We start from the raw sequence: 140,958 nt of genomic DNA on the forward strand, positions 1-140,958 counted from the left end.
GTTCAAAATGCAACTAAGTACATTTACTGTAATGTACTTAAATACACATTAGAGGTACTTGAAGTTACTTAACTTCACTATTTCCATTTTTTGCTGCTTTATACTTCTGATCCACAAAAGAACATTTTGTACTTTTCAATGCACTACAATTATCTGACGGCTTACTTTACACATTAAGAGTCTACATGAAATGTTTGCCTACAAAATATGATTAAACTACCCAACAGTATAGAAAATAGTTAGATATATGACAAAATGACATTAACAGTGGCATTTTTGCATTATGAGTACAGTATGAGTATGAGTACAAGTTAAATCCCAGCAGGACAGCGGTCTGTTTCCAGCCCTAAACAGGTGCGTAAGAGACAGAGAGATGATACTGTGGTTAGTTATCACACTTTGACTTAACCGGTCATATGATTTATGTAGCTCGTGTCGCAAATCAGGGCTCGGTTTCTTGCTCTGCTCAGCCTTTACTGTTTTCTTTTGTTTATTTTTCTCAAGCAGGTCTGATCTAACAAACAAGTACAAGTGATTAAAACGGTGCCTATTTTTTTTACGCAGTGAAGTTTGGGAACTCTATTTGCTGTCGCCCCAAGGGACCCACAGATGGACAGAGGAGAGCCAGACAAGAAGTAAGTACGTGCGCTCCATTTTGGAATTATTTCCTAAATCTAATGCCAGATCTCACGATCTCCTGACCTGCCTATGTCCTGATGGAAATCCAACGGCGGCATCTGCACACCACCTAACAACTCATTAGAGGGCCATACAATCATCCCCGCTGATGACTGCAATGTGCCAATTATAATCATCATGCATTGTGATTTGTAAATGGGCAAGTTGCGGGGGACTCGTCCCAAATCAACCCTCCATGAATCTGTGTTCCCGGCCCCTCTCTTTCTCTCGCTCTGTTCCTTGCCAAGGAAAACGTGGCCCTCAACGTGCCCTTAGATGGCAGACCTACAAGCAGCAGATGACGTTGTATAAGTTTCTCTTCTGCAGGGCAGGACACAGGGTGCCCTGTGGTGGAAAGTTAGAATGGGGTCCCTTTTCTGAGGAGGGTAAAAGAGCCTTTATGGAACCAGATCTTCTTAGGCCCTGGGCTGACACTGCACAACCTTATGTAACATGCTCCATTATAGAGGGGCTCCTGTTGCACCGTGATTCTGGGTCTGGGTGTGGTGGAGGGAGGGAGGGGTAGTGAGCGTTAACGCGGACTCGGTCAGACATTACCGGTTGAGCAGCCTTGAGTAGTCTCATTACGGTCGAAATTAGAGGGCGTCTGATCTCTACACATACATGCAAACATGCAGATATTGTATGAAGTACACAAGAGAAAATGATACGTCACAACCCTTTTCAGAATTCTGAAATTTTCATAGATTTTTTTTTCAAATCTTTGACTAAAGCAAGACTTCTTCCACCACTGTTTAGTTTAGAAGTTAGGATAGCGCCACCATTTCTCCATTTGGTAATTATTTGATGACTGCAATATTGGATGAGATTCTCCATCTTCTATGAAAACTGTGGCTGAAATGAGATGAATGCGTTAAAGGATGATATGGACACTTATCAGTCCCCTGAGTAACTTATATTATTACTTGAAGGGTAGAAAAAGTGTTGAACATCGATATAGGTAGTTTTATTATAGCTTTAACACAATGTTAGTGCTATAATGCTGACGCTAGCGTTACTTAAAGTGTAATTCTGCAATGTTGGATGTAAACTTCCTTCCTTCTATCAAAAGCCTTCAGGGCAGTGCTGTGCTCTCTGCATTCAAAGGACTGGGTGACAAAGCAGACGCTATAGTCCATGAAAAAAAAAATCAGTTGCAGAAAAGAAAATGTCTCAGAGGAACTTCAGGATGAGGCAATTACATAATTACATTTTGATGGCCATCTTTGGGAATAAAAAGTGGCCCGGCAATATCTGCTGCTGTATTTTTTTTGTCAAGCCTCTCAGACTTCTTAACCCAGTTGGCAACAAGGATTACAGTTAGGATACAGCTCTTAAATGGCATCAGATACGAGGTCACGGCGCTGCGTATCCAATATGAGGCCAAAGCTGGATTAAGCATTTAACGGAGGCAGTAAAGGGCGTCTTGAATCACGAGGAGCATCTGCTTGAGAGAGATTCCTTAACCTTGGTAGCTTGAGAGGGCCGTGTGCTTCAAATTGATATCCCCAAACTCTAACTGCCTTCTGTAAACAGAGGTCCAAGTAGTCTGAGCTCACTGGAAATACAGCACTCTAGTATTACAGCCTTACAATCCCCAACAGAAGCTTAACTTTTTCTGCTGAAACAATTCCCCAAGTAGACGGTAGTTATTCCCTCTGGCGTTGAAGGTGATACCTGAACAGATTTGATAGTTGAGCCTGGATTAAAACCATGTCGTCATTTTAAAACCCGTAGCACCGGTGGCAAAGCATCCATCACAAATCACAAAGCCAAAGAAAAGCCCAGATCTCTATGCCACCCTGTGCTGTTTCATCTGTGCATTGGCCACCATATTAAGCAAATATTTGCAATAAGATCGCCTCATAAAAAGCAGATGACAGCATTTTTAATCAAATTATAAAATATGCGATATGTTCTGTGTACTCTTTCCTGACACACATGCAACTCTGTTGAATGCGCAGACTATCTACGATCATTTATTGTGCCAGTTTATGGCTTCAGTAAACTAACCGACTCCAACAATCCAGAAACAGGTGTGTACTACTGCTTAACTTTTAAAACCCTCCTGACTTTTCGTCAAGTGATCAAGTGACGACTCCTCATTGGAAATAAACATACTTAAGCCTCTGCATTATTCCACATTCACAGAGACCACAAATGTTGTTTACCGCGTGATTCGGAAAAGTTAGACTATTTTAAAACCCGGGAAAGCCAAAGAAGGTGAAATGTAATATCATTGCCAGAGAAGAAGTGCAGTGGGCCGATGTCAACAAGTGGAACAGCTGGCAATGAGGAAAGACGCTCTCTCCTTTCAACCCACAGCTGAAGGCAGAGCCCTCACCATCCAAATCTGTTCATGTATTGTCACTGATTATTTACTGAGGACAAGTCAGTTAGTTTTTTTTTTGTTCTAACTGGAACTTGATTCACACGTATTTTATGCCCCATTGTTTAATTTTCAGCCAGATGTAAAAAAGGAGTTACGGATTTTTTTTTCTGCCGTCTCATCTCCCATTTGCCTGATTACATAAATGTGCTTCCGTGTTTGCATTGGTGACCTCCAACACTACTGACAAGCGTCTATTGATTTACCAGTTTTGTTGTGGTTGGCAGCCGGGCAAATGAGCAGAGAGAGACTGCTCACACCACTCAGACTACTACAGCAACTACTAGAATATTGTCGAACGACACAAATGAATGCGCAAGTGTTTTTAGAGCCCGTGGCAGGACTCTGGCCTGCACATAGACAACAGACAACTTTTTAATTTCGAACAACGCTCAGTGTCGGTCGGTCGACCTCAGACTGAACTATTGAATGGATTGCCGTGAAATGTGGAATAGATATGTTCTTTTTTTTAATGATGAAATTCTTTGTGATCCCCTGCCTAGGCCCAGTGCCATCTCAGGCGAAATCATCAAGCCTCTGCAACTCAGACGCTTTGTGCTTAACATAGGACATAACATTTCTGGAAATTGGTTTTAGTCACAGATGTGCTCTTATTCCCTACAGTTATCTAACGTCATATTCAATTGAAAGGATCCATCTCCACGACAGATTACAGTCAATGTAAACAGTATTTCCTCAGCCTCTGCACACACCTGTTACTGTTGACACTAGAGTGAGGTCATCAGCTGAGTGTTTTTCTTTGTTGCCATCACATTGCTCCTGGTTTCTCATGGCGCGGAGTGAAGCTGGCAGCAGAGAACAGGAGAAGCAAACGGTGACCCCCCTAACCTGGACTGTTTTCCTGAAGTAGAGCCGGCGCGTTCAGAGCCCAGCTGGTCCAATGGAAACATGCTCGTCCCCAGTGAGAGCCAGCGTAGAAAGATTCTTCTCATCAAGGCTGCAAGTCTGTGCCTGTTAATGCAAAACAACCAGGACTAAAAAAGCTCGAGACCGCTGGGGCTTGATTTTATATATAAACCTCTTCTAGCCCTCTAAATGTGATGAAGCCTGATCTGATCATGAAGCTATCACTTTGCTCCTCTGGGAATTGTGTATTTTTATACAGCCACTCTTGCATCTTTTGCAATACTTTTGCATCATACTGTAGCAAGAGATGCTGAAAAGGTGCAGTCGGGTCAGATGGTCAGCTATTCAATGTAAGAAAGTTTCTGTTTTAAAGCTTTTGGAGACTTTTAAATTGACCAAGTGAGATGCAGACATCGGCACTAGAGAGAGGAACCACACGTAAATAAAAGGATGCCTACGTGTGTCGAAGGTGGACTATAGAGCTTCACAGTGACGGAGGCAGGTGTACAGCATAGGATTATGTTCCATGCTGGAAAAGTGAAAGGTCTTTCTTTCCAGTAATGATTCACTCGCAGGAACAAAGCCAGCCAGCTAGTCCTGTTCCAGAAGTCTTAGAAGATCCACTGGGGAGTGATTAATGTCAATATCTCCCAACATGACCCATTCTCTCTTTTCTGTTTTATTCGCGATGGAAAGTAACTGTCCCTTATGTATGGGATGATGTATTGTTCCTGAAATAGACTTGGCAAAGCGCTTGACGTTTGTCCAGATTATTTCCAAGTCTGCCAATATCTAAATGACACAAATAATCATTCACCTTCCGGGAAAGGGATGATGCTGTCTGCTGTGTCTCCTTTTCAAAGTAATGAAAAAGCGTTGATATGAGCATCAATCGGCAGGTCCTCGTGCTGCTCGTCTGGAGTTGTAAGTGAGGACGAAAGTCAAGAGATCAGAACACGACATTGATTAACTGCAGCACACAGGTGTAACACTGAGCCCTCTCTCGCGCGTGCAAGGACGTCCTAAAGCGGCGAGCCGCTCTTCTCCCGTTACCTGTTCCTCTCAGTGTACATGGAAAACTTCCCTTGTTTTCAGTGCTCTAATGGAGTAGATATGGCTTCCATTACACGTGTGGTTCTTGTACGTTGTAATAATTAAACCACACTGGAGAACCGGTCCTTCCTTTGGCGTCATGCCAGGAGAGCGTGTGTTTGCTGTTCCGGAAGTGCACAAACATGTGTCAGGGTTGTTAGTCATACTTGTTTTGAAATAGTTGCTTTGGCAGTAATTTAGCTTCTTTCTTTTTTTTATTGCAGAGCGATCAGATAAACTGATAAGGCTGATATTATGATTATGTGACATGGACTTGTGTGTTTGGATCACTGCCCATGGAGAAAAATTTCCCTTCATGTTGAACTTTGCCCACTCATTATCTCTCTACCGTTGCCCCGAGGCATTTCTAAACAGAGGTCAACATGATGTCATCTCCTGCACAGCTTCTGTTGTACTATTTTCTTTATGACAGCGGTGCTTAAACTAAGCATAAGCCACCTCTGTAATCCCAGGACAGGAGAGAAAATTGTGTTGTGACGTAAGGAATAATCTTCTTGCTAGGAGAAATTGCATTCTGAGCAGACTGAAGAAATCGCTTGTTATTTTTAGAATGTAGTAGCTGTTTGCTTATTAACAGTTATGTTATTTAACAGAAAAATGCAATCAAGTGTGTTTATGTGTAACATGAGAAATAGTAGACAACATTGCTTTTATTTCATTTTGAAATTTAAATTGCCCGTCCTTGTCAGCTTCCTGTTAAGGGTGTTTTGAAAGTCTCATATAAGGATGTGGTGTTCGCTGCACCACACTGGGAACATCATGGACCCCCATCCCTGTACATTTTGGGGTCTCAGGTAGCTCGACACCATGGGAAACTCAGCATCAGCATCCCGCAGGGTTGAAGCTGAGGAGATAATCTCACGTAGAAAGGGAAAAGATGACATCGACCATCTGCTTCGTCTGGAGGGGATTTGATTGGCTTTCCGCAGCAGAGTGGAGCAGTGGAGATGATTAGGCCTCCCTGGTGTCCCGTTCCACTGGGTACCCGGCTCAATGTCACCACTGATTGGATCCTCTAATCTTGTTCTGTGTGAATTAAATCAGAAGTGGGAAGGAGAGTCTGTCTGTCTGTGTGTGTGTGTGTGTGTGTGTGTGTGTGTGTGTGTGTGTGTGTGTGTGTGTGTGTGTGTGTGTGTGTGTGTGTGTGTTGCTGTAACTCCTACTTCCTCTCTCCCATGATTAACAGTTACAGTATGAGACAGCTATCCTGGCTCTGGACAGAGATCTGTATCATAGATACCGTTTCTACCTGACGTTAGCTGACCTTCAGCGTCATTTCAATGCTAATGCAACTCCCAATCCATATTAGATCACATAATAAAACAATTTAAATAATGAACATTTTGATAATGAAAAATTTTGCAAATTAATGCATCAAGGAAGCATGGGTGCATACATTGACCATGCTTGCTTGCTCAAGTTGACAATATTGGTCTTTGGCGGGTATAATGTTTACCATGTTTCCGTTTAGCATGTTAGCATGACAATATTTGCTAACAGGTGCTAAATGTAAACTGTTGAGGCTAATGCGAATGTCACTTTGCAGATTTTGAAATAATGACTGTAGAATTAAAGGTGAGGCTTCATCCTCTGTGGATCATGGATGTCTGTACAACATTTCATGGCAATCCATCCAACAATTGTTGAGATTAATTAACTCTGACACCATATATCAAATTTATATTGTGCATTAAGTAAATAGAATAAAAGCTGTCACAGTTACATTCAAAGGGAGTAACAGACATACGTATATTAAGAAGCATGAAGGCTGTGCATTTCCCACTAGTTTGCCAATATGAGCCCTAAATGTCATCATACATGTCACAGTGTCACCACCCTCATCTATCTTTGGACACTGAACAAACAACAAGAGTTTGATTCCAAGTCTCTCTCTAACTCTCCTCCAGAGAGTTCCACGCTGGAGATGACGTCGCCGGTTGCCCAGATATCGTTATGGTAATCCTGGCTGTGGGTCTGTCTTTGGCTCTTTTAGGTGTGGAAGCTGCTTCGTCCCGAGGGGGCTGATGTGGCACACATACAGTGGAAAGATGTCGGCTCCATTCACAAAAACAGGTAATGACAGTGAATGAGCAGTGACATGGAGCCAGCAGCAGAGCAGGTTACAGAAACACGTATTTGGTCAAACTGAATCCCCAGGGGAAGGACAATAATATGTGGGGAGGAAATGATCATGCATATTCCTGTAGATCTTGCCTGAATATATAAACTTGATTGATGATAATCTTATTATCTAATATAATTTGATTAGGTTACAGACAATACATGACTATTTGGCAGACATCAACAGACAATAAAAAGCAATGTGCTGTTGTGGAGCTGTTGTACAGTTGGTGGTCCCCAGTGTATTAGCATAGTGGCTGGCTGGCAAGACCAGTTTGATGGTAACCTTTATCAGTGAAGGGCTGGACACAGTTCAGAGGTATCCAACTCTCCTCAGCTGTCCTCATAAACAAGCCCCTCTCAAGTATCCCGTCCTTTAAATTCCCATGTTTTGGAAATACTTTTTGTTATACTCTTATTTTATCGTTGCTCTCCAGACTTCACTCATTGAGTTTTGCTAATTTGAGTGGAGACCTGGTAAAGACCCTGACAGGACAACTGCAGACGGAACAAGAATTAAATAGCTAAGGCATTGAGTTAACTGCTGTGGCTCACTCACTGACACGCCTCCATTGCAAGAAATTGCAGCCCCACACGGAGCCAAGTCCTCTCATTACAAGGAGCCTGTGGTCAGGAGCCAACAATGAGCATATAGGTATCGCTTTTGTTTCCTGGCTCTGGATGTATTTGTCAAGGTTGGAGGAGCCAGAGCCAGAAGGGTAAAGGTCAGCGGCATGAATAGACGAGCAGTCACTGAGATACAGCGTTGAGATTGCAAGGCTGTAAATGTATTCATGCCCCAATGAGAACATAAAGAAACACAATCTCAGACACAAACGTAGAAACATTTGCATGAATCATGAACAGTCAAGTTCAGGATCAAACCAACAATGCAAAGACGGACAAACACACAATTTTATGTAAGCTGCTACGTGCCAAATGCCTTTTTGTTGGTGCTTGTGTGACCAGACACACCCACCGTGAATGAATGTACATATTATCTTTCAGCAGGCGCAGGAAATAGAAAAAGCCTGAATCTCGTCCAACATATTGTACCTGCTGGATTCTCCTATTCCTCCCCCGGGTGTCATGAGACAGGCTGTCGATGATAGAGCCAAAATGAGTGTCAGCAGGTGTGTGTGTGAGAGAGAGTGTTTGTTTGTTTGCATGTGGAAGGTTATTATAGTTCAAAAATCTGAAACTATGATTAAATGTAGGGAGAAAGGGAAAACCTAAAGTTGCTATAGACGCTAAAACTTCAATCACTTTTGAGGATAACTTTTAGCAAAGTTTAGTAGTCAAATTTAAGTGTTGAAAGAATAGAGACAAACAACTACAACATTTAAACTAGTAAACAGTGTGATGATCACTACTGTCACCAGGAATCAGGCGAGTGTGTCAGCTGTTGTTTGGTGAGACACACTCATCTATGAAACAACAAAAAGGCTTTGAGTGTATTCATATACCTCGCACACCCAATTAAGGCTTTATCACTTAATTGTATGTATTGAATGTATTAATTGTACGGAAATATGTAGATTTACAACAAAAGGTAGTTTTGTGAGCCTCTATTAAAGTAACATTATGCACGAATTGGTATTTTTGCTGTTTTGCGCCCTCACAGTTTCAGAGTGCAATTCATTTATTTGCCGCTTTCATAAATATGAACAGCTGAATGTGCGTTTGTTGTGATTATATTACTCATGATCAAAATCTAGCTAGTCGACAACTTTGCTAACCCCGCCAAACATCAAGCAAGTGAAACAAAACAAGACATAGCAAGCCAGCTACTACTTACTAGTCCGACAACAACAAGGCCCCATTTTATTTCGCTGTCGCAAACAACTTCCAGCCAGTCTGGGATTTACTCTTATCCGCCAGCGTCTTGCTCAATCCGTCTCTCCCTTTCTCTTCTTAGCTTCCTTCAGCAACGTCCTCTTTGGTCTCTTTCTTCACCTCGACCATGATGTCCGTAGAGGCTCCTAAACCTGGTTACATTGCCTGCATGTCCGGCTCCGGTTCTGGCACAAAACCTGCGCCTCTCCCTGCCATCGTTGAAGCTGTTATTTCAAGGTAAAATAGTTGAAAAATTGTATTTGCAAATATGATCAAACACTCACCAATTCATGAGAAATACACCCGAACACATTAACTGCTTCGCCTTTGTGTGTTTGGAGCATGTTGGCTGACATGTCAACATGATCACCCTCAACGTCAGGTGAGTATCAGTGCTTTGCCCCCCCCCCCCGGGCCACAAATCCTCATCTGCCATCATTGACTGACTGACATGCATGACACAGCAGGTCTCCACTGCACCGTCAGATCCTCCAGAGGCCTTACACAACTGCCACGTCATCAGAATTATATAATTACCTAATTGAATCCCATTGCACTCTAGGATGATGTGTTGTGGTGATTTTTTTTTTCATGTCATGTCAGTGGAGGGGCAGATGACAATGCTGAAAACCAATATTGATTAACTTAGAACTGCATCGTTAGTTATTTCTGTGGGCTTCCCAGTCTAAGTGAGCTGACTGTATCAGATCACAGGCTTCACCAGGCTGTTATTTACAACCTCGCCACGAAGAGAACACGTTGCGTGAGTTATATGCTTGTCATAACCAAGGTCAAGCACATCCCTCAGACTTGCGTTGGCTTTCATCCTGTGAAAAAAAAGTTTGCCGTCCGCAAGTTCTGACCCACATCTAGATTTGTTGAGGCAATGACTAATTTTGACTGAATGGTTACAATTTGTGAACGTCACTGCTACAACTAGATCTTTCCTTTACCGTCAAGTTTTCGTGCAAGTAACAAGAAATGGAGAGGCTGAGTGTAGCAGAGTTGTCACATTTGGCAGATGGCTGGAAACAAAGTCTGTGATGATGGGATAAACCTGCGAATGCTTCAGTTTAGTCATGTACTGAAGTTCAGTCCAGCTGTCTTGGACTTACTTCTACTTGATATCTCACGGCGATACAGATGACATAGCAACTCCTCAAACAGAAATTTGACTCTCTTTTATCTGAAACATATTGTTTTCTGACCTCGCCGGCTCACTCAAGACATGAATTTAGGCCAAACACATTCAGTTACAGCTATTTATAATGTTGCAGGTTGTGGATGTGCCCCACATAAGATTATGTCGGATCATTTTTCTGGTGTAATTCCCTTTCTAAATATGTTCAGGCAAGACTTTGTCCAGACTACACACACTTCCTCCTGAGCGATAAATATGCCTGTGATTTTAACACTCTCTAAAGTAGTGTGTATATACTGTCTCTATAGTGACAGTCACTGAGATACACCAGGGGTGTTTCTGAGCTTTTACAAGTGGTAACATGAGGACAGATGCCACATTTCCACGAGTCATATGTTGTATGTTTTATCTGTTCATGCTGAGGTCTGGATCATGGAATATGTCTGCTTCATATGTGATTATCTTTTGCACAAAATAAAATCGTGTGTTTTCTGTGCTGACAAATTGTTTATTTTTGTATTCATCCATCTGATCCGAAGGTCGGACCGGCCTGTTGTTAATAAGCTAGTTCAGGGGACTTCGCCAGAGAGACGTCATCAGCATCATTGACGGGAGCTCTCTGGCCAATGCTGGCTGTCAATTCCTTTCAAACAGTTCACCCGGCACGAACTGGGCAGCCGCAAACGCCTTCAGCTGAACGTCATTTCAGAGGTTCCAGGCATTTAGGTGTACAATGCTGAAGTCCAGAGGGTATTTTTGAAAGGAAGCTGGAACTAAAAGATGCACATTTGTCATGTCGCAAAAGTCACTGCGGAAAAACTTCATCAGCTTTTACATTTAAGGCAATGAGATACTAATTAATATAAATTTATTCTCTAAACAGAAAAGGGAGAGTCCTCATTTTCACTCCAAGCTGGAGCTTTGTGGCGGTCTCATTGGCTAATGTGGAAAATGCCCCGAGGCAGCACTCACTTCCTATGTAGAACCAAATCAAATCGGCTCACTGCCTCACTGCGGACGTGTCTGATCAATAGATCCCTCGACTACGTCTCATGCTGGCAGAATGCAGCTGTGGATGGAAACTGACTAAATTTGCTGACAGATGTGTCATACTGCAGACCCACGTTCACCTCTGATAGAACCATATTGATCACGTCTACTGTATTTTGTGCATATTTATGCTGGATTAGAGGCACGGGTGTTCACACAATGCTGGCGGCATCCTGGTGTGTTATGCAGTAATTTGTCATTCCTTTAAAGAAACAATGACAAAGTGAGCATTATTACGTCATATATTTGGATTGATATATCCGAATTTCTACGGTATACTACTGCTAATTCTAGACATCGTCACCTTTCCTCAAGATCACTCAGTAGCTCAGAATACACTTATTTTCCACAGTTTACTGAAAGAGATCGGGAGAAGACAATGAGGCGTTCTTTCCATCGCTGTCACTGAAAATGACTTCCAGCGGAACTGACTGATATAGCATGGGGTATCCTGGAGTGAGTCAGTTTGGTGAATTATAGTAAATGATGGTGTGAGCTCTGACAGCTAGCATCCTGGAATTTGGCCCGCAGCTCCAAATTAGAGTCAGCGAAAACAGCAGAGCGGGCTTCCAGATGTCACACATTTTGGGTCATTCGCTGAAACGGATTTGTTTGTTTACAATCAATGCATTAACTTCAAGATTTTGTTATTTATTTTTTTCCATTTTTATTGAAAAAAGGACCTAAACTGTTTTCAACAACTGCAATATCAATACACAGTATTTCCATAATAATTTACAAAAAGATGTTTAAAAAAAAAAAACTGTACAGTCTCTGGTTTGTGCAGGAAGGCAGGAAGACTCTTGTAGAAAAATAAAGACCCAAGACAGGAGAAGTGTCAGTGTGAGAACAGATGAAATGTTTTAATTCTAATTTCCTCAGCAGAGAAGCAGTGCAGTGTTCTGCTTCCACAGATCTAAGCGTGAGTGTGTGTCACAATAACAGTTAAGAAACATTAAAGGTCTTTCTTGTGTAAGACTGAAGTCAAGTGTTCTACATTGTGACTGAAATATTAATCAGCAGACTTGATCTATAAAAAGAAAGGGTCCGGTCAGAAATAACAAATAACTGCACAAGACCCCCCCAGTGGTTAAGTATGAGGGTTAACCATGGCTACCATGTGTCCGAATTCTGCATGTCCGCCACGCCAAGAACACTCAACTTATTCAATGTTTCAACAGCTAGCCGTTGTTAGATGAGGATAAAGTCTGGTTTCAAATCAACATCAACTAACAGATGAGTGCCGGTTGTTGTCTCTTATATATATATGTACACATTTGGCTTTAAGTTAATAAAACAGTCTCTGCTGTGGTGTGGAGAACATTTCCAGGAGAGGGAAAAAAAAGTACATTAAAGCTTTGGAAAACACATCGACAGAATCATGCTCGTCTACATCTAGAAATAACAATATAGGCTGCATCTGCAATCCTCAAAATGGATACTTTAAAAGACAAATAATACATTTTGGCTCCTCAGATTTCCCTTCTAATCATAGAATATGTAACTTAGCAGCACTTATCAACATTCATAACCTTGGCTCAGGGTTGAGTTTACTGTCACGTTCTACCACTGACCGGTATTGCACATAAGAAAACGAAGACCTGCAAGAAGTGGCAGTATACTGCACAGTGAATCACCTCTTTAATACCTCTTCTTCCTGTGACATCTATTGCAGTGTGTGCTCAGAGTGCCTACACCAGGACTGAGACTATTTTTTTGTTAAGGCACACGTTGCAAGAGATGCTATACTTGGACAAGATGACGGGCCGAGGAGCATAGTGTGCTTTAGCTCGTAATCCGTGCGGGGCATCCCTTTCCTGCGTCACGCCATGAGAGCAACACCAAGACCACCACGCTGAAGAGGACCGTAAATATACTTTGCTAAGAGACCAGCTCATTAGCTAACAGTAACCTTTGTGCAGGTGGTTTGGTGCTTTAAATGTTTTAGTAGCCTTTAAAACAAGATTCCTGGATTTAAAATGACTAGAAATTTGTAAATTTGGGTTGACACTTGAAGGTAAATTTCAAAGTTTTACGTTAAAATCCTTTTATTTTTAAATCTATATTTAATTATTTTAGCCAGACATAAACTTATGTGACGTTTAGGCCACACACTAAAAAAGACGCATTATAACCAAGAGGCCTCTTACCCATATTATCCATCTAGATCTACTGCATGCAACCAGTTCATTCTTCACCCCTTTCACCATAACATACAACGTGTGTGGATTCCCATGGTGTCTTGTGCGTAAGCTTCTGCAAAGAGAACTTCATACCCAAATCACAGCCTTTTACAAACTGTCGTGCATTATAAAGAGCAGCCATCGGGACCAAATTCATTAGCTTTAACATGCCCTGTGGTAGTTTTTAACTCTTCTTTATAACTGCAGTCATATTTCTGATTCTGCTGTCAAAGGCCTTGATTCCAAAGGCAAAGAGTCCAGATTGCATTCAGGGTCTGAAACCACATCTGTGTTTGTGTGCTCGAGTGCGCAGACCTCAACACCCCTCATCTCCCTGTTTTCCTCCACATCAAACTCCTCCTCCATCTCAACTTTTTCGAGAGCCACCTCGTTCTCGTAGCAAAAGGAGTTCCTCGAGCTGGAGGTGTTGGACTTCCTCTCGGCTAGTTCCCTGGCACTACAGTCGGGTGTGCTGGGAACCTCATACGTGTTTTCAAAGCGAGAGTAGTCCACTTTGTAGTAGTTCTTTTCTTCAAAGAGCACTGGCTCGAAGCGGTAGCCCCAGAGGATCTCGCTGGCCACGTAGGAGCTCCGACACTGAGTGGTCATGGCTGTCGCCTCCACCATGCCCTCCAGAATCACTACGATCTCAAACTCTGTCGTCTCCAACTGCTGTTTGCTCATCTCATAGAAAGGGCTGTCCTCGTCAATCTCATGCACAATGGTGATTGGAGACACCAGGAAGATTCTGTCAATTCCACTATCGAAGCCTACGTCAATGTCTACCTGATCCAGAGGAATGAACTCTCCCTCGGCGGTGGTGCGGGACTTGAGTAGCTGGGCCCGGACGTGGGCCTCCACCAGGTGACTCTTCCTGAGGTTCCCCACGCGCCACATCAGGCAAAGTTTACCGTCCCTCATGGCCACTGTAGCGTAATGGCTGAACACCAGGGTCTCATTTCTCTTTTTGGGCTTGGCCATCTTGGCCATGACAGCACCGATGATGAAAGCGTCAATGATGCAGCCCACAATGCTTTGGAAGACGACCACAAAGACAGCAATGGGGCACTCCTCCGTCACATAGCGATAACCATAGCCAATAGTGGTTTGGGTCTCCACTGAGAACAAGAAGGCAGCGGTGAAGCTGTCCACATTGGAAACACACATCTGAGTCTCATTCTCTAAGTCCCCGTAACAGAGCGCCACTACCCAGAAGACAAAGCCAAAAAACAACCATGACAGCAGGAAAGAAAGGCAGAATATGAGCAGCATCCAGCGCCAGCGGACGTCCACGCAGGTGGTGAAGATATCGGCCAGGTACCGCTGGCCTTTCTCGCTCATATTGACAAACTGCACATTGCAGTGGCCATCCTTCCTGACAAAGCGGCTCTGATGTTTGCGCCCTGTGTGCACCTTGTTGACTTTGCCGTTCCCGTAACCGTTCGGGACGGCAATAGTGGCCAGCTTCATGCCGTCTTCCTCAGAGGACACAATGCTGTAACGGTGGCTTCGCACACTCCCCATTACTTCCGCCTGGGAGGGCTGGGCCGGTTCTGCTTTGGAGAACAGTCTAAGTTTTTGGTAGAAGCGTTGGAGAAACAGTTTTGAAGAATCTCGGGGACAAACTCAAGCAGAAACTATTGGCAACAGGACTAGATCCTGCAAAGGACAGGAACGGTGGAGAGTGGGCCCGTGCTTCTGCAGGCGTGCTGTGCACCTTTGGTGAGGGCAGGTCACTCCTATCTGACGGCTGCTTTGGACCTCATCAGTGAAATGGGCTGTAGAAATTACAGATAGAGAGAAAAACAGTTTTAAAGTAATTAGCAGGAACCGGAGCAAAGATCAGTGTATTTGTGTGTGTGGTTACCTGCAGCCTAAATAATGCAGCGTACACTCAAAGTTAGCAGCGCTATTCTTGCATACACAGACAATATACAAACAGGGTACGCAGTGCAGTCACAAGGCACAGGGAATGCATTGTACGTGTATTATTAGTAGATAAAAAATATTAATCAAGCGCTTAGATTGCTGACAAAGTGGGAAAGAATGTTTACCCTGCTTAATATAAGTATTAATTAGGCAGGTCAGTCCATGGGGAGCTGAGTCAAATTACGGATCAAGTTCATGTTAATCCAGGCAGCCACTGGAACAAAGATACAAGTAGCAGCTGTGTGCAGATGTGTCTCTATCTCTGCACAGACGTGTGAAAGCAATGTTACAACATGTTGCATGCATTTAAAAACATACAGCATGTACACTAACTATTACATTAATTATATTTAATGTCAGTTATCAAGTGCACAGTTTCAATAACATGTGCATGTGCATAGCAGAAACAAATCCACAACTACAGTTTTCACCACCACATCACGGAACACGATTTAATGAACCTTGCCGCATTTCAGAGAGGATGGGTATCTTTCTCTGAAACCCACAGTAACCTTGCATCATATGTAATAGAGCAACAAGGGCAGCTAAATTAGAAAAGCTATTGACTTGGTGTGTATGGCATGAGAGGGCCATTAAAATGCAACACCACAGGCTACAAAAGGCCATGGTCAGCCAGACATGCTCTGCTAGTGCCAAAATAACTCCCTACCTCCACTTTTGAAACATCTAAGGGACAATTGTGTCAAAGTGGAAAATATCCATAAAGTCTAAAAGGGACATTTTTATTGTTATTTAGTTTTGGTCGACACAGCACAGATGTCAGAAAAGGAAACTTTCTGTTAAAATAAGTCGTTTTTTAATCCGTCATCTACTTTTGTGTGCATTAAACTCTTCTGAAAGTCATCGAAAGTCATTTGCGATAAGATATGCAGGATGAGGTCCTAAATCCCCTGCATCATCTTTGTTTTGCTCAACTAATGATGTCACTGCTGGGGCGAGAAGAAATAGCAATCTGTCACGCACACAATTGGGAATATAGGGATCCATTCATTTATAGCTCAAATGATGCCAAATATGTTCAGTGGATTGAGTGATTTTAATTGATACTTAACATACTGTTAATTGCTTTCAACAAATGACTTACATTTTCAGTCAACTTTTTGTTAAGTATTATTTATTCAACTGTGGCACCAAAACAAGACAAACATCAGACTGCACAAAGCCTAGATTGCACATTAGACTACATCACTGGAGAGAAGTACAGAGCAACACGTCCAACAGAGGGAGGGCATTTGAGTGATTTTTCTAAAGCAGCCTGCAGTAAACGGTGCATACATTTTTGACACAGGTGACCCCCCCAGTGCGAATTAAATCTATGTTCATGCGCTATGACACTGAGGTCATTAAAGCTCCCTCTCTCTTACTTTCATTGCAACTGAGATCTTTGTCACTGAGCTTATATCTGCTCCCTATATCGCATATTACTGCAGGTTGGTACATGGTGCCAGACCAAGGCTTCCAGAGGCTGCACAACCTGCGATTGTTTGTTTTGCATGTGTTCTCAATTAGAGCCAACAGCTGAGGCAGATGGAAACTGGTTACATAAAGCTGCTCTCTGTTTTTATAACACCAATCAATAACTATGGCGAATCATTCAGCAGACAGAATGTTTTCTTATAAGCTTCTGCAACACCAATCATTTTGAAATAACAGTATATTTAGATGTTATGATTATAATATATTCAAGAAAAAATAAAATGATTACTAAAAAATAATAATTTTTACTCTACAGGATCATTATTATAAAATTCAGTTCATGCAGATATCACGAGCTACAGAGTTTAGTTTACATTACAGATCATCCAGTCTACATCCTGCAATCTACAATGGCAGAAAAATGCATTGTCTAATTATAAAAATAAGTAGCCTATAATAAAAATAATAATCATCATTTCACGGTATTTCACCAATTGTTAATCACAGTACATGCTTTCTCATTTATACAGGAACACTGATCAGTAATTGCAGTGTAGCTCTTCTTATTGCACATCACACTCCTAATACATTTTTGCCGCTTATTACACCTACCTGTTGGTTCTTACGGCGCAAGTCTGTCGTTTTCTTGTTGTAATAAGTCCCATATGCGCCAGATATGCCCACTGCTGCACTTTAATTTTCGCTTCTCTTTTATTATATTCACTTAGCTTCCCGTCTGTCGCTGCAATTTCTGCCATAACCCTCTCCAGCAATACTGAAGAAGATGTTTGTCGTTGCAAAGACAGACTTTAAAAGCACGTGTGCTTATCCCCGCCCCCGTGGCTGCGACGGCCAATAGAAAGCCGCAGCGCCTGTTCGAGGGTCTGAGCCCAGATGGAAGATACGTCATCCGTCAGAGTGGAGGACGTGGAGAGTCAAACCCCCGCATCTCACAGGGACGATGAAAACATGACGTTGTAACAGGAAATATGAATCAATGTGAGTGCAACAGATAATCTACAAAACTGCATGTGATATATGAAATTAGTCAAACTATTATATATCGTTTTTGTCCTTTTCTGTTAAATAGTAAAGCAGATGTACAGAGTGGTGCGGAGTACGCTTACTGTGAGTGGGGAATCTGTGACTTTCCAAAATAGCCACCACTTCTGGTTTGATTTTGCACCCAATGATCATAAGGTGGCAGTGTAGAACTGCAAAGAGGATAAACACACAAGCGCTGGCATCAAATTATGTCATTGAGGAATTCTATAATTATTAGCCTATTATAATTGAATGTAGTACCCTGATAATTCTGTTTTCATATTTATTTATCTGATATATTTCCTATTTACAAATATACAGTATATTTTATATTATAGCTGGTTTGTAATACCTTTTGCATTTCTATGCAGAAGTGTACCTTTTTGTTATAATTTGAAATGTTTGTTTTGAGTAGCACTTGAACCTCTCAGGTCCTTTTTCTTCTGTGTGCATGAAGTGTCCAGGTGTCAATTTGTTATTGGCCAATCAGAGATGGGTATATTAGCCGACTGTGTTCTGTGAGGGGGTGGGACTAACGAGAGCAACAAACAGAGTTGTAAATTCCGTACAATCTCTTAATTTACTGTTGTTCATCAAAGTTAAGAGCCGGGAGCTTTAAATCATTATGCAAAAGATTAAAATGTGAAACTGAGCCGTGTGTTTCTAGTGTGTGTCAGATGATGTCACACCCGATGCTGCAGCAGAGGTGCAGAGGGCACGCGACTGCATGGCCAGGAACCTGCGCTTTGCACATACACAGAGCCAGCCTCGTGCCGGTCCCACCGCCGGACAGTTTACTGAGTTCCAAGGAACAGCGAGTACAGACAATGTGTGAGTAGTTTGTGAGTACCAAACTGATATATAAAAACCTGAGTATTCACTTTCTTTCGGTCACCAGGACATTTTAGAGGTGTGAATCACCGGGTTTCAGTATGAATAATATTTGTTATTGCATTCAAGCATTGTGATTTGATGTTGACTGCGTATTGCGATACATGTTGTAAAATAAGGCTTATCGTGTCATGGCATAAATGGATGTGAGTTTTATACTTGCAATAACAGTAAAGCTCAACAATAAGTGAACTTGGCTCCTCTTGCACCCTAGCCAGAGTTATATGGCCAAATCGGACACATCCTAATGTTAATGTTAGTACACCTCACCAATTCACCTCCCATTCAAAGGGATCATCAGATGTTACATTTAAGAGGTATTCAAAGTGTAATCATGTAACAAACCTGGAATTAAGTGGGTGAGCTACACAAGGACAACTTTATTTGTCTAACACTTGTAGCAATGAATTGTATTCATCTAAAGAATTAAAACAGGTACAATGTATTGTAAGTCACATATAAATATATTTACAAGAGTACATCTTATCAAAGTGTCCATCACAAGTGCACCTTACTACTCTACAAATGGGTTTGCTGCATCGCTTCCTCAGTGATGTCAGGGTTCACCGTGAGAGTGCGTCCGATCCTCTTGCTTGATGCAAGGAGATGACCGCGGGACTGACTGGCCTCTACCGGACATCCTCTCCTGTGAAACTCCTCTGCACTGATCAGGGGCACCGGCACCCTCGTGGTCACGTTGAACAGAGCATAGTCCACCTTGTAGTGCCTCTTGCCCTGTTTCAACATTTCCTGAAAGCGCTGGCCCCAGCGGATGTCTGCTGGCGTGTATGAGGTTCGAGTCTGGTGGAGCATACCTGTAGAGTCGCCGGTGTAGGTGAAAGACACCACCAGCTCAAAGTCGTCCCCCAGCAGGTCGTCGGGGCCCAGGCTGTAGAGGGGACTGCCCGGCTCCACCGTGTGGATGATGGTGGCCGGTGTGGCGAGGACAATGTCTCTGTTCTGGATGTGCAGGTCCTGGTATGACATCGCAATAGACCCCAGTGGCTGTTTCACATAGCGGACTAGCATGGCCCTGGCGACACCCTCCAGGATGTGATTTCCCCTGAAGTCCCCAAGTCGCCATGACAGACAAAGATTGCCGTCTCGCAGGTTGACCACTGCACATCTGCTGAAGCCAACCGTCTGAGCTCTTTTACGCGCACATGCCATTTTAGCAACAACAATACCAATGATGATGGTGTCAAGGAGGCAGCTAAACACATCTTGAACTGTCACCACAATAATGGCTACAATACAGTTCTCGGTCATCCCCCTGAAGCCATAGCCAATAGTCGCCTGGGTCTCCATTGAGAACATAAAGGCTCCGGTGAAGCCACGCACGTTGTCCACGCAGGGTGCGTTATCGACATCGCTAACGTCCCCGTGCACATATGCAATGAGCCAAAAACAGAGACCGAAAAAGAGCCAAGAGAGAATGTAGGAGAGGAAAAAGACGAGGAACATCACCCTCCAGCGGATCTCCACTAGAGTAGTGAAGATGTCCATCAGGTACAGGCTCCAGTCTCCAGGGGCCTTCTGGAAAACCACGGGGAACCTGCCATCTTTCTGCATGTAGCGCAGCCGCTTGCCCTTATTTTTACAGCCCATTGTGTGGATTGTAGTGTCGTAGGTATCGATGACGACCTGCTCACCCCTCTCCATGCTGGGGCTGCCTTTCAGTTTCCTGTACAAAGACGAGCGTGCAATAGAAGGTATGTTAGGCATGTAAGGATGACAGTTGTCTTGGCATGGACAGGAGTGACAGTATTTTACTCATTACAAGTGACTGAAATGTAAAAGGCTCTCAAGGCTTGTTTGTTGAGCTGAATCCTTCATGTTTGAGCAAGCAGCCTAGGTCACTCCGTGCCTCGGGCTATCAGCAGCAGATGACTTGTGCAGTGGCCAGCTCTGGGTATGAAAAATGTTTCTCACTGGTTGATTATTTACCACAAGGTCCATTACAGTCTGGACACTGTACAAATCTGTTGTGCTAAAAGCTTTTCATATAAAACTAATGTCTGCATTATGACCACATGTAATCATGCAGAGGGTTCAAAATGCTACTGGAAGTATTTGAGCTAATGCATGAATTACAATTGTCACTCCTAGTACGAATCGTGAGCACAGTTATAGAATTCATAAAGACAAATTTAAATTAATTTCATAATTCAACACACCATAAACTGAGCATTATAATATACAATGTCAATACAAACATGTTGCGAATATTTTCCATGATAACAATGATGGAAAAGTCCGAAGGCTGTCCGTCATATATTGACAGACTGGAACACTTGGTTTTGAGGAAATGGCTTTTGAGGGAGGCCATGAAGTGTTTATATAATCGGACGTTTATCCACAAGTCCTGAGAAAGTATGCGTCGGTAAATTATGCAAAACCTCGGCCTCTATTTTGGTCCTCATGAGGGTAAATTATTATCCTCCAACCACCTCTAACAGCTTTCACCTCCAAATGTTTCCTCAAATGTCAAACTTTAACCACCTTCTTTTCAGGCTCAACACCAAAGTCAGGACACTGTTAACACTTTGTTATACTGTACTTCAGTAATCTGACAGCAGATTGAGTTGTCACTGATGAAAGGCTCACTATCAAGGTTATGTTTGAGCGCACAATGCTGAGTTGACTCACTCACTGATCAACGTGGTTATTTTTAAGCCATGTCCTTCCGAGCAAGAAGTCTATCAGACTTTTATCGGGAGTTTTATTGCTTAATTGAGTCAGCTGTAACATGTAGCTGATGTTTATCTCGGATTATAAATGGTTTATCACGTCTAAAACGTGCAACAGTGCTAAGTCATTAAAACACGGTGTTCCTGTCGGTCAGATCAATGTCAATTTTACTGTAGTTTAAAATGGCTTCTTGTCAACAAAAATACTCGGACTGAAAAATTCAAAGATTGTAAAAATAGTCACCTTCATGCAGGAGCAAAACTGCAAATAAAAGTTAAAAAAACTTGGTAAAACAAAAAAAAGGAGACACAATTCAATTACACATTTATCAGTAACACTTTCTATGACAACCATGTCTACTTAATATAATGCCTTATAATATGCTTATAGCGCTGTATACTTGTTGGTATTAGCACTCAAAAATGTTATTATAGAAAGTCATAGAAAGTGTGACCTATATATCTCTTGCATTGACTGTTAATGCCTCAATAGGAGGGAAATAGAGGAAAATGCATCGAAAAACAGCAAGTTACCAAGTCAACATGCACTCATAAGTGGTTGAAGTCTTCATAAGTCTCACAGGTTTCACACAGTTAATTTCCACACAGCGACCACTGAGTCCACGGAGGAGGACGAGAACAGCTTACAGGACAGTGAGCAGGGAAACTTACCAAGAGTAGCTAATGTTGTTATGGTTCAGTGGATAGTGGTTCCAATATTATTCTGTTTCTGTATACAGTGTAAGACACTATGTGAGTACATTGTGAGCAATTGACTCTGACTCTGCAGGCTGTGTTGGACTAATAAGCTTGAGTCTGAATTACATTTTATGATTCCTGCAGATTTACTGGATGTTTTCTTTCATATTTATGTTATACCTCTCACTGTATGTATTATTTTGTGTTGTATTTTGTTTGGCTATATGAGGGAAATGCTCATACAAATTCCAATAACTACAGTTGATGTTGATGTTTCCACACAGTTAACATGAATTCACAAACATATCAAGCTGAGATATTTAAAAAGTAAAATAGTCACTTGTTCCCATGCTATAGTGTATTTAATGATGTATCATTGTGTCATGACAATACTTAATATTTGCTGTTATATTTGTTTGTCAATGAGTTAATGTTTAATTATTGCAACTTGTGGTTAATTATTTTCCTTCCGACTGGCTTGACCCTGTTAATATTATTCTGTTCTGTTCATTATTCTGTTTTTATTCAGTTGAGTATTATTCTGTGGAGTTTTGTGCCTACTCCAATACATTTGTAATTATTTTCTTAACTTAAAAGCTTCTTTTCAATTAGTCCAGTAAAATCTTTTTACCACAATGTTTACCTCCATGAGAGTTTGTAAAAACACAAAGTCAATTTGATTTTCTCCTCTACATAGACACTTGAAATCTTTATTTATGTCATAATTGTCGTTTATTACTTTAAATAAATGTTAAGAAAAAAAAAACATAGTATGTTTAAATATTCACTTACTTTCAAAGTAGAAATTGGAGTTTCGTCAGGTGTCTCATAAGCCCATTAGTTCTGCCGAGCACTAAACGATGTGTTGCCAGTGGAAGTAACCTCAGAGTGTCGGGGGCCGGCCTGGTCCTCAAGCAAAGTCCCATTTTGTTCTGATATCACAGCAATCCCTTCCCTCTGAACCCTATTGGACAATCTGGAAGAATTTATGACCTATGGAATATTTTTAAAAGGTCGCTAACGAACCACCAAATGCCCTCTGTTTGCTTCTGGATGAGGAAATAGAAATTGCGTAATTTAAACGGTCTGCCAGAAAACGATAAAGGCAGAGAAATATTGATAGCATATAGATCATTTTGCAGCTATGTATATTTGAGTCATTTCTCTTTGGATTTCCATGATTCATTAGACAGAAAGTTAACCTTTGCTCCATAAGGTGGAGACGCTGTCTTTGTCTCAGTTGTCCTCAATTTGGTTGTGATAAGACAAGAGCTATCACAATTGAGCCGCAAGGACACACTTAACTTTTAAACCACTTTTATTGCGGTCATAAGAGCATCCAAAGCTGTCACAAAGAGGTCAACACCATCAAAACAACCTTGTTGTGTTTTTATAAATAGAACATGACCCCCCCCCCCCTTACACTGTGAATCCTGCCTCATTCATCACGTATTGGTTGTTTAAGATGATGTGTGAAGACAGATAAGAGACATTCCTCTGAGAGATAACCTGGAAAAAATTGTTCATCAGTCTGTCATTTACAGGCAGCAGCTATAAAACGACTGAGTGAAAACAGACAGAAGGAAAAGAGTTTTACTTCCATTACTGCAGTACATACACTATAAAGGTACAGGACAGAAAAGTGATTTATTAATGCACCATGTGGCGCACAACATCCAACATTTTAAAGGTGTGTGTGTGTGTGTGTGTGTGTGTGTGTGTGTGTGTGGGGGGGGGGGGGGTCTGGAAAATGTTTTTGGTTTATTTATGCCTGCTTCGGATTTGAAATTCGAAATTCTCATATTTCTTTTTAGTACCTTTTTTAAACTGCTCTTACCCCACATGCATGATATTTTTTTCCAACACAAACGTATTCGCTATAAATCTGACTTTTAACAAAGTATGAAGCTGCCATCAACACAAAATACACAAAAAATAACACAGCCTGCCGATACAAATTAAAAAAATTGATAATCACTCAAGATATTACTATAACAGGTCAAGGTTGTAAAAAGAACTACACGCACAAATACAGCTGAAAAATAAAGTACTACTAATGAGATTAGAACCTATTAGAGAATAACACTTAAGCAAATGTCACTCATCTATTTTATAGATATGTTAAATCTATATAATTGCAGATGACAACCCCATCATGTAAGACTTATACAAAATAAATATGATGCAATCTAACATGAATGGAAATTCTAATTACTTTTATACAATGTAATGAGCTTATGGGCCTTATTGTCAAATCAAACAAATAATTAAAAAACAGACAAAAACCTGAATACGTCATCCAGCTGTCAAAACAAATGTATGGATAATGGCTGTCCTGCATCCATGACTGGGAGACATTCATGTTAACTCGGGTCTCCATTGTTGGCGGCCTCCGGTGACTCCAGCCACAGTCCCATTATAATACAGAATATCGTGACGAGCTATAATGCCAGCTATCAGTGTCTGCTGGCAGGTAAACAGACAGTGAGATTATTGCACTTGTGTTCTGACTGTTTACACAGGATCACTGAGCGATACGCTGGACAGGCATGGTGTTCTCCCTATTGTCTTGTGCATGTGCCTAATTGTACACGTGTGGTTAAACGTCACAGTCGGGCCTATTTAAGTGCGATGTTAGGCTGAAACCTGAAGGGATGGAACACAGCTGTAAGTCAATCTGCAGTTATCAACCCCACGCAAAGTCTAACAGCCAGACATGTTGAGATTTCTCACCCACAGCCTGTGGCAGGCAGTCGTCTTACTGACTCTACTAACAGTAGGTAAGTGTAATAGATATTTCACAAAACAATGTTTAGAGAGGCAGTAGAATGGCAGAAGTATTTAACAAATCTTTTATCTCTAATTTCAGGTGGTGGACGTGCCAGCTGCACAAATCGCCGATGTCTGGCTGAAATATTGATTCAGAAAGAATATCTATCTCAGCCACAAAATGAAAACTGCACCCACAAGATTTACGTGCCGCTCATTGAGTACCAGACTCTGTCAGTTGTAAGTATTGTTTCATACATTTTCTTATTATTCCTAAGTCCTGTTAATGTCAACATGTTGAAGATGTTTTGAGAATTTCTTTTGATCGGGTAATAAATACATGCAGGAAGACAAAATGGTCATCTGAGCAAAATTGTGAGACAATGACCGATTCATTCCCACCAGCAATCCAATGGAGTTGACACTCTGCATAACCACATTTGTTATCTTTTTATTAACAGGACACAAAGACTCTCCAGATCACAAGTCGTCTGCTAGCCATAATTGTAAGCTCCTAGATACTAACAAATGGACAAAAAGAAACGGAGAGTATGTTTCAGTCACAATCATTTTGATTTGAAACCACAGGTGTGGACAGATCCTGAGTTGGGATGGAACACGTCAGTTTACAAATTTCATCAACTGACCCTGCCAGTGGATAAAATCTGGACCCCAGAACTCCATGTCACAAATGGGTAAGTTACATAACATAATCCAACTATCATCGCAACTTCAATTCATGGACTTCTTGATATTCATCCCACACATCTGTTGTTTCTCACCTGTGTAGAATAAAAACAACTATGTCTCACAACTCCCGTGATCTGCTGGTACACAGTAATGGCACAGTGGAGCACACTGTGATCATAAATGCAGAGGTGAACTGTGAAGTCAACCTGTTCAACTATCCCTTCGCTAGTGATGAATGTCCTGTTGCGATCCAAAGCTGGTCCAACCAAGGTGAGCTCAGCAATTCACTAATACAAATACACAGTATTTTATCAAAGTCTTAGAGCAGATTGGCTGTTAAGTCATAATGTGTGAACTGGCTTAATTTCATAATTGCACACATCTGTGTTGATTCTTAAGAAGATATTGATTCATTTTCTTTTGTTTTTTTTAATGCTTTTTAGATGATTTTCCAATTATTAGGGCATTGCCATAATAAAGTGTTGTGCAGTGTCAAATGAGGCTACATTAGTTGCTGCTAGCTTAACACACCAGAATCTCTGAACAAACTGTTGGAGGGCATGTTGCATTGTGGGTAAAGTAGGCGCCATGTTTGGATGTAAAAGATGATTTCGATTTTATTTTTTTTATTTTTTTAAACTGCCCGTCATGAGTCAGTCAATGCTCTGTCAGTGGAGTGCTCTTTTAAAGAAGCCTTTTCTTTCAGGATGTGGTACAGATCTGGTATTCGGTAGAATAATTAATGTTGATGGGTCCCATGGAGATTGGAGAACTGACAATGTGACACTCAAGAAATTAAGAAGGGACCGCAATTACCTCATGGTAAGTTTGTGAGCATGTACAATAGTCATTTATACTTTAAATAATGATTCACCAAATTCTTGCAGTAGTGGTATTAATCTAACGGTATTTAACTTTACAAAAACAAAACAGCAATTGTTTGATTGCGACATAGTAATCAATAAATCTCAAAATGAATCTGCAAGTATTTTGACATCAATAATCATCAAACTTTCCCTGATTCCAGCTTCTCAGATGTGAGGATTTGTTGCGTTTCTTCGTCAGCTGTGATAGTAGATGTAATATACTTGAGTTTCAGACTGCTGGCAGGACAAATGAAGTAATTTGAACATCTATGAGAACTTATAATGGACATTTTTCACTATTTTCTGCCATTTTGTGAAAATAAACTACAAATTGATCAATCGAGAAACAATATGCACGAGACACTGGCAGAAAATAAAGTATTCACCATTTTCCCGAATCACATACTTGTATTTAAGCCAGGAGTTCTACAAACAATAAAATGCAGTTTCTATATTGTACCATGAAACTCTGTCTGCCACACTCCTCAGGTTGAATTGAGCATTAAATCTACCAACCCCTTCATAACACTACTGCTGCCCAGTATGCTGATCATCGTAGCCGATATGGTCAGCTTCGCTCTGCCGCTGGGAGGCGGTGAACGCAACTCTTTTAAGGTCACGCTGGTGCTCAGCTTCACCATGTTCCTCGTCATCCTCAACAATCAGCTCCCTGGAGACGGCCAGTGCAGCCCCGTCATCCGTCAGTCAGCATGTCACAAACACTCGCAAACCAAATACATGAACGGCATCGCAGTTTGAGTCTCTAACTGTCTCGTCTGTGCCGCAGGAATCCACTTCTCTGTGTGTCTGATCCTCTTGGTGGTCAGCATGTTGCTGTCCATGCTGCTGACAAAGATGGCCACAGATGGCGGCCACCTTTTCAGCTGCTGCTGGGGAGGGTCATTCTCGGAAAACACAGGAAACAAGGACCTGAAGGAGGATGAGGGTGAGGAAGTTGTTGATTTTGAGAAGGGTATTTTGATGCTCACATCTTGATTTGAAACAAAAAAAAAAGAACAACTTGTATGACCTGTTCTGATTCATTCTGCTTCATTCCCTACAGAAGCCAAAGCTGACATTAGTGCCATTCAGCTGAATGGCCTAGAAGACGACAGTCAAATGCTCAGAAAGGTGGTCAACTTCCTGGACGCTCTGGATGCCAAGACACTGGAAAGTAACAGATATCTGATGTTTGCCAACAAAGTGGACCGGACAATCTTCTGGCTCTACTTCAGTTTTGGCGGTGTATACTTTATTGCCATGACTTGGGTGATGGCAAGCTATACATGTTCAGTTGACCATTTTGATTTCTGGTACTAATCACAATAAAAACAGCTAAACTGAGCTGTTCAGATTTCCACATGCTAATCTCAGCACACATTTATTACACGTATTTAACCTCGCATTCTTTATATCGTGTCAAATACTGTGGTTCTCATTTGTACTCGTGGTTAATCTGTAGATGTCTGATAAAGATGTGTGTGGGCATATTTCTGAAAATCAAAACAAATAAATGAATTAATCCTTCACTGATATTATTTTGAGTGACATGAGTTATGGAAGCGTTAGTGGTGCAACAAGCTCGCGGTTCGTCGTGTATTGTGCTTTTTGTGTTACGGTCTCAGTTTGATTTGTTTTGCGCAGAAAGGGAAGAAAAACATCCCTTTCCAATGTGTTTGAATTACAAAATACATAAATCAATTGATTGACTGACTAATTTCTATATTATATGAAGCATAAAACAGATTTTATACATGTCTATTCTTTTACATATATATATATTTTATTTAAAACTGGAACATCTGGACACATGACAAAACCATGTTCCTTCAGCCCTCAACATGAGATTTTATTCGTGAAGATTTTCTGATATTGAATAACACTCTCTGCTTATATTATAGTATGTCTGTAAAAATACAAAAAAAATATATTAAATGTAAGGAAAAGACGGATGAAGCTGCGTTGGCCTCTGGTAAACACTGATGCTCTGTCGTTGCCACCTCGTGGTGTAATCATTCACTGCAGACAGGTGACCTGCTGCACTTCATTACTTTAGATAAAAACAGTTGAGCTTAATAATTCACAACTCTGTTGATGTCCAACATTAAACAAAGGCTGTTGAAGGACAGCTAATGAGAGGCGAATATATATTCTATTGGTTTTAATAACATAACGTTGACACTTCCAGCCAGAAATGATAGTCATGAGTTTATTCTTGTATTTATTATGTTTTTGTAAAACAACAATTTCAGAGATGTCCAGGGTAAATCGTCGGTTTTTGTGTAAACTCACAACCAAGTGGCACTTGTAGCTAAACATTATACACTTCACCAACTTCTCCCTGCCATATCCCAATATCATTTATCACAATATTTTATAAAGTTTGATTAAAACAACATAAAGCAGCAGTAAGACCCCCGCCCCTATAGTTCAAATAGTAGCACAATAAGGTAACACATCTATCTCTATATATTTAATTGTCCCCCAAAGCTCTTTTCACAACAGTATACATTCAGAGACGTCAAAAGTTACAAAAGTGTAATGTAAAAAATAATGCTTTCATTTTCTAAAGACAAAACTGCCCTTGATCGAAATCTAATCAAGACTCCGGAATTTAAACATTACCTCCTTAACTGCTATTTTAAAACAAATTAAAGCCTGTTAGGGACTTTGCCAGTTTTGTGGTAAACTCAGTTTATCAGTCAGGGTTTACATTTCACAATAACCTTACATCAGTAACAAGTATCAGTCTACCTGTGCTCTGAACTGATGCACTGACACAACTACTGTATGCAATTTATTCTCAACAGCAACTATTGTTTTGTTTTTATTTGCATTAATAGAAAGTCTGGAAATTATTCCTGAATTAATCAGTCAATGATTTCAGAGGAAAAAAACCCCGATACAAAATCAGTTGTATCAAAAACACTTTCACCCTCAGAAAAGACCAACAGGTACAATAATGTGTCCGTCACACTGCAGACGGTTCGTCCTCTTCAACTTCAAGGTTCCTCTGTCTTTCTCATTGCCTTTTGTGAACAAAAATATAAATGCAACAGTTAATGCATCATGGCATTCAGACAAACATGTTAAGTGTTATTTCTCTTCACATACCTGTTTAAAAATCTGGGCACCAAGATAGTTCTGTGCCATGTTTCTCAGGTTGGTCTGTCCACCGAACTTGCATCTGACGTAGCCGTACAAGTTTGCCCATTGTAAAACCAAGCCCATGAGCACTACAGCCTGGGGGACAAGACACGGACCAACAATTAGCAACTATTTATGACGGAAATTGAATCGACGTTCACTTTCGAAAGCACCGAACTGACCAGCCATTTCATCTTGAAAGAGAAGATGGTGCTGAACACAAACATTATCCAGAAGATGGGGCACACGATGAGTCCGAGCCAGAAGATCCGGGACTCGGCACTGGACGTCGTGTTCAGACTGTGCGTCTGTTTACAAAAAAAAAATCCAAGATTAAAAAAACAACTGGTTTATTCTTTGGAAATTCATGTCCAATGTCCGTACGGTGACGTGTGACATTTCTAAGAGAGGACAATGCAGCCGTTCTATGTTACACCATCTTCAATTGTCTAATAAGGTCACGCAGCTCCATTACACTGTGAAACAAACAGGATGCACATACGGGAACACAGTCACCTCTGAGTTACAATGAACATCCGTGTATTTACCGAAATTTCTAGTACTTTCCAGCTGCTTGCTGCCAAAGTCACACTGAATAATATGTATTAAAAAAAGAAATGTGATGAGACGGTTTAGCTTACAAAAGATGTTGTTTTTCCAAATGTGTGTCTTTACTCCTCCAAACCTTTGTTAGGAAAGCTTTCTTTTTCTCTTGGGCCGCAAAGAGCTCCGTGCAAATGCCCGCTGGGTCTTTAAGGAATGTATCTATGTACCTTCTGCTTACCTTCCTTGACTCAAACACCCAGTGGCTCTTTCCATCGGCGTCCACTTGATTCCACCAGCGAAGGCCCACCAACAATCTGCCAGATACATTCTGAGGGGGAAAGCGCATGTACTTTGATTTGTCATTAACAACATAAACCTCCATATATTCACTAAATAACCCAAGATGTAATCCAACACGGAACATGGAGATTCAATGACAAAAAAAACAAACAAAAAAATAGCCGATAAAAGTAAAAACTTGATCTGCAACTATTGGAACGGCTTCTTTAATGAGAGGATTAGATGCTAAAATAATGTGGGAACTTTCTCACTTCTTTGGGGCATTTTTAAACAAACGATTGATTAATTGTGACAATAACTTTCAGATGTATTGGTACTGGTCGCAATGTGAAGTTAGCTTCTGATTCGCAGTAGTTTGGATTTGACAGTTAAGTGGAAAGTTATATTAAACTGAACCAACAGATTCTCCTTCTGTCTGGAACACACGTTCAAATGTGTGAAAGCTTTATTATATTTGTGAAAAGGCAAAAAGGGGAGATTCCACTGTTTTGACAAGGTGCAGATCCAAAACCACTATAATTAATCAAGTCAAATCTGGACTAGATTCTCCCAAATAGTCTTTAAAAAACAGCTTCAGATTTTCAACACTTTCTTTTTTATATATGTAGACCAAGTTGAACCAGGTCCAGATTAAAATATAGCATAAAGTATAGTGGGTTTTGATCTGGACCTGGTCCAACATGGTCTAGAACTGCAGAATCGGAAGCTACGAACCTGAAGCTAACTTCAGCGTCGTAAAAAAAACTAGTTGCAGCTCCTCGCGTGACACAAACAAGGTGTGTATAAAACCGACGCATGATTTTGGATTATTTATTTTCCACATCCAGTAATCCACCCGACCCGCTCACCTTCACGGTCCAGAAGTCACATGACAGCAGGAGGATGATGGTGACCATACAGGCAATGAAACGACTGCTGAAGATGTCGCACAGTAAGTAGACCAAGATGGCACTTGTTCGGAAGAAGAGATGGAAGAAGGAGACCAGCGGGTGTCTGAAACACAGATTTGATGATAAAGCGTTTGTTGAGAACAGGACAGTCACTTAGGACCGACGGACGCTCGCACATCTCACCTAATGTTGGACTTTCTGGCTCCTATGTTACCGTCCTCTTCCCCAAAGAGAGGAGCGTCTTGTGAGTCCTGTTAACGTAAAATAAATACATTATCAGGTTAACGCTAATGCTCATCTTCCACATATCCGTTTCCACGGATTTGTTTGTAATTTAAATCACAGCAGTCGAGTTACACCACATTCAAAAGCCAATACTGTTTATGAGTTATCACAAAAGTCAAATGTAGGACCGATCACCTGTCTCAGCATGTTGAAACTTGCGGATGTATTTCCTGGTGACGTGGGTGTAAACAAAACCTTATGCTAAGGACCCAAAGGAATGGTGGCTTTAAATGTGCCTGACTCAAAGGTAAAGACGAACACATCAGTCACATGAATAGCTATTTCTGCTTCTTGTATACATCCTATGAATTTATGTCGCATGATATTGTTCCAGTGTAGATAAATGCTTTTATTTCAAGCTCGTAAGATCTTCCAAAAGCTATGGGAGAGCTTTTATTTCATGTGTTTAATTAATGAAGTGACCATGGGTTTTATTAGATTTATTGTTTTTGGTATTTTGCACAAAATCACACCCAAGTGGCACTTATTTCAACCAGTTCAAATTTACAAAACTTAAATTACATAGATTATTTTTGATTAAAACAACATAACGTAGTAGGATGTCCACAATCTATGTTTAATTAAATAGTGGCCAATCAACAATAAGGTAAAACATCTATTACCCCCCAAAAAAACCTTTTCAGATACAGTATACAGTAGATCCAGAGCCTAGTAAAGTCCCAAAAAGATGATAATTAGGACTGCAAACAACACATTTTTTCATTATCCATTAAGCTACCAATTCTTTTCTCGATTAAATCAATTAATCATTTGCTCTACAAAATGTCAGAAAATTATAAAATTGGGTTGATCACTACAGCTGTATACGGCAAATAACGTGTTATTAATAATGATAATAATTGATGTCACAAAAGATTAACATCGCAATTATTGTTTGACTTCTGACAATGATATTTTGAATACATTTGCATTGTTACAAGCTTTAACATCATGAGAAACATTGTTTGACAAATGTGCACTTCACAAATGTAGAGAGAAATAACAAAGAAACATCAAAACAAACTACAATTTATACAAAACAGCTTTATATTGTCAAAACAGTGGGCTGCCGTGAGCTCCTGCATGCGTTATGAGGTCAGAAAAACCTCAAAGAGACTGGCGACTGAATGCATGCGGTAAAAAATGGCAAAGGGAAGTCCAATATTTACAATCGCAGCCCACATGTTGAATTCGTAGAATTCCGTTTCAGTGTCGTGGTCAAATTGGGGACGAGCACCGAATGCCGGCATGATCCACAGCTGTTAAAGACAGAAAGGAGAACAGGTTTAGCATGCGGTGCATTTTCAAGCAGTAACTTTGAGAGTGTAAGGGAGAGCGTTACTCACTATGACGTTGCCCAGCAGCAGAAACGCACAGACCTCCTTCAAAATCCGTCTCTTCCACAACAGTTTGGGCTTGTGCCCGGCCATGTGTGCGTGCGGGCTGTGTGCGTGCGGGCTGTGTGCTGCGAGTACCGGACTGGGCTTTGCGTCCATGTCTGATCCTTCAAAGGTGCCCAGGTCTTTGCTCGGCTGCAGCACATATGGATTTGCAACCACAGTGATCGGGTGCACCTCGTGGAAGGGCTCCCGATGTAGCCCTTCCACGATGAAAAAGTTCTGCAGGCCGAGTTGGATCACCATCAGGATCGCCCAGGCCAGGTTGAGCCTGTTCAGGTAGCCTTTGGCTCCAGTTGCAGCCATCGCTACGATGGTGAAGTAGCTGATGATGAACTGCCCCAGCGAGGCTCCGACCAGCAGCCCCACATCCAGGCTCCGCGTGGGGCTTTTCTCTGATACGTGCTCCCTGTGGTCCACCTTGTAGATGGCACAGCCGATCACAGTGGAGACGGACATCAGGGTCACTATCACTATATTCATGATAAAGTGCATCATCACTGCTTTATCCTTCCGGTCGTCATCAATATCTCCGTTAACCATTTCCATCTCATACACGATGAAGGTTGCCAGGCCCGACGCCACCAAGAGAACTCCTGCCACAGGACCGATAAATATATCCTTCATACGGAATTTGATGTGGTGATCGTGTTCTTCTGTTACTCTGCCCACGTTTTTCCACATGATGTATGCCATGGCTGAGGCAAAGAGACTGTACTCAATGTTGAAGGGGTACAAGTAGTAGTAGGCCTCCTTGAAGATGCTACATGAAGTGTGGCTGCACTTGCATGTTTCGTCTCCATAACCCGCTGTAAGACATGACGGGGCACAGGTAGACAGAAGTATTAAGTTGTGGTACTTTACTCGTTACTATATCTGCTTTGATTGATGCATCTGCTTTCATTACCTTTGCTGATGAACAGGCTTCGTCCTGAGAGTTTGGTGTCGTTGCTCGGATATTCGGGATATGTTGTTTGGTGTAGGGACTCCTCGGTGACCGCAGTCATCCACACAACTAGATTTGTGGAGAGGGTGAGCATCAGCCCGCAGCTAAATAAGAAGACAAGAGGGGATCAAAAGAAAAAAATGATCAGACTAAAACAGTGTTGATTTTCTTTTATTTTTAATGATCTGCTTTAATGTCCGATTTATACAGAATCAATAAGTCAATTGACAGAAAAATAACTGGAAACTATTTTATAATCGATTAATAGTTTGAGTTTTGCTATATTAAGGTGAATACTTAGTCTTGGTCCTCTATGATAGTAATCTGAATATCTTTGGGCATGTCAACATGAGCTCTGGGGAATTGTGATAAACATTTTACACTATTCTTGACATTTTATCGGCCAAATGATTAATCGACCAATCAAGAAAATTATCTGCAGAATGATCAATAATAAAAATAATCGTTGTTTGCAGCACTCTTTCAGATAAATGCAATATAAATAATACTGATTGCATAATTTCAAGGTTTGCCAATGAGGAGAAATTTCAGATTTTGACAGTAATACAACATCACAACTGTGGCGACAACTAAAACACAAAATGCTAAAGGAGAAGGGTTCATTTTTTTAAGTAGAACACAGTGAGTGGTCCATTAATTACATACCGTGTAATGTTCCTTTGTAGCTGCACACAGGCCTTGGCGTGCATCCACAAAAAGTATGTCTGCAAATTGATAGCACAATTGTATTAATCATTTTGCAATGATAAAGACTTGAGTTAACGAATTCATGTCTTTGTAATATGCATTTTTACCTGCACAATTACGAAGACAAGTTGCACCACAGGAAATGCAACCTTAACGGCAGAATCGCAGTGGAGGAAGCCGGCGTAGCTGGCTATCTTGAAAATATCCATGACGATGCTGAGCAATCCAAATAGCACAAGTCCTCCTGAAGGAGCAACGAGCAAACTTAGTTTGAACATTCTCAGCAAATAAAAAAACACTTTAGTCTGAAGATGTGCAACAGTTACTTACCCCGGAGCCATACAGGTCCAGCATGGCCGTCCTTGTAATCAACAGCATTTTCTTTCCTGGCCGTGTAGATGAGATAGTAAACCATCCAGATGGAGGTGAGGAGGAGGAGGAGGATGAGGAAGACCTGCAGGTCAGCGCTGCCGATCTTTACATTGTTGTTGGCACTGCCGCTGACCAGGGCGCAGCCCAGGATCAAGACGTTCACACAAATGATCCCGGACAGCATCCAGCCCCAGTTTCGGCCCCTGTCCTTCAGGGCTCCAGCGGAAGGGATGTTCGGGTCGGGCTCGCACGTGCTCTCCACTTGACTCGGCACATTGATGTTGTTGGACAGGCTGGCCTCCTCCGTCTCCCTGTCTTTGGCCGACATCCTGCATGGTTCACAGGGATTGCCATGGGTCAAACAGTCGCATTGGTAGCCGGTGGCTAAACACATCCTTCCCTTCTCTAAAGCCTATTCACAAATGAGTCGTTTGCTGCACCTGGTTCCGTCTTTAAACGTTACAGGTTTAACGGCTACACCCACTCAATTGCTCCCTATAAATAAAGGCAGATCCCAGTGAAACCACAGACACAAAAGAGTAGTTTCAAATAAGCAAATGGGATTTCATTTGCATGTTTATAGTGCTGTATAGAGTGAGAATCCAAAAAAACATGTTTGCATGAATAAGCTATGAGGGAAGTAATCTACACTATCCCTCTCCATCTATGATAAAAGACTTTAACACCAGGACAGGTGAAATATAATAACGTGCATGCTCTTGTTAGAAAAAAGATGATGCTCTTATGACAATCCGACAAAGCAGTGACCTTCTTAATGAAGGTATAGGTTTCAGGATACCTGTAAACCTACCTGATGCAGTGTGATCCTGAGAATCACACTGTCAGAGCCATCATGGTTTTTATACCTCGTCAGAAACGCCGTGGTTTACTGAGCACGTGTGCAGCCATAAATGTCAACTGTTATGAATAACACCATATTATTACCAAACACAGCGTGTTTTGCACAAAATATTCAAGTAAAGTTCAAAAGATGTTTCCACGAAAAACCTTTTCTCACGTATTCCAAAATACAAGAAACCGGTTGCTTTTCGGATAAACTGCATTTCTTTGATATTACACGATACATTTGTATTCCAGGGCTTTCGGTTGTATAAGTCCAAACAGTATGCGCAAAATAAATGCGAACGTAAGGTAAAACAAAACTGCATCAAAGCATGTTTTTTTTTCCCCATAATATTTTTGCATTCATATATATTTTAGAAGCTTTATGAGTCGTCGTGTTCAACTTGATGCCCTTTTTGCTGCGGCTGACCCCATGCAGCTACATCGCACTCTAAGCACGATCTAAATTCTCTAAACAGGCTTAGCGCGTGTAAAACTCTTATCTTTTTAATTCGGCGCTTGAAGGGAATACTCCCAGTTCTCATTAATGCAGAATGCTTAAAAGAAACGTGCCCCTGCGTCATGTGTCTCTGCAGAACGCCTGAGGTGTAGGACATGAAAAGCCTGGCCGCTATCTGTGCCCATTGTTATGGACGTTTCAGAGAACTCCAGCGTCGCCTCTTATTTCAGATAGATAATCGATGTCCTTTTCATCGGGGTGGGTCTGAGAGTGAGGGACTTTCGCCTTGCGACACTCAATGAACTCTTTTTGTCTGCAAAAATGTTGTTGAATAAAATACCGCCAGGAATGGAAAGTTTAAAGTGGGAACAATGGGTTTATTCAGAAGAAAGCTGACAAAATACACACCGGAGTAACTCTTCCTCATTTGTCACAGTGAGACAGCAATGCTTGTGTTCTCAAGTGTCTGTGCTAATAATACCCTGCACAAGTGTATACACGCTTCAGTGTGTCTTGAAGTTTGTTCCCGATGAATGAGTTTGAAAGGTTTCAGAAATGTTTTCAGATTGAATAGAAACGTAAAATGTACATTGTTTTTGAACCAGCCATTAACGTGTACATTGACTGAAGAGGTGCATTAAACTACATCATGGAGAAATGACAAGTTGCGTCAACACCTCTCTAAAACAGTGAACAAAAACTGAATATGAAGACCTTTATGAAGGGAGGTTTATTTGCAGGTCTGTTGCATTAGATTGCATTAGTTTCAGCTGGATGTACCCGATGAACTGGCAAATGAGTGTATGTCAGCATTTAAGGATATTGTCTTTTTACAGTCATTATTGACAGCCTCAGATACACCAGAGGAGAGATCAATGGGGACATCATTAAATCAAAAATGACACCTCAGTTAGGGGTACAACATTCATTTCTCTTTGATATTTAAGCACTCATATTGTATATGTGTTGTAGGTTGTTGAAGGTCTTTTTTTGGTCCACCTCGGCCACCGGGAGCACTGTTACCCGCACGCTGGAGTGCACCGTGGCGTCCCTGGATACCACCGACGCGCTCCTCCACTGATCAGCAGCGACTGGCTCTGTGGCGACTGCGGGACGAATTGGGACTTCAGCCGGTCTGCTCCCACTACATCGCCGCATGACGACGACGATGATGGTGGTGGTGTTGATGAAACGGAGTGGAGTCGAGCAGGGAGGATTAATTCTGCACCATGAATGACAGGTACCACAAGGCGGCCCGGGATGGCTACCTGGACCTGCTGAAGGAGGCGACTCGGAAGGATCTCAACGCGCCGGATGAGGATGGCATGACACCGACGCTGTGGGCTGCTTATCACGGCAACCTGGAGACTCTGCGGCTGATCGCGGCGAGGGGGTGGGTAGAAAGTATTGGTATCTGTGTGACTTAGTGCGTGTGCGTACCACGGTGTCCATCTTCAGTAATTCGAAATAGGTATTGAACATTTTAGAGCACGTATTTTATCATTTGTCTTGCTTATTACAAACAATTTGCGCTGTCAGATTGGGTAGAAATAGGTAAACAATAACCCCAAATGAAAGTCATGTTTCGCAGTATACAAATTTAGCAACTAAAGTAGCAATACACCAGTAACTATAGGTCACCTTTTACAGGGTCCAGCAATGTTTTTGAGTTTAACATACCCAGAGGAGAGGAGGAGGGGCTCTGACAAATATCAACAATATAACCTCAGGCTTAGCTCCTGGCTAAGAAGAGCCCTTTTACCTGTTTGGCAACTATTCAGTTGTATTTCGGCATGTCTGAAAAATACCCATGTTAGGCTAGAGGGGTATTTCAAGATGAAACAGGCCGATGCACCATTTCAGAGACAGGGCTTTATTTGCATCATACATTTTACACTGGTATTAAACATTGTCAACTAAATTTGTCTTTCACCAGATATTTTCTCAACATTGTAACTTAATGATCATCTGAAAGATCATTACCAATATGTCATAGCAGGAGATTTGTCATTTTGCAAAGCCACATAGAACTATGGGCTGTGTAATATTTAGCACCTCCATTGCATTTAACATGACACTGTTCATTAAAAAAGCACCAATACATGGAACGAGTCGTTGAGATATTAATATGACGAGTACAAAACGTTATTCTAGTGCTACATTCAGTGACATTTTTTTACTGTATAACAGCTAAAACATCTATGTTGTCCCACAAAGAGACTTATAATTACTCATTCCTGAATCATTAACGTTAATGGAAAAAGGAAACATTTCATTTCATCAATTTTAACTACCAATTTGATATCGTCACAGGCGGAAGAAAACGATTCATCAAATTAACAGCAGATCATTTTAGGAGGCTGCATCATGGTATAAATGCTGGCCTTACTCCAGCAAAGTGTGCAAATGTTTTTGGTAGTCATGAACAGCCCATTCCTCATCTATTCTGGCTGACCTGGTTTGCTGTCAGCCAGAAAAATGGGGCCCATTATGAATCTGCTTAATTGAGTAAAGTTTGTGAGAGATGTACCGTAAACGTGAGACAACATCATTCATCAGCGTTTGGTTTGTTGAATGCAAAATATGTGATTTGAGGACATTTATTTTATTTAAAGTTTTCTTAAAACACACAGGCAACAAAGGAAGGCTTATGTGATAATACTAAATTCCCTATTTCCCACGGAATAAGTGTAAACAAGGCTCTGGCGTCATTCTGCTGCCAAGAACATATATATATTCCTCTATTGATGGCAGATAAAGTCCTGATTGACACGAGGTATTAAAATTAAACATAGCTGTCATAATGTTTCACTGAGGCACCAAACTCGTGAGACCCTGGGATATAATGAAGATAAGTTTAATGCTGCTTGACGATTTCATGGGAAAGATGCCATGCAGTGCTCTATTTGACAAGTATATTGCACCGAGCAGTCTGCTGTAACATCAAGCTGTCATAGGAAGTGAAGAGGCAAACAGCCCATAATGTGATAAAGAACAGGGAAGGGATAAGTGGGCAGAACTATCACCACTGCGGTCTTTAGTAGGACAGACATAAATTATGACACGTAAAGCTGTCATCTTAGATGGTCTCCACCACAAGCATATTGCATAATCTGAGGGTGATAAATATTTATTTTCAAAATAAAAATTCAACATAGCTAATGGCTGTTTATCTTTCTTAAATAGCATTTGATGTTCCTTCATGTATCTCAGCGCAGGAATAACATTGCAATTCCTTTGTTTGGTTATTGTTTTATTGTCATGTTCTGGGCTGTCCATCATGCACACTGATGACAACCATTTCCATACATTTGAACTCAAGCACCTCCTGATCCTAAAGCTGCTTTTGCTTTTTCTGAGCATTTTGAAGCCAATCCTGTTGCAGACAAAAATGAGCACGGGGGCTGAAATCAGAGTGAGACTTCACTTCGCTAATCGCTGCCCAGGTTGGGTCCTGCAGACACGCATTCCCTGCAAAAGCCTTACAACACAATCCATCAATTATACATTTGCACTTCGACAGTAGCTTCACAATCCATCGTATCAAATATTCAGCAGACTGTACGAGGCTACATTGGAAGACGGGGACAAGACAGTTCAGTAAACTTGTCATTTCAGGTGGTGTGAGACCATACAGATGACTCTAAACTGAAAATATAAATGCAAAAAAGTTAAAGTTTAATGTGTTGTTACAATATTTAGTTGTGATGGACACAGACGAGCTGTATACCATTAATAAATCCTGTTTAGTTTTTTTAAACGATACTATCAGTTAGACGCTTAATGGAATACTATTTGAAAGTGAGAATAATGAGCAAACATATGCGCTCGCACACTGTAGATTTGCGTAGCAGGCTCATGATGCGAAAGGAAAGTAAGAAAGCTCCATACACCTCTGCCCTCCACGTCATCCATACAGCTGTGATACTGTTATGTTTTGACTTGAGGAACTCAGTGTGACATCACGCACGGTTGTCCTTTTTGAGTCAGGCGCAACCTATTAGGCCTCCCCTGAAACTGGATACAGGTAGTGTAGCAGTGGTGCTGGCAAGCATGTGGTCATGTTACAGAAAAGGCAGCAACAGTGCAGCACACAGAGAGGTAACCCTAAGGTCGTGGACTGCCAGCCAAGAGTAAACGTTGCTTATAGTTGTAGTTATGGCCCCTGCATAACAGTACATTCCCTTTTGACAGATTGTTTTAATCAAACCTTCTATTTGCCAAATGGTCAAAAAAGAAAGAAAATGTCGATAAGATCTACTGTATGGTTGGTTTTACAAAAGGGCAATGTGGTGTTTGGACTATAAATTATTAAATAAGGCCCCATTAACAACCCACGGATGACAGGTCAGTGCTGAAAAAATAATCAAAAGATCAAATGCTTACTCATGAGTGAGTCATCTAAACAGAGGGCCAAGGAGGGAACCGGTATCCATAACCTTACTAACAGTCTGAACAAGAACTGGAGACATTTATTTGGTAAATCTGAAATCCTCATAGTCAAAATATAATATCTAACATCTTTCTGTTGGCCCACAGAGGAAACCCTGACAAGTGTGACATATGGGGGAACACACCGCTCCACCTGGCAGCTGCCAATGGTCACCTCAACTGCCTTTTCTTCCTGGTGTCTTTCGGTGCCAACATTTGGTGCCTGGACAACGACTACCACACGCCATTGGACATGGCCGCCACAAAGAATCACATGGATTGCGTCCGCTACCTGGATACCATCGCCACCAAGCAGACGGGCCTCAACACGAAGCTGGTCAGCAAGATGAAGGACCGGGCGTTTCGCGATGCTGAGCGGCGGATTAAGGAGTGTGTGAAGATGCAGAAGAAACACCACAAACTCATGGAGCGGAGATTTCATAAGGAGACTTCTGAGGCTTCTGCGTCAGACGTCATGAGCTTTTCCAGTTACACCAGCAGCTCTGTTAGCCACAAGCTGCACAACTTAAATGTAGCCACAGTCAGTGTGCCATATTCTCAGGTCAGCAGGTTTTTTTCTACCTATTCTTTAAGGACAGAGTCTCTTTGTTTTGCACGTTCGCATTGTTTAGTTTTTCAATTTTTTCTTTTATTATCATTTTTTTGCGTAGTTTTACTGTAAAATGTTTTACAATTCCTACTCCTAACTGCAAGACAAGACTAAGCTAAATGCTAACATGTTCACAGTGACATTGCTAACAATTAAACACTCCATGTGGAGATCAAAAGAGGCGGAATGCATTGGCTGAAATCCAATCTGGGAATCCGGCTACCGTCTGATGAGGGTTTAGCTTTATATTGGTTTAAAATTAGCTTGTAAACTGGCTACTTGTGAAACAATCCGGTTGTCTCTCTACTCCAACTCCAGTCTCGCATCACAGGTTTTGAAAGTATTTGGCCATTAACCAAAATATCAGACAAGTGGGAATTTTGGCCTGACAATTGTGTTAGAGGAAAAGTACAGGGTTTACCAAAGTTGTTACAATGTATCACCTGGGCACCATGAATGTCTGTTCAAAATGTCAATGCAATCCATCCAATAGTTGTCAAGATATGTCATTAAAAACCGAGAATGTCAACTTCGTGGTGGCTCTAGACGGAACTAGATGGATCACCGATGGCAGAGGTATACATCCTCTGGGGACCATGAATGTCCCCAATCCATCCATAGTTGTTGAGATATTTCAGTGGTGGACCTACTGCAATAGCCGACTAGCATGGCCAGCATTTTGACATGAATTGAACCCGGACATTTGGTTACTAGTTATGTCTGGAAAATCTAATCCTCTCATGTGATATTGTGCCTAATTACTATATTTATTCATGTCCTGTTAGGCTACTCTTCATGCCACAAACCGAGGGAAGACAAAGATTCAGAGGAAGCTGGAGAAGAGGAAGCAAGGAGATGGGACATTTAAAATCTACGAGGATGGGAGGAAGAGTGTGCGCTCCCTCTCCGGACTTCAGCTGGGCAACGATGTCATGTTTGTCAAACAGGGGACTTACGTCAGCCCACAGGACCGTGGCCGTCGCAATATCCGTGACATGTTCCCCAGAGAAAATTATGATGCCATTTCACGTGCCATTAGTGAGCCGGACCTCCACGGGCCCGATGTAGACTACTCTGAGATCAGCACTGACTCGGGACATGATTCCCTGTTCAATAGGCCCGGTCTGGGCACCATGGTCTTTAGGAGGAACTATGTGAGTGGGGGGATGTTTGACATCGGTGGCCGGGATGAGGACAGTGCAGACCGGTCAGGCAATAATGTGCGTTTACGCAGTCGGCTGCACCAATACCCGAATGCAGATGAAGACAGCATCGGCAGTGCACGCAGCCTTCAAGAGAGGAATGTGGAGGAGCTGCCCTGGGAAGAAGTGGAATTAGGGCTGGACGACAATGATGAGGCTCACACAAGCGCTCTGGAGGTCTTCCTCGCCACACAGAACATGATTGACTTCTTCTCCATTTTCAAGAGGGAGAAGATTGACCTTGAAGCACTGTTGCTGTGCTCTGATCACGACCTTAAGAGTATCCACATCCCCTTAGGACCAAGGAAAAAGATCTTAGATGCCTGCAAGAGACGGCTGGAGACCATAGAGGACCCAGACTGCATTGAGGACACAGAACTGTGAGTGACAGGATTTTCAGTTATACAGTGTTGTGAGGAAATATTTGGGCATATAGCTTGTTATGCTGTGTTTGCAAATCATCTTCGGATACAAACCGTTTCTCCTCTTGTCTTCATTCTGTCTTGCAGATAATAAAAGTTGCTGTAGATGGCCCCTCCTGCCATGTGCTCATCCAGGCTTAAAGGTCAGTGGAGCATTGTGGATTGAATGTCACGTATGGACGGGGGGGGCCGCCGCAATGATTTACCTCTCCTGGTACCTCAGCGGTAACAAAGCAGAAAGGACACTGTCAAGAGGAATATGTCAAGCAAGAAGAGACGAGTGTGAGACTAATTCCTTACAGGATCCTTTTACAGCATCTTGTTAGCCTCAGGAGGATCACTGTAAATATCTCTGTATGTGGGTTGGTTGGAGTCCCCTGCACTGCAAGTTTAAAAAAAACTGAAAGGCAATCATCAGAGTGCAGTGTCCACTGTATGCCATTTGGTATAGTTAACAGAGAACTGATTGTGGGGGTCCATATCCCCTGAATGTGTTGGCCCCTGTGGGGTAAATCCTACCACCTCATGTGCCTGCATTGCTCGTGCCTGTGCCTTTGCTTAAAAGTGTCTTTTGTCTTAAATACTTTTTGACATTAACTTTATTGTAACTTTATTATGAACAGTTTCAATTGCAATAGTCTGAGCAACATTTTCACCCAGAGCCACTCGACTGTTTCCTTATTCCACCTCTGTAAATGTTTACATACAGCAAGCCATGTCAGTCCATGTGTGGCTCGCTGTCAATGCAGGCCAATTGTTCATTGAGATTACGGTTCTGATTTACTGTAGAATGTGAAAGCACAATATCTTATAATACACAATATAGCATGTTGCAGTTCTATATTTTGCATGTTCAGTCCATACGGATTTATTAACCTTTGTATATCACTCGTGTTAGTCTTGACAATATGACGCAGTCTTCCAACTCTTTGTATCTTAAGTATTTTTTTTAAATAACATCTGCACAGGAGCATATGTTGGTGTTTATAATCTACATTTTTTAACATTTAGGTGGATTTAAAATAATAAATACTAATGTTTTAATGCTGTGAATTACTTAACTGATATAGATCCATATGTTTTGCTCTCTTCACTGCACTCTACTTACTCTATTTCACCTGCAGAGTAGCTCAAATTGGAGACACAGAGTAAACTGTAAGATGTGCCTTTATAAAGCAGGGCCATGGTTACCACTAAGGTCATGTCTTCATTCACATTTTGGGGGATACTGGGAATAGTATTTCTAAATCCCTGCTATAAGGTATAGTATACTCACTCAGTAGTGAACCAAACATGTAAATGAATTGAGTTCCTATTAATGTATAGTGTAACTAATATTCACTGTTTGTATGTAGTCATAGTTTTTACAGGTCAGCGTAAATCCTGTCTCAGTTGCTACCTGTTTACAAAGACATCATTTTACACCTCTGCCAAGACTTTGGTATGTGGGATTTAGGTGCGAGAGAGAGAGAGAGACAGACCCAGAGACCGGAATATACTTGTTTTGGCATCTTCAGCCATCGTGACAATCCTCTCATGCTGCATGCACACCAAAGCCAAGCATCATTGTTGTCTCTGTACACAAAGTCAGGAAGTTCTACTGTAGATAAGTGTCATTGTCGGGAAACGCCGTGCCTCTTACATGACATTGTTATCAGAAGGAAACAGTGTGACACTCCCACATGGGTCCTGTAGCATCCCTAACCATACGCTACTTTACAAAGACTTTACTTGTGTTTTTATTAAACTATTTATCTTATTGGTGACAGAAGCCAGACACAACTGTTTTTCTTCACACCGTTATTGGTGAAATGAACCTTTTAAAACCAACTTTGCCAGAGAATGTAAAATCAGTAAACAAGTCATTAACTCTGACAGAATGAAAGAGAGGATGTCCCTTTCCTGGTTTGGTCATAATACACTCGTCATTTCCTCCCCTAATCTGAGTAATCTTCTGTGTTTTAAGCTTTGTGTGGTTGGATACAGAGAGAAGAGAAGAGTTAAACAGGGGAGGGGTGAAAAATGAGAATGCTTCAGCTGGCTCAGTACGAAATACCTTAGGCGTTGTTTTAAATTATTTCCTTATGCTCTCTGAGGGTCTTTAGATCTCAGAAAAGGCAGGAAAAGGCAGCCGTAGTAACTTGTGGCCGTCTAAAGCTCAACCAAATCGAATTTAAGGTGACTAGGGGAACGTTCTCAAACATGGCTGCTCTCAGCAGAAATAATGAGGAGAACTTGAAGGAGAGTCGGCACAACATAATATATGAGGAGCCGAGGGATCCTGCCACCGAGACGGCCGACACACTGCTCCCACCAGATGTGTTGTGTGACTCCTGCATGGACAGCCCCAGCGAGGCCCTAAAATCCTGTCTGACCTGTCGCGTTTCTTACTGCGAGGCCCATCTCAGACCCCATCTGGAGAACGTCAAATTTCAAAACCATCGTCTGGTGGATCCCCTCCACGACATCGACTGTCAGACGTGTGAGCTTCATCAACGTCCTCTCGAACGCTTCTGTCTGATGGACGGCTGCTGTGTGTGTCTGGACTGTGAGAACCAGGAGCACGAAGGGCACACGACTGCGTCTGTCGGGGAGGCACGGACACAGATTGAGGTCCTAACAACACAACACATCATCATTTTTTTAATTTGCTTGAAAGTTTAAAACTATTTCCTTTTATCGTCTCAAAAGGGCAACATATTAATTTAAGATTTGTCATTAATGGCCTTGCTTTTTTGCAGCATCTGTTGCAGTTATGTTTGTGATGATTGTTTGTGCTGTAGACTGAGCTGCAGAAGAAACAAGAAGAGATCAGTCAAAGTGCCTCAGCAGCTGAGATAGCGATTGGAAAGCTACAGAGTAACAATGACCTAATTAAGGTATGTTGCATGCATTTTGCATTAATTTAACGCACCATGGTCTGGTTTGAATTTTTTCTTTCCCTTTCCCCTCTGGCAGTCGTCTGTGCAAGAGGTTTGTGTTATTGTTGAACAGCAGTTTGCCAGGCTGCAGACAACCGTGGAGGAGGCCAGAAAAGGGGTGGTGGATATGCTGGAGGGGGAGCAGAGAACGGCCCTCAGACAGGCAGAGGGCATCCAGGCACATCTGGAGCAGAGGAAAAGCGAGCTCATGAAAACTGTGGCCCAAATGAACAAACTGTCCAGGAGCAAGTCTGATGTAGACTTCTTGCAGGTACAAAATATCTGAAACACGAGTGTCGTGTCTCATATGATCTTGGATTAGCGCATGCTGTAGTCCGAGACTAAGTTTATTTTATTTTGGATGCCGGTGTGACAGTGTACACAGAGCAGGAATTTCATCTCTGCAGTTATTTGACAGAGAAAAGTTCCGGATCAGAGAAAAAGTAGTTGCATTTTGTTTAGTAGCTTCATTTTGCATTGTGAATACTTTTGTTTTGCTTGTTCCAGGAGTATTCGGAGTGGAAGAAAGGCGTGGTAGACGTATGCCGGCCTAGTCCGCACATCAACCGCATGGACCATTTAACCTCTTACGTCCAGGTAGTGACTGATTCTACCCAGGAGCTGTGTGACCTGATCCTCTCCTCCTACAACGAAAAACTGAAATGTATTTGTAAAAGTGGTGAGTGTGTATCACGTCCTATACCTTACATCGTATGGCTCCTCATAGAGAACATAGCTTCAGACATGCTTTCTTCAGTGTATCTTGTTAGTTGCTTGTTTTAGCCAAGCCATGGCTGTGGACTTTAAGTCCTGTATATCAATCTTTCTTTGCTCCTAATCCTAACCCTTTATATTTATCAGCACATTTAGCAGTTGAAAAAAATCCTCATCTCTTATCAAAACACCAAGTAATCTCTCTGCAAGCAGGTACTAAGTCCCAGATGCCAGAATCTGAACCCTCACCCCTCACTGATCCTGAGACGCGAGAGGACTTTTTGAAATGTAAATACACCTTTCAGTATATTATGTTCTGTGTTTTCTGTTAGTCTAATCATACGTGTTCATTTGTCTTCACAAATTCTTTTTCCCCCATGTACTGTAGACACAAGGAGTTTGACCTTTGACCCAGACACCACCCATCAATTCCTCCGCGTAACGGAGGACAACAGAAAGCTGACCAACACCAGCCCCTGGCAGCACAGCTACCCAGACCACCTGCGTCGCTTCGAACATTGGCGTCAGGCAATAACTTCAGACAGCCTTTACCTTGGGAGGCACTATATTGAAGCAGACCTGATTGGGGAGGGTGCACATGTAGGAGTCACGTACAAGAGCATCGATCGTAAAGGAGAGCAAAGCACCGGCTGCATCACTGGGAACGACTTTTCCTGGTGCGTGGGAAGGAACAGCCGAGGTTTCTTTGCCTGGCATGCTGGTGCGGAGACGCCCTTGGATGTCACCGATATTACGAGACTTGGCTTGTATGTCGACTTTCATCGAGGCTCTGTGTCTTTTTATGATGCCACCGGTCCTATGAGGCAGCTCCACAAGTACACGGCTGATTTCATAGAGCCCTTATATGTTACAGCCTGGCTGTCAAAAAAAGACAACGTGGCTTCTCTCGTTAATGAGAAATGATGTAACAAATGATCACCTGCCTTCACTGCAAGTTTGTGTCATAAATGTTTATTGAGGTTACATAACAAGGTATATAAAGTTATGGTACATTTGGAGGATTTTTTCACATACATGTCATTGAAGGTTAAATTTACTACCATCTGGTGGTAACATAAAATGTAAGAAAACTGTGCAGCAGGCTCGTGTTAGGAATTTACTGCAGTTTTATTGCAACTATATTGCTCTTGAATGTGACATGATTGAGGAAAAAAAGTACATAGTCTGCCAACAATTCTTTTATTTGTTGTACAAGTGCATTTGCTGAATTATCATAAAGCTATACGAGGATTTATTGTTTATGAAGGGTCTGTAAAATCATCAAGTTAATGCAAAAGTACTTTGGAAATCATTAACCTCCTTAAAGTCCACTGCAGTCAAATTCAGGCATTGAAATCTGTTTCATTCTCGTCATAAAGTGGATTTATAAAGTGCACACCTGTCTGAGTCATGGAGATAGAATGCTTTGTTTCAGCCGTATACACGCCAGGAATATCAGGCAGCATGTTGGGCCTGTCAAAAATGGGATTGTCAAAGCCGTGGTCAATAGGCCCGCCAACATCGCCGCTCTTCTTCAAGCTGCTCAGAGACGGCAGCGACGGCAGTGACAATGGCATTTGAACAACCCCTTTACGAACCAGCACCACCACGATGATGATGATTGTAATCATAATCAAAACTCCAAACACAACTCCAACCACCATCCCAGCACTCCCTCCAGTCTGATCACTGCTGCTCCCAGAGGAGGCTTGAAATTCAGCCTCAGTGATTCCCAGGTTTGAGCCATGAGAACGGGCATCTTTCAGTATGTCCCGGGCCAGACCCTCGGACTGCGATCCCTTCTCTCCATCCACAACAACCACCTGGATCTCAGGCGAGGCACCAAAAGGGATGACCTCCATCAACCGCTGTGACTTTAAGACTTTAGACATACCCAGCTGAATGGATTTGTATTTTGGCAAGATAAGAAATAGGTGGTGGATTCGTTCCCTGTAAGTTTGCAGGTTGAAACCAGCGGCATAGTGAATGGTGACGATGGCGCCACAAACATTACAGCAGTGTCCTACAGGGAGGAGAGGCTTCTTACAGCTCAGAGTGCCACATGTTACAGTGTTACATATCCGCTGATGGTTCACAGAATTCCCACAGTCGCAGCCAGAAGGATCCCCACAGTCTTGGTTTCCAACAGTAACGCCAGTGGATCCTTGAAACTGCAGCTGGCCTGAACGTGAGCCGAGATACTGGGAGAACTCAGATCTGCTGTCAAACTTCTTCCCCAGCACAGACACCGATTTGACAGGAATGGACTGACTGGAGCTGGTGTCCACCCTGAAAGAGGAGCGGGCTTTAAAAACCACATCATCATACTGGCAAGGGACACTTTCCTCGTGGACTGAGAACAAGAAGTTTCCAGGCTGCAGGTCTTCCAGAGTTGCAGCTGCCTGCCACAGAGCTGGGTTGAACCACTGAAGAGACTCTGAATCCCTGAACTGGGTCGTGACACCAGCTCCGCAGCCTGGATCTTTTCCGCTCACAACATAAAATCCAGCTCCTGAATTTAGGATGAGCTCTCCATCGACTGGCAGCCTCATCTCCTGCACAGCATGCGTGGTCTCCACGAACACAGACACTTTTCTCTGGGCTGGAAACTGAACTATGTCGTTGCCACATGGAACAGCCCCTTTGTCCCAGTTGGTCTTATTCTCATAGTTGGTGTCAGGAATCCACTGTTTTTGCAGGGCATCCACTGCCCCGACAAGACAGAAGAAGAGAAGGAGCATGTCCGGTGTTTTCAGCATCCTGAACATTTGTGATGGACTGAGAGAACATAAGGTGACCTTTGTTTCCAACCTTGTGACTAACACATGAGTGCACACAGCTTACCAGTAAAGTTGATGAGCTCCGAACCACATCGACCTGGGCAAGCAGATGACCTGTAAACGATTTACAAATCTGCAACAACAGATTTTATTTTTTTGTCTATTATCAGAATATCCTGAACACTTATGAATACATTTCTATGCATTTTCTAGAGTCCAGTGGTCCTCATCAGGCATCAACACCAATTCTTCTTTTGCAGGGACAAGATTTTCTGAAGGGATAACTTATGGACAGTCCTCTTAGCTCCTTTTGCCCCTCAGTTACTGGAGTCCACCTGGAAAGTTTGCTGAACATCAGGAATGCTGTTAAACTAATGACAAAAAAAAAAAAAAAGTATTATGTAAGTTTTGTACATGACATGCAGAGACCTTTAAGGGAAGCAAATGGAATTATATACCTCTTGATTAATATGAAATCAAATCCAGTTATAGATATAAAACTCCTAATCCAATATGTTCTGTCTCTAGTCATTGAGGGCCTTTATGTTAGTGAAAGCCAAAGTTTCCAAAATTGTGTTATGTTTAATTATACATTTCATGAATGCATTGCTTCTACTGCTGCTTCCCTAACAGCTTCATGTAACTGCTTCTTTTTTTTTGTAATTGCAAGCTATATATTGGATTTCCGAATGTGTTCAGTCAACAGGGTTTCACTCATCAAACAACATCGTAATCCTGCTTTGTGGTACAGGTACCAGGATTATGCACGGGGGGAAAAAAACAAACAAACACACAAACTCATTGAACCTGAATGTCCCCTGAGGCAGTGTCCAATCACGGGCCACAGTCGCCTGCTGTGGAGAAAAGTAAAGGCACGTTTACATGGACGATCAATAAAACGCGTAGACAAATTGACTTGGAGGTTACGATCGGAGCTGCTTTAAATAATTGTTAGGGGAGCGACACGATTAATCAGCCGAAAGTAACTACACCTGTTTACCTTCCCTTTTGCGGCGCTCCAGCAACCTCACCTGCAGAGAGAGGAACGCTACACTTTCGGTGTATTTCCTTTAATGTCCCTATGCGTTTCATCTTTGCCATGATATAGACATGTCCAAGTGTCCTGACACCCGCTTATGATTTCTTTTTTTTTGTGGCGTACAGTCTCCAATTGGTCGGGAAGCCCATCATGAAAACTGTAGCTCAAGAGATGTTACGGACCTGCAACCAACTTTTTTATGGGTAAACGTGTGATGATGTGTTTTCACTCGGCAGCTTTAGAGAAATCACGTCTTAAACCAACTGCAGATTGCAGTGTAGAGTTATGTTCACTATACTTCAAGATGCAGCCATAGCCACTTGTTTGGTACGCCTACTTTAATATATCCGCCACAAATGTTCTTCATTTGACAGTCAGAGTTGTAAATTCAAACATTGAGGTTGTAGTTGTGTTGTAGCTTACTGGACTACATTGTATTGAAATGTGTTTCAAATTGTCTTCTGCTTGAAAAAGAGAAACTTGCAGAACATGAACATCTTGTGTCCATGGGTTAAACTTTTGAAATGGACAAAATATTTGCATATTCATAGATTATGCATTTCTCACTTAGGGAGAAGGAGTGTGTGCAATTTTAAGACAGACATTTTTTTAAATTTATTTTTTGGTGGAAAAAAAAAGCTGCTAACTTAAACAGTATGTGATTATTACTGTCTTTCTGAGACACTTCATCTATTTTTTTTTTTTGTAGAAAAACGTCAGAGGATGTTGTGGCGGCACGGCCATCCAACATCGAGATGGCAGCACAGATGGACAACATCCAACATCTGCCCAGTCCCTCACAGACTTTCAATGTGGAGGCTGGAGAGAGCATTCGCCACGTGGAGGCAGTGGTGGAGAGGGCCCACCATGGTGGTGGATGGCTCCTGTCTGGCATCGTCTGCGTCAACATCCTGATCCTGGGCTGCGCTCTGGTCAGCGGCAGTGCCTTCAACAGCGTGGCCATCACTGCTGTGCACAGGCAAATCTTCCTCATCATTCTCCTCCTCCTCACGATGTTGTGGATGCTGTTTTACACAGCCGTCACCTCTCGGAAGGATCAAGCTGTATTGTTCAAAGATAGCCACGCGGGGCCTGTGTGGCTCCGAGGTCAGCACCTTGTGGTTGTCTGTTTTTAGATGAGTATCGTTTCAAGGCTTAAACCCTTTTTAATGTTTATATTTCAGGCGGGCTTCTGCTGTTTGGGCTTCTCAGTCTCATCATGGACATCTTCAAGATCGCCACCTATGTGGGCTACCTTCACTGTGACTCTGCTGTTACGGTTGCCTTCCCTGTTGTGCAAGCCGTATTTCTGTTTGTCCAGGTTGTTGCATTTTAAAAACATTACTCATACATTGCAAGAATATGCAGTCTTACTTGCACTGTGGATTGGTGGGTGGAAACCTAACAAAACCTGTCTGTTTGTAGACCTACTTCCTTTGGTTTCATGCAAAGGATTGTGTGCAACTACACACAAATTTCACACGGTAAATTATTTATTTTGCTCACTAGAAAATGTACCTTTTCTAATCTTGCAGGACACTCATGTTTTCACTCTTCCAGGTGTGGGCTTGCTCTTACGCTTTCAACTAACCTGGTGGTGTGGATGGCAGCTGTGACTGAGGAATCGGTTCACCAAACTGAGATTCCAGACCTAAATGTCAGTGTCTCACACAAGATGTACAGAGGTATTTAGGCACGGTGTGTTTTCAATTCATTCATGTGTTCATTAAGAGGGAAAAGTAACTCCAAAAACTTTCCGTTTCAGCCAGCTATGGTGACAGAAAGTGTGAATGCAGTCACTTGGCGTGCGACACCTTCAAAGACGCCTTCTACTACCTGTACCCCTTCAACATAGAATACAGCCTCTTTGCTTCGGCCGTGGCCTACGTCATGTGGAAAAATGTTGGTCGCCTTGTGGAGGATCGCAGCCACCACAGCATAAAGTTCCGTCCAAAAGATGTGTGTTCGGGACCTGTTATGGGAATACTGCTGGTGGTGGCAGGACTTGTCACATTCATAGTGTACAAGGTGGACCTACTGACAGAGGACGAGAAGAACAGAAACGAGGCCCTGCTGATTCATTTCATCATGAATATAGTGATAGTGAGCCTGATGTCCGTCTCCACTGTGATCGGCTGCGTCGTCTACAGGCTGGACAACAGGGAGCACGTATCGGAGAAAAACCCCACTCGCAGCCTGGATGTGAGGCTTCTGTTGGGAGCCTCGATGGGGCAGTTCATCATCAGCTACTTCACCATCGTGGCTGCGGTGGCGACAGGAGCCGGAGGGTACCTGAACGCCCTCAACCTGTCCTGGGCGGTGCTGACGGTGCTCCAGCTCGGTCTGCAGAACTACTTCATCATCGAAGGCCTCCATAGGGAGCCTTTCCACGTGATGCAGGAAGCCGCTCTGCACACAAATGCTCACGCCTTCCGGGAACATCCAGAGACAAACGTTGTTCTGGGGAGTCGTCGGTCCAAATACTTCGTGACCTCAAGTCCTGATAAGCCAAGTTGGAAGAGAAGAGTATTGAAGGAAGTCTGTGCCTTTCTGCTGCTTGCGAACATCATTGTAAGTTGTATTTACGCTTCATTTCTTTAATCACTATAATTGCAACAAACTCTTAAGACTAACTAAGAGCTATTTGTTTTCCTCTTGAAATGTGTCCTGCTTATTCACCCACTCTGTATTGACAGCTGTGGATCATGCCCGCCTTCGGCGCTCGTCCCCAGTTTGATCATCCCATCGAGATAAAATTCTACAAATTCACAATGTGGGCGGCCATCGTAAATATTGGACTTCCTTTTGGAATCTTCTACCGCATGCACTCTGTCGCCAGTCTCTTTGAGGTGTACTTGATCTCTTAGATTAACCTATTTTTAATTTAGAGTAATTTTATGATATATCTTATTTATTAAAATGTTTAAATTGAACTTGTTGTATTAATAAATGTTAACTTAAAAGAATGTGTTACTTGTCATTAGTTGGCTAACATTTAGATTCCCATATTTTTGAATCAAATTTACTAAGAAGGCCATGTTTTGTTGTGCTCTGCACGTAACAAGCTATTACATTTACATGTGTGGTTATTTATAACCATGACATTTAATTTGTTATCAAACTACTTGATCAGTTCAGTAACTATTTTTAAACCAGGCATTAGATATTATATATATATATATATATATATATATATATATATATATATATATATATATATATATATATATATATATATACACAAACAATTATAGATAAAAACAATATCTAGTCTCGTAGAACATTTTGATAGTATACTTTGCTCTCATGACATTTTTATTAGATCTGTCTTGAAAATCCCTCTGGATATCCCATATTGGTGGTAAACCAATATGTAAAAAATAGTACTTGAAAAAAAACGGGACATAAGCAAAGGTGGAATTGGATGCAAAAAAACCCATCCAAAGCAGTATCTGTAAAATGTAACTTGTTGCCCGCTGGAGAGGGACATGGTGACATCTAGTGTTCATGGTGTAAAGGGGCAGCTTTGACTTTATGCGGCATGTTGTGGCCAAACTACATACAACCGATGGACAAAGTAAAATACCCTCTAATAAGCTCTGCACTTGATATGGATAATTAAGTGTTGATTTATCTTTGGCGCACAAAGAGTAAATGTTGACTCCTTTGTGAATATATACATATAAACCATATGTATTGCTTAAAAAAAGATTCCCCAGTAAAGCATATTGTTCAGTAATGTGACCAACACAGAATTCACAGATGCATATGAATATATATATATATATATATATTCAGGATCATTTACGTAAAATACACTTTCCAACATTAAGCATAGCCAGCCAGGTCCAAACTTAAACCTGGCCATATACATAAAAACATACAATCTGTATAGTTGTCTCCAAAATCCTGTAGAGTTACATTGTCACATGAACCACAACCATATTCACAACTCAAAGAGTGCACTTTAAAGCATGGCAAGTACAACAAATAACGTAAAACACCAATATTGTGCCATCCAGGATATGTTTCAAGCCTCTGTGGGGAAAGCACCATATCTTCTATAACCAGTCTGACTGCAAAGTTTAACAATGTTTCCTCTTTCACTTCACTTTCACTCCTCTATTCCGCCAAGAAAAGAGCTCCGGCCTTCAGGAAACGCTCCAGACATTCTATTGTCTTGAGGTCTTAAGAAATGTACAAACACAGTTATTTATGGACAACAGTGATAATTCAATCATCTTAATCTGGACGTGTCTCTACCGGAGTCGTCTGAATGACTCTCCTACCCAGGTTGGTGGTGTACGCACTGATGATGATGATGATGATTAGGGAGGCAAGTTAAACACAGTGAGGTTGACTGGGAAACCAGCAGATACTGAAGGGAGCAGAAACCCTGTTGAATAGTCCCATTTTTAGTCTTCTGTCTACATCCTCTGAATCTCAAAAAGGCGAACATCGGTGTCATACCAGATAGGAGGGTCCACATTGCTAGAACAACAAAATAAGATGTTAGCGCTTAGTCAACGTGGATAGACGAGTATTTGCATAACGCTCTGCTCTTATGGCTGACTCACCGCAAATAGACGACGCCCCACATGTAGGTACGAAACCACATGGCAGTTCCTGCGTTGGCCTGATACTTTCTGATGAGGATGGGGTGAGGAACTGGCAGCAGGCCCACTAATGTGCCATGCTGGAGAAACTTAAGGATCTCTGATTCATCTGTTAGACCCCTGCAGTGAAACATTTGAGCACTTTATTTTAAGAAAACGGTGATATTTCAAAAAGGAATACAAGCGTTTAAATAGTTAAGTAACATACTTGTCAATGCAGATCTTTTCCACCTGGGGAACTAGAACTTGTAAAAGTCGCATGATAGTCTGTAGGGGTAGTTTACACTTCCAGGAGAGGACCTAGGACAAAAATAAAAAGGTAAATCCAGATCATTTACGCGTTCTGACAAATATCCGGAATTGGAGAGGGTGAGGGCGAAAGAAGTTACCGACCCATTCTGGTGTGGGAGCCCAAAACGATGTTGAAGATGCTCTTGACAAAGGTCTTCTCTCCATTTCTGCTTCAGTGTAGAACACATCCTGATAATTTGAAGAAATACAATTACTGGCATGCGTGTGCTTTGAAACAAACGCATGCACACAAACGCACACTTACTTCATTGTCTCGGCCTGAGTTTGACTCTGTGTCACTGGTCCCAACGACTGCCTTTTGGTCTGAGTGGGCTTTTTGTGAGGGGTCTGTCTTTGGAACTGACACCATGGTGCCATCATCTGACACCTGGGACTTCTCAGTCAGTTTATCAATGCCTGTAGGAAACCACGAATGACAGAACACCTATAACTACTTGAAGGATAAGTCTGGTGATTGTCTATACTTTTCTTATTCTAACAAATCCTATGAAAAGCCCAAAACAAAGAATGAAATGTAGCATTGTGTCCAAAACCTGATATACTGTAACTTATTTCTCCATGCCACATCGCTGCACTGGGTTTAATGTCTCTTCTTTACCATGAACATGGGAAATGTAATTTATTTTAAGTCAATTCTAAACTTTATTGCTGCAGTAAATAGCTGCTAGTGCAACCAATCTGCAGCTGAAAATAGTCCCAAACAACTACTCAGTTTATTTCTGTTTGAGTAACGTTTTGTTTTTCTTACAAATGTACCTATATTTGACAGTCCTCTTAGTTTTCAGATGCTTAATGTACTAAGCTGTACAGGACAGAAATCCACCCCACATTCAAGGGATGGTTGTCAATTTCAAAAAAATATGAAAAGTGTAGTAAGTTGACCAATGAGCCGGTTTTAACATCCAATCACAAACATCCAAATAGCATACAGAGTCAGCACCTGGTATAGCGACCAGGCTGGTCTTCAGTGTACCAGGCTCTGCCGGTACAGCAGGGCGCGAGCCCTCCATGGATACAGTCTCCTGCGAGCTAGTGCGGGAAATGACATCCGGAGACTTCCTCTTCCTCTGCAAAGCCTTCTGGATGGAAGCAGGATCAGAGGGCAGGTTGGCCAACTGGTGGAACACGTTACGTTTGCGTATGATTGCGTACACCAGGTTGCAGTTTCCTGGAGGTGAGAGAGACAGAGGGACAGATTCACTAAATGAGCAAATGTGTAACAAAGTCCCTTCTAATATCTTGATCCTGACAGCAACTCTAAAAGAAAGCTTTTCAAAGCCATGCGAGCCCAGAATGCTGTTTTGTTTCAGCTCACTCTTACCGTCAAATTGATATTGGATGATATTGTTGAAAGCCTCGAGAAGGAAGAACACAAGGTGGTGGTTCTGGGCTACAGAGAACAGGAACCAGCCAGTGGAGAAGGCCTCCAGCAGGTGGAGCAGTTTATTGGCTGCCACCATGGACAGGCTCTTCAAATAGGGAGACACTGCAGAAGGAGAGATGTTAAGAAGACTGTGTCACTAAATAAATTAAAAAAAACATAACAGACATTATAATTTGATTAAGTGGTATCTGTTTTGTTATAAGATGTTAAAACGGTTAAATAGTTTCTGTTGCTGTTATCTGTGCATTGCCAGACAGATGGCGCCAAAGCAATTTTACCATTTACAATGATTGTGAGTAGGCAGTCAAACAGAGGCTGGAGACGCTGGTGGCCTGTGGTGATGATCTTGTGAAACACCTACAAAACAAACACAGTGACAGCTGTGAGTATCTTAATTTGGCAGCAAGAAAGAACATTTCAGATGATGCAATGCAGTAGACACTCACCACTATAAGCAGGTCAGCATGAGTCCCCGTGAACACTGGGATGTCCATAGGCACATGGACAGAGTAGGGCTTATTCAAGCGCACGCCAAAGTTTCTCTCTCCGCTCAGCAGCAGCAAAATGAACACACCGATGTGCATGAGTCCAACACGGGCTGCAGCCATAAAACACATCAGAAGTTAATAAACGTATATGCCTAGTAAAGGCTTGTTGGGTGCAAGGAAGCAGTGGGATGAGACTCACACTGGTCAGCCCTGGCATCATTCAGATAGAAGAGTATGGGAACCAGAATATCCAGCACATCGCTGCTCTTCAGGACAAAAAACAGGAACTTCTGTCGTGGGGGTCACAAAAGGGATTTTGTTGAGTAAAATCACAGACTTTTAATCAAAGAAACTCTTTATTGTAGTTTTTTGTTCCAACCTTGTTGAAGTCACAAAGCTTCCAGAAAAGCACCAACAGCTCTTGGTGGAACTGGATCTTCTTGGTAGAGTTAGGCAGGTACGTCTGAGTCAAAGGGTTGGTCAGCAGACGAGCTAGGCCCTTCAGCACAAAGTCAAAGTCCTGCAAATGGAGAGACAGAAGGTGTGCTCTGGACATATCTACTGGGGAAATCTTTACGTATTTTATAAAAAATGATAATGAACATACCTCCTCTCTGTGGATCCTTGACAAATAATTCACAAACAGGTTTTCAGGGCCTGTAGACTGCACAAAGATAAGGAGATTAATTGGAATGGCATTAAACACATGCCATTCAATCATCGGATGGATTTCTTTGAGGAAGTGCTATACCTCGTGTTCCTCCATGCTGGATGGGGAGGGGGTTCGGTGGGGAACCCCTCCGTCATGCTCCAGCGTCACAATGAGGATCTGTACTGCCTGCTCCACCAGCTGCTCCCGGTAGTCGGAGAATAGAAGGTGGTTGTATGGGATGCCGTAGCCCACTGGATCATAGGCACACACCACATTCAGCAGAGAGGTGAACAGAGGCAGAGCATGTCTAGGGAAAAAGACGCGAAGATGAGAATCAGGTGCAAGAACACCCCCACGCAAAGTTTTTTTTGAATGAAAGTATACTGTAACTTGTAATTGAAGTCTCTTACTTTAGTCAATACACATCGAACGAATCATTACATCAGCCCCTTACCTATTTTCTGTGGAGCAGAAGAAAGTCACCCAAGGGTTGAGGACATTGTTGTCCGATGAAGAAGGCAGGTACATGGCCTCGGAGAAGCAGGTTAGTAACAGCCTCAGCAACTCTGTCCTGAAGAGGATCAGTGAAAAAAAAAAAAAAGCAGAGAGGTGGACAGAAGAAAATCACCCAGGAGAATAAAGGTTCGTGCTATATGCTGCCAAGCACAGCTGCACACAGCCGGCTGACTCACCTATTTAGATCATGGATGTAGTTGAGAGGGGGGGACTGTGCAAAGCCCACCCCTGCCTCCCAGATGTATTCACAGCTGTCTATAGACTGCATGTTCTCTACCGAGTCCTGGATGTGGTCACAAAAAAACATTAATAAATCATTTCAATCAAAGCGCAGAATTAACATGTCTCAGAATATTTGTTTTCCATAATGAGTATAGTATACAACAATTCACCAAGGAAGTTTAAACCCCTAAAGAGCATTCATTGTAAACAAAGTTGCAGCGTGACGTGCAGCATTTCTTTCTTTCTCATGAGGAACGAGGACTTCTTCCTGGTGAGACTAACGATGTTTCCTCAATCATGAACTCTTTCAACGCTGTCTCTTCAGAGAAACTGGAATGACCAGTTAGACCAGGAAGAAGGAAACAGGGTTCAAAAAATATCTCTAACAATCGAAATAGATCATGTTAACCATTTTCCTCGTAAATGCGTCAGCAATTATGAATTTTGCCTGACGGTGATGAGACACTGGGTACTCACGGGGCCTCTCCTGTGGCTGTGGACAGTGAAGTCGGGGCAGAAGAGGAGGTCAGCGATAGCCAGGAGCAGCGACTCGGCCAGGGGTCGAGCTCCTTCGTCATCATCCAGCTCATCTGTCTGGAAACGATGGACATAATATGTATGAGACTAGATCCAGATGATAAAAAAATATTCTCTAGTATTCACTGAAAGAAATAATGTAACAGGTAACATGGGAAAAGTGTTCCTGGCTAGAAAGAAATGGTGCAGTACAGCTGATATTTCCTGCTCTACAAGGAAAAAGTAAATTACACCTTTCTTAAAGCTGGAATGAGGAAACCAATTTAGCTGATCAACAGATTACCCCTCAATGCTTCCACTGTCAGATACAAAGTGTTAAGAGTGATTAAAAGACCTGTCTTGATGCGTTCCTGTGCCCACTCACCCCAGCCCGCCCAGCACCGGGCACCGTCGACCAGAAGAATCCTCTCCAGTCCTGGTCTTCAAATATGTAAGGAAGGATGCGGCTCAGGATGCAGGTGCAGTTCAGGATCACCTGCTTCTCCCTCTCTGTGGGGCAACCGGACTCCGCCCCCTGCACCAGCTTCTCCACGGCCTGAGGAGACAGGAAATATGATCAGGAGGTGAGTGAGAATGAGTATGTGTGGTATGGAAACATCTGTTGACCAAGACACACAGGAGAAGATTTATGTAGTTTTCAATTTTAATAGTGCAATTTGCTACAGCATTGGTGCCTATTTTAGAACTGTTGTTCTCAGATAATGATTGCCCAATGAACACGGCACTGTACCATGACAAACAACTTAGTTTCTTAGAAAGTACATCAAGTTTCTTTAAACTTGATATACTTTCCACTGGGAAGTACAATTGATACATGAAATGGGGACATATGTTGTTTGTTTTGTTGGGCCTTTAACAAAGATTAACTTAAAAAAATGAGTCATTATCTAAATTTAATCAACACCATGTTACAGCCTTTTTAAAATAGGCAACAAACCACTTTAAATGAGCTCAGCTTCAAGAGCTCTCGTCTCCTCCTCTTTATTTAATTATGCTGTAACAGCTCACTATGTCTGTTTTGTTTCTGATAGGAAGCTTCAAACGGAAGCTGGTATGAGACGAGAAGCGAAGGGAAAGGAAGGGGAGTTGACTCACTTATTCCCGCATCTGAGAGCATGAGCCTTGCTGACAGACTCCCGTGTTGGGCTCTAACAAACAACATTATTCCATGATGTAGCCTCACAGTAGGGAGTGTCCCCTGCAATCTCATCTCGTAAACAAGTTTGTATAACACAGATGCATTAGCTGTTCATGCTGTGTGTACCTTATAGCAGAGAGTTGCTAAATTGGAGGGGGACTCCTCTCGAACAGCTCTTATCTCTGCAGCTGGCACCAGTGCAAAAACATCCTGGACCGTGGTGGTGGTGTCTGCCCAGAACTGGTCCCAGAAGGCATCGTCTGTGGCTTCCACTGGCTGTAGAAAATGTGTTTACATACGTTTCCCATATATCTAAGCCAAATGGAGCATTTTTATATCTGTGAGATTCAAAATACAATGGCTGGATTGATTTAGCAGTGCATTAAAATACAATTTCCCCTTTTGATCATAACGCATACGTGATTGTTTGGACTTCATTGTAGAGCTCATCCTAGGCCTGCCTAATGGCAATGTAAACACAACCTGTATTCTAGCAGCAGGAAACATTATCTGGCACACTGGGCTAAGCACAGTCCACCTGCCGCATCTGCAGACGTCATCAGTTTTGATTTTGCTACGCCATCGCTTGTTTTATAATCTAAACTAGACATGTAGGCTACAGCCTCGAAGAATCGGCCATCATTTAACCTAATCTATGAAACATACGACATATTTGGAGTACAGTGCATGCAGTCCTTCTATACCGACCTTATAAACATGTCGACTATGCAAAATAAATTTATGTCCGTTATAAAGCGCGCACGCAACATCAGCCTGTTTGTTTTTGCCATCACATCATACGCGTTATCTCATCTCCTCGGGGATGCTCTCCGGCCGCGCTCATCGACACATTTCTGTTTTTATATAATCCTTTATTCCGCTGTATGGATGCGAATATACCTGTGTTTTGGTTGTCAGCTGAATCACTGCTTTCCTGAAGTTCAGTTTTGAGTCGGTGCTGCCCATTGCGATTATTTCCCTTTATACTAACAGGACCGCTGCTGCTGAGGATCCCTGTTATTTTCACCTCCGTCCTTCGCTTGAGTCTTTGGCGGAGGCGTTTTTTTACTCTATTGGCTGGCTGGACCTGCACTCCTACAGGGTGTAACTTCCGGATTGTGAAGATGTAAACCATTCAGCCAGACAGGATGTTTTGTTTCCAGCATTTACCGATACAAAACTGTAATTGTTCTAATGTCTGTAGGCTGTAAATTGATGCATTCTTTGGTATAGAAAATCCACATTGATTGTATAGTGAGATGGCGTGTTACATCTAGATCTGATTTTATTCAAAGTTGGTATTTCCAAATCCTAAAGCATATAAATTATGCTGCAACGTGTAACGATGAATAGTAAACCGCAACACAACATTAAGGAAAACGAACACCGTGGCCAATATTTGTCAATTGTTGTGTCTGATTATGACCAATTATATCCTTATTCCATAAAGAAATGAATGAAGTCATGGTGCTTTGTAATGCTCATAGGCTGCAAGTGCGCCTTTGTCATTATATGCGGCCTTTAAGTGCTGTTTGTAAGTCCCCACTTTTCTTCAGACATTATCGTAACTGAATTGTATCCTTCACATCATACGTGTAACCTACAAGAAAGTACTAGTGCCCATCACTTCAATTTGACTATCCTGCTCGCTACTCTTCTGTGACATCTCCGATGCCACAGCAAACTGTTCTAATTATCCAACTAGCATTAAATAACAATATTTTCCGATAGCACGTAAACGCATCATTGCGCAGGCGCAGTGCCATGTAAACACAACTGCCGCGGTCGGTTGTGGTTTTAGCTGTGGCTGTTCTAGCTAGCCGGGTTCAACTAAAAGAGGTGCATTTTTACTCGGGCACTGAGATTGTTAGGCTGATATCAAAGGAACTAGGCCTTTTATCTGTATATTGTTCTGTGATCAGCCAATTACGAGCATCAGCTAAGAAGGTTAGCTAGCGGGGACGTTAGCTTGGAGCGGTGACTGGCTTTTTAAAGAACCTAGCGTTAGCTATCTTAACGCTAGCTCGGTAATATCGGATCAAACTGATGTGAATTAACAGCCAGTTACCTTAGGTGTCTGTGTAGTTAATCATATTATATTATTATTTTAGTGTTGCCAAAATGGCTTAGAGTATCACATCGATATTTAACACTATTAACTAGCTAAGCAAGCCTAGTTTGCTAACGCTAACTCTGTTGATAGGCCACCAACTGACAGGAAACAAGCTAACGAGTCGATAACGTCAACCGGTGGGGTCCTGCAGTCTGGTCAGAACAAACACGAAGGAAAGATTGATTTAGTGTCGTCATATGTTGACTGAAAACAGGTGAGCGACGCCTACAACACATTCTGTAACGAAACAAATGTTGGTGTAACGTTACAGTGGCCTGTATTAACCACTTGCAGCCATTAAAACATGTTGATTGCCGGGGTGTGGAACAAATGATCGGGGTTCACACATGGGATACAATGATCTATGTGAGATGGCACATACTGTGTGTGTTTTAATTGCCTGTGTGTATCCTATGTGCTTTACACCCCAAACAGGAAACGGCAGCGCAGCGGCGGTGGTGATGAGGAGAATGGCCACCTTGTGCCTCAAGCCAAAAGGCAAAGCAGAGCTCATCCTCTCTCTCCTGAAACAGGCCGGGAAGCCTGGGACTCTGAGGTACAAATATTTGCCTAGGGAAATAAAATGGTAATACTTTAATGTAAGGGAAGCTGGGCAAACAGGCAAAAACAGCCGCTTTTGGTAGACCTCCATACCTCTTGTTTTGTCAAAACCCTCCCCAAAAAAGAACACGAAATGTCACCATGTGCTCACAAAAAAAACGAGTGTTCTTGAGAAGTATTACTTAAGACTGCAACTAGGTGTAAAATGGGGAGAAATATGATTGAAAATGGTGTCTTCTACCTTATTGTTACCAAATTTGAATCGAAGCAGACTGAGACCTCTTTTCCAAGCCGTCTTTCTCAGTTTTGCAGTTTCCATACCAGAAACAAACTGAACAAGATTGGCAAATGCACCAGATGTTGTCTGAACTGCACCAAACTGGTTAAGCCAAAAAGCACCCTTACTCACTTATCTTATTTCAAGGCGTCATGGCTAATGAGGCCTTTTTGATGCCTACCCCATGCACTTCCGTTGTAAGGCTTTTAATTTACCATGACAAATCAACCCTGGGTGTTGAGGAGCACACTGATGTTGATGATGCTGATGTTGGCATATGCATTTCAGTCATCCAACAGCAAGACCAGCAGCAGTCCGGAACATGCGGCTGGCAGCTGCGGCAGTCAGTGTGTCGTCGGCCCCTGCAGTCCCCTCGGCTACGGTGACTCCTCAGAACTGGCCGGCCCCACAACCCTGGTGTCCTACCTGCAGATCAACCGCATCCTGAAGCACGCCCACTTCCAGAGCCTGCAGAGCCGATGTCAGCTCAGAGACACATGATGACCTAATGTCTCTCCTTGTCAGCCACCAGAGGACTGAGTCCCTGAGGCAGGCCAGAGCACCACATGCTGATTCACTTCACTCGGCTCTTCCCACCCATCTCCAGTTACTGTGATGTCTCGCAGCTTTACATATCTGTGGATGGAGACCAGCTCCTGGTCAGGTATCTGGAGGGGGTTCATCATTCAAATAAATCAAAAGTGATCATCATTCTTAGCAATAATAACTGTGTGATCAACTCAAACATTCTTTGTGATCCACTTGATTTCTGACCAGCCTGGTTAACATGCTGCTCTCGGAAGCCTTATTGTGACTGATTGATGATGACGAATCCCTGTGTTTTGTCTTAAATGTTGTATGAAAACAGTGCTACTGGAGCTGCAGTAATTGCACCAAACTCAATTTTAGGCCGGTCAGTGTGACTCGTTTAGTCTCCTAGTAGGGTACTTGGGTTGTATAATGCTGAATCTGACGCCTGTGTGAGTACATGGACCAGTCTCAGGGAGGATTTGCACTTGTCTTGCTCTGCTCATTTGCTTTCATATTCAGGCAGGGACCCCTTTAACAAGGACCTGTAGAAGCCATGGGTGTTATCATGGCCAATTACGTTATTATTTCATGTCCTTATTTTGTTAGTTTATAGAGTTTTTAGACAGAAGTTAATACATTTAGTGGAGAGTCAGACCATGGAATAAATGATTTGGTTTTAGTGCAGTTTGCAATTTTTTAAAGGAAGTCTGCAAGATAGGAAGTTTTGAACACTTGTGCCAATTTTCTGCATTTTCATGGTTTAAACAAATGTGGGTCATTTATCCCATGCTTAACGATTAGCACAGGAATGTTTATTGTTCCTGATGCGGATTCAAATAGTATAGTAATTGATTATTAAAATATTGTGCATTCTTGGCAGTGGTATGCACAGGTGTTGCCTTCTGGCAGTTTTATTTTCTCCTGATCTTAGAATAGATTTATAATTTTTGTCATGATCTCGACATAAGTCCTTTTTGTTTTCTTGTCATCACTGAAGTTTGTGATCTTGACACAACATATCTCGTCTTCTCATGATGGTATGTCTTTCTAATAATCATGAGAGTAGAAATTGATTAATGTCAAAATTGATCATGATAACAAAGCTTACTATGTCGAGATCTTGAGAGAATAATTTGGAATATTTGGATATATTAGTTCAGATAATTTGAGCAGTTAAGATCATTTTTAGTTTTCTTGTGATCATGGAAAAATGCAGTGATCGCAACATTACCAGCTTTGTTTTCTCATGACCACAAAGTAAAAACAAAACGATTGTTACACCCAGGAACAACCTTCCATACTCCTTGGACTTTCTTAATCTTTTTGGGTCGTATGGAGGGCTGTTTGATGTGGCATTTGAGCGTGTCGGAAAATGTAGTTCTTTCTGTCCAGGGGTGGGGGGTACAGTACAGCCTTTAGGAACAAAAAGACATTCCCAAGGCTTTGTTTGCAATATTACTGGAGCCACTAAAAAGCTGTTTTCACTGCAGACGAGCCTTTCTGCCTGTGTGTTACCACTCGATGGTATAGCTGTATGCGTGTCCCTGTGCACTGAACATCCAGGTACACGAGCACTGACCATAAGGCTGTGCCTCTCTCCTTTTTTCTTTAACCAGGATTGATTTCATTGCTGAAGCCTCATCCCAGGAGGAAGCTCAGCGTTTTTATTTTTATTTTTCGCAGACTGGTGTGTCAGAAATGTAAGCATTTTGAAGATGTGGTTTATTTTATTTTCCAATGATATATTTTTTTGTATTTAGTATTATAAATTACATTAGCCTTGCCATTGACTTTTTTTTCTTGTAAATACCCCTTCATTTGAAAAAATAAAAATTAATGTTTTTGAACAAAGACATTATTTACTCTTTTTTTTTTTTTTCCATTAATCGGCATTTGGCCCTTTTTAAAACCATCCTATAAGAAATCTAACATGGTGATGCTGCTACGATCTGGGTCTATTGATGCTGGTCCTCTGTGAGAATATTCCTATTAGCTTAGCATGCTATGTGCTGTATGTGTAAACATCCTCCCCTCTTCCTCCAAAAGGCCAGTAATGAATGCCTCCCCATGCATTGAGACCATCATTAATGAGATATGACCTGTGTCATAGCGAGAAGCAGTGAGAGGTTCTTTAATTAGCACTCTACATGTCCTTGTCTTGTCACAGACACAGTAACAGATTACATGCATTAATGCACCACACGGAACCACGGTTACCTTGCCGGGCTACCGTGGGTCCTCATCACTCGCCTCCTTTTGATTCCCCCGCTCTACCTCTGCTAAATTCGAGATGACAAACGAGCCAATGATAATTCAGGATTAGCAATCTTCCTGCATCTCTTACGATGCAGCTCTCTTCCTTTCTCAGGTGCCTTCTCTTTATGTCGAAACATGCAGCACAGCAACCTATAGAGACAATTAATGAGCCGTAAGTGAACCTTTCATCTGATCTGAGGTAAGCCTCTTTTTCAGCGGCCTTTTGTATCTTGAAGCAAACATCATTAGAGTCAACAGAATGCTGCGTAATTAAGGTGGTGCGGATGCAATTAGCTGCCTCTTCGATAAATATTTTCCTGGTGATAATCCAAAATTCAGTTTGAGGAAAAACATTATGGAATATTAAAGAAATAATTTACCCCAAAATGCAAATTCAATGAAGACGCCAAAGTAGCCCGTTACGCTTTTTTAAGCAACTTGTGCAATACCCCGTAATAACATGTTTGTTCAGACGAATGCCTGGCCTGTGGGCTTGCTGCTTGCAGCTTTTAGGAGTCCCGCTCATCTCAATCATCACACTAGACACTGAGCTTCCTCGGGTCCTTTGCAATGCACCTGGCATGTTGCGTCATGAAAAGAAAACTCCAGTGAAATACACACATAGTTCACATGAAAAGAAAACTCCAGTGAAATACACACATAGTTCACATGAAAAGAAAACTCCAGTGAAATACACATATAGTTCACATGAAAAGAAAACACCGGTGGCAGACCATCGTTCGGTGAGGTACGCCTCGCCTTGGGCCCCAAACATGTTATAGATTTATTATGTTTAGATAGGACAAATCTGTTACTATTCTAACTCATGTACCCTGAACTAACTTATTAATAGAGGCCCCCAAAGCACATCAAATATATGCAACCCAACTATATGCTACTTAGCCTATGTACCTAACTTTGTAGCACTACATTTACCTGACAGAAATGTTACTGATTAAGTTGCAGATTCAGATTTGACTCACGAAATATAACAAATGATTCACTCTCAATTTGTACAATTTTGATTGTAGGACATATACTGTGTGGTATTGATAGTTTTACTCTTAATAGGTAATAGTTGTACTTCAGAAAAAAACGTTTTGAGTGAAAAGGCCAACATTCCCAGTTAGAGAGAGGTTGAAAAGTGAAGCCTGGGGTCACAGAGTGTGTGTTTGCTTATTCGTCCAAATTCTAAACGGGTTGTGTCCAAATTGCACGCGATTCGACACGGCACTTCCTTTCCCGCATTACACCCTCCATGTGTGAAGTAGATCGGATGAAGGGTTGTCGAGATATGCGAAGGACACACCCACCGACATCTGTAGATGTACAACATGAACCAAAAGGTTTTATTCATACAGGACAAAAGTCATTGATAGAAGCCCAGTATTCGTAAGGATAAATACTCGCATTGTCTTTTTTTCTGAGCAGCAGATGTTCTGAGTCCAGATGTTCATGAAAGGAGCAGTAGAGGGCAGCACAGTCTTGAGTGTTCGCTGGACACAAACTGTATTCCGCGCAGTCGGCAGCTCATAAGAGCTGGGGGATTCTACAACAGGGTCAAAACGTGTGGGCTACGTAGAAGACATTTATCTTTAATCTGTTTTCACACACACATATACACAAACACTCAAACACACACACACACACATACTGTCCTTTCCAGGCAGCACACAGATATGAAGGTGGGCGGTGATGAATGGCTCATATCAGTTGAGTGAAGAGGCAGGAGAGAGTTAAATGAACTGTCCTTGTTCTGGGGTCTATGTATGCGCATACATTGTTATATTTTTACCGTGGCCAGCGGAAAAAAAATCTGGGTTAGCCGCTGCTTCCTTTTCTTTGTGTCCTCTCTAAGATTCCCATCTCTCCTCAAAGGCAAAGAGGCGCGGTGAACATCAGCTGCACACAACAAATACAGACAAGCAGACAAACTACTGTATGTTTTATATTTATCAGTGTCTGGTTCACCTTCAGCCTCAACACTTGAGTAATCTCACTTTTATGATTATTTAGAAAAAAAAGGAAAAGACAAACTGGTCACAGGACAGTCCAACTGAGTGGTGTATTCAAATTAAGAATGACGGCTTAAAGAACGTGAGAAAAGACAGCAAAAGTAAGCTAAAGCTGACCCTCTCACCCTTGCCTCTCTCTTTGCCAGACTTTGGCTGAAATGTATTTGGGCAGCTGTTGCCTAGCATGAGATGATGATTGGATTGGCATCAAGTATACAGCTTTCCCTCGCCAGCCAACACAAACATCTGCTTTGCCTCCCCACCACTATTTCGCCCCAAAATCAAACAACAACGCTCCGCTGCCCCCGTGGCCGTCCGAAGAATTAATGACCCACCAAGCACATTAGCGGTGCCCTATTGCCCCGGCCTGGCTGGAGCGGGGAGTAGTGAAAGCCGTGGCAGGCGAACAAGGAGAGCGAAGGGTTAGTGAGTCGGGATGATGAAGTACTTCACAGGTCAGGAATTAAGATGGATAGATATTCGGTTGATATTGGAGTGTTTACTGCATCAATGCAAGTCCTTTTCATCCTGCGATCGGCCTTTAACGTTCCTTTTAAAGGCCACGTGGGAAGTACTGTCTTTCTGTGTTTGGCACTTAACCTATTGGCAGAGCGAGCCAGTTCACTCAAGTTGAGGACAGAGGTTGTTAGAATATAGAATGCATGGCTGTGAAGGCACAGCGCTCGGCCTGAAATCCCCTGCTCTTGAGTAAAAACAAAAACAGAAGGGGATCATCTTCCGAATCATCTTTGAGCCAGCCTTACGCCTTTCCCCAACTGTTGCCGTCAGGGTGTGGAGAGGACGACTGGGTTATCTCACTGACTGTTGCCTAAACATGCAGCCCCGATGCAGCGGAGAGTCACTTCCTAAGAGAGGGAGAAAGCACAACAGTCCAGCCACTCTCTTTCGAGCTGTCAGGAGTTGTAAGGCCTTGAAACGGACTGAACCGAAAAGTACGATAACTGACAGGCTCGGCATGCTTTGGTCAGTGTCTCCGGTTCCACTTTATGGCCTCCCTGTTCAATTTCACACAATGCGCTCCAGAGACAATGTACAGTAGACTGTTTTCATTGCGCTGCAAAGTTACAGTCAAGGCCCCGATCAATCATAATAAATGTTCACCCCGGTACACAGAAAGAAAGGCTGTGAGCAGTTTCTTGTCCCGGGCCACGACCGTTCCTCCTCTTACGGTTGCTCGTGGGAATATTCACACACCCTCGTCTTGTGTTTGTGAAACGTGATGTTTACGTGGTTCCGTTTTGCCCCCGTTCAGTCCGTTCAACACTAACAGGCTTTCAACCCGGAGAGTGCCCGGAGAGAAGAAGTGCAATAGTTTAGAGAGGGTCGTGCTAAGTGGGACTGTTTAGGGTTGGCTGGGTAGAGCATGCACTCAGCGCACCGCCATATAGACCGCTGTTTTCTAAATGGCCCCTATTAACTGAATGGGAATAGGCTGCACTCAGGCCAGTGTTGTTAGCTCACAGAGGACAGGCTGCATGGCTCACACAGCCTGGTGTTGACGCCACACGGCGGACCTGCCACACGTGCATGTTTCTTCACCAGAGGACTGATATGGCGCCGCTCACAGCCACCAAGGTGCAATTTGTTTCATTTGGACTATAACTGTCAGGAAGAGATATACCCTCACTTAAATAGCCGCCCATAATCTGCCCCTTTCCCTGTATTATCCTAATTGAACCCACGGGCGGCCAGCGCCATCAATAGCTGAGCTCATCTGCAAATTAATAAAACATGGCCCCTCACCAAATCTATGCTCGGGATAGAGCTTGGAGCTACTTAGACACACTAAACGGACGGAGTGTTTGTGATTGTTATTTTCAAAAGAAATGGAAGCACAATAAAATGTTCTCATTTCGTTTTTCAGCAGTGATGAGGTCTTATGGCTCCCGTGGTCCCAACAAGCTTCCCTTTCTCCTTCCTCCTTCCTTTTCGTAATGGAAACGCTTATTAAAACCATCAAATGCCATTTACCTAAACATGCTTTTGCAATCTACCGTGTACAGTGGTGACGTTAGATCACTGGCCACAGGGCTTTAATGTGCAGATTCCAACAGGTGATCACCGAGCGGGGTTGTTTTGTTTTCCTCTCACTGCTGACTGTTGTAAAGCCACATATTCCTTGGTTGGGACTTAGACATGCTGGCACCATCAACAAGTGCCACATCAGCACAAGTACAGGGGGGGGGGGCTTTTGGATTTGTGTTTATTTTGACTGTCAGGACTGACGCCCAGCGTGATGTGGGAGTCGATGAAAGAGGCGGTCATCATAATAAGCCGGGATCTTAATAACAACAAATCCTGGAGGACTCTAAAAAGCAGCCAGAGGTTATTAAAGTCATCCATCATGTCTGTTGGGCTAGTAGTCACTCAGTCACCATCCGCTCCTCCTCTCCCCCATTGATGATCACTCCTCTGTTAAACATGAAACCAAGGCCATGGCGACCAAACTTTCTTCTTCTTTCTCCTTCTCTCTTTCTCTCCCACACAGCTTCCCCCCCGTGTAGCACAAGTCCCTTTGTTTTCACACAAACACAACCCCAAGCAGACTTTCAAAGAGGGCAGCCCCCTACTGTTCTTCCAAAAGGGAAGGCCGAGTCCAGAGTGGCATCACGCTCATCGGGGAAGGCGGGGCTCTTCCAATATCAACACGACGTACCTGGCCTTGAGTGCACCTCAAAGCTTTTGGTGTGCTCATGGCCCTTATTTTACAGCGCAGTCGGTGTGCGTTGATGAAAAAGGAAAGTGCCGCTCGGGACATGAAGAGAGGAATGCTGTAAAAGCTGGAAGGCCATGACAACTTGATGAGCCATCAGGATCGACTGCGAACAACCTAAAAACAAAAAAAGAGAAAAGGCATCACAGAGCTTGGGTTTATGGAGTCATGGATATATGGACAAAATAGAAAAACAAACTGACTCTCCAAAGAAAACAGTGAGTAATCCTTGGACAGAGTATTGTTTGGGCATGCACATGATTGTTGAAACACCTCAATGCCACAGTGAATGATGGTACTTGTCTATGCTGGACCAGTTACAAAGTGTGGGTGTGGGTGTAAAAACATGAGTAATGATGAAACCAGAAGGGAAACAAGTTCTCATGAACTTTTCACCCACAGAGCCTTGATGGTTGGAGCTTTAATTGTGCACACAAAAAGAGAAGGATAAAAATTCAAAATATTTTTTAGAACGATTCTCTCGCACTAAATGATACTATGTTGGATTTGTAAGTGATGAGCTGGAACAAGTGAATTTACTCAAATACTGCGCTTGTTTAACTTACTGGCACTGTGAATATATATTTGAATAAATATTTGTATATTTTTGCATTTTGTGATATAAATATTGCACATTTAAAGGACACTGCTGATTTTATACACAAAGTTCACTTTAGTCGTCGTAAGAAGTGCGACTCAGCCTGTAAAAGCAGTAGTTTAATGTCTTCTGTGGGTCTGGAGGGACCTTTGTAAAGTTTGAAGAAACGCCCCTGATGATATCATCAGGGGTCCAATGAAATACGCTGTTAAGTTGCATTAGAGGCAATGTAGTTTTTGGACCATATTAGGGACTAAAAGACTGAAATTTGTATCCTTTTTAACAAAATCTACCTCGTCTGAGTCCCCCAGCGTTGTAGAGGTGCAATGACAAATAGCTGGAATACCACTATCAAGCAATAGTTTGACATTTGGTAAACACACAGAATATCGTATTTACCTGTTAAATATATGGCTACAGTCAGCAGCCAGTTTGCTTAGCTTAGCTTAGCATAAAAACAGGAGAAAACGGCTAGCCTCTGTCCAACGAGGACAAAATCTGCCTACTAGAACGTCTAAATCTCTCACATCAACACTTTATATCATGTTTGTTTATTACGTATAAAAAAAACATTTAATAACTGTAAAAACAGCGTTTGTGCATTCATATTTTACCACTCAACCAGGACCATTCGTCACATAGAGCGCTGTGGGTAGAAGATTTCTCTGCTGATACTTGAGTACATCTTCTTTTATCACGTCGTATCTGCATTGTCACTGCAAATGTTATTTTTATGGCCGATTGGAGTCTGGAAACAATGCCAAGAAGAAACCTAACACATTTATTTCGCCAAGTGTGGTGTTCTTAACAGTACAGTATCATGTATTTGGCTGTCTGCATTCTATTCAATGATTTACTCGTTCCAAACTTCAGTGGAAACATAATATTTTACGTCCCTTTGAATGTCTTGTGCAGTGCAGCGGAGCGTAATGTCGACTTTCATCACCAGACAGGGAGTTTTTTGAAAGAGTAAACCTTGGAGTTTACCCAGACAGGCTTTGTTGAAATTTGCTGTGTTCATTAACATTTAAAAAAAAATAAAAAATAAAAAGCAGTCACTCACCGTCATTGTCACCACCCATAAAAAAGTGGAGCCCAAAGGACATTAAGTGGAGGATTTATGGCTGCCATTTATTAGAGTGGAGGGCTGCTAAACCTTATGAAGTCTCCCTTAGCGCTGTAAGGTTCTGCTTTCTCTGTCTCGCTCTGTTGGTTTTTTCCCTGTAGCTTCAGAGTGCCTACAATTTCCCTCTCTTTATTTTCATTGGCATTTAAAGAGCTCGGTGCTCTGTTGAATGTACTCATTCAATAGTGAGCTTTTTCAACACACGCACACACACACAGAAACACATTAGAACACACACAAAGAAAGCAGCCGTGAACATGCAGGGAGTTAGACCCTGACTCTCCTGCTCAATGCCACAGGATGATGGAACCCAGCAAGTTTCAAATGTACACCGGGCCTGAAAGCATTTCTCCCTGTCTGTGCTTGTCATTGTTGGGGGACATTAATTGATTGGCTTGGTCTCTATTCCCTTTTGTGAAGTGGCTTTAGTCCTGGCTTTATGAAGGTTGCTGAAATCCATTCAGACCATTCTCTTTGCCTGTTGGAGCAGAGCACAGCATTGGAGCTGCCGCTGTCTCCACCTTCATTGGTGGAAATCGCCCTTGCACATTTTAATCTGCCATCTCACGGGGTCTCATAACACTTTATGGCTTTATATGTCTCATCAGGTTTTATATTCTGGTATCGTACAAAAAAAAATGACAAAATTACTTTCCTTGTCTTTTCTTGTGTGTGTGTGTGCGTGTGTGTGTGTGTGTGTGTGTCAGAATGGAATAGAGTCATTCTTCAGGATCAGATTGACCACACATGAGATCAAAGCGTGTTTGTGCAGCAGCATTTTATGACCGGCTTTTTTTTTTTTTATGCAAAAGTGTGACAAGATGCTGAGAGTCTATGTACACACTCCAAACTATGTTCCAGTAATTAAACGTTTAGCTGTTTTTCCTCCCATAAAACAGGCAACACAGACCTTAAGGCTATCAGGATGGGGGGGGGGGGTAGTTGAAAGGTATAGGTGTAAAAATCAAATCATCAAAAATAGTGACATTACTCAATTTGTAAGCTGAAGCTTTCAGCTCCTGCTCTTTTCTTTTCAGTCACACAAACGCACACGCAATAACAGCTCAAGCAGATGGTCCTATATCCACATCTGGCGACAGTTGTGAGCACATCTGTTCAGTCCTAGGTGGAAACAAAGAGGGCTGCCGCTGCTTTAATGCTGACCTTCTCTTAAATGTTTTCACTTTCTCGATATACTGTAGTACCACAGCGGCCTCCATCCAACAGCAGCGTTGTTCTCTTATGTTCCCCCTCCTCAGAATGGTAACACGCTCGCCCAAGGGGAACAAATGTCTGCCCAAATCACATCGTTTACACTCTCATACACACCGTCTCCCCTCCCTCTCTTTGTGTTCTTGCTCCTGAGCCTTCACTGACTTTCCTCCTTTGTTCTTTTACTTCTTTATTCGCTCTCTACTTTTCTGTCTCCCTCCTTCTTATGTCACATATTATCAAGGCAGCTGGTGAAGCGCCTTGAACTGCCTCGTTCTGCGGACCACAGACAGCTATAAGATCAGCACAATGTGTGTGGGAGACACACGCCAAGTCATCTTTTCAGCACAGCTGCAAGGGTTTGTGGTCGTTTTGTTGACCCCTTTTTGATGACAAGTTGCCTTCCGAAACCACCTCTGCATCTCTGTAACACAGATTTATCTCTGTGATCTTTACAGGGCCTGGGCAGGTGGCAAAATAGATTGAAAAGATCCACAAAATCTGAATTTGAAATTCGAAATACAGCCCAAGACGCATGGCCTGTCACTTACTTATTTAATTTCACTCTCCTGTTCTTCCTTCTGGAGATCCATGAGACCTATTTCCTTTCTCCTCCATCACCTTCTACTTCACTACATCTCACTTTTTACTTGCTCCATTTTGCAATCAATCTGCTGTTCATCTTGTCTAATGAGCTCATTAGAGTGTCTTAAGCAATGGTGATTGATAATAATGGCTTAGAAATGTCCCATTGATTCACTGCTATATCAGGCCTGTAAAGCAAAGGCTCTCTGCATTAAACTCATAGGTGAACTGAACTCTCTCTTGTCTATCGCCTAGTTCTTTAAAATGTATCGGGACATATCAACGACCCCTTTGCAGCGTGCCTCCGTCAACAGTTATAAATAAATCCTGCGATATTGTACATGTTTACAGAGACTGGTGAATGAAACCGAATGTTAACAGCAGACATCATATTATTCCAGCCAATCAAAACAAAGGAGACGTGTTCCAGTTGGTCAGTTTGCTGGAAGTCTTTAATTTGTATGTCTGGGCTTCTTAACAGCCTTGACTGATGGAGCCATTTGACTTTAAAGCTGTAAGAGCTGCCGTTTGTAAAGCAGGCAAGTTTTTCGAGGCCACTGGCAATATGTCTGAGGATGTTTGATGTTTGTGTGTTCGCATTTGTGTGCGTTTGTGCCTGTGCAAGAAGGAAAGCGATAGAAATAGAAAGAGCGAGAAGAGGGTAGGGGGTGCTAATGATAATTTGAGTGGGGGTGTGTGTGACAGAATTCACACCCACATGAACAGCGCACAGTCAGCATGCAAGCTCAAATCACTTCAATAGTTTCACATCAACCAATTTAATGGCACAATCCGGGGCCAGTGAAGTTTTTATTCCAAATCCTGTCCATAACCTAATAGCCTTTGAAAGTCTGCCACTTCCCCCTGGCTGACAGGTTGTGCATTTGGATCTAATTGAATCCATTTACATCCTGCACAAATGGAAAGCACATGGAGGCCTACCACCTGGTTCTGATCAGCTACTGAGTTGGGAGAACCACGCTCTTCGGAGTGCGCCCGCTGCCAGCAGGGGATACACTACAGAGCAAAGTGAGAGGGAGAGGAGGAAGACTGAACACCTTTTGATATTACTCTTGGCTCTAATTTAATTCAGTCTGAGTTCAGTTACCTCCTCACATTTCCGTTTACTCGTATCTGTCTGGCAGACTGTGTTCTTTTTCCAGTTGTGCAACATTTCACCACAAGGGGGAGTCCAGCAATACCCACTCATGTATAACTGTGTCTGCTAATGTGGAGCTGCCATCATTTATCTACTGTACAACAGGACAATTAGAGTTGTAGCCTACAATACGTCAAAGGTACAGTGTGACATCTGGGCCAGATTTTTTTTTTGATTTAATATTAGCTAGAATATGAATGCATACCACATGTTAGATGCACAAAAACTTCACAGGGGGGTTGGCAAAATACTGTAACAACTAGCCTATTCAAATACTTTAGTAAATTAATTGCTTAATTAATGTTCCACATGCAGCTACAAAGGTCTGGGATATTAGTCTGAAGGCTGATTAGCAGCATTCGCTGGTGAATAAGATTTGACAATGAACACTTTTGAGTTTTCAAAGCAACGTGAGGCAACTGACAACTAACCCAAACTGCAGGTGTGTTGGTAAAAAAAAGAAGAAGAAAAAAAAGCTTTTAATATATTTGATATTGTATTCCAAGTGTTGCAGTGTATGACAAACACTGACAAACTGCACCGACTGAAATGTTAGAATGCAATCTAATATTATACAACAGCAATGTTTTAAACGATTATCTAGTTTGACATTTTGGGAGGTGCTTATTTGCTTTCTTGCTAAAAGTTAGATGAGAAGATCAATTGTCCATTGACCATTGTCATGTCATGTAAAGTAAATATTAGTCAGCAGCCGGGTAGTAATCTTAGGACAAAGACTAACTGTAAAACCAGAACTTGTCATTTTTTTTGCAAGAAAATGAATAAGCAGTATTCTTATTTTTTGTCGTCTTTCTGATACAGTTGCGGTGTCATAAATCCTTGCAGGTGAGTGTCCACATCATTACTGAAGTGTTCCTGTATGCTGATGGGTAATGGCGTGAGCAAAGTTGTGTTTTTGAGGATTTATTTGAATACTCACCAGAACTCAGGCTTTGTACGTGGCCTACATTCAAGTGTGTCTGCAAGTATAGTTAATGGGGCCAATGAGTAACATCATGACCTTCATCAGGTCCCCCCTCCTGGTCCATCCCAGCCCCACCTCTACAAACATCTGGTTTGACCATCTCCAACCCAGACCCCTGCCAGCCACCCCCGCCTGCACCTCATCAATCCTCGGTGTCACACTGCTGGCTATCGCCAAAGTAAGCCGTGACGCAAAGACGTGAAAATGATGAATGGACTTTTCCGGACAGGAAACGCTATGGCTGAAGAGACACCCTACCCTCACTCCGATCCATTTTTCACTTTCTTTCCCCCGCCACGTCTCTCTGTTGTCTGTCCGTCTTGAGTCAATAGGAGACAAGCGATCATGTTCCACAAATATAGCCCTCACAATGCATGGCTTCAAATGAGCAACCTTTTTTGTAATTAGTCCTCAAGCAACACTGAGGAACTGAAGACACTTTGACCGGATAAAGGGACAATTTAAATACACTTCATTCACACGATCATTGTTATATTTCACCCATCTGCGTCCCACTTTTTTCAGTTTTGACTATCAAAAGCGGTATTTCTCTCTATGTTTACACAGTTCCATCTGCGACTACTTTAGTCCTCACATCCACAACCATCAGAATTACGGGAACCTTTGGACGTCTGTACTGTCCATTGTTGTGTCTCCCTACCCATAACATGCCCATTCGCTTCTGGACAATACAGTCCATTAACTATTATATGAGTTGCTGTAGTTTTTTTTGGTTGTTGATGTGAACAGAAGTCCCACTGTGTTCCACGAGAGACATAATCAATCTCAATTGCCACAGCCATCGGTTACAAGTTATGCTCTGAGGCTTCGGTCCCTGCACGCTGTAGACTTTCTCATAATGGCTCATGACTGAGATATTCATCTTAAACTTTGGTCAGAGAAAGGTTATTACCGTTATAGATTGTAGTAATTTTCTCTGTCATATCCTTCATGATTTTAATGTTACAGGGTGTGTTGGGGGTGTGTGTTGAGGATTTAGGCGCATGTTTTTGAACAGAGCCAGCACTAAAATTCCTTCCATAGTCATCGCTTGCATTTCGCCTTCATGAACTCTAGCTTCTAATATCAGACCAAAGAAACACTCCCTTGTTTCAATGTTCCTTTAGGGCAAAGTGGTACTGGTAGATATTTAGGGGTTTAAGCCTCCTTTGTTTCGGGGGCTGAAGCTACTCCTTCCCTATGGCCCCCTAAAGCATATACAGCAACAAAATCATTGAGCGCTAATACAATATCGTCATCGTCTTTATAACTGATTTAAGACAGGGAAAGAGTTTAGTTTCCATCAAAGAAGCGATGAATAACATATCCACTGAAGTTAAATACAAGTTTTCTTGAGAACATTTGTTTTCCAAGCCTTTCAGGAATAATTCTCCATGGAGTTGCACAGTTTGTCTGACATCAATTATTTCAAATAAGACAAACTGCTCTCGTTAAACGTGCCACGCACAGCAGGACAGATGTGAATATTCAATAAAAGACCTAAAACTGCAGGTTAAACACTCCCTCAATGCAGAAGTTTCTGGTTCTCTTATTTAATTTCAGTTATCTTTAAGAGACATATAGAAACATATTCCTCCATATTCAAAGATTCCCTTTCATCTAATTTGATTAGTGGACCAGGATTACAGCCATCCCTCCCTCATTTACTATTACTGAGAAGAAAAACAATTAAGCTGTACATGTTGGCTATCAAGGAGACAAGGCATCCATGCACAGGCACACCAATGGATAAAACACACACTCACATAGACACGTACACACACACACACACAAGTCTCATTTAATCCTTTATGATGCGCCTGGAATTTGTAATGATTTTAATTAGGAAAGGTGCAATAGGAGTCTACTCCGTGGCAATGCTGACACTCCAGGGTGCCCGGAGCCAATTAAAAATATGTGCTGATCAAACAGCCGGCCCTCGCCATGCACGACTATCCCCGGAGCCTCTGCTTCATGCTGCAGAGGGACGGCCAAGCTCAGGGCCTCCTGCTCCCACCGAACGGGCTCCACTCGACACTCTCCTCCCTAAGATGTGGTTCAAGGCTCAGCTTCTCCCATTAGCCGCATGCTACGGTGGGCAACCAGCGGCCAAGCAGCCCCATAAGAGGAATCCATCAGTTCGAAATCAAATGTCTGTGAGAAAATGTCACACACCCATTTGATCCCCACAGAGATCCTTTTTTTTTTTTTTTTTTTTGCTCAAGGGAACTGGCTCAGCTCAGTTTTCCCTCACACTCTGAGCGAGAACGCCACATTAAATTAGAGTTATATGACAATTTAGAGTGACAATTAAGCCTGGTATTAATTACACTGTTCCTTTTGTTTCGAGCAATCCCTGCGATGTTGCCAGACCCAGGGGTTCCCAAAATAGATAAATTGAAATGAATCTGAGAGCGACTTATATTTTCCAAATGTTAATATTCTTGAGGAATCCTTCATCTCTGTCATATCCTTTCCCCTCCTCCCTCTGTGAAGTCCCTCCTCTCTCTATCATTAGGCATCTCTGTCCCAGGTGATTAATGATACTAATGAGCACGTGCAGCCATTCACTCTGCCACACGTTATTCTGTCCTCTGGCCTATAGGCCATGTCTCATGTCCTCCTGAGGACGGAAGAACATGGCTTGTCATAGTCAGCCAAACAATGATATGAACTTATATCTTTTGCAATATCTGTGTCAGAGGGGCAAGTGGCGTGCTGGCATACAGGCATATTATGCAGAAACACGCTTACACTCATTTTGAAACAACAACAAAGATATTGCATTTCTGGAAAAAAGAAATCACAATGAAAAAGTAAGGATGCAGAAAGAAATGATTGCCTGGCACAGAATAACACTTTACTGTATTTACACTACACATTTAGTTGGCTCTATATTTGTTGCCAAATAATTCTCAATACCTATCTAATGCTTTTATCAAATGTGACAACCTACTGTTTTCACTGACCTGCAGAAAGACACTGCTTTGTTTGTGGAGCCTATATAGTGACATGGTGTATCTTTCTTCATTTTTTATCTTTTGCACTTTTTGTCTCTTGCTTGTTCGGGTCCATCTGTTTGGCAAATCTGATATAAACATTCAAACTAGCCTAAAAGGTTTTTAAAAAGTTGTGTTTTTTTAAATGATGGAACAATCAGGGCATAATACAATTTTGCCAACCTGAAGGGGTACACTGAGGGGTTTCTGGAGCACATGTTGCTCATTGAACCGACTGTGTTCGCTCCGTTGCTTCTTTTCTTTACTTCAGCACTGTTGCAATTATCTGGAATTGTTAAACTTTTATCTTTGGCACCTGTTGAAGGTTTGTCAGGTGGGCAGCAACAGCGATAACTGCATATTTAAAGATCCATAAAAAGGCCCTCATATCTTTGGGAGTCGTATCAGCCGGGACATTGAAATACAGCGCATCACTTTTATGTCGGAACCACAATTGGGATGTGAAATTAATATGACAGAGGGGCCATCTGCTATAGGGGGGCACCATGGCAAGCAGGGGAACGAGTTTAGGCCTTGCAGAGGACATTTTTAATTGGGCGCTTCATATAAACAGCATATACATGTCATATAAACTGATTCGTTGGTATGATCGCTGAGCTGGATTTATGACAGCAAGCAAAGAGACATAGGGAGAAAGAGAGAGGGAAATGCTTCGAAGAAAAAAGTAGTGCACGGCAGACAGCTGTGCACTTCAGTTATTACTTTATCAATGCACCACATCAGATAACTGTGAAGCTATGCTCAGTTTTACTCTGATTGTTCAAAAGCGGCTTGTTGTCAGATGCCATTTTAACATGCTCTGACTTCATGCTTGTTATTGTTGTTACTGTATATAAGCCTCAACAAAGGCTTTTAACCAAGCCACACATTCTTAGTTTGGGCCGTATAGCCTGCTGTGCTGCGAGGCCTGAATCAGTGAAACCCTTTTGATCATTCATCAGTAACTGGTGCTCTCAGCACCTTCTTGACTCAGTTTACAGAGAGGTGGATGATTGGAGGATGCTGCCATGGTTATACTCTGGGTTTGGTCTCAAACGTGTGGCTCTCAAGTTTTTCTACTCTGAGGTTAAGACTAGTGATTGTTCGATTTCTCTGGGTGGTCCCGACACAAAGGTTTGGTGGCAAACGTTGACGTTTTAACATTGTTTGTTCAGCGTAAAACCAGTTTTGCAGCTCATGCCTCTACGTTATCCCAACAGCTATAACACAGACATGTATTACTCTTTCGCAATAATCATCCAGTGTGATTTTCTTCATATCAAATAACATGACACCGTATAGCTATCATTTACAGTTAAGGGAATGTAAACTGTGATTCACACACGTTTCAGTCCCCATAATTTCTTATTGTGAAATGTCATCATAGTCAGGCGTCATAGTCTCCAACGTCTATTTGCTTGCAGAGGATTTTAGCAGTCTGTTGACAGTCAACTTGAAGCAAGCTCTGCTGCAGAACACAATCTCTCTCATGTCACTATAAGCAGGAAAAATACATAGCCTTACACCAATCCACTGCCAACAGAACTCCTGTGGTATAATTTATCCATCAAACTGACAAGATAAATCAGAGTATCTTAATTAATCTGCCCTAACAAGCATTTCGGGTGACGTCAGTTGCGTAAAAGGAATGCAAAGGTATCGGGTGATGAAAAGAGGAAGAAGACCTGGGCCTTGGAGATACCAGACTTGTGTGTGTGTGTGGGACCCTGAACTGATCTACATGATCGCTGCCCAGTTCAGTCATGTGATGCTTATGCAATGCTCCACCAACCTGCAGCTGGGGCAGAAATCAATCCCACCACAAACCCTCTTTTATTCTCTCAAACAAGAGCTTTTTAGTGACTACAGCCCCCCCCCCCCCCCCCCCCCCCCCCCCCCCACCAGTGTCGCCCAGCACCCCTCACTGCAGTTGTTGGATAACAACATGGCTGTTGAGTTTAATAATGGAGGCGCAATTTTGCTCTTGTGTTGTTAAGCCTTCGACAGCTGTGTTAGACATCCACGATTCACAAGACTTGGTCAAGGAACATAATGTCTTAATGTATGAGACAGTCTGAGGCAATGATCAATAGGGCTATTTGAACAGAGAGTCAACCAAAGCTGTTTATTAGTTCATCTTGTATTTATATTGTATATTATATTATCAGTGCATTGGTATTTGAATGCAACATCACAAAAATGCTCATTTACCCATCCCTTTATAAAACAAATAGGCCTATACAAATGGATTAGATTGGCATATATTCAGGTCTGTGACTGCCGGTGAATCAGTATCATTTGTAGATTGTTTGTGTGAGTGTATAATTGCACAAGCAGCCTCCAACTGGTGACGAACTTTGGAAATGTTGTCACTTCCATTGTGGGCCTGTAGGGTGGCAGGGGAAACCGTCCTGGACTCCTGAGGCAATGAGGGGGTTAAAAAGGGATTTCAGGTTCCCTGGGTTGGTGAATTTAAAGGTAAAGAATGGCAAAGGTGCCAGAGGATTTCAGGTTGCAGGTTAGTACAAATGATTACATCTTCCACTTATATAGACAAAAATTGAAGCATCATCACTATAGCAGAGGGTCTTTTACATTTTATTTTTTAAATATGTTTTCATGCGGACAAAGTATACCCTTTTATCATATATATACATATATATATATATATATATGTATATATATATATATATGTATATATATATATATATATATATATATGTATATATATATATATATGTGTTATATATATATATATATATATATATGTATATATATATATATATATATATATATATGTATATATATATATATATATATATATATGTATATATATATATATGTGTTATATATATGTTATATATGTTATATATATATATATATATATATATATATATATATATATATATATATATGTATATATATATATATATATATATATATATATATATATATATGTATATATATATATATATATATATATATATATATATATATATATATATATATATATATATATATATATATATATATATATATATATATATGTAATATATGTAATATATATATATATATTATTTTTTTTCTGGTGCTCCATTGTCCACCGTCTTCTGTAGGCACTTGTGCTTCTCATGGTCTCAATGATGTCTGTCAGACAAAGTCTTGATGTGAATTAACGAAGCCTGGTTTATAAAGGACTATCTTTGGCCTGTTGCTAAAACGAGTTTGAGCTGCCACCGTTAGCACGGGTTACATCTCGACGAGAATTATCTAAAAAATACAAATACAAATACTTTTATTGGTGTGCTGAATGAAGATCGGAGTTTACTCCTTGAAGTGAATATCCATATTGCAGAGCCAGCCTGCAGTAGCCTTCTGTTTATGCCATATGCCACAACAATTCAAGCAGTTCTTACGTAGCCCCACCAAACACACACACACACACACACACACACACACACACACACACACACACACACACACACACACACACACGCGCGCGTCCATCTCGATTATGCCAATTCATCCATAAACATACACATATTTCATATTTATTTATTGATATTTTCAAGAATACTCTCGAAGTGCAAGCTGTTGCAAATTCTTAAGTTATGCATAAAAATAAACCATATGTGATTAATTTCAGCTTTATTAATATATCGACTGATAGCCAATCAGATCATGGGTGCACGCACGACTGCTCTCTCACACACACACACACACACACACACACACACACACACACACACACACACACACAAACACACACAAACACATGGGTCAAAGGGTATTTGTTGTCAACCCCCTCCAAATTATTTTGGTTTCATGACTTGACTTGACCAAACTAAACGCATAAAACCCGGTCATGCATTCACTCATTTTGGATGATTCAATTCATTTTTAAATAGCAAGTTCTTGCAGGGAGAGTTTGTGGCATTTATGTAGCTAAATAATGAATACAATCTACTTAACATGTAAGAGGCCCATACAACTTAATAGCGAGATATTGGGTTTGTGGTAATTTTGGTTCAAACTTGCCTCATGAAAAATATAAATGTTCACAGAGTGAAAATATCGCTATCACTATTGCTGCAAGCTGTTGCAGGTGATCCACCATGCTTATAGGGTGTTTTATGTGTGGAATAAAGCATATACAATCAGTCTCCTAATATCCAAGGGCCCTGTCTCCGGCTGTAGACGTGGGTGGGAGGCACACACTGTCAATCATCAACGCTTCATTGATCAGGGACAATCCTCGTCGCAAAATTGGTCTTTTTCTCAAGAAATCACTCACTCCGTATTAATTATCACTCTGCGTGTGTGTGTGTGTGCAAGTGTGTGTGTGTGTGTGTGTGTGTGTGTGTGTGTGTGTGTGTGTGTGTGTGTGTGTGTGTGTGTGTGTGTGAGTGGGAGAGGGAGAGACTGCAACGTATTACCAGAGTCAGGCATTACCGTGCGTGCTTGTGCGCGTGTAGCTAACCTTTGACTAGTTCACATTGCATGCACTCACTCGAGAGGAGCCCACGATGAGATGAAATTCCAACACCTTTTGCTAAAATCCAAGCTCGTACTCGTGCAAAGCAGCCAACCCTTTGTGCAATCTTACACAGCGGGGCAGTGCAAAGTGAGACGATTGTCAGCTGTGGCAAATGGCAATATGGTCACACTGAGTGGACGCAAAGAAATCCTTTAAATTCAGCTCTACGTGAAGATAATTCCACAAATATGTCCTATTTCTATTTTTTGATGGGGTTCTTATGTGAAAATATACATTATTAACATAGAGCCAGTTTGAGGTTTCATCTGCCCAAAAATACATAAATAAAATTATAAAAATACAAAATACATTGTATTTCTGTCAGGCCATCTAAAGAGCTTGAAAATAAAATATTTTACAAAACAATCTACAAAATCTTATGTGGGTCAGTGATCACTAACACACACGAAAATGTGGTAATAAATTAACATAAATATTTGTTGTGCTCGTGAGTATTAATAGCCTCTTTGTATCATTTATTTCCCTGTGATCTGACAGTTAAATTAAACATTTGCCCAACATTTTGCAGAGTTAACGACGACACAAAATGTTACTTGTGTTTAAATGCACAGTTGAAAAATCTGAATGTAAAAAAAAAAGAAGAAAAAAAGATGAAAAGCAAATGAGGACAATTATCTCCTTTGTTATTATTACAAAGCAAACATAACATTGTAGGTTAGTGTAGCCTTGAACGATCAGACATAGGCAGCTATTTAATCCCTAAAATCAGGGAGCCTCCCAGAAGAAGCCTATTTTCCTATTTACAGAAACAAAACGTGAAAGAATAAAATGCAGATAAATGGCTACCTGGTATAGGCTACAACACGATATCAAATATTTTGGGTTGCAACACATTCGTGATCGTCTCTACATCGTCTTCATATCCGCTATCTCCTGGATCCATGCAATAACGAATGATCCGAATTCACCGACTAAAGACAGACCACAACTATTGCAAACAGCATGCGACGTGTCCACCCGATTAACTCAAAGTCAAATTTGATTTCAAACAAATTACTTGTTGTAACCGCACTAACCCCACGACGACAAACCTCATGCAGCCACACTTTAAAATGGTGAAAGACTCCATGCAGATTTGCTCCATTAAAGCGGACTTCGGCAGGCTCTCTCTCTCTCTCGCTCGCTCTCTCTCTCTCTCTCTCTCTCTCTCTCTCTCCTCTCGCTCTCACGTGCAGCCTTTAACCTGACTATGTTTCGAGGCTCGTTTCACTTGTGTTCATAACTTTTCAAAAATGATTAGGCATCGCTGGTCCACGTTTATCCGAAAACTAACCTCGATTATTCTAAATATCCAACATATAATTTCCCTCTCTCTGCAGTAGCCTATTCCCTTTGATTCACGCTTGACTCATATGGCTTCAGGGCCAATGGGGGTCCGCCTTTGGGGCGCCTTGAAACCACCTCTTCTTATCCCCTTTCATCATCTAACCCGGGACGCCTTGAAACCGCAGGGCCAGTTATTGCCTTCTTTTTTCAGACAGCCCAATGCGGACTGGCCAACAGCCAATCAGAGTCTTGTTTACACTCTGCGACTGACAATGCTCTGGCGCCGAGCCAGCCAATCAGAAGCTTGCACACAAGGAGGGATTCATTTGTAAACATTTAGCATGTAATAACCGAAGTCCATAGTAATAACAGGAAAGAAATATTGGAATTGCTGTCTTGTATGCATGATTCAGTGTTGAGTTTGGCTACGAAACGTATCAAAAAGCCTCCAGTGGCTCTAAAGAAGGAAACATATAGACAGCGAATGTTTGATGTTCATAGATGCCCTGAATTGTTAGCAAAATGTTTTTTTGTTTTTTGTTTGGTTTTATTTAAAGAGGGGGTTTTCAGTGACAACTGAAAAACACACAGCAACAGACTACTTTAATGTTGCAAAATATCATTCATTCAGCTTTTTAATATCACTAAATAAATTAATATTTTGCATTATTTTCCAGCACTTTGTCTATTTAGGATGTGCTGAAATCGCCAAGTCATATAGGCATATTTAAGAGATGTAAAACATGTTTTAGTTAAATTGGGGTCTGCTTGAAAACACACCTCAAAGGCATATTCGGTTTTACATTATTTACATTATTATGATAATTTGTATGTGTATTTTTTTTTCCAGATCAGGCTTAAAGCTCTTTGTATATGTTATATAGGCAGCATAATGTAAATATCTTTAATTCAAATACATTCGGAGCGTTATCCAATTGAATTGCAATTCTGACAATTTCATATGTATTTATATTTTTTTACATTATCACTAGCTGTAGATGTTTTATTAGGCTCCCCTGCTCATGCTGCACTGAGCTCTTTTGTACGTGATTTAATCCATCCCGTGCTTTAAATCTGGCGCTTCTCTCTCTGTTTAGCGTTGCCAGTCACCACACCATTGGCCTGCGCTGCCGGCCAATCAGAACCTTCCGTATCTCCGGTCGGGCGGCACGAGCTAATTAACATGCAGGTATCCGACCAATGGGAGGCGTGTTTACCCTGCCCCGAGACGCGAGGTACGCAGTTGCACCGGGAGAGAAACCGCTGCTCGGAGATCCGAGAAACGATCCAGCCAGGCCGGAAGCCCTAGTCCCACTGCTTCCATAGACTGAACCAGTAGGCTACTGCACAGCCTCAGATGGGAATATTGTAGGATTCCACTCTAGCCACATGGTTCATTTCAGATTTTGATTTTAAATGGGCGTCGCACTTGGCCTTGCTCCTTCCCACCCTGTGTTTTGTGATCATATAATTTATTGTTATGCCAGGATTTAACACACCCGTAAGTAGTCATTTTATATTTTTTTTAAATGAATAAAATATTTTACGGCCTGTGTCTTGGTTGTGAGATGGCAGAGGCTGTATTCTAGTCCAAAATGCTTTATGTGACATGCTGCTCATTATTCACAGTGCAGTGCTATTATTTATTTAAAAGAATAACATAACAGGATGTGTGAGGTGTATCCTACGTGGAATTAATCGATGATTTAATGCAATGGGATGACAAAAATAAATAAATTACCTTAAATTGTTACGATTATATATAATTATTGCTACTGATATGGCTTCTAATATTATTATTATTAATGATGTTAATAGTTTAATTATAATTTGGAGCTGGGATAATTTTTGTAATTAGATTAACTATGTAATTATTGATCGACGACTTATTCGCATGTTGTTTTGTTTTTAATTATCCTAACGTAAAGGCTCTTTTTGCAATTGGCCAATATTTAACAGTATTAAATATATTGTTTAAAAAAAAAAATGTAGGCTATAGCCCTTATTTTTGTTAACCAGTCGGTGGGGTGCCGAGTGTGGGTTTAAGTCCGGTTGCAGTAACCTCTAAACGGATATGTAGCGTTGAGAGACCGGGAGGCGTGTTTTTACCCAGCCGGCTGAGGCGCACTCCATGCCTGCCTGCTCTGCCGCGGAGCGCCGCCTGCCTCTCACAGCGATCCGACCTACGTAATTTGATTTATTATCTGCGTTTCTTCTTTCGATTGGACTCCGTAAATGCAATTGACAGCTGCTTAATTAATTGCATTAGGGGCGTCGATCATTTGAACGGTTTAAAAAAAACAACAACAATTCTAGCGTAATATTGGTGGTGAGGGGGGAATCCGCACATCGGACGCTGGAATGAAAGGAAACAATCGCGTGTGTTTACTGTACTTAAATTCATACCAATGCACATTTCGAACATTTTTACAAAGTCGCAGTGTCTTCACGGTGTCGGTGATGTAGAATATTTTTACTCCGAGGTTGTGAGTGGACATACAGAGTGAGCTGAACGCAACAGCATGGCGAGGGGGAAGGTAATGGCTGACTGCAAGGCGCTTTCTCAGTATGGAGACAAAGGCAGTCCTGCTGACGGGCGGCCATTCACCTTGGATCCCTACACAGCCTTCGAAACCGAAGCCTCTGCTATGATGTGTGCAACGGGAACGCTTCTTAAACGTTTACAAGTTAAAGAACCCCGCATGCATGCACACACATTAACGCAGGAAGCCTCAATGGATGAGATTTTAGTCCCAGGGACCTTCGTATGGAAGGATTGTATTGTTGGTGAGGTGGCACTGAATTGAGGGCTCGGCTGTAACTGGCTACATGGGGAGATAATAGTGCTGAGAGTGAAATAGCATCTATGATATGCCACACACATTGTAGAATTTCGATTTATTTTTTTGTAATTTAATATAGGGTACTATTATGCTTTTATTTCGCTGGGTACCTACTCCCTGTAACGCCTTGAGAAACCCTGAATGAACCCCAAATTTAGATTATTTAATGTAAAACTACACATATAGCTATACTGTATTGGGAAAATTCAGTCCTGTAAGATTTATTTATTTATTTTCTAATTTGGACCTATAAAATTAAGCTGCCTTCTGCTTGCCTGCTTTGTTTTTAATTACTCGCAGCCATCACTGAGGCACATGCAATGAACTGTTACGTTTAGATGGTTGTTGTAAAGACAAAAACGTATCTTTTAACAGTAAAATTAAATTTTCATTTATTCGAATGGTTTCTCCCCCCCCCCCCCCCGTCCCCATCTCTACTACATAATGTTATTTTTGTGGCATGGCAGAGGATGTAGACTATAATGTATTTACAACTCCATTTGATTACCTGACCTAAAATAGGTCAAGGCAGATGAAGACAGTGAGAGTGCAGTTATTCACACGCACACACACACATACACGCACTCACACAAACGAGTGCGCGTAAACGCACACACACACACACACACACACACACACACACACACACCGAGAGAGAGAGAGTCCATGTCTTTCAGGAGCTGATGCATCTCTGTTATGGAGCTGTATTTAATTATATTCTTATTTTAAATATCATGCCTCTTTCTTGATGATTTGTTTCTAAACTTTCTAAACTGACAGTACAGGTTCCTTCTTGTGCTAATTGGTCGATGCATGATATATTTTGCCAGTTTTATGATAAACTGGGTTATTTTGTAGTTTGCAGATGGTACAAAATATAATCTAATTGCTGGATTTATGACACTTTTTAAAAATCGAAGATCACTGTAGTGTAAAACTGGAAAATAGTGTGAGGTGTAATGAGAGCTGCAGGTTGTGGAGGCAGAAAAACGCCTGTATCAATCCGAGACAATGGGACGAGCAGGAGAAGGCAGCCTGCGTTGTTCACCTTGAGATGAAGGCTTCCATCATTTTAACACACCCCAAACAGGACAACACATGTCCTCCTCCAACATAGCTATGAGGCGTTTGTAGAGTGTTGCATTAATCACGATTTCATAAAAAAACAAACATATATATATATATTGCATATTAATAAGCTTTCCATGGTTTTGGGAGAGAGTGACAGCTGGCAAACTGCTGACGTGGTAGTCGAATTAATTGTTTGAATACAATATTGTAGGGTATGAGCATTGTTGAAAATAATACATATACAGCTGAAATGTGTCAGTCTGCTAGTTGTGCCCGTGTCTGTGGAATATGAAGTGCTCTTCTCCATATGATGCATATTAGGCCTATAGGCTGTCCCAGCCAGGCTGATCAATAGAGCTGAATGTAAGCCAGGCTCAGTGGGCTCTTGGACGCCTCGCTGGTCGTTTCCATCTGCGGCGACTTGTTTTGCACCATCAATTTTAGGTAGAAATGTGTGATTTCAGCTATATGTAAGAGAAGCCTTGATATGACAGAAAGGTATTACAGCAAAATTCATTGGAGCGGTACTAATGATTTGTTTTCTCTCACATTTTTCACTGCACTGTCAGTCTTTTTTTGCATCGCGTCTTTCTGCACCGGGCTTCCCATTTTTCCTCGATAATGAAAATTGCTTTGGATTTCTCCTTTGACAGAAACGATGATCGGGGGCTACGTTTTTGGCTGGGGAAGCCTGCGATCGACTGAATGCAACACATAGATCTGAAGGAAAGGATTATTATATGGGTTGCATTTGATTTCCCTGACCTGCCCTATCCGGATTTCGGATTACTCGACATTCTTCGGAATGGAAGGACGGGATTTCGCTGCCCCGGCGCACCTCCTATCAGAGCGGGGCACCCTGGTGCACCGAGCCGCCTCTCGGATCGCTCCCTCGGGCCACGGCTCTGTACAGCACGGCGGTCACTTCACGCCGGGGAAATACTACCCCTCGCACATACCGATGGCTCCCCACTCAGGTTAGTCAAAGAGGTTTTTGTCTAACAAGAATGTAGCGACTAAAATATTTGTCTTCATCAATATGTATCTACCTTAAAGCTGGCTGTTGTTTCAAATGCTCTTTTCCTAATGTTCCGCTCTAACGCATGTGCATTTATTAATGTGAGTGATGGGCTATGGCCTGTGTGTGTGGTGTAGCAAAGCAGATTATTAAGAGAAGAATAGATGGTGGCTTTCTGTTTAAAACGGCTGATCAGATGTGGCTGTTGACAGAGTTTCCCTATTCAAATATCCGCTAATAAATCAGCTGGAATTTGATTAAGGGCTGTAGGCCTATCAGGAATTTTGATTAAGCTGAATCAACATTTATAGCTTAAATATATAAAAGGTAATAAAGACCTCTTAGTTAAACAAATAGCCATTTGATAGGTAAATGCCACGGTATTTAAAAATGGCATTTAAGATCTGTTTTAGTTTGCACGTAGGAAGTTGGACTGAGCACACTGGCACTGGTTTCCCACTGGCTCTGGGGCTGAATCTGAAATGAGATTTTGTCACTTCACGTTAAATTGATAAGTGTCACACCAGTGCAATCGCTCAACCAGAAAAAAAACAATAAAAAAAACAGGGCCATACCTAGAGCCATATAGCACAAGCTGGCTGAACAGGTCTGAATGGGTTTACAGTGTATGGTGGCTGTAGGAAGAAGAGCCATAATAGAAACCTTCTATATTGGGCTTCAAAGTGTCGAAGTGCAAATGTGTTCACAGTGCATGCATCAGGTTTAACAAGTGACTTAGATGTCCAATGTCCAAATGTGTACCTTTTAAGAACATGAATAGGCTGCACACATTTGGGTCCAGATAGAACAGCCGGAATTTATAATTCAGCTCAAAGACAGCTGAACAGAATAATCTATAACAGCTGATATGTTTTTAAATTGTGGGTGTGGACATATTGTACAACAACCCTTCAAAACAAAACACGTTGAAGCTTGTAAGGTTGCAGTTTTTTTAAATTTATATTTTCTGTGGCGATATATATGTGCCAGTTCATTGGATTCAATGAAATGTATATCAGTCTTCCTAATTTTTGAAAAGACGAAATAAGAAAAAAAGATTTATTTCACATGATAATGGAATTGATCACAGCCTATTGTTGCTTTTTTATTTTCTCCACCAATGTAAAACAAAAGAGATTTAAATAAGTCACAACAGTGCCGCATTGATTGCATCAAACACTTCACGTCTGAAAGCATTTGCCTTGACAACAAATGTTAATGTGGCTTCTAAGAAACCCATGTTTATGATGCAGTGGCTGAGGAATCTTGGGTCACTGGTAAGCAAGAAATATTTAGCCCTTTAAAATTATTTTATGTAACGTATCATCAGCTAAAATGATATGAGCTCAGTGTAGGTGGTTGTTGTAGGCGGTTGAATACAGCATCAAAGTCACCACTGACAATTTTTTTTTTTGTATTCTGCGTTCCGTTTTATTTGTTTATTTGTTTTTTAATATCTAATTGAACTCTTCTACTGTATGGAGGCAGAATTGTGGTAGGACAACCAAATATATATATATATTTTCAAATTCATTGTGTTTTATAAAGATTCTGAATTCAATTGCAAAAAAAATCATGCAAAACATGAGCTTTAATTAGTCATTCAGGAGAATTCATGGGCACTGTTCACCATTCATCTCTCACCATTCATGCTTGCTTTTGGCAGTACACACACACACACACACACACACACACACACACACACACACACACACACACACACACACACACTCTGCCTGCATCTGTATGTTTATTTTTTTTCTTTTGAATGTTTTGAGAGCATGAAGAGCAATGCTGGCTACAGGGTACAGGTGCTCCCAAATTGGGTGTTTCTGTTGTATTATTGTGGCGCACCAACACGAAGACCGACCCTCCGAATGTCATCACTGTTCAATGAGCAGCAAAGGTGGTTTATTGTTCTCCCCAGCCTCGTCAGTAACAGATGGGCGTGACTGGAGAGAAGTCTATCTAATATCCTCAAGATCTGGAAAATGACTTCATTCTTTATATTTCAGGTACTTTATTGAATTAACATGGAGAATCATTTAAATTCACATTATATCTTGGTCCCCTCTAGGCGCTGTTAGAATTATTTTGTGATTGTGCTCCGCTGATGTACCATCTTTGATTTATTATCTTAATAATATTTGAAAATGTCAAGCATATCATAACGCAAATAGATGGATGAGACATGAAGTATAATTCACAAGTATTCATGACATATATGTTACGATGGTAATTCATCAAAACAGCAAATTTGACATGAAGGGGGAAAAAAAAAAACTTTTACATTTTTCATTCCTTAAATCTAAATTTGATATAGTAAAAAAACAAAATCAATCAAATCAAATTTTTTTTGCAATTCATGTATTCTCAGCAGTTAATGTGAGTTAAACCTGTATTTTATTTTCAGCCAGTTTACCCGAATGAACACAGGCCAGTCTCACTGTGTAAGAGCAGTTAAATGCTCGTAGGTTGTCTGACCAAACTGCCCCCAGACTGTTGTTCGTCTTGACAGGGCAGGTCATTAGTGTCCCTTCAAGTGTCCCGTATATGCTAGCAACATTAGCACAACTGAGCATGTTGTTTGCCGAGTGTGTTGGATCCCTTCAGTTTTCTCTGCACTTTCCCCCTGGGGACTAACGTGCACACTGGTTCACATGAATACTTTACAAAGAGCATGAATATTTCAGGGTTGATGTAAAAAATGCATTCAGAGGCATGGTTTCTGATGTGGCTCCATGAAAGGGCTCCTCTGACTTTTGCAGAGGTATTTATTGTGGGGGCTCCCTTCGCCCTCGCTGCTGAAAAGAGTGATGGCGGTTGCAACAATCCTGCCATGGCATTGTTCCTTACTGGGTTACAGTACTACAACATACTTTGGGAGGAAATCTCCTTTCTTTCTTCCGCGCATACTGGTGAGTTTAGTTGCAATCAGGCAACAACAGACACACGCTCCTACTTTCTTCCTCACTGAAGCGTGTTAACTTGGAACCGGTAGAGATTCTGTCGGTGTGCATTTGCCTCGGTCCATCTTCACCTACTACAAGCCAGTCATTTGTAATGCATGTCAGGTGGTCGATTTATAGTTTGTGCTCGCACTGTGTTCTGGGAATGTGATATAGGAGCAACTTCTCTTTGTGTGTTTGCTGATACACTGAGACAAATAACTACAAACTCATCTAATGTGGCTTAATTCAGCCAGTCCGTTTACAAGAACTTTGAAATAGTAATTTTATCTCCTGCGGGCTCGGGCGCAGAGTTGGAGACGGTCTTCACTTGGCTGTGAGGTTTGGATTCAGATGTTGGATAGTGTCAAAGCAGGAGACAGAGTGGAGCTGTCTTTACTGCTGGCATGTATGGCTGGGGGGCTCATCTTTCAGCCATATTGTTCTGATCAGTGTGCTCTGGCTGAGGTGTGGCTGTGTGAAAGCAGCAGGGGTTCAGAGGCTGTCCATGGCTGAGCTCTGCCCTAAACACCCCGTGTAATCAAAGGTCATATTTGTGTCATCTCGCTCGCTCGGCCTCCCCTTCCTTTACATCTCTGCTGTCTCCCTTTTCCATACGCTGTCCTCTCTCTCCTCCCCTCTGTTTCTCCGGCTCCTTTCTCTCCAGCAGGAAGACCCTTGTGTCTGGGAAGCGGTGGTCTTCCTGCCACCTCTGTTTTAGCCACCCTCCCCTGCCCCGGGCCATTGTTGCAGACCCCAGCTTTGTGTGTGTTTTTACGGCTGCTGTTAAAGATAAAAAACAGTCCCTTCCACCCATTTTATTGTTTTCTGGTAGGATGTCCCTGTCATTCCCTTGGTTTTTATGTCCTAGCTGGATATCCGAGAAGCTTCCCCCTTCAAAGGTTAGCTATGCCGTCTGCATTCTCCCATTTTTTTTTTCTCCAAAGGGGAATAAATAACTTTACTGAGACTTTTATTGAACGTCTCATTGCTGGAATATCCCATGGGTCTGTGGTTGTTGAGAAGACGCTTCAAAGACAAACACAGGTGTTTGGTGGAGTTAGCAAAGGGCTGGTTACAACCAGGGTCTTTAAAAGAATAAACCTCAGTGAGTGGGCTGTTAGTGAATAGGGTGGCTTCTTCTTCTCAACCTTGTAGGTCTTGTCTTGAGAACACTCACAGTTCGTACTCTTCTTCCCTATAGATAGATAGAGAAATAGACAGATAATGATGGAAAAAACCAAACAGTACTTAGCAATATGCAAAACGTATCGACAATAGCTTAAATAATGAGAGGATTTTACTGTATATAGGCCTAGATGTGGGCATGTTGGGGATTTGGTGAAAGAATTCAAGAGGTGAGCCTTACCTGAGTGAAAATAAAACATTTAATTTGAGTTACCCATGTTAAATATTACATTAAAAGCTGTTTGTATCCAGGGGCCACAGTGGAAGTACAGTGACAGGATGTGGGTGTCAGGCCAAGTGCCATTTGACTAGGGCCTCGCACGCTCCCTCTCTCTTTCGCCCCGGCTCTGAAAAACAGAGTGAGAACCTTGGACTGTGTTCAGGCTCGTCTGTGGATTGTTGTGAGATGACACGGTTCAGACGCGATGTCACAGCGGTCCCCCTGAATGCTGGAAGTGTTACTTGGCATCCTACACCTGGCTAAAATAGCACCTTGCCCGGGTGCCGCCGCCATCTGTCCCCCTTCCCCTGACGCCCAGAATGCCCAAATGACTTGCAAGGGCAGTCAATTGCTTTGAAAGGGTAAGTCCCTTGCATATTTCCAAATACCTTTTGGTTACAAGAGTAGAATGCTCTCGCCATGTTTCGAATGGATTCGGGCATCAGTGTCATTCTGCCTTTTGTTGTCGCTATTAGATCATCATACCAGGTGTCCAATAACCAGTCGTCAACAATAAGTAACACCATCTGGAATTCATTTCACTCGGGTTACTTAAGTGACAAATTTGATGGGTGATTTAATCAGTTTCTATTTATTTTTTTTGCTCATCAGAAAAACTGTCCACAGAAAATAAAAGCTTAGGTTGAGTGGTCTGTCATTTGCAGGAGGAATTTGGCTAGTGAGTGACCATGCTGCCCCTAAGACGGGCTTTTCAAACAGACCGCCACCCACACGACACCGTGTGGCACGGTGCCACGGAGCCCTCTGGCCTCGAGCATGGGGCGTGTACGCAGGACAAACACAAAGGAGACCCACGGGTGAGAGTGACAGGCAGGGTAATACCTTCCTGTATTAGATTTCAGCGCGTTGGATTTCAAAACCTTCCCATCTATTTTTACACTCAACATGAGGAAGTGAGAAGTTGCATTAAGAATCCAACGAGGCTTTGGAAGTCTTTTGTTCACTTCCCATGACGAACACACACACACACACACACACACAGACAAAAAATAAAAAAAATAGCTGGACTGAAAATGTATTGTTGCAAGATTGAATTGACTGATACATTCGCCCAAAGTCAACCACTGCTGTTTTGTTTGTGATTTGGATCTCAGTTTGGCTCTTTTTCTCTTTCTTTCTGTCTCCCCCCTCGTTTCCCCCCCCCCCCCCCCTCTTGCCAGTATCAGGCTGCCTCTAATCAGGCAGCCCTAGGCCCACCTCATCGCATGGCCGTATTGCATGTGACAGCTGTTAGACATTATTAACGGCTCAAGCAGAAAATCCAGATTACTTGTTTTTTAATTTAAATTGTATTATTGTAATCGGCCAGTGAAAAGAACAAAAAAGGGCCGTTGCCCTATTGTTGTTCGCAGATTTGTGGTCAGTGACAATAGTGTAGGAGCGTGTGTGTGGTTATGTTTGGGTGGGTGGGTGGGTGGGTTTTCTTTTCCGTGTGTGCGCTGGCCTGTGTTCTCCAGACACCCCCCCCCCCACTAGAGCCGAGGCACCCTGCGGTTGGCTGTGAGGCCCAGACAGGTGCATGGTTAACCCTCTAACGTCTGAGTCTGTCCCTTCTGGATCTGCCGCTCGGGCTCCTGGCAGGATTTCATGCTCGTGATGCAGCTTGTGTAGCGGCCCCACTTTTTCAACTGTACACTTTTTCTCTGCACATAAGAAGAGTTTTTGAAAAATCACAATTCTTCATCTGTCAGATGGCAGTTTAGCTACAGGGTGCAAGTCCACTTTTAAAATTCTACAAAAGAATTTGATACATTTTCTTTTGCAGCACTAACATGTTGGTAATGTCCGGGAATCGTATTTTAAGGGAAATAGTTTAACAACTTAGCAGTTGATCCTGTACAGCACTTTCTTTTTGTTTACCTTCATGTCTTTAGGCTTCCCCATTTCAAATAGCTGACCCATACATTTAGACGGTATGGGGTGGAGGTGCAGGACTGAGGCCAGATTAACTCAAATATGGCCCATGATGATTTTGGGGACTGTGGTGACACAGTACCAAACAATGAAGTGTGCTCCTAAAAATATGCAGAGATTTTCCATTAAATATACATGCAGCATGCCTCTCAAGGATGTGTCAGCCCTTTTGTGAAAAAACAACAACAAAGATTAGCATCAGGAATTCCATTTTAATAAGTCTCTTGGGACCGTCCAACCAGCTGCCTGGTCCTCAATCCAACGGGAACTTGTTGCTCTCACTCTTTCTCATTTTTTTTAAATACTCTATCTCTCTTGAATGGATGTCCTGTGCTCCTTCTGACATTGATTAGTACAAAAAAACGTTCTCTCCCTCCCCCTTTTTGTTTTATTTGTCAAATCACTTGTTTTTACACCACAAATTCTGTCATGTTCTCTCTTTGATTATCCATGCGTATACCATGTCTGCCGCCCCCCCCCCCCCCCCCCCAACCCCCCCTTCTCTTGTATATTCATTGTCCATGTTTTCTAGAGTCTCTGCCCTCCACCTCTTTCTTTACAGTTTGTTTTGTCCCCTCTGCCTGCTGTGACCACTAGGCTACACTGCCTCCTCTCTCTGACACAGTACGTGTCCTGAGGATATGGGGCAAATGACTGGCTCCTCAGCAACAGATGTGTGTTTGTCTGCTGGTGCTGCATGCATTAGCTTTCTCTGCTTGCCACGCACGCCCGGCCACTGACCTACCCTCTGGTGAATGTGGGGGGAAGGGGACTGAGAGAGTTTGTGTCTGTGCACGAGAAAGAGACAGACAGGCCGAGAGAAAGGGAGGAGAGCAACAGCAAGAGTATAGATGCACACTGTCACATGCTGTCATACACTTACTGGTGCATTGCGAGCAGACGCACACAAAGACACAGACACACGCACAAACACTGGCACGTCTTACACACTCACACATCTTGCTTCCCAGGAGGCCGTGAGGCCAGTGGGACAGAGCGAGCTTGAGAGTCTGGTTCGTCTGTTTACATCTAATTATAGAAACAGGACTATTTCTGCAACCGCTGCTCCGGCTTTTTTTTATATTCTTACGAGAGAGAGAGAGAGAGAGAGAGAGAGAGAGAGAGAGAGAGAGAGAGAGAGAGAGAGAGAGAGAGAGAGAGAGAGAGGAGAGAGAGAGAGAGAGAGAGATGAGAGAGAGAGAGAGAGAGGAGAGAGAGAGAGAGAGAGAAGAGAGAGAGAGAGAGAGAGAGAGAAAAACACGAAGCTTTGACAGCCTTTTCTCACAATGGTGAAGAACGGTTATCTCATCCCCTCAGCGCTGCTACAGTCTGCAGGCTCTCAGTACAGTACAACAGCAGCGGGAGGGGGAGGGGGAGAGCGTCTTGTATCGTATTCTCTCATCCTCATGTAACATGAATGTGCAAATTTACGAGAAGCGAGCAAAGGCAAACAAGGCGATATATTTTCCCCAGTAGCCTCACTGATGCATTCAGTTCACAATGAGAAGAGCAAAAAGAGAATCGTTTCCTCAGCCCTGTCCTGGGGGCTCCCGCTTCAACCCGGCAGAAAGTGCTGTCCATCACGACAGTCAAAACAAAAGGAAGAAAGAGTGTATGTTAAGGATTAGCGTTGTATAAAATGTATCTAGTATTTAAGAGAGTAGTTAATCCTTAAGTTTGGAGGCGGATATCCAGCTGAGCGGCTGGTGTTAGCCGGGTGGGCCTGGAGGAGGGAAGCTGTCAGCCTTGTCAACCCGCCTGGGGTTGCCAGGTGAGAGCCAGATCGGGGCAGGGTTGGACCTTTGGGTCTGGTCCAGACAGGTTGCAGCCTCTTGCAGGTGCTTTCATAAAGAGCCCCCGAGGCCTAATGCTCAGCCCACTGGATGCAACCTGAGCCAGGTGCTCCCCAACCCCCACCCAAATACATAAACCACCACATAATGAAAATGTGTGCTTGCGTACACCCCACCGCCTACCACCCAGTCCACCCCCTTTATTCTGAGACATGGCAGGTCAATTAATTGTCCGTGAGTATGTAACGTATATGCAGAGATAAAGGTGCGCTGTCTGGCCGAGGCGTAGCGTAACGGCCGTAATGATGGCTCTATTGTGTTGATGTTGAGGGGAGGTAGTTAGCAGCACAGCCAGCAGGGCCCTTGCTAGAGGGCTGGATAGTCTCTGATTAATAGCGAGGAATGCTTTGAAGTGACACCGAGTGCACCGGCTCACAGGCTAATAGCAATACCATCAGTATAGGGTGTGCTCCCTCTTCCTCAGTCTTCATTACCTAACGTTTCCCCGGCGCTATCTAGCCATCCTCCCCTCACACGCCCGCCTCATCTACAGAGAGAGAGCCTTTAGGATGCTCTCAGCTTTTTTTTTTTGCAATTGTTTCATGATTTCACTGTCATTTCTCTCTGTCATGTTTGGTAAAATAGGAGTTTTTTTTTTTTTTTCCATTGAAGGTGGCGGGGAGGGAAGGCAGAGAGAAGGTCTTTAGTCACAGAGCTCAGCTGCATAGGTGAACTGTGGCACTCATGGGATTGATGTGGCATGGTTGGGGACTATTCCCAGGATCCATTTTGATCTCCCGTACTGACAGATGAGCTACAGCTGTGTGTGTGTGTGCGCGTGTGTATGTGTGTGTGTGTGTGTTTAGGAAGCAAAAGCAGGATGCAGGGTTGGGTCTGTCAGCTGTTGGAGTAAAGTAAACTATTAGCCGTGGGAGAAGGCAGTGTTTCCAGCGAAGAATTAGAACCACTTCTAATTGCAGTGAGGTTGGGCTATGATTACATGCTGGCTAATGCACTGACAGACCTCTCACTTGGCTGAAACTCAGAATGCTGCTTAAATGGCTGAATGCCTTTTGGTTATACAGCGTAATGGGAGGGTGTGTGGACGCACATGTGTGTGTTTGCTAAGTGTGGGTGGCTGCCTCTGTGTATCTGTGATTAAACTTGCCTTTAAGAGTGGTTTCCTGTGCTTCTTCCATGTGTTTGTGAGTTATACATTTTGCTTACACGCGTGTGTGTGTGTGTTTGCCATGTGATAACTGAGCTCTGCTTGTTTTTCGAGTGCCTGTCGTTATTTGTAGCGGAGGCAACTTTTCTTTCCAAATCAAAACTCAGCTGGCGCAACTGTCTCTGAACAGTACAGAAGAAGTGTGTGTTTTGTGCGCTTGAGCTTTTGTGTACGCATGTGTTGTATTTGTGTGTGTGTGTGTGTGTGTGTGTGTGTGTGTGTGTGTGTGTGTGTGTGTGTGTGTGTGCGTATGCCCACGGGAAAGAGCAATCAAAGGAGCTGTGTGGTGGAGAGATTGAATAAAAGGAGTGAGAGAGGAAACGGAGTGGCAGGCAGCTGAGAGGGCAGCATGTGGGGGTGGATGGGGGGCTGATGCAGGTGCCTAATTCTACCTCAGCCCTGGGCTTTTTATATTCCATCCATCTCTGTCTTCTCCACTTCTGCAAGGGGCTATTGGTGGATGCAGTAAATCCACCTGCTTCAATTACAGCGTAGATTAGCCGATTTATCTGTGACAGTAATCGGAATAATAACACACACAGATGGATTTATACAGAATTATTCTGTAAATCTGTTGCATAAGTAATCAGGTAAGAATTTTAATGAGCTGTGCAAATTTTTTGCCTCATAATTTTAATTGCTCACTCTTTTGCTCGTGGAACAGCTTGTTCTCAGGTGTGCAGACGCCCACGTTTGCGAGAAGGTGCGATTTACGCTTTTTGCCGGCAAGTACTGTAAATCAGATTGCATTCCCAGCATCTGGGATGACAGTTATCTTCTTCATCGGGCCCTTAGGCCTGCGTTATATCTCTTTTAACTAGACAGAAGGAATACAGACAACGTTGCGGTTTCTGTGGGGTCATGTGGCAAGAGAGAGAACTTTGAACACAGAAACGGGAATTTTGTTGTGCATCTCTGCTGATTACTTCCTGGTTTAGTCATGGGTCACATAAAGGCTCAACGACTGCTCGTGAGGATATCACGAGAAACCTACACGAGGCATTTTCATGCAGGGGTCGTTTTGGAGGACAGCAGTAGACCGTGGTAGCTAGGGATCGTAAGAGGACGTGGCTGTGCACATGTGGATTTCTGTGCGGAAACAAAACGGGACGTCTGTTCAGTTTATTTTTGGTGATGTGGAAGGTCTGTGGAAGGTCTGTGGAAGGTCCGGCTAATGTGTGACAGACCAGTGAAGTATGAGGAGAGAAGTGGTCATCCTTGGTAACGGGGCCTTAGCAGACCAGAGTCGTCTGTACACATGGAAACTGGATGGATCAATACCACTGGAATGGTGGAGGTGGAGTAAACTATGCAGCCGAGTGGGAGGGAGAGAATTGTCGGACATACTGGAACATGTGATGCTGCAGATGTCTGTTATTTTAGAGATGAGGTCCGGAATGAATTAAAGCGTTTTATTTATTTATTTTTTTGGTGGGCTGGTGGTGTATGTGTGTGTAAATGTGTGTATCCCCATCTGACAGATCTCCTTTCAGAAAGTGGAGCTGCTTTGAGGATCAATACTGACACACTGTCTGCACAAGTACACAAGTACACACACGTACACACACACACACACATACACACCCTTTAAAGCTCACTGTCTCATCTGTCAGTTGACAGAGTTTTCTCCCGCTCCGTGGCTTCTCTTTCCAGCCAAGCAGATGGTGAACATTCAGAATGAAAGCAGATCCTAAGTCCTTTTGGATCTCCATCAATTCGCCGGTCTCTGGGACCGTCCAGCACGGGGCTCAAGTTTCTCAGCCCGGACTGAGCCTCCTCCGATCCCCAACAAGGGCGCAGTCGCTGCCTTCCCTCCCTCCACAGCCCCACATATGTCTAGTCTAACGGCAGCGCTTTTGAATCAATAACAACGTCCCACATTTCCGTTAAAACAAACAAGGGCTGTTGACAGTTGCCCCCATTGCTCGCTCCTTTTGCACCCTAGCAACTCAGCAGACACCTCCAAACCCAGCGGGGTGCCGCTGCGCTCTGCTCTATCACATCCTCACCCAGCGTGCGGCACCCTGCTGTGTGCGTAAAGCAAACGCTCTGAAGAGATAATTTCCCTCGTCTTCTGTCGTCTGTCTGTCCCGCTTACCTGTAGCACCAGCTGTACCACCCGGCCCTCCCTCCCCCTGCGTGTTTTTATGTGACAGAATGAGCAGGATTTATTTCAGCATGCATGCTTGGGCCCTTTAACGGGGCTGGTTTGAAGGCGCGCCGCTTTGAAGCCCGCACCACTCCTAACTGTAAGTGATTTTACGAGACGTGTTTCTGTGCCAGTCAGGCAGGCCGCTGCGCCACAACCAGATTGGGGGAGAGCAGTGGGGATGCCATTCCAGCACACACCATCTGGGAGACGGTGTGCGTTCTTGTGTGTTTGCGTGTGTGATTATGCACATATGTTTGTGTAGGTGTGTGTTTGCGTGCATGTGAAGGGAGAAGGGGTGGTTAGCGCTGGCTGTGAAAGGAAACAAAAAATTAGACTTTTTGAGGGAGGCCTCATACTGCCCCTGCCCTGCGTCAACTGATTTATGAGCTCGTGAAGGAAATCTCCCATTTGTCACTTTTCATCTCTTTTCTCCACGTCATCCTTTTTTTTTCTCTTTTTTCACTCTCTATCTCTGTCTCTCGATGGAATTCTGCTTTACCCCAAACTTCCACTGCTTCCAGAGAACGTAGAGGAAAGAGAAGAGAAAAGGAAACGCTGCTTTCTTTCCGTATCTGGTTAAAAAAACCATGTTGAACAAAATGGTTGTCTTAGTGGATATGTTTTAGCAAATAGTCGCAGGTGTTGACATGCCAGCGCAATGTATTTTGTTTGTGCTAAGGATGCTGGTCATTAGGCCGTGTATACTTTCTGCCTGTAAATAATTCAAAGCACTTGTTGTGATGCTGTTCCCACTGTACTGTGGTTTGAGCATTATTGTAGGAAACAGGAAAAACAACTACAGACCATTTTGCAGGAGGGGGGGGGGGGGGGGGGGGCAATACTTCTGCCGGCCTTGCTCGGACTGACTCCCACACTCGGGCTTCAGTTAGGTCGCAGAGCTTTGCGACAGCATCTTGTACGGATACGACGCTACAGCGGTGACAACATGTCTCCACAGACATACAAACACCTGGGAAAGTACTCAAAACCGCTTCTGTGATGGTACAACTAAGTAGGCGTCTCCAGGACCATATTTTGCTTTGATGACTCACAAGGTAAAAACAATAACCAGCGTCGTCGTCGCGACTGGTAAAAACACTGTGTCTGAATGTGTGTGTGTGGAGCACATTTCTGGCCACAGGGACACACAGGCTTGCTGCTAATACCTGCTAGCCTGTACATTACCGCACTGGGGTCCCAGTCAGGTCAACTGCAGTCTGGAGCCCTTACTGTGTGTGCGTGAATGTGCACTCATCATGTGTTTATGTGCCAGTGTGCACCTTACTCAGTCAGATGCTATAGCTATAAATCTGCCTCACCCTTTCCTGGCCCGCTGAGGACTCAGCAGGAGCAGTTGGGGAGGGGGTTCACCCTTTTTCAAAGCAGGGGAGGAGAGAGGAGAGGGTACAGGGTTAGAGGGGAAGAGAGATGAATGAGGGAGGGGGCTTAATGAGAGCCCGGGCTCACATGATTACGGTACAGGCTGATAGAAATCAGGATCTTTCTCAAAGAAGTCAATTAACCCCCTCCCCCTCCCATAATTATGCATGGCCTGCTCCACTGGCTCTTTACTGATAGGGCAGCTCAGCTCAGCTCAATATGCAGACTCATGCTGCCTGCATCTGCAAAGGCTTTTGTGTATTGTGAGAAGCATTCGTCAACCTTTTTTTTTTTTTCAGAATCTGCTGGCAGTCTGCTTTAAACTTTTCAAAGCCATTAGTTATTCCCAACCCCATCTTTCTTCTCACCTGACAAGCTGAAAGGGCCAGTACTGGGCCAAGGCAGGAGGGGGCTCCACCCCAGGAGGCCCTTGGTCATTAGTGCATTAGAGGCTATAGATGATGGCTGAAGTCTGTGGTCAGAGTAAATAAGCAGTGTTGCATTAAGTCAACACGACCAGGCGGCTCCTTCACAGCACCCAGTGTTGACATAACTGCTCTCTTATCTGAGGAGCGCAAAGCCAAGCCCCACAATAGAACACTGTGCCAGAACAAATACAGTAAGAAGATAGAAACCACACTCTCCAACGCACACACACACACACACGCACACACTGGCTGTGAGGGAATGCGTCGCATGGCACTACAAGTGAAGGCTGATGCTGATGCTGACATCAATACGGCACAAAACAATGTATATCCGATAAAGCAGGCCTGTGCAGCAGAAGTGTAATCAAGTTGCGGCCCCAGCGTGGGCTGTTCATGCTACCAGACTGCCTGGTGTTCATGTGAGCTCATGAAAAATAATGGGGTGTTTAGGATCTCAGTAATCTGGGTGAAGGACCTGGACTCTGCTCGTGCTGCTCAACCTGGCAAAGAATGAAGGCCGGCCTGACAGTCATGAGGCCAGCTCTGTCGTCGAGCACTTTGCGGAAGTTGCGGCTGCAGCTATCACTTGTCTGTATGTGTGTAAAGCTGAGCAGAGAGAAAGAAAGGGGAGAGGAAAAAAGATTGTGCTAGTTTGCTTTTCAAACCGTTGTTTAAGTACCTGTGTTCCATTTGCTATTTTTCTGTGTCAAAACATTTCAGTAGGCCCTCTTCCCCTCATTGCCTCACATCACCCTAATAACTCTTCTTTATTCTCCTTCCCTGTCTTCCCTGTCTTCCCCCGCCTCCCCCTTCCTCTCCATTATGGCCTTTGCAAGGTCTAGTTTGAGCTTGGCTCACACTGGCGTCGTGATAACCTGCTGAAAGCTGTTGCTCCCCTGTGGATACGAGGACACCCCAGCTGAGGTTTCTCTGCGCTACCTCTCGCTCGTGCTTCTTCCCCTTTAACTCTGCGACCACGACTCGCCGTCTTCCTTCCACGGTCTCCCCAAATCATTTCCCTGGTCAGGCTCGCCACATAGCTTGCGGCTTTCTGACCCAATGCGTATGTGCTGACATGTTTTATGGCCAAGCAGAGCAGAAGTGTATATTTAAGAAAAATAAGAAAAGCCAACATATGGACTCATAGGCACACTGATCAAAGTCGATTTAATGGTTACTCTGGGATGGAGGGTTTTTATTTGAGACCAAAACACTGCCAGTAGTTCTATTGAGCAGTCAGAAAGGCACGCATTTTTGCGTGTCTTTTCAGTGGGTGTGTATCTGTGTGCTTGAGGATGTGCTATGTCAAACAAAACGAGCAGCTGCAGCACATCTGTTAACTTCGATCAGATGCTGCAGGCCTGCTGTAGCCCCACAAGGCCTTCCTCCTCCTCTGTGCCATTTCTGAATACGACCTGCGGACAAATACAGAGCGAGGGGGAGAATGACACGTGACCGTCCGGCCCGCCCACCTGTCCAGCAGACTAGATGTGATCACCGCAAAGGAGATAGATGACAGCAATGGTGGCTGTGCAGCCAACCAACCAGACAAGACAAGCCATGAGCAGTTGATCAAGATGATATCCCTCCCTTCCGTCTCCCTGGTTTGACCTTGGATTGTGCCTTTCCTACTCCTAGCTGTTAAAGACTACATCAAGCTGACCAGCTGGAGAAGGGAGAGGAGAGGCATTTTATGGCCGCCCTGCTCTATGTTACACTTCATCTGCTCATGTTCGGGTGAGGATGACCTTCTCTCCTCTGCACAGATTGCAGGAAATGCTCCTAATTTTACTCATCTCCACTCAAGTGTGATGCTGCAGATGTTGAGCAGGCCTGGCATTCCATGGTTGACCGGTGTCGGCAGTCGGGAGACATATCTCGTCTTTAGGCTCAGTTTGTCAGATGTATTTCACAAAGAATTTGCACTGTGTGATATGGCTGGCCTTGCACACGCTAGACAATGTAGGCTGCTACAGTGGAAAAAAGGTGGTTATCTGTATGGGCCAACTGGAGTATTGTCCTTCTGGCTAAGAAGCTTTGCAACCACAGAAGTCAAGGAGATGCACGCGTATTATACAGTGTCTTCTTAACAAGGTAATATGTATATTGTTTGGCCTTGGCTACCCAGGTGCTGTCCCTCCCCCTTGTCTTTAGGTTATCAGAACAAAAATGCTTGCATTTGTCTTGGCTAACGCTACAAGAATTACACATTTCTCCTTTGTTCCCCTTGTGAACCAGCAGCAAATTATATTCAGGGCTGCAGAAAGACCTTGGGCTGGCTGGCTGGTGCGGCGGCTCTCTGCTCCGTTATCTGCACTGTTCTGTCTCCGCGCCCCTGACAGGCTACATCAGACGGAGAGAAGCCAGAGCAGGGAGCTGCCTTCTGTTTCTCTCACACACATCACTCCAGGACTTTATCATATTACAGGCCAATCTAAGAGAACTCAGAGGACCGCAGCAAAGCAGTCTCTGTAACAAGGGCCCTCGTGTCCAGCACTGCTCTCCATGACCTAAAGGAGGCGCCCGGGCCACAGATGGAAGAGGGTGGACGGGAGGACAAGAGAGAACGGGACATTCCGACGAGCCCTGGTTGCCAGTTGAATGCTGGGATGCTGATTTATGGGCGGTTCTGATGGAGGGAGGGGTGAACCTCTGACTCCCCATAAAACAAGACGTTCATCTCCCTCCCAGGCCTCAGAAAAACTGATGGACAAACAAGAGCTGAGAAACGGAGCACAAGTGCGATGGAGTGGGAGGGAAAGCGTTTTTTTTTTTTTAAACACAAAAATGAAGTGAAAGTGTTTCCGTTTTGAAGCATGCGGATGACGGCAACTGAAGAAAGAGAGCGAGGTGATGAGGGAGGACAGAAATATGGAGCTGAGCAGCAGGGGGAAGGAGAGGAAGTGATGGAGGGATGATGGAGAGGGTGTTAGGACGGAAAGGGAAAACCGAAAAGAGGAATGAGTGATGGGGCTCAAAGGAGCAAAGGGAGAAGAGGGGATGAAAGTGAAAAAGGAAGACGGCAGGCAAAATCTGCCCCAATGAGTCGAGCTGCCTGCAGATTTATGTGGTGTTGTGGGTATCCTTATACATCAACCAGAGGAGATGGGGAGACACGAGCAATGTGCCGTCTATGGGGTTTTGTGTGTGTTTATCTGTGTATGTAACGCACCGCACTTTTATTCTCCATCCTCGCGCTGTTCATGTCTCCTCCAAAGCAAACTGACTTGCCTGTGGTGAGGTAACATCCACCCACATCCACACTCCACTTTTCCGAAGCCTATCTATCTAGCGCTGCTGGTAGAGAAAATAGAGGTTTAGACCACCCAGGACCGGGTAGTCAAAGAGCTGCTTTGATGTGGCACAAGCATATGTGCAGTGCATAGGCACAATCTCTGCGAAAACGCACTCGCAAAACAGTGTTTTACTGCCTCCTGTGCGGCATCATTACTCCTCGTCACTGGAGCGGTGGGATACAAGAAATGAAAAAGAAAAAGAGAGTTTGAGAGAGAGAGAGAGAGAGGCAGCCACCTCCTGTGCCAGGCAGTGCCAGGCTGAAACACTGGAGCCGCATGGTCACCCTGAGGGAGGGGAAACCTGCCCAGTCTAACCACATCTCAATTAACCAATTAAGTTCAAAAGTTAACAGGGGACTAATTAGAGAGAATAGTGCTGAGCACTTGTTTTAATCTGCCTTTTTCCCCACTACCAGGCATGTCTGTGTCCGTGACCTGGCTGGCTGAGCTTTGGCTGCGTCGGCTGAAACATGGCACGCAAGCCGCCGTTAGTCACCCATCCATCCCCTTGGCCAGAACATGAAACCGATGGATTTAGACAGATCAGTCATCAGCAGTAAAACAAACCAGATCCTGAGCAGTCCACGTGATGTTTCCAGTGGAACAGGAGAACCATGAAAACCCCATTTTTGGATGTGAAGATTGAGAGACCTGTGAGAGATTATTCAAAAGTTGAGGACAGTTTCTAATCCAACCTAACATGGCCGTTTCCTGTTTTCGCCCCCTCTTGTTTGGTCCCGCAGATGGTTATTAATGGATGCCAAATGGGAGGTTTAGTGTCTCGCTATTGGCCTGTTGGAGTCTCCTTTCAACGCCATTATATTAAATGACTTGTGTTTAGGACTCGAGGCTACAGCGCGCTCCTCTCGTTGACAATGTGCCTCGGGCAGAGGGTGTCTGTAACTTACCACTAAAAGTACAAATTGTATCCCTGTGTTCAAGAGGAGGAGGGGGTTTGGTTGCTATATTGGCTGCTACCACCAATAAAAGATATGTGTGCTGTATGACACAATTGTAGTGGGGCTGCTTTGAGCCCTGGAGCCAAATGCAGTATGTTTGGAATCAGTCTGACAGCTATAGAGAGAGAGAGGTGAGAAATCCCTCTTTGACTCTGCTCGTTTTCCAGCAGGGATATCTTTGTACTGTGATTTTTTTTGGGGGGCTTTTATGAAGGCTGTGACTATTTAAGTTCCTGCATGGTTGATTAGCCGTGTGTGTGTGTGTTTTAACATGTGTGTGTAAGAGGAAGAGGGTGAGAAAAGGCTGTAGATGTCAGGATGCAGTTTGAGGGGTGAATGACTCCCCTGTTGTATGTGAGGCCCTGGAGGATTCCTCCCCCCTTCCTCTCTTCCTCCTTTTCCCTTCTTTCTAAACCCCCCTTTAAACCCATCTCTTCCTCTGTGAGATCCACAATGCTGGGAAGAAATGTGTCATTAACAGGGGAGACCAAAATAATGTTTATGGGCTCAAGCAGCACTGAAATCATTTTCCATATCAGTGCAACTGCATGGGCCCTGCGGGGGAGTAAATCTGATTTTCTCCTCCCTGTGCCAATGGGAAACATCATGGGAAAGAAAACAGATTGGATTGTTAGAGAGACGGCCTGACGCAGCTGTGGGCGGCTCTTTTTATATGTGTGTGTGTGTGTGTGTGTGTGTGTGTGTGTGTGTGTGTGTGTGTGTGTGTGTGTGTGTGTGTGTGTGTGTGTAACGTGTGTGTATCATAGTGACAGAGACAACCAGAAGTGAAAGAGAGAAGGCAAAATACAAATGTGGATATTTAGCGTGCGTGTGTGGAGGAGAGCTTGAGATGGATGAGGCCCACTATGGTAATCACAATTTCATGCCTCAAGAATAAAGAGCCGGAACGCAGCAAACGGCCCTGAAACACCCCCATGTAACAATGGGTCAGTTAACAAGCACCCTCGCCAAAGTTTGGACAGATAACAAATGGTTCTCCTTGAGGAGTGTGTAGCTGCCCTGTATACAAAGAATAAAATGCTGCTGGCCCTGCAAGTGCTCAGCAAAATACCGGGCCATTAATGACCATTCCATAAGAAACACTTGCATTTAATTTGAACCAAGACACAAATAACACAATTGCTTTATTAGGTAGCATGGAGGAGGGTTCAATAAAGTATAATGCTGATTGAAATAATGCCGTGTTGCTTGGAGAGAAAACACTCTTGGCCTGGTGTAATACGCACTTCTTGTTACGCCATGAACATTTAAGTTCTCGGACGAGAAATTGAAAGCAGAGTTTGGCGATTTTGTGTTGTGACATAGCTTTTCTTGTGAATGCTATTAAATCTGTGTTATGGGAGTCGGGAATGTGATTGCGCATGTGTGGGTGGGTGTAAAAGGAAGGTAATGGGCCTTGAACTAATTTGTCCTGGCCTGGTCCTGCTGCTGTTTCGAATCTGTCCTCCCACCTCCTGTGTCCCGGCCTGGAATGTCTGCTTGGTCTGCACAGATGAGGCTATAGTGACTCAGCACACTTCTGCACTTTCACACGGATCACAGCGAACCCACCTAAACACAGGTCCGAGTGACAAGCCCAAACCTAACAGACCCTATCTTAACCTTTTAGCTTTTGTCCAAACACGCATGTCCAGCTGCTCTTTGTCCAGTTCCTTTGTAGTCCGTCAGAGACATCATCACATATCCTGCCCTGTGCTTTACCCTTAACCTCTTCACCCATATACCTCAGCTTCTTCGAACCCTGTAGCCTTCACCCCTCAGCCAGCTCTTACTTTGACAATCGGAGCTCTTAAACAACACACTTCCTGGTCTGCTCCTCTGCAAATAGCTGCACCGGTGCCGAGTGTCCAGCTCTTTATTTACTGTGCTCATAAAACACCTCTTCAGCAGGAACTGTTCCAGACGTTGCTATCTCTTCCTGTCAGCTACCCACTGCCCTTTTCTACACTACTGTTGGCACAGGAGTGATGGGATTAGAGGTGAAACCCCTTTTTTTTTTTTGCATTGATTACCCTCTCTGAAAAGGAGCCTTTTTTATAAATGATTAATTGCAGTCAAATTGAGGTGGAATACCGCTTGAGGAGGCCGGCCAGATAGGGGCACACATTTCTGCCTGTACAAATAGTGAAGGAGGGCGAGAAGGAGAATCGATGGAGGGAAACATATTGGTGGGATGTGTGCATGTTCTCTGACATCACTCCACCCCTCCTTGAACAAAATATACCTCGGAGACATTTTCTCCTATCTGTTTTCTCTGTCACAGCCTGTGTGGATCCATTGTTGTTTTCAGGCTCCCCGCCAAGCCAGGATGAGCCAGTTGCACTAATTTGTTTAGGATTAGAATCTCTTATCCCCATCATGTCAACTTGTATAGTATAAACAGCTGGGTGAAGTGCGCGGGATGCTTTGGCTGACCTCCCCGCGCCAATTTTATTTGCATAGTACTCACGAAAAAAATCCATCTTACCCCACCATCGCTTCAATCGCAAGCAAGTGGCTGACCACAAAGCCACTCTACAAACACCGGCTGTCAACTTTCAGCGAGACGACCACCATACGCACACACAATCGCACACATGGAGGCAGGCATATGCTCGGCGACACACACTCCCACACACTCTCTGGTGCTCTTTCACTCTCAAAGTTTCTCACAGTTCTCCTCACACCCTTATCTACACTTCTAGTCTAAACTCTCGCCCCTTACCCCTCCTCTGGATGTTGCCCTGTCGCACGTTCTCACTCTCTTCCTCCATCCATTCTTCTAACTGCTTCTCCCGCTCCCTTTCCACTTCTCCCACCCCCGCACTGACCACATCCACTAAACTCACTCCACAGGCACGCAGTGTGGAGAGTGTCGGAGGCGTGCGCTGCTGGCACTTTCCCCCACCTCTGCACTGGGCCCGGCTCCAGGACTGGACCGCCTGCTCGCTCTGTCTCTCTCACTTCAGTATGCCTAAAGCCAGGGAGGGAGTTTGTAAAGCAGGGGGGGGCAAACAACAACAAACTACAACAACAACAAAAAAAAAAACAACCTCCTGCTACAGTTGTTTGTAGGAGGAGGAATTTGGCTACCAGTTGCGCTAATGTTTTCAAGATGACTTTGACTGTTTGAAGGAAATCCCCCCTCTTTAGTAGCCATTTGAAATTCCTTCTGTGTTTTATTGTGAGGAAGTAGGCGCTGGGTTAGTCAGCGGCTCTCCAGGGTAGTGTGTGCAGTCTGTCTGGGGCTGCCGGTGTGTACAGTTGCCCAAACCAATCCAGTTTCCCCGCGTTGCTACAGAGGCTCATGAGTGAATATATGTGCGTGGAAAGTCTGGCTGGCTTCTTCTCGGGCGTCTGAATTCTTGGGCAGAACATGGAACTACATCGGTAGGAAAGTCTGATGAGAAAGACGCATCCTGCTCAATATGTTTTCGCTTGGTAAGTTAACTTTGAAATGTCTGTCTCTTCATCGCCTCCGTCTTCAGTCTCGACTCACCGCTTTCAGCTTCTTTCCTACTTGAGTGTTTTAAAGAGCCAAACCAGGCCACATAAAGAACTTGTCAGAAATCACAAATCCCATTCTAACAGTAAAACTAGTCAGTTAAAGCAGTGCCAGCAACAGCTACTTCAACTAGCTGCTGGATGTTAAGAAGCTCTTGGAAAAGAAAAGGTTTCTGGTTTTCTTTTTGATCATCTCTCAACTCTTGTTGATAATGATTTGATTTATTTAAGACCAGAAGAAGGGGGGGGGGGGGGGGTGTTGTTTAGTCAGAGGGAGAGTATATGAGCTGTGATTGTTCAGGGTGCATTGTGTAGAGCTACACATGGCACTGGCCGCTGACGGTGCAACCTAATTTGGCTTGTGCTCACTGAATTTCTGTGTGTAAGTGTGTGTTAGTGTGGGTGTGTGTGTTTTTTCTATCTCCTGGCATTCTATTACCCTTCTATCCTCCCCTCTCTGGCACTGGCTGATCACTGAGCTGTGGAGAACAGGTTGAAGCAGTCGGACCTGCAATTTTCTCTTCTTCTCTTGTCACCATCACTCTCATCTTTCGCTGCCTGTCTGCTGTCCTTGTCTAGACGACACGTCCATCCGTCCCTTCAGGCTGCCGTCTGCAGACAAGACGAAGAGCTGCAGACTACTCGGGCTCATTTTTCAAGAGCAAACGGGGAAATGTGATGCAGAGTGAAATAATTGTACTTTATCTTCTCTTAGACAATAGTAGGTCTGCGCTTTTGTGTGTGTGTGTGTGTGTGTGTGTGTGTGCATTTGATTCGTGATCTAGCTTGTCCAAGCACACAGTGTATTGGTGTGTATTTCCCCAGGAGGAAATTTTGATCTGATTCCCAGCATGCAAAAGAACAACGTGTTGTCAGTGGGTGCTTGTTGTCTTATCAGCTTTTTTTTTTTTCCATCACTGCTTGGCCCACAGGAATCCCTTTACATCCTATTATTGTATAACTCCTTCTTAAGACACCAAACAACTCACCCTTGAGTTACAATAATGAGTAGGGGCAAAGATTCTGACACCTCCCTCCCCGCAGCCTAACAATTGAAAACAGATTAATTTGTGGAGAGGTGTGTGTGTGTCTGTGTGTGTGTGTGTGTGTCTGTGTGTTTATGAGCTGCACAGGTTTGGTGATGATTCAAGGTAGGTTGGAGAGGCTGTTGTTGCTGAGCAGCACACTGACCAACTGCATCTGCCCACTGCTGCCGTAATGGCTACCCTCCCTCCCTCCCTGCCTCAAGCGCTGTTTCTCGTTCGTTCCCATGACAACTGGGCCTTCAATTCTCACTGCTCCGCCCCCCCGCCTGCTGCTCACTCCGTGCCGTGCACGAGGGCCTCTGCCCGGGCCCACATTACTGTGTGTGCATGCATGTGTTTTGGTTGTTGCGCACCAACTGGACTCCCTCACCCTACTCCACCCACGATGGAGTGTGGGTGGAGTAGCACTTAACACGTCCACCTCCAGAGGTTCTTGGATATTTGTGTGTTTTCTGTGTTTGTACAGTCAAACCCGTTTGAATGCAACTGTGCTAGTGAGGGTGTCAGGGTGGGATGTTTCGATGTCAGAGAGGGAGGTGGAGTTCCCCCATCCCAATGCTCCCCTCTCCTTTAATTCTCTAACAGGATTAATCGTCATCGCTGTCAGGGATCGGCGCTGATTAGGACGCACATGAACCGATTTTCTTAAGAGCCCATACAAGTGCACTGCTGGCACCACTTAAGAACCGGAGAAATAAATAAACAGGGTCAAAAACAAAATGCAGGCAGAGGAAACACAACTTTTACAAGGAGCTGGCTTAGCCGTCGCAGGCTCCCTGGGTCCATGTCTTCATTTAAAAAAGCTGCTCAATAAACCGTTACGGTGAGTCCAGGACAAATGCTGCCATGCCTCGGACCTTTGCTTCGCTTGTTCTGCACTGCTTTGGTTGGTACCTAAACTGGAACTGCCCCGACACCATAGCGGACCAGCCCGCTTTAATAACCTGTGTGCTTTCTCACCGACACCTCTGATTCATTAGGCTTTGAATGAGTTTAGGCAGGGCATCATATTAAAACAGCGTGAGCGTTGATAATGTCCTTAGATGTAACAGTGATATGAGAATGCTTGAGAAACTGCACGAGAAAGACATTTTTTGCGAAGCACCATGCACCGTAAGTTTCTCAGCAGGAGGCAAACAGCAGACACAACGCAGAGGTAGGGGTCATTCACTGAGTGACAAGCTGTGGAGTCAGCAAGTGTGACAGTGGAGAAGGCTGCTGCAGTATTATTCTGTACTTCTGCAGTTCGGATTTTCCCAGTAGGAGACCCTATGGCCAAACTTAGAGGTCTGATCTGGTTGTGTATGAGTTGATCCAAGACCCTCCTAAGGTTTTCCTTCGATCCCCTTCTCCCCTAACATCAGCTTAAACTTCAAAGATCCCCTTGCCTAACATCTAGACATCCCCTTTTTATGTATTGTCCCTTTTCTCTCCTTGTCTTTCTGGCAGAGGCTCTCTCCTCTCTTGGTGTGTGAAGAGGGGCTTCACGGCCTCTCTCTGTCGCTCTCACCCTTTCTCTCTCTCTCTGGGGCGAGGCTGTTAATAATGCAGGAGGATTAGCTGATTTATGTGAGCCGGAGGCGCTGAGGAAAGCTGGGGATCCTGAAGGCGACAGAGAGGGCCGAGGTGTGTGCAATGTTGAGGGCGGTGCTATACAGGGAGCCCTGGGTGTCTGGATGACGGGGGGCTGGATGTGTGCCTAGCAAGCACGCTGGCATAAATCCACCCCCCACTGCCCCCAAACCCCACCCTGCACTCCACAGAGCTCTGCCAGAAGTGCTCTGCAGGGTCAGGGGTGATGGGAGGTGGCAGCGGAGGAGGAAAAGGAGAAAGCATGGATACTGTAGTATGCCATCAGGCTACCTCCCACCGGCATGTTTAATGTTGCTATGGCACCCATTCCTATTGCTGCCTCCTGACGCTATTTAAAGTCTTACTTGTCATTTTTGAGTTTTTGTTGCAGTGTCGAATGTGCTAGTCAAACACTGTTTAGGAGACGGCTTTTTTGTGAGTTTGTGACACGCGTCTCACACACACACACAGGGTGGGTTTTAAGGTAGTTTTCAAGGTAGTGAGGTTGGGGATTGTGGGGGATTTCCACCGGTCTAGGGTGAAAGGTGTGACAGAGGTCTGTATGTGTGCAATAATACGTGCCCATGCCTATTTGTGTGTGTGTGAGTGTATTTGTGTGTGCCTCTGCTTGCGCCTGTGCTCTGGCCCATGAGCCATAGGCTATTCGGTGCAGGAGCGAGCGGCAGACTGATGGGTTTATCCCTACTGTCTGGCCAGAGGATGTGCACTCTCACCGCCTGGCTGATTAAGACTTCCACACAATTGTTCTCACACTCCCAGAAAAGGGATCGATTCCTGTTTGGACTGATTCATGCTTCAGGAAAATCAGATCACTTAGCGCTCCTTGTGAGATCAACTCGTCATGAGGGGCTGATAATGATTTTTTTTGACCATGTTGCTCATTCCAACGTTTTCCCAGCTAGCCCTGTGCGCACAATGTATGATACACCAATGTGTGAGTTTGTGCAAGCATATGCACGTTCTGCTCTCATCCTGGCATCATACATATGCATGAGACTTCACGGCAGTGTGACTTGGGGGAAATGGATGTGCAAAGAGTGGGGCACCCGGGCCCCTCGCTCAAGTGCACTGGCGAGCGCGTAATGGGAATGCAATTTAAGCAGTGGTTAATCAGTGTGTTTTCTCCAGCTTTCCCAGCAATGCATAATAGACAATCAGCCCCCAGTCACTCGGGCGTTGCTACGAATGGTCAATTACTCATCATAGTCTTGTTAAACACACAGTTCAGCCAGCCAGGGACAGATTGCTCTGCTGGTGCCATCATTATGGTAAAGAACAAAGCAAAGAAATGCTATGTGTCAGAGAGAAAGGGGGACGGGGAGGGAAAGAAGAGACAATGAGGGAAGAGGCATGCACATAGTGTTTTTCTGCTCATCATGATCGGACAGAGGAGGGAAAGAGGAGAGGAAAGGGCCACTGTGACAAAGCAGAGGGCACAAGGAAAAGGAGCAAAACAGGAAAATAGAAACAAAAGAAAGTACAGGATTGTCGGAGTCATGCAGAGAGAAAAGAAGAAAGGGAGACAGAGGGGGAGGGAGGGGGGTGAAATGAAGCGGAGCAATAAGAGAGATTGAGGGCATGAAAGTGAGAGATGGAGAGCATAAGATAATGGCGGGAGGGAGAGAAATTGAGAAAGGGACACTGGGGAGCAGGAGCAAAAGTGTGTGAGAGCGAGAGGGAAAGAGCCTGAGAAAGTGTGTACTCAGCTGTGAGATGAGACCTCTGTCTGCCCATGGGGAGAGGCTGTGCGAGAGGAGAGGAGACGAGGGGAGAGGACTCTGCTGTCAGTGAGAGGGAGGAGAGTCTCACACTCTCACTCATTCACCCTGTCCCCGGGGCAGCGATCAAATCCGCTTTGCTTTGTGATTCCACCTAGACAGCCAGTGGGCTCCATACCTTTACATCTGACTTGTTTTCTTTATTCACACTTATAGTCACGGTGTACATGCACTCCTCTAATTCTAACAATGTTTTCTCTCCTTACCTTTGTCCCTGTGGGCATGCAGGCAGTGGATTGATGGGCAATTCCTCCGCCTCCTTCATGGGGACCTTTCTGGCCAGTAGTCTGGGTTCCCCCCCTTCCCATCCGTCTCACCCTTCCCGGCCGCCCTCCTCGCCCTCCTCACCCTCCTTCCGGGGCGGACCTCACTCCAGCGCCTCGCAAATCTGGTTTCCCCATTCACATGAAGGTACCTCAATCACACATGCACACAAACACACGCTCCTCATCTGGCCACATCGACTGCATGAAGCGATATTCATGTCTTGGCAGAATCGGGGACAGAGCTTTGTCGGCTGTATTGTTTCCCTGATATTGTGTATTTTTAGGCCGGGTTAGGTTTCCACCAAAGCACAGCTTGTAATCATCTAGCAAAAGCCAGGCTCCCACCCTTTTATTTGTGAACTAAAATAGTCCCGGGCCCAGCATGTTTGGGATGGAGTACAGTGCCATGGTTTCTGGATGAGGACACAGGGTCAAAAGTTCAGCCAAGGAATCTTGCGGTATTCGTTTCACGTCAGCAGGAATGTCACTCAACACTCTGTGAAGCAGCATGCGTGATCACAGGCCAGTAAAAAGTTGCAGTGATTGCAGAGCTTTCAGCTGGTGTCTCCATCACAGCTTAATAGGGAAGTTCCCACCCGACGCTCAGCATTACAAAACCCTGGCTACACGCACACACACGCACACACACAAGCAGTCAGGAAAATATAAACACACACTCAGTTCAACACCTCACATTTCTGCTTAGATGCAGCCAGGAAGTCAGGTAAGGATACAGTAGAGAGATTAATCTGCTGGGGCTATTTCAGGACTTCAAATGCTGGATGACAGATGAATGTAAGACCTATCCAATGCCACACACTCGTATATTAATGCAAGGTCTGCTTTCCTGCGACTTCAATTCTGTCACTTTTAGATTTACGCGTTCATAATCTTCGGCTAATTACACGATGCGATGGCCGCCCAATGCCGTCTCGTGAACTGCAGTCTTTGAAGTTGTATTTTAGCTGCCATGTATTTGTTTATTTGCTAAGAATAGCCCAGCTGTTGGTTCATGGGGGAACGCCAGTGGGGAGTGTTTGTTATTTGTGGTCACTGATCAGCGGCGCCCCAGTTGCGTGATGCGAGTCTGTTAAGACATTGCATGCCCCCCCCCCACCCCCCTCTTCAAATAAACACGGAGACAGGACAAATACATTTGAATGAGGTATGAGCTCCAGCATCAGCTCGGTCACAGACATTTCCCCTCAAAACTCATTTTGTAAGCATCAGTGTTCCCTTCACCTTTATAGTTTCAGGGTTTTATTGTCAAAGATTTTCTTCTTGTGGAAAAGTAGAATAATATTAATAAGAGTGATGATGATAATGCCAAGCCTAATAAAAGTAATGGAGGTGATTATGACTGGGATTATTACTCGGTTGGCAATGGAGGCCATTATCTCTATTGCAGTTTAATTGCATATAACACACTAAGAGCATGATTGAATCCAGACTGTTCATCAACCACATTCAGCTGTTCCCTCCTCAAGATAATTGCATATTGTCTTTTCCCTGTTTTGCATAAAAAGCAAGTCATCAAAATGAGCGGCACAATTACCCAGACTCTCGCCTCCTCTCTCCGGGTGTCAGCAGAACCCCACCAGCAGCAGAGCAGGCATCGACTTGTGTTTGTGTGTCGGTGCATTAGTGTGTCACTTGTAACCTTAAAGATATCCTCTGGATTTTCTTCTTTTTTTTTTTTTTCCTGCGAGCTGTGTTATTAAAGTGTCTGTTTGCATGCAAATCCAAGCATAGCAGCTCGAATTTGTATTCAAAGATTACTGTATGATCCTCTTGTCTCTGGCATATACCTGTCATGGTGCAGAATGTCTTTGTTTCTGCTACTCTTCTGACACATTTGCCACAGATTAAAGAGCTAAAATCGACCATGTATCGAGCAATAGATGACAATGATCTCATTAGTCAATCGCTAACAAGTCACTTCGTCTGGATAAATACTTTCCAAGTCTACTAAGAGAGCAGGTTGAGTCTTATATTTTATTTTTATATTATGTAAGTCTCTTAAGAACAATTTATTCTTTTTCGTACAACAATCATCACAGACTTTTGAAATGTTATTATGGCGGAGATAAAAAAGAAGTCAAATAAAGTGTGATGATTAGAAACCACTTGGATGTATTATTTTAATAATAGACAAGGAGTAGAAATGTTCACTAAGATCTAGATCTGCAACAAAATTCAACAAAACGTTTTTATTCTAGTATGTGCATAAGAATATTAGAAATGTGTTGACACATGTTTTTGAGGATATTCTGCTGACTAACAGAAGCTCCTTGGTGGAGATAATAGTAATAACAACAACGATAATAATGATGATGATAATAACAACGAGAATAATATTAATCAAGACATATGGAGAAAGATGATAATTAACCACCTCTGTGGGGAAAAAAAACCTGACAATCAAACACAGTCAATGTTTCTATTTGGAAATAGCTTTTAAAGCTCAGTTTCTGGGGTTGGAAGGCAAAACCAGGGAGAAAAAGATGTGTTTTTAACTTAATCTGCATCAGCGCGAACATTAGTGTCGACATGGTCTGAGTATGTTTAGAGAGGGCCAGTTATGTCATGCACACAGACCACATTTCTGTTGGGAGCATGAGTGACAAACCATTAGCTGAGTGACACTTTAAGCAAAGCTATAAATAACATCACCACATACCACTGTTGTATGGTCCCTTGGATCAAGATAACTTGGGCAGAGGGAGTCAGTGAATGTGGTACACAGAAGTCCTGTGTTGATTTTTGTTTAAAGATTCATTGTGTTGGGATAACAAAAGTGTACAGTATACTGTCTTACAAATGCTGGCATATTTATATTTAGGTGACAAGAACCAATGGCTTGGCAAACCGTGGCTTTCATGATGTCAGAGAGTAGCATGAATTAAAAGAGTATTTTGTTTCAGATAGTCTCTTCAGATTTATTACCAACAGCCATTGTGTGCACCACACATGGGATTTGCTGAACGGAGACGTGGACTCACTGACACAGAGACAGACATAGACGGGTGGCAGTATATGGCTGTGGGTAGAAGACAGAAAAAATAATTAAAAACAGTGTAGTGACGTTTTAATAAATGTAATGTAAAATGTTTTTCATAACACCTGGTAAAATGGATTAGGAACTCTGAGCTTTTGAAAGATTTATTTTCATGTGTGGGACCGTCATTTAAACCCTGAATAACCCCCCCCCCCCCCCCCCTGAATCAACCGAGTGGGGAAAAAAAAGAAGAAAAAAAAGAAAGAAAAATTGACTAAAAAAACCTGCGAGCTCCTCACAGGCCCGGGGCCAACTGGCTGAGGTCCAAATGACTTCTTACGTTATGCCAAAAACAATCGCAGTCTCATATCTCTGTCAACACATATAGCCACACACATACATGCACGAACACACAATTGCCTGCACACACCTGTCTAATCTACTTCTGTTTGATACGCCTTTCCAAGCCTATCTTCAGTTGTCCATCTTTCCTTCTGTGAGCAGTTGCTATAGCTTTTCCTTTTATGGGATTTAAACCGCACCCCCCACCCTCCCCTCTCTTCCATACTCCTGCCTCTCTCTCTCTCTCTCTCTCTCTCTCTCTCTCTCTCTCTCTCTCTCTCTCTCTCTCTCTCTCTCATATATGCCAGCCTGCATCTCTTCCTTTCAATTAGTCAAACCTGAAGAGATCCACCACAGTACTGCTCCTCCTCCTCCCTTTCTGTGTCTTGATGGTTCTGTCACTTTTTCTCAATTAGCGGACCTGACAGGCAGCTCAGCCTGCTCCTCCTTTCCTCTAGGTCTTCTTCTGCCATTCTCTCTCTCTCGCTCTCTCTCTCTCTCTCTTTCTGTCCTTCCATCTCTGAAATGTTACAGCCATTTCCCAGGAGCCAGTATACAATTCGGCATTCATGTTATTTAGCCTTTTAGCAAAAGTGGAGAAGCCCTCGTGAGCAATGGTAATGGTTTGTGTTTTCAGAGCAGGTATAAGCTGAGTGGGTAGGAAAAGAGAGGGGAAAGAAACACGCTGTCGTCTGCCTCTAATTCAGCAGCTTTAATTCCTTACTGCCTTTAGGTGCTGTTCTATATCCAGCCCCCTTCTTTGTCCTCCCTGTCGGCCCGCTTCTCTCAACCCACCATGCTGTGAGAAATATCTTCAGAACTTCTGGAAATCCCTCCCTTGGACGAAGCTCTGTTTGTTCTGCCTCTCGCCCCTGCTCCGCCCTTGGAAAGGAGGGCATGCGCTCTGAACTCCCCTCTGTCATTCACTTGCCGATGCTGACTTGTTTATGCGAGTGTGTGGAGGGAAAGAGAGCGAGGCTGCTGTGCAGTCAGCAGACTGCACTAAGACCCTGCTCACGTCGCCTGCAGCAGCAGCAGCAGCAGCAGCAGCTTCCCTTGTCCTGGCCAGATTAATGGCTGAATGGGCTCTGCCGTGCCCAGCAGGCCCCCTCTTGCCGCCCCACTGGAGGGCATGCTGAAACTGAGCGGGCTGGCATTATCGGGCACAGCCAGACCACGCTGTGAAAAGGGATTACGCCGTCAATCGTCACGCACACAAACAACATGCTGCCGCAGAAAAAAAGCCCCTCTCCCAGCTTGGATAAAGACTGCCAAACAGCTCTCTGCTTTTCTCCCTCTCAAAATCAGGGAAAAAATGTCTTGCTTAAACAAAGGATCCGCCCTCCTCCCACTGTAGATGAATTGGCATAAATGTGTGTGCTTATTAAGCATGACAGTAAAGAGCCAGACAAAGGGAGGGAGATAGAAAAATAGGTAAAATAGAGAAAAAGTGAGGGCATGTAATTATCACCCCATTGCCCTCCCCAGAAAGCAGCACCCCCTGTGTTATTGCAGGACTGTTTGCCCTCTCTACATTTCATTAATTAAGATGGGAGCATGCGGAGGCCGCTCTGAGGCGAGGTCATTAAGCCCACCACAACACTCCTCCCTCCCCAGAGCTGGCTCCCAGCATCGGCCTTATTGTTCCACCGGCAGAAAGTGAGACATTCAACACTCGGAGCTCCTGTTTAAACCACGGCGCTGCACACACACGGCCAAATGAACTGCATCTGCGCTTTTCCGGGATCAGGTCGCAACGCTTGCCAACACAAATATGTCTGTCTTTCATTTAGTTGGAGCCATGTTTTCCTCTCTTTATCCCCCTCTTTTCCTCACGTCTGCGAGTTGTGTTTGACAGTGAGGCTGGAGGGTGAGGCAGGTGCAAAAGCAGTGAAAAGGAGACGTGGAACACTTGAACTTCACTAGATGACTCAGAGACCGCTGAGATGGTTGACTGTGGGTGCTGGTGGACATTAGAAGTGCTGTCTGAAAAGAAGCACTAACACAACATGTCTCCGGTCTCTCTCTTGATGTCTGTTTTTTCCTTCTTCTCTTTCCTTCCTGCCCTGATATTAGTTCACTCATGGTGATAATGCATATAGGTTACTTTTCTTCTCTCCTTATTAATATCTCTGCAGCCTGTATGGAGCATGGAGTAGATGGAGAATACACAGGTTTAATCATGACTGTATTACATAATATGCTCAGTATAGCACTATTGTCAGCAAAGAATTTGGCTTTTATTTAAAGTTCACAGTACTTTGATATTATTAAATGTCTCTCTTGCAATCGTCTGGCATAACTAATTATACAGTTGTAGAGATATAGGGAAATTCAATTCACATTGATTTGTTTAGATGTTTTAGTTACGCAATTGCCATGTAAGTGGGTTGTCGTAAGTAGTTCTTTGTCCTAATATTGTGATGGGCTTTCATCTCAATCCATGTTTTCTCTCCTCCACCTTCAAAGTCCTTTGTGTTTTTGAATGTCCCATTGCAAAATGAGTTTTGTGTTTTGTTGTGGTGTAAATGTCCTCCATATGGGCTTGATGCCGTGAGCCCAGGTGTCCTGGTTTACAGTTCCAAAATCCAAATGACCTCTTACCCATGATGTAGGTCAGTAAAGTTCAGCCTCCCAGCTTTCTCTTCATTGTAAACACAAGCTTCAAATCCATCCTTATCACTTCATTCAGTTGGACAGCGGTGTCACTGCCAGCTCTGAGAGAGAGATAAAGAAAGAGCCATATGTTTCAGAGACACATTACAGCAATCCCCAAGCTCGTCATGTATTGTTTGCATTGTAAACTCAGGCAGGAAAGGCAAACATGACAGGCCGAGCCAGTACTTATTTGCGTATGAACACCACCAGCTGCATTGGACCAGAAGGATTATGCTGGGTTAGCCTGGATAACTGCATCTTGGAGGTTATTGTCCTGTCTTATCAATTATCTCCCTCTCTCTGCTATCCATCTCAGCAGCTCCAGGGTATCCTCGATTCTCAGGGAGTTTGGCCCACACTTTCCTTCCCATGAGCCACTTGGATCACCATGCCAACAGTGGAGTTCTCTATGGGCAGCACCGTTTCTATGACACGCAAAAAGGTGAGGCATGAGATAATTACAATTCAAACAGACAGAAATAATCCATTTGAATCCAATGTATACAACATAGTATGGTGTATTTTGTTGTGAAATATTGATACAAGGATGCCAAGGGACACTAACATGAGAGCTGAATAATCTAATTCTGTCATCACCTTTTCCTTTCTTGACTAATGCTTTTGTCTTTACTGGCCTGCCTTCCTTCCTCTCAGAGAACTTCTATCTTCGAGGTCTCCCGTCCCAGCCACCTCTCATCTCAGCCAATCACAGTCTGCCACCAATGTCCAGGGCAGGTTCGGGACACTCTCAGGGGTCCTGCAGCAGAGACAGAGATCCAGGGACAGGCACTGGTCTACATAAGAGCCTAAAAGAGGGGTCAGTGGAGAGAGGAGTGGTACCTGTAAAGGACAAGGAGAGGTCCAGTAGCAAACAAGAGGCAAAAGAGAGACAGCAACAGCAGCAGCAGCAACAGCAGCAGCAACAACAGCAGCAGCAACAGCAGCTCCACAACCATCAGCCACCCCAGCCCACACACCACCACCATTCCCACTCTCATCAGCAGCACCCACACTATCCACAGCACCCACTACCCCTGGAGGAGGTCAACAGTCGAGCCCTGGAGAGGCACAAGGCATCCCTTACCATGGAGTACAGCAAGGAACACCCTCAGAGTATGGGCAAGCCCCTCAGTGCCTGCTTGCACAATGGCAAGATGCAAAACGGAGATGTAGGAACTGGAGCAGGGGCTAAGACCTCCATGTCCAGCTGTGGGGGGGAGGGCACAGCCCTTGGGGCTATGGTGGGTGGAGGGAGCAGCCAGGGCAGGCATATGGTGTCCAGCGTTAGTAGTCGCTGTACCAAAGAGGGGATCAGTGGGGAGATGAGGATCAGTGAACAACCTTCAGACTGTCTGGAAAGGAGTCAGGCACCACTCCACCACTCTCTATCCTACTCTGTACCCCCACCCTTACACATGGGTTCTGCTGCTGGAGGGGCACACCCCCATCCACACCCTCATACTCACCCCCATTCACATCCTCACCCAGGGGGCTTCCACTGCCTTCAACTCCACCCTAGCCACCCACACCATCCACATCATTCCCACCATCCACACCACCATCCAGACTTCTTCTGCCCGCCCCCTCCTGCTCCTCTAGTAAACCCTGCCTCACATGAGAGGGGGCCCGCCAATGTGGGGCGAGAACCTAAAATCACAGGGCCTACATTTGTGCCATCTGTGGCAGGCCTGGGGGACAAATCTAGTGGTCCATTCCAGCTTGGTAACCCAGAATGCCATGGTGTGGGCGGTGGAGGGGGAGGCGGCAATAACAAGGATAAGGTAATAGAAAAGAATGGAGGCGGTGGGCACCATAGTAGTTGGCAAAGAAAACAGCAGCAACAACAACAGCAACAGCAGCAGCAACAGCAGCAGCAGCAACAACAACAACAGCAACAGCAGCACCCATACAGAAAGACAGATAAGGCTCCAGATTGGATGCAGTCCCACCACCAACACCTTCAGCCCTCACAGCTTCCTCCACCTCCCCAGCTACAACAGCCTCCACCTCCCCAGCTACAACAGCCTCCACCTCCCCAGCTACAGCAGCCTCCACCTCCCCAGCTACAACAGCCTCCACATCCCCAACAGCAGCACCAAGTTGTACGATCACGCAGTGCTGAGTGTATCAACAGTGGCGTGGACATGGATGTTTTCAGACCCTCGATGCCCCAGGGGCCAAAGGCTGGACACTCTGTCCCTCATTCTGTCAACACTTCTCCTTACAGAGACTGTTCCCATCCAGGACCCCAACCTAACGTCTCCCCACTTGGAAGTAAAAGCATGGTTCAACATAGTGGGGCTGGAGTAGCCCATGGCCCTGGTCCTGCCGGTAGCTGCTCCTTGCAGAGAGATGGCCAAAAGGTAGCCAGGATACGCCACCAGCAACATGGCCGACCTGGCCCAGATGCTCCTTCTCCTGCTGAGTTGAACCAAGGCCCTAGTCAGGAACTGAAAAGAAAAATGGAGATGTCTCCTTATGGTTACGGCAACAGCAGTGGGCAGCACCACCACCAGCAGCCCCCGGTGCCACCCTGGGCCATGAGGCCTTCCCACCACATGTCACAACCCGAGGAGGAGCAGAGGAAGTCTTACATGGATTTAGGGAGTACTGGTGGGCAACACTCTCAGCAGCAGCAGCAGCAGCAGCAGCAGCAGCAGCAACAACAACAACAGCAGCAGTCAGGAATGAGCCTGCCACCTCCCCAGCCTCCCTCAGTACCTCCCCTCAGTCAGCAACAGCAGCAGCCACAGCAGCAGCAGCCAGAGCCCCAGGGCCCAACTCAGGGGGAGAGCAGTGCCATGAAAAGCTTACTAAAGTACAGCAACCAGCAACAGCCACTGCTCCTCTCCCAGAAGAGCCCCTTTGGAGGGCTGGGATCCCTCAAATCAGGTCCTGCTGGGGGAAGCTGTGCCCTGCAGGGCAACAAACAAACTCTACCTACCAGAAAGGGCCCAGCCAATGACAACGAGCGCCCTGATTACAGTGGGCGGGGCAGGGAAATGGGGGATGCAGGTCATGGGGAAAGTGAGGTGCGGCAGCCGCCAGTGGGAATTGCAGTTGCTGTGGCCAGACAAAGGGAGCCACCTTGTCGCTCAGCAGACAGTCATCCAAACAGCCGACAGGGCAGGGTACATCCCTCAGTGAAAGGTAAGCAGATAGGTCACTGCCTTATAAACAGGGGTGCAGGGAACAGAGACCCTTTTTTTCCTATCTGTGACCTGTGATGACCTAGCAGTGAAAACAAAACAGAAAAAAATATATTCTAGAGCTGAAAAACTTGACAAATAATATTGGTGGCACAATTTTCCAGTGATGAGAAAAAAACTTCATTTTTGGAGAATGCATTAAGAGTCTTGTATGAAATTCAGTGTGGTTGAAATGGCATTAAAAAGTATGATCCAAAATTTGTTAGTGGGGCAAAATAAGAACTGCCTGTGCTCTTGTGAGTCATAGTATGGTTTTGAGAAATTGTGAGGGACTTGTGAACATGTCCTCACCAGGCGAGATCTAATGGTTAAGATGTTTGTCTCGCAGGACCGCCTCGCTCCATGTATCCTTCAGATCCTACTGCCGAAGAGGAGAGAAAGAGGATGAGTGGGGAACAGATAGGTCTGACTTGCTTGGACAGAGAGAGAGATGCATATATCAGGTAAGCAACTGTAAAGCCACTGCTCATTACGTATTTCTAAAATGTTATTGTTACAAACCTTAAGTGGTCTTCGTTTGCATTTCCTCATTTTTGTCTCATCCTGATGTCAGGGATAATAAGGAAAGGGTGGAGTTTGCAAGAATCCACCCCTCCAACAGCTGTCACGGAGACCTGACCTCTCATCTCATGGTCCCAGGCGGGACTTCCCTCCAGTCTGGCCAATTAGGAGATCCTGCTGCACATTCTGCTCACCATCATTGGATGCCAAGAACTGGAAGCCCATCCCTTTGGATGACAGGACATTCTTATGGTAAGAACATATAAATCGTTTTGGAAATTAAGATTGTAATTATAACTGTGTGACTTTTTACAGTGTTACAGATCATAAAACGAAGGCAGGAAAATCCTGCTTTTCCCATTTATGGAATAGAAAAAAAACAAAGGTGTTTCTATGCTCCATTGACTTAGCTACAGAACTCTGTGTCATCTCAAATTTGTGCAGTATTCAGCATCCAGAACAATTTCAATTTAAGCATCTTTTTATTGGTTCCCAGTCAGGTTTAGAATCAATTTAGTGAATGAATGGTTGGTAGTTACATAGCATGTGGTGGGTATAAAGATCTAAACTGACACCCTTTCTATAAAGCAGGTATAGGTCATACAGCCCTGCACCAGAATCTGCCCCCCGGTTTCTCGGCAGCCATGCAAGGCCCTCTGCAGCCAGTCCTGCCTCTGCCTCAGGACCCCTCTGCCCAGCTGGTGGTCCTGCCCACTGAGCCTCCCGCCCATCCTGCGACCCATCACCTGGGTACGCCATACCTTTGTCTTTGTCTTTTGTAAAGCCAAGTGTATTTCTAAAGTACATTGAATGTATATGTGTACATTCTCATACATGGACATTATTACATAACGATTATTAGAACTTTGTTTGTAGTTCATCTGCAGTCTACAGGATCACTACCTGTGAAGACTGCTGATGAATTTCCCTTTTAATGGGCTCATTCACAGACACATCGCAATTCCAACATTTCCTGCACACCACCTGCTTGGCTCAGCTGGAATAGGGCTCTCAACGGGTTAGGGTACTTATCCAAAGCTATACTGTGTGTGCACCCCCCATCTCACACACACACACATGCATACACTAGTACCACATCAGAAAAAGAGGAAGTGTGAGAGAAAGATCACTCCTCAAAACTCATTGTAGACGCATTTTCAGTGAGCAGGCTGTGACATTTAATTAGCTCACAATCTTCAACGGTACGTTTCCTTCTGTGCTCTACAGGAGTTTCAGCCGAGAAGGGAAGTGCATCCACAAAAGCTTTCCCACAGGAAACATCCAAGTTTATGTCTCTGAACAAGGATTTTTGGTGTGTCTAGGGGAAAGGGGGAGGAGGGGGAAGTCAATGGCAAAGGGCGAGAGAATAGAAAAATCTGTTTTTTTAGGTTTCTACAGTGTGGGCTCACTACTTCCCAAGTGGGACCTCTGTCATAGCACATCACCCACACCAAGCTGTACTGGTCCTTAAAGACACATATTGAGAAAGGTTTTCCACCCACAGATATGGGAACTAAGCTTCTTGCTGGGCCCTTTCACAGACCCCTTTTCTGGGATTTCACTGGGCAGGTGGGATTTTTTGGCGGAAATTTCACTCTGAATGCTCCGGCGAGACAAACGGGGCCAGTATTTCCAGCCCAGTATTTTGACCTCGAATCAAACTGCAGCCGTCATCATCTGTTCGCATTTCATCATTGACATGACTTTTCCCCCGCCCTCCAACATTCCAGCTAATTCTCAAGGCAGTTCTTAAGAGACAGCTTTCTGTTTCAGGGGAGAGTGTGGGATTGCTGCTGCCTGGGAAGATGTTGTTCTGTGAAGTCAAAAAATCGTATTTCTAAAGACATTTGCCTATGTCGTTGCTATAAAATGTGAATACAATGATATTTAAATGATCCATAATGGTTTCTCTGTTTTGAAATGCGTGTGTGGGATGCAGATAATGACTGCATGAGGATATGGAGATAACACGATGTTGTATTCTAGCGTGCTGCGCATAGTGTTGACGGAAAAGGTTGCTTAAGTGTGTATGTGCGTGCATATATTTTTGTTCTAAGGTAGCCCCCTCCGTCACATTCATCCTCCTTTTTCTCATTAGATGTGATGGAGCAGCCAGGGCTGTGGCCCCCTGTGTATGGTGCCCGGGGCCCACCCTCCCACATGCAGCATCCTGCTGTGTACTCCCGATCCCAGTTTCTACGGCAACAGGAGCTGTACGCTCTCCAGCAGCACCAGCAGCTCCAGCATCAGCATCAACATCAGCACCAGAGCCACCAGTCGCAGCAACCACAGTCTCAAACCCAGCAACAGCAGCACAGAGCTGTGCACGGCATGGACATGCAACATCATGCCACTCACAATTCACAGGTGAATACAACTCAAAATACGCAAGAAACATTACGATTTTGAGAACGGTCTGATTGAATTAGATCTATCCATCCATCCATCCATCCATCCATCCATCCATCCATCCCTCTAGCTGGGTAGCTTGCTATCTACACATACAAAAGTGAAAAAGCAGAGTGAGTGAGTCAGCTTTTCTCACTTGACTATTTTTAACTCCCCCAATATTTTCCTGGGATATGCTGACTTTCTCACAGGGATGGAGTAAATCACTGAATATAGGCTGCGGAGCAAGTAGCTTTTTCATGTAATTGGCCATTACGTTGCTAATGTGGGACAATCACATGCTTGAGATCTCCCAGACTTTGGCCCTTCTGTAAATGTAGAAATGAAAATAACTTAATTTTATTACCACAGATGCAGAAGAGGCCGGATGAGCCCTCTGTTGAACTAGAGGAACTCATTTCGGAACCAAGAACATCTAAACCTGCCAAGCCCTACTCTTACAACCCATCTCAGAGGAACACCTCTTCGCCTGGGGCCTGCGCCGCTCACTTGTCCCCTTGTTGCCAGTCCCCGTCTCTACGACCACATCCCAAGAGTACTCCTTCTACACCCTGCCCTGCTCCCAGCCCTGCCGCAGCAGCCCCTCACTCACCTGCCATCAGCCCTGCTCCACCTCAGATGCTCAAGGGGGCCGAATCCCAGGACAAGCGAGGAGAGGGACAGCCCCCCCAGGATTACCCACAGTCTCTGGAGCCTGGTAAGCATGAGAAAAAAGGTTTTACAGCTGCCTTTGTTGCATTGTGTGCAATGGCTTCAGTATGAGCTACATTGATGACATCAAATGAAATCCTGTTAACGTGCCGCTAGTTCCAGATGTTAAGCCAAATATCTCTGACACAGCAAGAGAAAAGGGACAGTGCATTCTTGTGTCACCTTGAACATTATATCCGGTGGTAATTGGAATAGCCACTGTTGTAAATGATCCCTTTTGTCTGCTGGTGTTGTGCTAATATGTGTGGGTGGCTCTGTTGGCAAGCCCCTGATTGACTGAACAGCTCAAGGCTGCAGAAAATGGCTGCCGGCTGAGCTGGGGCTTTCCACTACCGTTACTTGGGTAATGACTGAGAAACACCTCAATAGCAGGTCTCGCCTCTCCTCCACCCCCACAGGCCCCGCACTCGCTTCATCATCATTAATGTCTGGCTAACGGCCGCCGCACGCCAGAGGAATTGTGTCAGGTGCTCTGATAAACCAAAGCCTGGCCCACTTCAAATAATACACACACAAGTTTGCACGCGGCCCTCTATCCTTCCTACTGCTGAAAGATCAAGGCAGAGTGCAGTTACTTTTGCTGGTTTTAATCACTTGTGAACTCAAAGGTAGCAAGGGACTTACGTTTAGAATGGGCCTGATATGGAAGGACTTTAGATTTGCATAAAATTGTGCTTTCTGTTGTATTTCATCCAAAATTATGTCATTATGAGATCATTTTGTGGAAGGGTTTCATCAGAATTGTTAAGTCAGTATTGACAATTAATGATTTTATTATCTATATTTCTTTCTCTCTATAGACTTGCCTCCTGGATACACCTACCCTGCCATTGCCATGGGCTACAGGAGCGGGCCCTCCCCCCATGATGTTCGACTGGCTGAGCCAGCTGACCTGGAAGCAGTCCAAGTGGAGCCTGCTGAGCATGCTCCTCAGTCTCTCTCCGGCCTGGGGGAGGAGCTAGACTGCCAAGCGGTGGTCAGGCCACTCCCAGAGCCACTCCCATCTGAGGAAGTAGAGAAGGAAGAGGAGGAAACAGTGGTGGAAGAAAGGGAAGAGGTGGAGGTAGCAGCAGTGACAGCAGCCAACTATGTGCCTGGAGAGAGGGAGGTGGAGGAGCAGGGGCCCGCTGAGGAAGAGGTGATGGTTTGCCCCCCTGCTAAGAGCCCGGTGTGCGAGGCTGCTTCCTGTCCAGTTCCCCTTTCAACAGAGGAGCTTGAAAGGCCAGAAGCTGTCATCACCTTGGAGGAGGAAGCGGATGATGAGGCGGTTGATAGCCAGTTGGAGTTTGCTCAAAAGGTCAACATGCCTGAGCAGGAGCCAGAGCTGCCCACCATCATCGAGCTTGACCCTGCTTCCCCTGAAGCTCCTGAGCCTCAGCCCCCGTCCCTTGGGGAAGCAAAGGACAGTGAGCAGCAGCACAAGAATGAGATGAACCCTGATGACGCCTCAGTGGATTTTGTGTGTCTTTCCCCTGCCTCAACTTCTGCCCCTAGCCCAAACCAGGCAACTGTTGCATTGCCCCACAAACCTCTCGTGCCCTGCTACTGGAGTCTGGAGCTGCTGATTGCTGCTGCCTTCTGCACAGACGTACCTCCATTTCCCTTGTTCCCCCTTGGCACCCCATCAGTTGCCCCGTCACAGCCCAACCCCTACCAGGGCATGGAGCTTCTGAGTGAGCTGGCAGATCTGGAGCTGCAGCAGCAAAAGCACACCTGTGGGAAAAGCCAGGGTGAGGGACAGTGAACCTTCCCTTACTCGTACATGCACACAGAAACACATTCATAAACTCTCTCGTAGTTTACCCTCTATCTCCTCTCTGTCCACTGAGACAAACTCCCACCCCCTCCTCAGGCCTAGCCTCCGTCACTCTGCGTTCCCTCCCAGATACTCCTCTCTTCCTTGCTGGTCTCGAGAGCCTCTGGTGGATTCTAACACGTCCCCAGAGAGGCTGTCTGCATGCCTGCTTGCCGTTTCTCTTCTTTGGTGTGTTAAAGGCACTTTTACTTTCTAAAAGGCTGTTCTAACGATGCAAAGGCCTCAAGAGAGGGAGAAGAAGCAGGAGGACAGGGCTGAACTACTAGTGAGGGGTGTACACCTCCCTTTCTCACTCCCTCTCTTTCCCTTCCAGCTTTCCTCAGGGAGCTGTCTCTCTGTCTCTCCATCCCACCGCCGTGTGTGTGTACAAACGCGCGCACACACATAAAAACACACACATTTTAACAAAAAGGGAAAAAAGAGACATACCAATTGGCTTCCCTCTCTCTCCCACACATGTTACTGAAAGTTAGTGCGTAATCACAAAAGCAGTCAATGTTTTCAGCACCCTGGAGCATTGCCTGGCTAATTAGACCCCATTGTTTAAAGTGCCTTTAAAAGCTTCCTTGTTTTTCAAAGCGCCACGTTTTTTTTTTTTAAATTTATTTATTTTTTATTCATGCAAAAGGATGTTTTGTGTTTACCACAGCATCCTAATGCATTTAAATGCTCCCAAAAGAGGCTTCTATAAAAAGGGTATCATCAACTGATTCTAGAGGCAGTGATGTTGTCTTTGTGATGCGATATTGTTGACAGCGCATGGAAGTGGCACATGTCGAGTCACAACAATAGTCTTCACCAAAACAAGTACTAAAACAAGTGAGAAGAATCTGTATTTTTTTTATTTATACATGTAAAGACGTAAGATAGTGTTGGTTTGTAAACAAAATTGCATGTTTTTTTTCTCCGTGACTAAACTGCAACCCCTGATATTCAGCCTTTAGCTCAAAGGGCAGCGAGTCCGTTCAGTGCCACAGGTAGGTAGGGCTATATATGAAGAGTTTGGCCCAGATGGCCACTAATATAGCAGCATCTGGTGAGTCCACATTGATATGACCTCTGAAACGATATGCTGCTGCGTCCTCATACTGGTTTAATGTGCCCAATTTCTTACATTTATTTCTTCCTCACTATTCGCTATATCACAAGATGCTTCTGAAATAATAAGCCACACATGCAAGTTTAGTAATAAGCTCACATGAACAAAATCGTTGTTGTTTACTTTGACATGAGTTTCTATTGACAACTAGTTCAATTGTAGTGTCTTTTAAATCAAGCATGGATGGACCCAACATGAACCAAACAATTCTTCTGTTCCCTTAACAGACGAGGAGTTTCTGATGTTTGACCTCCAGAGCCTTGCTACCCTGGCCACAGCCCGTGCTCTGGAGATGGGCTCCCAGGAGGGCAGCAGTACGGGTTCAGGGCGACACTTCCCAGCTCGCAGGATCCTCAATTTACGTAGGAAATGCAGTTGGACACCTCGCAATGAACCGGTAAGACTGCAGTGTTATTGCCTCAAAACACAAAGTTCATATAGGGTTTTAATCTTTTTTAAATTTAAATAAATTAATAGATAATCTACTGAAGAATGTGTTTTTCTCGCTTTTTTTGAGGATGTTAATAATATTAAAAATAACCACCAATGATACCTCAGGTGTGCCCGGCAAAAGGTAGCATGGAGACCATGGACGGTCCCGAGCTTGCAATGCGTGTGAAGTTGGCTGAGCTACAGCGTCGCTACAAAGAGAAGCAAAAGGAGATGGCCAAACTTCAGAGGAAGCACGATCATCAGTGAGTGTGACTTTATCCTCCTTTCCCTTAAGCTCATATCCACTTTTTTGCATTCAGAGATTTCAGAAGTAATATCAATTTAAACACAATTGTTTCTAGTTTTCAGAGGGTTCCTTTCTGTATTCTTTGCTGCTACGACCTTTTGAGTTCAGATATGTGCAGAATCTCAGACTTCCCCTCTCTTTTTGTCTGCATCTGCGTGTGCGAGCAGGAAGGAGGAAACACCTCGCAGCCCAGCTCGACGAGGACCGGGGCGGCCAAGGAAGCGGAAACCCACCCTCACCACAGGTCCAGTGTCCTCGTCTGAGGGCCAAAGAAAAGTCAAGTGAGTATCACTCAGCCCATCTACGCTGGCTGGCTATAGTCCAGTCTTGCCTGATAAGCCCTTTTGTATCACTGACATATAGGGACGTCCTCTCATTGGCATGAACAGGAAATGGGAGAACACACAGCTAAACCATTCAAGGAAGTCTACTTGAACCCTTTCAAATCTAATCAACACTGGCATTAATTGTATAACGGCATAATAAGTGTCAGTTGTGAGAAGGTCTGCTTGTACAGAATATTTATGTGTGCTTGATATATGGACTACACATACCTAAAAAACCTGCTCACAGGTGTTATTAGGCTTCAACACCGCTAATCTTAAATCTCAGTGGCATTACTGTAGTGCATGTTGAGTTTAGCTATGCTGGGTTTGGGGGGAGCTGGCTGCTGGGGTGGATGACAGGCAGAGGATGTAATTAGAGTACTGTGAATTCTCCTGTAATCTGTCCCAGCAGGAGGGATGTGACACACCACTGCCATTACAGCCCGACGGGGTCACCGGGGGTCCAAAGGATAACATGATGGTCAGACAGTCCAGGCACTCAGGGAATGAAACTAGAGAGGGAGACAGATAATCGAGGATACAGATTGGAGGATATTCAAGAAACAAGGACCTTACTTTATCTCCAAATGTGTTGATGACATTTTAACAAGTGCAAGCGTCAGCTTTTGTCAAAACAGGGGTGCCTGGGCAGTTTGGTGGAGGTGGGGGAACTGATAAACCATGAGGGTCTAGGGGATAAAGGTTTCCTGTCAGGCTTCAATTAGCCTTGTCATCAGGGTTTGGAAGGGCTTAGAGCACTAAATGTCACCTCGCAGCATTGTCCCTCGCTCCGTCTTCTCTCCTCTCTCCTTTTCGCACTGTGGTTTCTGGGCAACAGTCCACCGTGTTCCCAGCTGCCCCTCTGCGGTGTCACCTCTACTCTCCTTCCACCCATGTGCCCATGCCCCCTCGCCAGGCCAGCACTGATCGGAGTGGGGACGCTGATGCTGGGTGACAATGACACCCAAATGAAAGGGTAACGGGCCGGGGCCCTGCAGCGAAGTGCACTGGAGTGAGGGAGGGTGGGCGCCGACATTGGGGGTTATGGGGTCTTCTGCAGGCTACGGTACAGTAAACCGCAGTCTGTCTCTCTATTCCAGTGGTTCCCAAACTGGGGGGCGCGGGGTTATAAAAGGGGTGTTGCGACGTGACAAAATATAGGATGCATGGTTCAGCAGCGACCAAAGAGGGGACATGCAGAACATGTTTGGCAACCACAGCTCTATTCTGTTCAAATTTGAGCCTCAGCTCGAGTACCTTTCCTCAAGGCAGCCAGGTGTACACCCCTTTGTTTCTGCGGGTGTGTGTGCATGTTGTACAATGCAGCAGAGAATGACATGACACGTCTGAACAAGGAACGGGCAGACTGGGGACTGATTAGCCCCATGTTGCGTTACATGACAGGGTTATGTAAAAGCATGTACTGCACCTGCCACTCATGCCACTACAAGATGCTGACGCTAGGGTGCTATGATGGAGGGCAGTGGGTCAGTGGGTAACAGCCCAGCCTTTTAGTATCTCCTTCCTTTCCTTATTTCGCTTGAACCACAGGGAGTGTGTGTGGTAGTGTTTTAGTGGGCGATAAATCCGAGCCTCCCTGCCTGCGCATTCTATGCATCTGAGCAATTAGGTATGGATGCAGCTGTGCTTATGAGCATTTATGCAGGCATTGTTTGTTTTTGCGTGTGCCTCTGTTATTCCTGTGGGTAAAGCGCTGGGGTCCTTTGTGGTGCTGCTTTGATTGGGGGGGGGGGGGAAGGCTGGAGAGGGTTGCTGCTGGCCAGCAAACCCTGCTAATCAATTTTGTTTAATTAGTCACTGTACGCTCAGCCCCACCAGCCCCCCCAACGAGGGGAGGGACTCTGTCATATTGTGTTTGTCAGCAGCGGAAGGCAAGCCGTGGCGGGATCTGCCTCAGAGGGACAACTCACACTTCACTGCCACCTCTGTCACTCTCCTGTCAGTCAGTGGGCAATCGACAATCGCCTTCATCCTGTTACAAATGAACGAGATTTACACACAATCGAGGCCTAACATACAAACAAAAAAATAAAGAAGCACACACATTTGATCGCAAACAATGTGTAGTTACAGAGTTGTACGTGGTAGAATATGCCAACAAAGAACTAACATGACACTCTGAATGTGCCTTATTTATCTACTTCACATTTAAACCACGCTTACTCTGTAAATGAGACTGATTTCCTAGGCTGCACGCACACTAGGAGAGGGGAAGTTAATCTTTTGTTTGAGCACGGCCTGGCTCACGTCGGTGTGGTCTGTGGGCAGACTTCCAGAGGGAAATTCAAGGGCATTTGGAGTGGTTGGCCTGTGATGCTGCTCAGTGTAGGGGAAAGAGTGTGCCTCAGTGATATGAAAATGCAACTGGAGAGCTATGATATTCACTGAGAACAATAGAGCAGCATACAAATGCAATGCCTTCCAACCATTCAGTGTATCTTTCAAAGCTATGAAGTGCTTCATATGCTGCACAGACACTCCCTAGATAAAGCGTTAAGGCTTCTTATGCCACACTGCCCTCAAACAATCCCAGGTTCCTTGTTGGATCCCAATTTTTCAAGTGTGTGGTTCAGACACTGGGCTCTCCGTGTCCTTTTTTATCATTATGTTCATCAGACATAGAAAGGAGACTTATTAGATCCCACAGAGGTGACTCAACTCTGTTTTCCCCTGTGATGTCCTATCCCCCCCCCCCCTTTTTTTTTCTTTCAAACCACCGCCATTCTTCTCTAATGAATGCCTCTCCCTTGTTTTGACTGGCAGGTCGATGGGGGCGGGGCTTGCACTGTCGCCTGAGGACCTAGGAGGGGGCGGTGACAGCCAGAGAAGGAAGAAGAGGCTGTCCAGTCGAGGCTTTGAGCGGCTCAGCAGCACACAGGTCAGGGTCCCCTTGTCCTCCTCCCTTTTGTCCTCTATGCATCTAGAAATGAAAGAGGCCACTCTTTGTTTCTTTGCGTTTGATATATTCCTTTGTTGCACACTATTTCTAATTAGGTGCTACCCTCAGGAGTCAAATCCGCTGCTCTCCATATTAATATCTTTTTCATTGGGGCTTCTACTGTTCCTTTTTCTTCTCTGTGAGTGAGCAAACGAGAGCCCTCTCCCTCTGACGTTCTGATGCTTTTGCGGCTGCTGTGACCGGGAGTGTAACTGGCTCTCTCATCTCTCTCTGTTGCAGCAGATAAAAGCACAGGGCTGCAGAAAAAGCAGTCTTCACAGCATGCTCAGCTCAAAGCTGGCCAGTGATGTGACTCAGCTCAAACAAAAAGCCCAGTGTAAAAAGATTCTCTCAGGGACGGGCTCCAGGGACAAGGAGGTTTCGCCCTGCAACTCCAACCCCAAGCATGGATACAGAAGCCAGGGCCCAAGCAAAGCTGAATCCAGGCGAGAGTCTGGGGGACAAAGTGACACAGGTAGAGACTGGCAATCACAGCATTGATTGTGCCTTGTGTTTTATTTAGCACAATGTGCTGTTTTTTCACGAGGGGTGATCCGACATTTTCAGCCCCGATAACGATACCTGGACTTTGGGTATCGGGCGATACCAAGTACTGAATCCAATACCTGTGTTTAATCATTAAGCGGTATGCCTCACTGTGTGGAAGTGACTGGGATCATTATTTTATGTGTGAGGCAACATCAGGCTTGACTTAAACATTGCTTTCTTAACGTTTCCAGCTATTTTAATTTGTATTGGCCTGATATCAGTATTGGTAGTATTTTTAATTTAACTTTTAAAATTTTTTAAATTAAAATTAAAAATCCCTAGTTTTCACTTTCACACTGTTTAATCCCTAAAATACTATTCTTAACCTAGATTTGTGATCGGTTTTGCAAACTTTCTCAGCAGCCAGTGTGGACAGTGGCCCCCAAGAGAGCTGGACTGGACTTGTGCGCCATGGATGTAAAAAGGGATCCTCTACCCCGACACAGGGCTTGTCCCGTCTGAGCCAGCCCAGAGCGAGAGATCACTGTGGCCAGAGACATGATGCAATGGAGGAGGGAGAGAGCTCCCCCGTAGAGAGTGGCTCTTCTGATCAAGGTGAGTCGGTGACTACAGAGAGCTGGCTATGAGACTTATATCGTGATGGGTCATGAAACTGGTCACAGCAACCCAATATGGCTCAGTAGTAATCAACAGTGTCCTCTAACTGTAAGCAAGACCCTGGTGTGATTGACCCTAAATATACATAAAATGCTACAGAAAACAAATGAGTAAGGGCTGCAGTGCATCAAGCACATTTGACCTGTTTTAAGTTAAAAATGAAGAAACAACGTTTGACTTTCTGGTAATACCACTAACACATTGAATCCAGTACCCTCTTAAGTCCAGTGTACCTTCTTGTTAATTTGTTATTTAAAGACAGTCCAACCTGAGTAAATAGGTGTTGATGGATGTCTTGTAACGGACAGTCGACACCTCAGTGATCGGCCTTGTTGGCTGGTCTGGGCTAGATATGCAGCCACAGCTGTGGACACTTGCCTGTGAGACGGTTTGACAGCCCGGGAGACTATAGCAGACTGGGTCAAAGAGCTGCTTGAGAAAGTGCAGTGACAAACACACACACAAACTCACTCCTACACTCCCTTGCACATTAGCTTCGTAGCATGTGGGTTCACACCAGGAAATACCACCGAGGCAAAGCACCTGATACATCATTTCTATGAACAGTTAAACAATTTACTTAAACGCTAATGACGTGCCTGTGAATTTTGATTGAGGGTAAGTAGTACGTTAAATAACTTCACTGGCTGGTAATGACTTATTTGCTTTTTCTATTAGAAGATGAAGAAGAAGAAGGCAGTTATGATACTGATGAAGGTCGAGACTACCGAGCCCAACCCCCCAGAGAAGTCACTTCTAGCTCCTCCGTGATCGGTCCGAGTCCCTCATCTGTTGTAAAACTGGAGGCTAACCAGAAGGCCAGGAACAAAAAACAGAGACAGGAGCTTTATGGTAAGACGGTCCTTTGAAACTGCTTTATAAGTCAACAAAGCTGCCCCACATCTTCATGGGAAGCATCTGTTTTGTGTTTCTCCTTCTGGCTTGTTAGCTTGGTCTAAATCTGTTTCTTGAACTGAACTCCACAGGCTCCCAGAGTCTATCTGGAGCCGAAGGGGAGGTCAAAGTAAGGAAGAAGCCCCCCTGCAGGCTGGGCCTGGCCACTGCAGTCAAAAACCGCCGTGACGATCACCGGTCCGAAGGGGTTAGAAGGCCATGTGGACCCAGGTCTAAGGAGCCTCGGTGGGGCAGTCTTGGGACCAGAGGCAACCGCTACCGGAGGAGCATGGGACTGGCCACCTTCCCGACCACCAGCGAGAGGCTAAAGAGGGCGACCCGCAAGAGCACCATGTTGAGAGGAGCAATCAATAAGGTGAGCAGAAATTATTTTGATATATAAATAATTTATATCATTAACACGTTCCCTCAAACGAATAATTCATACCTTCAAAAGACTTGAATTGTGCAAACTATTCTGCACATATAGTCTTTTTTTGATCATGTTTGTGCACAAATGGACCATAACCAGAGTGCTCATGAAGCTTTGTCATGCTCTCACCACTCATCTTTTACATCCGTATGTCATCTTCAACAGAGGAGAAGTTGCTGGTCAGTCGGGGGTCCATCTTCACAGAGTGAGGAGGGCAGCAGGGGACGAAGGAACAAGGACCAGCAGGTACTAGTGAACGCAGTGAATATAAAAAGCACTCAATCCGCACTCAGGAAACCGCCAAAAAATGTCCTCATATATTCTATTAAGAATTCTGGTAATGTCTTACTGTCCTAGATTTCTCACCCTGAGGACGGTTACTGTAGAACTATTAAAAGCACTTAGCACATTGCACATAGCTCAACCTCCTGCTGAGTAATCTTAGGGGAGGAGAGGATGGGAGAGAAGATGTGGGAAGGGGGTGGCTCACACCTTCTGCTGTGACGGGAGTGAAGAAATGGCTACTGATAGATAGGAGATAGAACAGGCACTGTGAAGTCCCCTGCGGTTAATTGCTACTTTGAGTAGCATGCTAAACAATTTCTTCTTTCTTCTATCACACTTTCCATCTCCACGTTTATTTTCTTATCCATTTATTCTTCTGTGCGTTCCTTCTGGTGTGTTTCACAGCCAAAGGGACGAGCAGTGAGTCGACTGCTGGAGAGCTTTGCGGCGGATGAGGGCTTTCAGATGGATGGCAGCAGCTTCTCGGAAGAAGAGGAGGACAACAGCCGCTCGTACGGCAACAAAATCCCTGAAGGTCAGAGATAACACCGGATATCTTGTAACAGTGTTTCAAGCAGCAGATAGTTTCAGTGATGTTGAGAAATATTAAATGTGATGTTTGCTTTTTCCTTATGCAGTTCCTAACTGTGTCCTGACCAAAGAACTCTTAACCGATGGACTTAAGGTGCTGATCTCCAAGGACGATGAGCTTCTATACGCTGCCAGAGTCCACACACTGGAACTACCGGACATGTAAGCTCACATGCAGTGGTTCAAGTGATCTGTTAGGGTGTTTTTTAATACACATATGTCATTTATTTTAATACCTTCATCAGAGTCTTTTGTTTATCAAGGTTGTTAAGGTTGAAATCAAACTGAGGATGATACAATTAACAGATATAAGGCCTTTTCACATTTGGATCGGACCAAACAACGTAGATGTGAAAGGGCTCTTAGATCACTTCAGTCTTTCGAATTACAGTAACATGTTTACACCTTTTGTGTAAATCAGTGTTCATTCTGCACATGAGGTAAACCTTGCACAAAGTGGCATTTCTATGTGAAAGCTGAGACATGGCTAGAGGTGGTGGGAAATTGATGAATTACCCTTGAAGCTAGCACATCCTTCCAGACATCAACACACGACAAAAGAAACCATGCATGAAACCATGGTGTATTGGGGTAGGCATCTTTGGGATCACAAAAAAAAAAAAGAGGACTTTAGCACTTCCTTCCATTACAAATCCTACATCGTCCCATTCCTACGCTCTGAGTATCAATACGGCACCTCCAGCTCAGGCAGCAAAAAGATGCTTTAACAACAGCAGAGTGGGAGTAACACATGACATGGGAGCCAGGCAAGCATAATACAAGCATCTGAAAATATATTTTTCTCTTTCTGCTGTGCTTTTTTCCTCTAGCTTCAGCATTGTTATCTATGGTGAAAGAGGAAACCGCCCAAGAATCTATTCATTGGAGCAGCTGCTACAGGAAGCTGTAAGTTCACCTCACTGCACTAAAACACTCCGTGTTACAGGAAAACCCATCAGTTGTTTGGTCTTCTGGGTCACTCAACACTTCTATTTCTCTTAAACATCCTTCTCACCCTCTGCAATTCTCCATAGCATTCCAGCCTCTCTGTAGCTCTGCCAGTCCCTTCCTTTTTTTCTTTTCAAACATCCCTTGACTGTCTCTCCGGGTCATTGAGGCCATTGAAACCTCTTAAATGCATATGAACATATGGGAGGTAGGGTCTTTGGGTTTGTGTATGTGAGTATCTGTGGATATCCGTTAAGCCCAGCTCTGTGTGTGGGTGGGATAATCCCTCTAACACCTGGATCCATTCACGTGTTGGAGTTTAAATGGAAGATGACGTGAACTTTATATCCCCTCATAACAGTTGTTTCAAGGCTCAGATCAATAAGAGTCAATGATGACCTGGAATGATTCAAAAGTGTCCACATTATATTATGGTGTATCCGTATTCCACAATCAAATTGTTAGCCCCTTTAATTTTTCAGTCGCACCTGGGGTTGTTAAGATTATTATTTTACCCAAACCACAAGATTGTTTGGATTTGTAATTCTCACTCGTATGTTAAGATACAATTACAGTGTATGTAAGTCATCCATGTAATGAGACATAATTATACATTGTAGAAACCGCAGCACATTCTTGGCTGGTGTTCATTTGCATTTAGGTAATATGTGCTTCCTGGTGTGCTTTGCATCCAGAATGGAGTTTTATTGTTGACTGCAGCAGGTGACCTTTATCCCATTTTTTTTTTGTTTTTGTTTTTACTGAGAGGATGGCTATAACAGCACTAACAACAGCTGGGTCACCTAAAGCAAAGCCATCATACCCACATTTCTCCAACTGTGGACATAAGTCTTCACTAGTGCCAAACAGGGCGCAGGATGTTGTGTTTGCTCTCAATTGTCCAGAGACGACGACCCCGGAGGAGTAGAGCAGAGTTTAACTGGCACAATTGTGCCTTGAATTAATGGATTTACATCATTC

General features: G+C 43.7%; 11 protein-coding genes and 3 long non-coding RNA genes across 25 annotated transcripts in view; 8 read left to right on the forward strand and 6 right to left on the reverse strand.

Moving 5' to 3' along the window:
* Positions 1–9,082: 9,082 nt before the first annotated feature.
* LOC142937399 (inward rectifier potassium channel 2-like) lies at positions 9,083–15,042 on the reverse strand. 2 transcript variants are annotated; one of them, XM_076080309.1, is made up of 2 exons: positions 13,751–15,042; positions 9,083–9,112 (listed from the first exon to the last, which is right to left on the reverse strand). In XM_076080309.1, exons 1-2 carry the CDS (start codon positions 14,900–14,902, stop codon positions 9,083–9,085), a joined length of 1,182 nt encoding a protein of 393 aa, XP_075936424.1. In that variant the 5' UTR covers positions 14,903–15,042. The 2 variants fall into 2 exon arrangements, with proteins under 2 accessions (XP_075936424.1, XP_075936415.1); XM_076080300.1 differs by lacking the exon at positions 9,083–9,112 and having other exon boundaries at positions 13,586–15,042.
* Positions 15,043–19,198: 4,156 nt separating this feature from the next.
* Positions 19,199–20,341, reverse strand: LOC142937413 (inward rectifier potassium channel 16-like). The gene has a single exon (XM_076080320.1). The coding sequence runs from the start codon at positions 20,339–20,341 to the stop codon at positions 19,199–19,201; it is 1,143 nt and encodes a 380-aa protein (XP_075936435.1).
* A 4,411-nt stretch (positions 20,342–24,752) lies between these two features.
* Positions 24,753–25,783, forward strand: LOC142937420 (uncharacterized). Its single transcript, XR_012949404.1, has 4 exons — positions 24,753–25,077; positions 25,299–25,343; positions 25,426–25,532; positions 25,628–25,783. It is a non-coding gene; the product is annotated as an uncharacterized LOC142937420 (long non-coding RNA).
* A 2,797-nt stretch (positions 25,784–28,580) lies between these two features.
* On the reverse strand, positions 28,581–31,729 carry LOC142944778 (Golgi apparatus membrane protein TVP23 homolog B). Its single transcript, XM_076085892.1, has 7 exons — positions 31,697–31,729; positions 31,460–31,527; positions 31,235–31,379; positions 30,325–30,414; positions 29,723–29,848; positions 29,508–29,636; positions 28,581–29,422 (listed from the first exon to the last, which is right to left on the reverse strand). The coding sequence occupies exons 1-7, from the start codon at positions 31,706–31,708 to the stop codon at positions 29,396–29,398; spliced, it is 597 nt and encodes a 198-aa protein (XP_075942007.1). The 5' UTR covers positions 31,709–31,729; the 3' UTR covers positions 28,581–29,395.
* A 920-nt stretch (positions 31,730–32,649) lies between these two features.
* Positions 32,650–35,378, reverse strand: LOC142937425 (proton channel OTOP2-like). Its single transcript, XM_076080340.1, has 6 exons — positions 34,943–35,378; positions 34,720–34,856; positions 34,571–34,629; positions 33,866–34,008; positions 32,908–33,767; positions 32,650–32,820 (listed from the first exon to the last, which is right to left on the reverse strand). Exons 1-6 carry the CDS (start codon positions 35,376–35,378, stop codon positions 32,650–32,652), a joined length of 1,806 nt encoding a protein of 601 aa, XP_075936455.1.
* Positions 35,379–37,324: 1,946 nt separating this feature from the next.
* On the forward strand, positions 37,325–43,996 carry ush1ga (Usher syndrome 1Ga (autosomal recessive)). 2 transcript variants are annotated; one of them, XM_076085893.1, is made up of 4 exons: positions 37,326–37,680; positions 40,827–41,280; positions 42,114–42,910; positions 43,040–43,996. In XM_076085893.1, the coding sequence occupies exons 1-4, from the start codon at positions 37,517–37,519 to the stop codon at positions 43,041–43,043; spliced, it is 1,419 nt and encodes a 472-aa protein (XP_075942008.1). In that variant the 5' UTR covers positions 37,326–37,516; the 3' UTR covers positions 43,044–43,996. The 2 variants fall into 2 exon arrangements, with proteins under 2 accessions (XP_075942009.1, XP_075942008.1); XM_076085894.1 differs by lacking the exon at positions 43,040–43,996 and having other exon boundaries at positions 37,325–37,680; positions 42,114–42,914.
* Positions 43,997–44,927: 931 nt separating this feature from the next.
* On the forward strand, positions 44,928–47,981 carry LOC142944781 (tripartite motif-containing protein 16-like). Its single transcript, XM_076085907.1, has 6 exons — positions 44,928–45,565; positions 45,736–45,831; positions 45,911–46,144; positions 46,381–46,552; positions 46,801–46,875; positions 46,976–47,981. The coding sequence occupies exons 1-6, from the start codon at positions 45,155–45,157 to the stop codon at positions 47,509–47,511; spliced, it is 1,524 nt and encodes a 507-aa protein (XP_075942022.1). The 5' UTR covers positions 44,928–45,154; the 3' UTR covers positions 47,512–47,981.
* On the reverse strand, positions 47,646–50,084 carry amn (amnion associated transmembrane protein). Its single transcript, XM_076085908.1, has one exon. It carries the CDS (start codon positions 49,353–49,355, stop codon positions 47,931–47,933), a length of 1,425 nt encoding a protein of 474 aa, XP_075942023.1. The 5' UTR covers positions 49,356–50,084; the 3' UTR covers positions 47,646–47,930.
* On the forward strand, positions 48,127–53,372 carry LOC142944780 (proton channel OTOP2-like). Of its 10 annotated transcripts, none has more exons than XM_076085897.1 (9): positions 48,127–49,380; positions 49,628–50,426; positions 50,532–50,609; positions 51,116–51,513; positions 51,591–51,727; positions 51,832–51,890; positions 51,967–52,091; positions 52,172–52,977; positions 53,103–53,372. In XM_076085897.1, the coding sequence occupies exons 3-9, from the start codon at positions 50,557–50,559 to the stop codon at positions 53,271–53,273; spliced, it is 1,749 nt and encodes a 582-aa protein (XP_075942012.1). In that variant the 5' UTR covers positions 48,127–49,380; positions 49,628–50,426; positions 50,532–50,556; the 3' UTR covers positions 53,274–53,372. The 10 variants fall into 10 exon arrangements, with proteins under 10 accessions (XP_075942012.1, XP_075942015.1, XP_075942016.1 ...); XM_076085900.1 differs by having other exon boundaries at positions 49,628–50,239; XM_076085901.1 differs by having other exon boundaries at positions 49,628–49,768.
* Positions 53,373–54,015: 643 nt separating this feature from the next.
* On the reverse strand, positions 54,016–61,451 carry hid1a (HID1 domain containing a). The gene is made up of 19 exons (XM_076085910.1): positions 61,172–61,451; positions 60,398–60,547; positions 59,498–59,668; positions 59,074–59,190; positions 58,551–58,657; positions 58,313–58,429; positions 57,958–58,165; positions 57,814–57,870; positions 57,586–57,726; positions 57,406–57,496; positions 57,165–57,316; positions 56,997–57,075; positions 56,656–56,820; positions 56,275–56,502; positions 55,579–55,730; positions 55,416–55,502; positions 55,231–55,322; positions 54,984–55,142; positions 54,016–54,897 (listed from the first exon to the last, which is right to left on the reverse strand). Exons 1-19 carry the CDS (start codon positions 61,235–61,237, stop codon positions 54,834–54,836), a joined length of 2,403 nt encoding a protein of 800 aa, XP_075942025.1. The 5' UTR covers positions 61,238–61,451; the 3' UTR covers positions 54,016–54,833.
* On the forward strand, positions 57,842–60,677 carry LOC142944786 (uncharacterized). The gene is made up of 2 exons (XR_012952877.1): positions 57,842–59,696; positions 60,165–60,677. It is a non-coding gene; the product is annotated as an uncharacterized LOC142944786 (long non-coding RNA).
* Positions 61,452–61,990: 539 nt separating the features above from the next.
* Positions 61,991–65,608, forward strand: LOC142944784 (protein VCF1). Its single transcript, XM_076085911.1, has 4 exons — positions 61,991–62,110; positions 62,475–62,598; positions 62,820–62,940; positions 63,511–65,608. Exons 2-4 carry the CDS (start codon positions 62,582–62,584, stop codon positions 63,721–63,723), a joined length of 351 nt encoding a protein of 116 aa, XP_075942026.1. The 5' UTR covers positions 61,991–62,110; positions 62,475–62,581; the 3' UTR covers positions 63,724–65,608.
* A 2,346-nt stretch (positions 65,609–67,954) lies between these two features.
* On the forward strand, positions 67,955–72,382 carry LOC142944785 (uncharacterized). Its single transcript, XR_012952876.1, has 2 exons — positions 67,955–70,370; positions 70,534–72,382. It is a non-coding gene; the product is annotated as an uncharacterized LOC142944785 (long non-coding RNA).
* Positions 72,383–89,965: 17,583 nt separating this feature from the next.
* bahcc1a (BAH domain and coiled-coil containing 1a) overlaps positions 89,966–140,958 on the forward strand; it is a 55,168-nt gene continuing 4,175 nt past the window's right edge. Inside the window, exons 1-22 of the mRNA XM_076080355.1 lie at positions 89,966–90,137; positions 115,855–116,037; positions 122,207–122,332; positions 122,545–125,040; positions 125,428–125,542; positions 125,653–125,852; positions 126,189–126,350; positions 127,699–127,967; positions 128,361–128,706; positions 129,521–130,450; positions 131,863–132,032; positions 132,194–132,330; positions 132,542–132,655; positions 135,485–135,599; positions 135,900–136,134; positions 136,569–136,763; positions 137,505–137,678; positions 137,813–138,096; positions 138,319–138,399; positions 138,844–138,973; positions 139,077–139,191; positions 139,860–139,935. Of these exons, the coding sequence (XP_075936470.1) occupies positions 89,966–90,137; positions 115,855–116,037; positions 122,207–122,332; positions 122,545–125,040; positions 125,428–125,542; positions 125,653–125,852; positions 126,189–126,350; positions 127,699–127,967; positions 128,361–128,706; positions 129,521–130,450; positions 131,863–132,032; positions 132,194–132,330; positions 132,542–132,655; positions 135,485–135,599; positions 135,900–136,134; positions 136,569–136,763; positions 137,505–137,678; positions 137,813–138,096; positions 138,319–138,399; positions 138,844–138,973; positions 139,077–139,191; positions 139,860–139,935 (6,825 nt within the window). The remainder of the gene's footprint in view (positions 90,138–115,854; positions 116,038–122,206; positions 122,333–122,544; positions 125,041–125,427; positions 125,543–125,652; positions 125,853–126,188; positions 126,351–127,698; positions 127,968–128,360; positions 128,707–129,520; positions 130,451–131,862; positions 132,033–132,193; positions 132,331–132,541; positions 132,656–135,484; positions 135,600–135,899; positions 136,135–136,568; positions 136,764–137,504; positions 137,679–137,812; positions 138,097–138,318; positions 138,400–138,843; positions 138,974–139,076; positions 139,192–139,859; positions 139,936–140,958) is intronic.

Source organism: Anarhichas minor, unplaced genomic scaffold (genome assembly GCF_050575085.1).
Source record: "Anarhichas minor isolate MPS153535 unplaced genomic scaffold, ASM5057508v1 ptg000007l, whole genome shotgun sequence".
Lineage (NCBI taxonomy): Eukaryota > Metazoa > Chordata > Actinopteri > Perciformes > Anarhichadidae > Anarhichas > Anarhichas minor.

Coding starts and splice junctions, on each gene's coding strand:
- LOC142937399 (XM_076080300.1), bottom strand. CDS start 14,902: ATGGGGAGTGTGCGAAGCCACCGTTACAGCATTGTGTCCTCTGAGGAA.
- LOC142937413 (XM_076080320.1), bottom strand. CDS start 20,341: ATGGAGAGGGGTGAGCAGGTCGTCATCGATACCTACGACACTACAATC.
- LOC142944778 (XM_076085892.1), bottom strand. Junction 30,415..31,234: donor GTGACTTCTGGACCGTGAAG/GTGAGCGGGTCG, acceptor TTTCCCCCTCAG/AATGTATCTGGCAGATTGTT. Junction 29,849..30,324: donor GGGTGTTTGAGTCAAGGAAG/GTAAGCAGAAGG, acceptor TTTTGTAAACAG/ACGCACAGTCTGAACACGAC.
- LOC142937425 (XM_076080340.1), bottom strand. CDS start 35,378: ATGTGTTTAGCCACCGGCTACCAATGCGACTGTTTGACCCATGGCAAT. Junction 34,857..34,942: donor TGGACCTGTATGGCTCCGGG/GTAAGTAACTGT, acceptor TTGCTCCTTCAG/GAGGACTTGTGCTATTTGGA. Junction 34,630..34,719: donor TTGTCTTCGTAATTGTGCAG/GTAAAAATGCAT, acceptor ATCAATTTGCAG/ACATACTTTTTGTGGATGCA.
- ush1ga (XM_076085894.1), top strand. CDS start 37,517: ATGAATGACAGGTACCACAAGGCGGCCCGGGATGGCTACCTGGACCTG. Junction 37,681..40,826: donor CGGCTGATCGCGGCGAGGGG/GTGGGTAGAAAG, acceptor GTTGGCCCACAG/AGGAAACCCTGACAAGTGTG. Junction 41,281..42,113: donor TCAGTGTGCCATATTCTCAG/GTCAGCAGGTTT, acceptor ATGTCCTGTTAG/GCTACTCTTCATGCCACAAA.
- LOC142944781 (XM_076085907.1), top strand. CDS start 45,155: ATGGCTGCTCTCAGCAGAAATAATGAGGAGAACTTGAAGGAGAGTCGG. Junction 45,832..45,910: donor GTAACAATGACCTAATTAAG/GTATGTTGCATG, acceptor CCCCTCTGGCAG/TCGTCTGTGCAAGAGGTTTG. Junction 46,145..46,380: donor CTGATGTAGACTTCTTGCAG/GTACAAAATATC, acceptor TGCTTGTTCCAG/GAGTATTCGGAGTGGAAGAA.
- amn (XM_076085908.1), bottom strand. CDS start 49,355: ATGTTCAGGATGCTGAAAACACCGGACATGCTCCTTCTCTTCTTCTGT.
- LOC142944780 (XM_076085895.1), top strand. CDS start 49,655: ATGGACAGTCCTCTTAGCTCCTTTTGCCCCTCAGTTACTGGAGTCCAC. Junction 50,240..50,531: donor TGCTGTGGAGAAAAGTAAAG/GCACGTTTACAT, acceptor TGTGGCGTACAG/TCTCCAATTGGTCGGGAAGC. Junction 52,092..52,171: donor CTCACACAAGATGTACAGAG/GTATTTAGGCAC, acceptor TTTCCGTTTCAG/CCAGCTATGGTGACAGAAAG.
- hid1a (XM_076085910.1), bottom strand. CDS start 61,237: ATGGGCAGCACCGACTCAAAACTGAACTTCAGGAAAGCAGTGATTCAG. Junction 59,669..60,397: donor TAGCAACTCTCTGCTATAAG/GTACACACAGCA, acceptor CTGTCTCCTCAG/GCCGTGGAGAAGCTGGTGCA. Junction 57,727..57,813: donor CAAGGATCCACAGAGAGGAG/GTATGTTCATTA, acceptor CTCCATTTGCAG/GACTTTGACTTTGTGCTGAA.
- LOC142944784 (XM_076085911.1), top strand. Junction 62,941..63,510: donor GGGAAGCCTGGGACTCTGAG/GTACAAATATTT, acceptor TATGCATTTCAG/TCATCCAACAGCAAGACCAG.